The sequence below is a fragment of the Polypterus senegalus genome, chromosome 8 (assembly GCF_016835505.1).
Source record: "Polypterus senegalus isolate Bchr_013 chromosome 8, ASM1683550v1, whole genome shotgun sequence".
Classification (NCBI taxonomy): domain Eukaryota; kingdom Metazoa; phylum Chordata; class Cladistia; order Polypteriformes; family Polypteridae; genus Polypterus; species Polypterus senegalus.
In genome coordinates, this window is record NC_053161.1 from 17,166,551 (window position 1) to 17,310,729 (window position 144,179).

The window sequence follows — 144,179 nt, forward strand, 5'->3', positions numbered from 1 at the left end:
GTCAGGAAAGTCATATATGTTTGAGAGCACTTCATAATAAATATGCTTAAACAGATATAAACTGAAGAAAAGAAAGCAAATACATCTTGTTTTTAATTACATGAAATTGCACAAAATAAACAATACTGAAAAAAAATAAATTCACAATTCACAGTAAGGAATTTTAACTAAGGTTTATCCTTTAAAAAGCACTGGCTGTGACAGGCATAAATGACCAAGTCATAACACACCCACCACCATGTTTAACAGATGAAGTGGTATGCTTCGGATGTTGGGCAGTTTCGTTTCATCTCATGCCATCACTCTGATACAGTTTTATCTTTGTCTCATCTGTTCACAAGACCTTTTTCCAAAAATTTGCAAGCTCTTTTCAGGACTTTTTCACATCCTATTTTTGTGGCTAAGTGGTGGTTTGCACCTTGCCATGTGGCCCTTCTGTTCATTAAGTCTTCTGTGGATAGTAGTCTCTGACACATACATATCTGGATCCTTAAGACTGTTTTTGATCTGTTGGCCAGGAATTTGGGGCTTTTTCTTTACCATGCTGAGGATTGTTCTGTCATCAGCAGTGGAGATCTTCCTTGGCCTACCAGTCCCTTTATGATTTCGGAGCTCACCAGTGTGTTCTTTTCTGCAAAATGCACCTGAATCACGTCTGAATGGTTTGATTTGTAATTTTAAACTGTAGAGCAGAGAAACTGCAGAAAAAGTACATCTTTGTCCCAAATATGATGGAGGGTACTGTGTATATGTGCACACAAACACAAATACACATCATTACCAACTACGAGTATAGTTGGACCATGAGCCAAGATTTCTTAGTTGTGAGATTCATATAGAAATTATTTTGTTCTTTATTCCATCTTGTTTTACAGCAACTCTTATAAATACTGTGAATTATAAATAGCATGTTGTAAAACAAAAAGCTATAACAAGTTCTACACAATGACAAACACTGCATTAGTAGAAAAGGTGCCTGTCTGTGAAAAAGTGTTGCCTTCATATTATATACACACACTCACTTTAAATCCAAAGTGTACAAACTACGAATATAAAAATTCGTATTACATGCAAAGTTATTTGTATCTTTTCATTTAAGATAACACAAACATACACTGAATGTAGTATTAAACTAACTTTAATACAAATATATAATTCTAAGTTGAAATTTACACAGTTATACCCCAGTGTATATAATACTGGTAGGTCATTGTTCATTAGTGGTAACACAACTTAAAATGCCTTCCTTGCAAGTTAAAAAGTTGACTTATGCCTTATAAAAAGAAAATACTGACAAACCCCTGATAACCTGTCTATAAGACTTTTCTTGTACATGATGTTTAGCAGAAACCGTTGAATCTGACAGTACTACAAGACTCAAAGGAAAAGAAAAAATATATGCATTTTCTCACAGAAAGATTTCAGCAGTAATTTAATATACCCAATTATTAAATTCTTGATTGTGTCCTTACTCTACAAAGATCACCTTGAATCCTTCAAGAAAACAGTCTGTTCAAGTTTCTCAGTAAAAAGTTCCTTTAGATTGTGTTTGAAATTATTGTACCATTCTACAAGCTTCTTCCTTCTGATATTTTTTGCTTGTAAACTCATCTTTTTCTCTTTTTCAAACACCTCAGGGAGTGTTCTCCAATCTTTAAGAAAAATGAATGGTGCTTTCATTAACTTTAGTAACTGCAGTGGAGGATTTTGGTTTAGAGCTGAATTTCCGCAATTTCCAGGGGTCATGATATCTTCTACAACAGGAACAGATCCACACGAGCAAGCCTCATAAATTCTGTAGCTTTCTGTATTTATCCCAACTGGACATAATGTAAGGTCACTGTTCATCAAGGAATTCTGATATCTTTTTAAGCTCTCACTGGTCTCCTGAGGAAGCCACCTGAAAAATAATACAAAGTAGAGTCATGACTTGGTTATATGTCTTTTTCATGGGCAGGCATTCGGTATGGAATCCATCAACTCTACCAAAGTTCTAATCCATCAAGTCTACAATGTTCTAATGTGTGGTTTTGTATGTAGTGTAGTGAGGCTGTGGAGTCTAAAATGGCACAATTGGTATAAGTCAGAAACCTGGTGTTACTAGGATGCCAATCCATTAGAAAGCACATGCACACTCCCATACACACACCACACACATACTCAGTAATTCAGTTAGGAACTACTAATAAACTAAACAGTATGTCTTTGGACCATGGAGGGAAACTGCACATCAATAAAGGGAGAACATGGAAACAACTATTTGTTAGTGATATAGAAGTTTGTAACTGTTACTAAGGACTCTAATAAACTAATTAAATTTGATAGAATTTGAACATGAGTATTCTCTAAGAAGATAATATTCATTTTATTTTTGCTTTAATTAGCTAAAGTCTTTTCCTTATCTGCTTATGCTTAGATACCCAAATCATCTGAGTTAATGCTTACTTCGTTTATTTGCCATTATGTCTACTTTACAGAATATTTAAGAAGCATCATTTAAATAAAGGATGAGACATTAAAGTAAGATCTGTCACATGTCCTTCCTTACACAACACACAATACAGACTGACTGGTTGAATATAGGCCCCTCTAGCAAGCAGTAGTCCATGCCTGGTATAATAAACAGTACTTTCTTTCAGCTCATTATTTAGTAGTTCCAGAAAGAAGATCTTTATAAAGCAGCTATAAAAGCAGCAGGATGTTTGTTCATGAATACAACAGTGTTCAAGGCAGGCACTTACACTCTTGACTCTAGAGCATATATACTGTACCCATGGTTAAATGCTCAAATATGAATAAACAAAAAAAAAAAACACATAATACTGATTTTTTTAAATTACATGAAAGTAACTTTTACCTAACACTTTAACATAAACATCTCTCTATTATAAAAAAAAATCTTGGAAGGGAAAGTAGGGAGATGAGACATTGCGAGAGAAAATTTGATGTCCCGCAAGAGACACTTTAACGTCACGCAAGACAAGGCAGTAAGGCAATATTTAAAACAAATTCATTGACATCTAACCTAGCAGTTGTTGGAAAGCATTTGGCAGACACACTTCATGGGCTCCCAGCTCTTAAAACAATGACAAGCACAACATGCAATTCGCCAGGAGCAGCAGCAGCAAGCCAGCAGATGATCCGACCGCTTCTCCTTAGTGTGTGTTCAGCTAAACCCAACAAACTCACCTTCACAATGCAAGTGACAGAGACGTGAAATGGCAGAAGTACAGCTATTGTACAGGCTTTTAAATGACAGACACACAGTGCAACAAGCAGCAGCAAGCCAGCAGATGATCCAACCGCTTCTCCTTAGCGTGCGTTCAAATGCCCCCATCCCCTCTCAAAGCACGCGGCAGAGACACGAAGTAGCTAAAGGATGGCTGCTGTACAGGCTTTTAAATGATCGATGCGCAGCACGAAAATCAGAACATGCAGATGATCCGAAGTCATCTCCTTAGTGTGCATCCAGCCGCCCCCCCATCAAAACACGAGCAGCATTATACGTTCTGCAAAAGAAGAGATTTAACCACGCCCGGGGTCGGAAATAAAGGACAAGTATTGCTCTTACAAAAGTTTTAAAGTAAGAGTGAAAATAATGCATATGTAACAATTCCCAAGAAAATAGCAATCTCTTTAAATTGTATATCCAGTAAAACAAACTCGAGGGTAGGCAAGCGAAGCAATATAATTAAACAATATAATTAACACAATTATATACGTGATTAAATGTTAATTTTCACTTAACATTTCTCTTTTAAAGTACTCCTAAACAGTTTAGTTTTCCATCTTCAATATTTTACAATTAAAATACAAATTACTCTGTGCTAAAAAAGCTTGAATTTTAGCTTAGCTGAATCTGTTGTTGTCTTTCACAAGCAGTTTACCTTTCATTTACCATAAATGTATACTTTCAAAACACCTGCCTGTAGGTTTAAAATATTGTAAAATTAAGGTGTATTCTTGAACTGCAGAATCCAGAAAAAACATTTCTTTCATTCTTCTCAAACAAAACTGACTATAATGTTTAATGGTCATACTGTTACTGAATTCATACTGAATTTTTCACTACAGTTAATTCAAATTATGACAGCAAGGATTTAACTGTAAATAAGTATTATGGCCATGCTGTTTAAGTTCCTATCTTACATCACTAGCTTCCAATTAAATTAGGAGCCAATATAGTTAATTATAATAATTTTAAAATCTTCTTTATTATATCTAAAGTCATAAATGATTAAGCTTAACTTTTCTTCATAGAATTTATTGATGCCCACAGACCTGGGCATATACTGCCATTTCAAGATGCAGGCCACCTTAACGTTCTGAAGATAAATAAAACAAATATATGAGGCAAGCACATTAATTATGTGGCAAACAACATCCAGAACAATCTTCCTACTAGTATTAGAGAATCTCTATTGGTCTAAGCTTTTAAATCAAGACTTTAGACTCATTATTTGAGTACAGAATACATACTGTTATCATACTGCTGCTGCATAGGTTGTTTCTAGTTGTTCTGTTATACTGCTGTTTAATAAAATATATTCATTCACCATTATTAAGTCACTTTTGTTCTCAATAGTCGTACTTAGTTATACCTAATGTGGATGCATTATTACATATAACTAGTGGAACACACGGACCTCAAATTTTCAAATAAAAATAAACGTTTGTCTTCTTTTAAGTAAATAACTAAATTTGTTTCAGGTGGCTGCAGTGGGCTGGCACCCTGCCTGGGATTTTGTTTCCTGCCTTGCACCCTGCGTTGGCTGGGATTGGCTCCAGCAGACCCCTGTCACCCTGTAGTTAGGATATGGCGGCTTGGATAATAGATGGATGGATGGATGATTGTAAGTTCTGAACACGCAGGCACCATATCCTGAGGTATTATCAACAAAGAAAAAAAAAACCTGTGGTATATGTTGTAAATAGTGGCATCTTAACACTTCTTGAGGAAGTTGTATTGTCTTTTAGTAGTTTGGAAGTGCTTATCAAATGAACTATGCATTATAACAGTGTTGGTCTCGTATAAAAGAGGTGAGGAATAATCTTTTAACGTCTTGCTCCTGTCTGCACTTGTAGTACAGGTATTTCTTTTTGTTCCACTTGCCTTCTACTTGTAAAGATTCAGGTGTAAGGACTGCTTGTGTTAAAGAAATCCTGCACTTTTTAAGGCAAAGTAGCAGAGATGTCTGTGTTTACTATAGAGGCCATGAAAAGTTTTGCTTAACAGTAGAATCCCTAAAGTTTATGATTTTTTTCATTGTCCCTGAACTCCTTAAATTTTCCTGACATACGCCAAGAAGCTCATAGCTCCTTATCATTGTGCTAGCCCACTTTTGTTTCGCAAATGTGTGAATTAGCAGAATGCTAATCCCGCATCAATCCCTGCATTTACCCCTTTGAGTAGCAAGCTGCTATTATTGTTACTTTATATAATAAAAACTTATATTTGAAGTGTCTGCAACATACTGTGTAAATGTATGGTACTTGTAAAAGTTAGAGCTGAACGGATAAAAGCAGACACACAAATGCAGCTCAATCATTTCTTCTTGGTGTCTTGTTGAACAAAGAGACCACAGTGTCTATGGTGGATGTTAGTTACTTTTCTTCGCACACAGACATTTATTTCAACATGTCTTTTGAATTATTTTTTTATTCAAGAATCCAAGAATAAAACTGATTAAAAAATCATTCAAATGACATGTTTATGTGAATGTCCGTGTGCAAGGAAAAGAAACATCTTTCACAAGTATCCTAAATTTACACAGGATGTTACAGACTCACATCAAATGTTTTTCTTACAGGATAATAATAACAGCAGCTCACTACTCAAGGGAATAAAAGTAGAGATGACATGGGGTCTGAACCAATTACTTCGAGGTTACTAAGCAGTAGCTGATCCACTAAGCCATATAGGCAGATCCAAAACAGATGAGCCTTACCCACTGTGATAACTGGTTGAAAATGAAACATGTACTGTATACATGGTTGGGCTTCAGCACATGTCAATTGAACAATTTCTTTTTTTTCAGTTTTATTTTTGACTAAAACTATACTTGTTTTGTTACACCTTTTGTGAAAGTGTTTATTGGATATTTGAGCTTCAGTCTTCATACATCCTACACTTCGCATCAAAATTACTATAACACATGAAAGCATTTAATGTTTCAAAAAGTGTGTTCAGAATTTCTTGCCTCTCATTTCCTCTGTCATTCAATATTTATACAGATCGTTGTAGACACAGAACACACATGAATTGCATGTATTTTAAATCACGGTATTTCATTACCTATATAATTCCTTACAAATGCATTGCCAAATAAACACTTCAACACAGACTTGAAATGTGAGGATTGCAGCAGGATGTCTTCATCTGACTGAATGGGGGGGTAAGGAATGTAGCAGGCTGTGTTGTGCTAATCCACACATCTGCAAAACAAAAGCGGGCTACTAGCATAGTAATAAGGAGTTTCTTGGCATATGTCAGGAAAATTTACGGAGGTTAGGGACAACGGAAAAAAAACGTATGCTTCAGGGATTCTAGTGTTAAGCACTTCTTCTGAACGGGTACGTACATGATAAATTATTGAAACTGTCAGGCATGTGTGTAGGGTGGTGTTTTTTTCCCATCCTCAACACTTATACACCATGTCCTAGGACATTTTTCAATAGGGACTACTATGGATTTATAAGATAAGGAGCTGTAACCATTTCTTCTTGCACTTCCTGTGGAGGATGAGGCTGATCTCTGACTTTGGTATGTGTAGCAGTGTACTACCGTCTCATCGTTGGTTGTTCTTTGTCAGTAAAATAGCTCTTGCTTTTGGCCTGAAGCTGAGCAAAGATCTCAGTTCCTGTTGTTTTCTTGGCCAAACAGTGTGTATGACTGTGTTTTGCGATTGGAGTGTAAGTATGCACAGAAGGGTGTCAGCTTTGTCTGAATTGCATTCTGTATCCTGAAGTTGTTGAGCTTGTCACTGGCATGTGCAAACTGCCTCACTGTCAGTGCTGGTTGAGGGTATAGTTCCTCTTCTAGGCATAAAAGTGAGTATAACTATGTTTTTCAGTGAAGATCTTATCCTGTACTTGATGCTTGGTCAATCGTTTGCTGTACAAAGGAAACAAAGCAGCCTGTGCAATGTCAGGGGTGCGGAAATCCAACGCTCGACTCATCCAACACAGGTAAATTGACCGCCGGACAAGCGTGTTTTTCTGGTTTCAGTTGTCCGCGGACAAGTGCAATTTTCTGGAGAAAAAAGAATTATATGTGCTGTGCAGGGCACATTTTTACCACTATTTTCAAATTTTAAACATTTGGGTATGTACTTTGTGCGGAAACAGTCTACTTAGGCATGATCTTCATGTCTCAAATTGGTATTCAATATTGTTTACAAAATGACAGCTGATTTTTCAAAGGGGAATCACTCTTGTGATCTTACATAAGTATTTTACCCTACTATTTACACGCTTGGAGATGCGGTCATTTTTTTCATGCCGACATTACGGTGTAATTTGATGATTTTTCATTATAATTGATAACTTTTATATATTATTGATAAAATTCATTTTTTCTACATAAAAATGCAGTCATTTCACCTACAATGCAATTGTTTTTGCCACATAAAGCTTGTTAGGCAGTTAATCTTTCCTGAAATTTGCGATTTCACGTAGGTTGTGATTAATTGAGGAGTTAAGAAATTTATTGTGTGACATCAATTTTGATGAGCTGTAATATAGATAGTTTTTGATTAGAGAATTTTTCATATAAAACAAGTTGGTTTTGCGCTGTCAGTTTATTAAAAATAAAGAAGAAAACATTCTAACGGTTTCCAAATGTTATGAAATATCAATAAAAATCTTAAGCTAGGCAGCGATTATTTTTTCCCAACAACATCGGTAATATTTACTTCTTTGGAAATGTACCATCTTGCGGAATTTCGAATACGTCATTAGGAATTACCTGCGTAACCCATAATTGCACTGCGGTAAACACGTTGTTCTCGCTGTATGCGTGTTGCTGAAACTGAAACAAGTAGCATCACGGATGAGAAATGGAACACTGCTTGATTAAAACTGGCACAACAGGCCCTGAAAAACCTACGGGAGCGTATTGAGGCCACGGTGAAAAAAATACGGACACAGTGAAGACAAAAAATGTAAATGTCGAGATTAAAAGTTGACATGTTGACTTTATTCTCGACATTTACATCAAGATTAAAGTCGACATTTCAACTTTATTCTCGGAGTTTATTTTATCATTAGAATTTTGCAAACTAAATTTCATCTTAAAATGAATGTTTCATTTACTAGATTTTGTCAAACCCCGTCATAAATTAATGTAGCAAATTAAATGCTTTATATTAAGTGTTCCCTAACCCAGTTGTTAATCTCTGCGAGCTTCTTAAACTGACTTCCTCTTGCACTGAGGAAGCGCCGGAAGCAATCGACGCACATTGACTTCATGATATTCCTGCTCAATGAACATTCAGAATATTAAGATAAATACTTGATATCTTTTTCACGATGAAATGCATTAAAGCATGTATTAGACATGGGTGGCGTGGCTGTAGTGCTGCTCCCTTTCATTAAGGGGTCCTCAGGTCTACGTTCAGTGTAGAGAAGTTTATAGGAGGTGTGACGAGGCTCCAAAAAACTGGATATTTGAATGGGTATCGCACAGGTTTAACTGAAATATTGTGTAAATGTTGGGTTCGTGATCTGGAGGTCGGAGACACGAACGCAGAATTCAATGGATGTTTTTCTGAGCAAGCTTTCTTTATTGCATGTTTGCTGTGTCTGTCTTACGTACTAAACCCACAGTTCCTATCCTTTGTCTTTCTCCATATAACCAATCGCCACACGATAAACGTCTTTGTAAAATTAAAACTAGTTATAAACCTAGACCTCAGAGTTTTCAGAACTTTAAAAACAATTTTCACAATACATGTTTAATTATGCCATCCATTCAGAGGTCTACACTTATAACTTAATTTCACAAATACGTTTATCGTGTGGCGATTAGTTATGTGCAGAAAGAAAAAGGATAGGAACTGGGGGTTTAGTACGTCAGATAGAGACATGAGTCTAAAAGTAAGAAAAAAGTTGGTTCAATTGAAAAAGCTTTTTCTAAAGCTGAATGCTCGGAGGTTGAGCGTTATGCTAGACTGATCAATACTGCTTCTTTAGAAGAGTTTGACCCACAACCAGCTGTGGAATTCTGGCTGTCACCTGGCAACAGGCACATCACTCATAAAAAACCTGAAGTCATCAGCATCCAATTCTGCAGGACCATTAGTCCAGGAACCATGCAGTTCAGCTCAAGTAGAAATGAACAGCATTCAGCTCATGCTGTCTGAGATAGTAAGATTCTTGGGGGAGAAGATATTGCAAGACAAAAGCTGAAGAACATGGCAGAAAATGAATCAGGACAGTGTTCTGTTATGTAACTGTAATATATGAAAAAATAACTAGTGTAGCTATAATTAAGGCATTGTTTATTAGCCAGTTAAAATAAGGGAATCTTTTCTATAATGTTCTAGAGCAAGGTGGCAAAATACTACTCCCAGAAAGAACTTTTTTCAGTTATAAAATGGAAGGCAGTTTTGGTATCAATAAAAGAGATCAGAAAAAATAAACTATATTTCACTTTTGTTATTTGTTTATGGGCAAGTGAATTTAACTGTCGGACAAGTGGATTTTCTAAGTTTACTCGTCTCCGTGGACAAGTAGAAACAAATTTGATTTCCACACCCCTGTGAGATTAACAGAGTTCTTTGAGGTTCCTGTCAGCAGTGCCACATGCTCATGCCCTTGTTCTGTTTTTGTGCAAGACGTGCAGTGTAATCACTCACCTGTTGTTTTCATCTCAGTTAAGTCATGTGAAGCAGCCACTTGTTTCCTATCACTCAAAGCGCGCTGCTGAGTCTGCTCTGGCCAAAAGATAAAAATCATAGCTCAATTTCGGGGCCAACATGGACTGGACGTCCAATTCGATTAAGACGAAGACCAAGACTAAGGCCAGGTTTGTACTTCACAAGATGTGACGCATGTGCCTGAAACATCTGTTAAATTCTGAGGACACCACGCCACAATATCTCTGAAAAAAGATGTGTAATGATTACACCCATCGATTCAGGGATGCGTCCATTCCAGCAGCATCAGCACAACACAAAAACAAAATCCCTGGATGAGGCATCAGCTTATCGCAAGGTGAACACAAGCACACTCATACACTTGCCATCATTGTAGCTTCACCAAATCCCCATACCTTCATGTCTTTGGATGGAAAACTGAGCACACTGTGGAAACATGCAAACTCCAGGCGGGGAACACAAGGGACGTGACTCCCTGTGAGACAGCAGCGCTACCGCTCTGCAACCGTGCCACCCCATAAGTGTAACTATTAGCAGTATTCATTATTTAAACAAAGTTAACAATTTATCTGTAAAATGTAACATAAATATTTTAATGCATTTCATCATGAAAGTGATATCAAGTATAAATCTAAGAATTCTAAATGTGCAGAGAGCTGGAATATCATAAATGTAATGTGTTCTGTGGGGCGATGCTGCTGTCAGTTCAGGAGGAATCCTTAGAAGCGCATAGCAATTTAATAACTGGGATGGTTTTAAGATGACGTTTACAACAGTCTGCTTTAATGATAAAGTAAACTACAAGGTTAAAGCCGACATTTTCACTTTATTCACAAAATAGACATTTTCATTATGTCCTTATTTTTTTTCTCTGTGGCTCAAATAAGCCGCTGTACATTGTGATGGTATATTGTAAAGGCGCAAAAAAAAGATGGGATGCACAGGAGATGGTATGTGAGACTTTTAAAATGTATTGTGTCATTACTTTGGGGAATATGCGACTCTTGAATATAAAAGCACCATGAATGCATTTGTATGTCTGCATTTTGCTTCACCACATCGAACCATTCATCAAACACACAACGACCCTGGAGGATCCTAAAAGAGGCTGGAGGAGCAAGAAAATCAGGCTGAAATTCAAGGTTTGAATGTGGAGAGTTATGACAATATTCCAGAAGAAGATGACATGACTGAATTTGGATAAATGCATATTTTTGTACATGAATAAATATAAGACATCCCCTGAAAATAAGCCCTAGTGCATCTTTTGGAGTAAAAATTAATACAAGACCCTGTCTTATTTTTGGGGAAACACGGTAGAATGAAACTGGTGTGGTTTGGCTATGGAATTAACATATGCACATAAATATGGTTCCTTAATTCTGCACAATTATGCCTGTGCTTTACCAGTACTTCTTGTCCTACACATTAAAGTGAAGGGTGAAAAATAAAGCTTATAACAGGAATATTTCAAAGCAGTAATACTAACAACAAAGAAATATTTTATTGAACTTGACGACTGGAGTAAATTAAAATGCAGAAACATCAGAAAAGGTGGAGGAGCATAGTTTCAAAATGTTAAAAAAAAATGAAGGTGCTTTACTAGCGACAGTGCATCAAAAACCACTGCAGCAGTGGGGTAACTAGTAACTCAACACAAAAGACACAAAATATGAAAAAGTGGACATTTACATCCAATGTTTTATATGACCACGGTAACTCTTACCAAAAACAACAGCTTTTGAAATGGTTCCCTGCATTGGATGCAGACATGGAAAAGTCATGACAACTCTGAAAATCTACCATTCAGCTCCTCTGTCATTTGGAAAACCTTGGGCTATGAATGGTAAACTACTCCAATTTACAGATAGAGTTTGTGTATAGCAAGCCTTTGGTAAGTTTGCTAAAATCATCTGTAATGATCTCATTTAACATCAGGAAAAGTACATCTTTCAACCCCATTATCCAGATAATCAAGTGCAGCGGCTTTCCTTTTACATCCCACACTCTTAAAAACCTCCTTTTGTCATACTCAACACATGAAGTGTTTGCCTTGTAAAAGACTTTATCTCCAGCTTCTCATTCTTATTATATATTTTTGATTATTGTTTGATTTTTTGTGCTTATTTGAATCTCAGTTCTAAGAAAGTGTATGTACTCATCAGTTGCTAGTTACCAGGATGGTTCACTCATATTGTTCTTGTATGTGCACTGCCTTGATATGCTGTTTCTCTGTATTGTTACTTGAACAGGGAGCTGGTTTTCACCACTTTAAGAAAAGTATACATTTCAATTTTGTTTTTTTGTACAGTGGAGACGGGGGTAGATGTTTAAGTTCCTCAGTTTTAGAAGGCATGGGAACATCTTGGAGCTGTACTTGGCATACTAATATACAACCCTGTATTATAGTACAACACATACATCCTAGATGCTCTTTTACTTAACTACTTTATCAAATTGTATTCTATTCTAGTCATCAGTTCTAATCTGAACGTTATATATCCTGGAATGCTCATGGCCCCAATGCCCCTCAGAGTAGAGCATGTCGCTTACATATTCTCCACCATAATAAAACTTAAATCATACTTTTGCAAGAAAACCAATTATGCTAAAAATGCGCATCTATTTTTTGTTCCATCCTTTTATCCATTGATTTTAAACAAATTGCTCACTTTTTCCAGTACCCAGTGTTATGTACTATTTTTCTATTCTCTTATGAAAAAACATGCTGTTTTTTGACTGATTAATCCATCATTCAAACAATTTAAAATTTTTTCCTAACCATCATAAATACCTTTTCTGAGACAGATTATCTTCTACTTTTATCTATATATATAATTCACTAAGGCAAGACGCCCATGGAAAGCACGCCAGAAGGGGAGTGGATTCACAAAGCCGCCAACAAGTAAGACACCTATGGCACATGCAGGGAGGAGCCACGCACACCAACTCCAAGACCACTGGATAAGACGACAACTCGCAGAGCCACGCCCATCAACTCGGGCACGACGACACAGAAAGAACCGCGTCATTTATATTCGTCTGTCGTAGAGGCCTCATGTACCTCCGAGCCAACCTTGACTGTTCATAGAGGCATGTTTCTCGCGGAGGTGAGTAGACATATGCAGCGTGTAAAACAGTTTGCGAGGGGTATCCCATGGGATCCTTAAAACATTCCTTTACAACTGAGGTTAAAACACAATGAAGTAAGCAGTCTTTAAAAAACAAGTTTTCGGTTACGACGCATGACCGCGTGCACCATAGCAAACTGTTTTACAAGCTACATACAGCAATTCGCATCCGTGACAAACATGCGTCTTCTTCACTCACGGACAATTATATGTTGCTCTCTCCAGAGTTCCACCTTTTCATTCACTTTCTGTTGTATCCTCAAACCCTCCCTTTTTAGACAACTGTGTCTTTCCAGAAGTGTTCAACCATCAATAAATAATTATGCGGTGTTTGTTATGCCGCGGGTTCACTATTGTGTTGTATTTTGCTCTCTCCAGAGTTCCATCTTTTCATTAAACACTGTTGTATTCTCACACCAACCCGTTTTAGACAACCGTGTCTTTCCAGAAGTGTTTAGCATTCAATAAATAATTATGCATGAGATTAAGCGTGTGTCTAGCCGGCGCAGAGAGGCGTGGGTAAGTTGTTGAACCCCATTCGGGCTGCAAACCGTGGAATTCCCACTAAGTGTGACTCATACGCTCCCACTGGTTGCGTCCCAACCCTTTGTACACACCCACCTCGCTACTACCGTGGTCGAGTGTCTTGATGGATTATATAAAGAAAAGCAGCCAAAACCAGACAGAGCAATGAAACGTCTACATCAGTCACAGGTACATCTGGGGTGGTCCGCCAGTTTTCAGTCCCGGATGATTGTGTGTTGGTTCGATCCGTGCATTGTTACAATTTTGCTTTTCTTGCTGATTTATTACATTACCGATTTTTCAAATGTTAATTTTCTCCCTGTGCTTAAAAAGCATTAAAAAACCGGCCTGATTATGTTGGCTAGTCTATACTAATAAAAGGCAAAGCCCTCACTGACTCACTCACTCACTCACTGACAGACTCATCACTAATTCTCCAACTTCCCGTGTAGGTAGAAGGCTGAAATTTGGCAGGGTCATTCCTTACAGCTTACTTACAAAAGTTGGGCAGGTTTCATTTCGAAATTCTACACTTAATGGTCATAACTGGAACCTGTTTTTTCATCCATATACTATAATAGACTTCTGCTTGATGCCCGTGGGAGGCGGAGTTACGTCTCCCACGTAATTTAGTGCCTGCCCATATAAGGCCGTCCATCAGCAGCAATCCAATAGAAACACTGCCGCTAAATATTCACGGGTGAAGGACTGTGCTTATGCAGAGGAAGATGAGATGGTCAGGGTGGTGTTTGGCACAAACTCGGCGAAACTGCGAAAGAAACTTTTAAGTGTCGGGTCTTAGCTAACATTAAATACTGCCGTGGACATCGCACCAGCACAGCTGGAAACCTTCGATGCATGTACACCGAACGGCTCATGTGAAATGACGCAGTGCACAGACAAAAGCAACAGTTCCAAAGAGTGCTGAACAAAAACCGAATTACACAATTGAGAAGGCAGCAAAAAATATGAAGCATGTGATACATACAAGCATATTCATAAGTGTAGCTACTGTGGAAACAAAGCACACAGTGGAAAAAGTCAATGTCCCGCTAAAGGAACACAGTGTAAAAAAAAACGCGTGCATGCAGTGTGTCACGTCTCAGATAAAGAGGAAGACGAGCTGTTTATTGATGCAGTAAGAAACGAATCGATGAATGAAACCTGTTATCTTTACAACGATTGACAAACACGGAATGGAACTTGAACACAACACATCCTACAAATACGAACCTGATTGAAAGAAATAATGATAATCAATTCCTTGATGACAGCAACACTCCTAACACTCACAAAACAATTACTGTATATTGACACTCATGTTACGTTATTTTTAAAATGTTCCCTTTTCTTTTTCATAACTTCTTTAACACACTACTTCTCCGCTGAAGCTTGGTATATATATATATATATATATATATATATATACAGTAATCCCTCCTCGATCGCGGGGGTTGCGTTCCAGAACCCCCCGATAGGTGAAAATCAGAAGTAGAAACCATATGTTTGTATGATTATTTTTATATATTTTAAGCCCTTAGAAACTCTCCCACACTGTTTATAAATATTCTCCGCACAGTTATACAGTAAACCCTTGTTTATAAGCGGTTAATCCGCTCCAGACAGATAAATGAATTTCCACGAGTAGGATTCTTTATTTATAAATCTAATATTTTAGCAGTTAGAGCATAGAAAACCTGTTTACGACCTTCTAAATACGTTTTGTAACATTATTAGAGCCCTCTAGACATGAAATAACACCCTTTAGTCAAAAGTTTAAACTGTGCTCCATGACAAGACAGAGATGACAGTTCTTTCTCACAATTAAAAGAATGCAAACATATCTTCCTCTTCAAAGTGCGCGTAAGGAGCGGAAAACGTCAGAGAGAGAGTAAAGTAAACAATGAAAAATCAATAGGGCTGTTGCGCTTTTAAGTATGCAAGCACCGCGATAAAGCAGCGGCAATGAAGGGATCAATGCGAAGGTAGCCTTTCAGCATTTTTTACAGGAGCGTCCCTATCTTCTAAGCAAACAGCCTCTGTGCAAAAAGCCCCTCTGCTCACATCTCCTCCGTCAAGTGCAGAGAGCAGAGAGAGAGAGAGAGAGAGAGCGAGATTAAAGCAAACAATCAAAAATCAATAAGTGTGCTTTTGGACGCACCTCGATAAAGCGGCATTTCTTAGAGGATCGTCCGTATCCACTAGGCAAACAGCTTCTGTGCAAACAGCACCTCTGCTCACACCCCCTCCGTCAGGCGCAGAGAATGTCAGAGAGGGTGAGATAGAGGCAGAGACAAGCAAACAATCGAGCACCGTGCAGGAGGCATATCTTATAGAATTGAGGAGTTTTAGTTAATATGTAATACGTGCTCTGATTGGGTAGCTTCTAAGCCATCCGCCAATAGCGTCCCTTGTATGAAATCAACTGGGCAAACAAACTGAGGAAGCGTGTAGCATAAATTAAAAGACCCACTGTCTGCAGAAATCCGCGAACCAGCAAAAAATCTGTGATATATATTTAGATGTGCTTACATTTAAAATCAGCGATAGAGTGAAACCGCGAAAGTCAAAGCGCGATATAGCGAGGGATTACTGTATATATATCTATACTAATAAAAGGCAAAGCCCTCACTCACTGACTCATCACTAATTCTCCAACTTCCCGTGTAGGTAGAAGGCTGAAATTTGGCAGGCTCATTCCTTACAGCTTACTTACAAAAGTTGGGCAGGTTTCATTTCGAAATTCTAAGCCTAATGGTCATAACTGGAAGGTATTTTTCTCCATTAACTGTAATGGAGTTGAGCTGGAATGATGTGGGGGGGCGGAGTTTCGTGTGACATCATCACGCCTCCCACGTAATCACGTGAACTGATTGTCAATGCAGTGCGTAGAAAACCAGGAAGACCTCCAAAAAGCGCTTAAGAAAACATGCATTATATAATTGAGAAGGCAGCGAAAAACAATAAGAAGCGAGCGAGTGACATATACTATCATATTCATGAGTGTTGCTGCCTCGGAAAGAAAGAAAGGTGTAAACCTAAACTTTAAATTAAGTTCATAGACAGGCTACCGCTGGCGTTTCACATGCCACAGGTAATGCGGGATACAAGTTTAATGAGAGGGCGCAGGATATAAGCGAGAGTTTTGATCACTTTGTAACTAAGTTAAAATTGTAGGTGAAGGGGTGTGCTTATGCAAATTCGAGACTGTGTTTGTGGGGATTGACAGTTAAAGGCGGGTGGGGGAGTCACGTCATCATCTCCCCTCCCATTCATCTAATTTCGGTCTGAGCTGAGCTCCGCGGCTAATGCCGTCTTTCGAAGCAACTTCGTCAGACTGCCACCAAATACTCACAGAAAAATCCACAAGTTAATACACACGCTATCTCTCGAGTTTCTCCACACTGAATCCTCCAGGCACTACTTACAAAAGGTCACATTGACAATTGTGTTACGTTATTTTTAAAATCTTTCCTTTTCTTAGCACAAGCACAGCTGAGAAGCTTTGATGCATGTGCTCCATAAGCGTTAAAAAATAATGCGTTTAATCACACTTTGCATTACAAGCAAAGGGAGCTTTTAATCAATGCATGATTTCCTGGTACACGGATTACATTGATCAAGCGCATCCCGATTCATTTAACCCTCGCACCACCTTAGTTTGAGAAGAAGTCTGAAAAATATGAGGTTAACACAGAAAAACATCACCAATTCAAGCTTTATGAATAATCGATTAAGCCATCAATAATTGTTTTGGTAAAGCCATCCTCCTTCCATTTTATAATTTTTTCGCCAATAGCCATGATTAAATGAGCGGTAAATAAAGTAAGAGCAAAGCGAGGGTGACTTATTTAGGCAGGCATATATATGACAGCAACACTCATGACAATGTCAATCATGTTATGTTATTATTAAAATGTTTCCTTTTTCTTTTCATTACTTCTTTAACACACTACTTCTCGCTGCGTAGGGATTTTGCTATATATATATAAGTAGCAAAATACCGCTACCAGAGCATAAATACTGTGTTAAGAAGCAATGAAAAGAAAAGGAAACATTTTGAAAATAACGTAACCTGATTGTCAATGTAATTGTTTTGTCACTGTTGTGAGTGATGAGTGTTGTTGTCATATATATATATATATATATATATATATTTACACACACACATAAACATATATATATATATACATACATACACACACACATATATAAACATATATATACATATACATACATATCTACATATATACACACACAGCTATTTCATATCAGTGCAATACGCTGTTTGTTAAAGCAGTTGACTCCGCTCTTATGTGCAATAACAAATCAAATCATTCAGTTGTCGTTGCTCATATGTCATTTTAGAGCTGGACGCCTGGCATCTTTTTTTGGCCACAAGTTCGTTTCTGTTTGGTGTGAGGTTCTGTGTTGTGGAGATTCTCAGGATGGATTGCAGGTGCTCATCAGTGAGGCGACTCCTGTGTGCTGTTTTGTTAGTCTTTATCACTGAGAAGAGCTTCTCACACAGATATGTGCTACCAAACATGCACAAGGTTCGAGCCGCATGTAGACGGACTTTTTTTGTTCTTCAAAGTCACCAAAGCGCCGTGCAAACTCAGTGCGCAATAACTCTAGTAAGCGGTAAGTGTTGGCAAGGCAGCTGAAGTGCTACATTATGGGATCTGTAGTTTATTGTGTTACCAGCTTCATATACCCGGCTTTAATAACAATAATACAGTATATAAAATGATCTCGCGGGCGGATATAATTACGCCGGGCGGATGTGGCCATGCCCTTGAGTTTGACACATATGGACTAAATAGAACTTGAAAAGACATATTTTTTCAAATGTGATCGCGCAATTCAGATAGAGTTGACGCGCACTACAGCCTGCATGCGTCAATGAGTCATCCTCCCCTCGCTCTTACTTTTTTACCGTTCATCTAATGAATACACTGAGTATGGCTTTACCAAAACAATCATTGATGGCGAATAAAGTATCCATTATTCGAGTATGTAGATCGGTATATATATATACATATATATATACCCGCGTATTGCAGCGGAGAAGTAGTGTGTTAAAAAAGGTAGAAAAAGAAAAGGGAACATTTTAAAATAACGTAACATGACTGTCAATATACAGTATTTGTTTTGTGAGTGTTAGTGAGTGTTGCTGTCATCAAGGATTTGATTATCATTATTTCTTTCAATCAGGTTCGTATTTGTAGGATGTGTTGTGTTCAAGTTACATTCCGTGTTTGTCAATCGTTGTAAAGATGACAGGTTTCATTCATCGATTCGTTTCTTACTGCATCAATAAACAGCTCGTCTTCTTCTTTATCTGAGACCTGACACACTGCATGCACGGGTTTTTTTTACACTGTCTTCCTTTAGTGGGACATTGACTTTTTCCACCGTGTGCTTTGTTTCCACAGTAGCTGCATTTATGAATATGCTTATCAGACGCTTCATATTTTTTGCTGCCTTTTCAATTGTGTAATTCGGTTTTTCAGCTCTCTTTGGAACTGTTGCTTTTATCTGTGCACTCGTCAGTTCACGTGAGCCGCTCGGTGTACATGCATCGAAGGTTCCCAGCTGTGCTGGTGCCATCTCGTGCTATGTCCATAGCTTTATTTAATGTTACCTTAGTCCTGGCACTTAAAACTTTCTCTCGCAGTTTCGCTGAGTTTGTGTCAAACACCACCCTGACCATCTCATCTTCCTCTCCATAAGCACAGTCCTTCACCCGTGAATATTTACCCGTGGCAGTTTGCTATTGGATTGCCGCTGACGGACGGCCTTATATGGGCAGGCACTAAATTACAAATGCCAGCGGCAGCCTGTCTATGAACTTAATTTAAAGTGTAGGTTTACATCGTGCTTTGTTTCCGAAGTAGCAGAACTCATGAATATGGTTGTATATGTCACTCGCCGCTTCTTATTGTTTAGCTGCCTTCTCAATTATATAATGCATGTTTTCTTGGCGCTTTTTGAGGTCTTCCTGGTTTTCTATGTACTGCGTGATTACGGGAGGCGTGATGATGTCACACGAAACTCCGCACGGCGTTGAAGCTCATCTCCATTACAGTAAATGGAGAAAACTGCTTCCAGTTATGACCATTACGCGTAGAATTTCGATATAAAACCTGCCCAACTTTTGTAAGGAAGCTGTAAGGAATGAACCTGCCAAATTTCAGCCTTCCACCCACACGGGAAGTTGGAGAATTAGTGATAAGTCAGTGAGTGAGTGAGTGAGTCAGTGAGTGAGTGAGTGAGGGCTTTGCCTTTTATTAGTATAGATATATGAATGACCTCCAAAGAGCGCTGAGACTTTTGATATCATGAACGTGTCTGCAAAAACTGTGGTCTCCTGCCCAGCAAAAGTCGAGCAGCCAGCGCGTGCGCATAGCTGTGCCGCCTTTGAGACACTGACTCGCTTCTGCCTTAAGTCAAAGTGAGCACTTTTAATTTTTCATCCTCCCCCTGCGCTATAGCCCAGACAAGTGCAAACACGGGACCCCTTTTCTACACCACGGAAAAATAATATTAAGGCGATTCACACTTTCTTTTGCACGTATCGATTATGAGGTCATCACCTCGGATTATGAAGACACGCACACGAGTGGAGGACTGACAGTGCCATCACAGCTGATTAATGGCAGGGACGTCTCACCAGTCTACACAAGACCAACCGCGACTGTCCCCAAAAGGCGATCATAACGTCAGCGAACACATCTCTCTATACTATATAAAAGAAAAGGCAACTGTCCTTTCTTTACACCTTTTATCCCAAACCAAAGCCTTTCTCTCTTAACAGTGCAGAGGACACAAAACTAATTTTCTTTAAATGCCGGTAAGGCACATTACCAGAGGCACAAATTTGAACGTTCATATAGAAAATGTAATTTCTATACCACAGCCGTCGTGTAGCGCCTTTCAAAAGGGATCTACTACCGAGAGATGATCCATATATATTTTAGCTGCTGTTAGTTACTTACCTGTTGTGTTACACAGTCTTTAAAATGTAGTTTACCCATAACCACTCCAGTAGGGCTCAATGTACCTGTACTTCTTAAAGCGTTAATGTTTTACTGTTTAATAACTTATAGACTATATTTTATTATTTTTCCCTTGCACTCAGTGACCAAAGCTATACACACACATATAGACACATACAAACATACACACAAGTATATATATGTGTATATATATGTATGTATGTGTATATATATATATATACACACACACACCCCTATCTACATTATATATATATATATATATATATACATATATATATATATACATACATACATACACACATATATATAATTTGTGTGTGTGTATGTATGTATGTGTGTGTATATATGATGTAGATATGTATGTATATATATATATGTGTATATGTAGATATGTATATATAGATATGTAGATATGAAGATATGTATGTGTATATATATGTGTATATATATATATATATGTATGTATGTGTGTGTGTATATATATGACAGCAGCAATCCAAGCTTTGAGAAAACAGTAAAAAGGAGGCGTGTCAGACGTCGTGGTACATTTTCTGATGCAGCTACGAAAACAACTTGTGACGCTGCCGCCAAATACACAAAACAATTACTTTGACAATCATGTTACATTATTTTTAAAATGTTTCCTTTTCTTTTTCATAACTTCTTAAACACATGACATTGCTGCGAAGCGCGGGTATTTTGCTATATATATATATATATATACATCACAGCGACACTCATAACAGTGACAAAACAATTACATTGACAATGATGTTACGTTATTTTCAAAATGTTTCCTTTTCTTTCTCTTTCCTTCTTTAACACACTACTTCTCCGCTGCCAAGCGCGAGTATATATATATAGATAGACAGATAGAGATATATATATATAGATAGATATGAGAACAACATATATATATATATAGATACTGTAGATATATATATATATATATATAGATAGATAGATATGAGAACAACACTCATATCAATGACAAAACAATTACATTAACAATCATGTTACGTTATTTTTAAAATTTTTCCTTTTCTTTTTCGTACCTTCTTTAACACACTACTTCTCCGCTGCGAAGCGCGGGTATTCTGCTAGTATATATATATATACATATATACCCCGATCTACATACGCTCAAATAGATAAACCACACGCCTCTAGTGCCGACGTCTGAGGTTCGATTCCCGTAAGGGGGTTCACTGAGTATGTACGCGTGCTTCCCGATTCATTTTACCTTTGCATCCCCTTGGTTTGAGACGTATGAAAAAATATGCGGTTAACGCAGAAAGACAGATCACCAATTGAAGCTTTATGAATAATGGATACTTTATTCGCCATCAATGATTGTTTTTGTAAAGCCATACTCATTGTATTCATTAGATGAATGGAAAAAAAGTAAGAGCGAGGAGAGGGTGACTTATTGAGGCACGCAGGCAAAACCACAATAGCACGCGGGCTCGATGTACTGTAGTTGGCGTCAACTCGATCTGAATTGCGCGATCACATTCAAAAAAATATATCTTTTCAAGTTCTAATTAGTCCATATGTGTCAAACTCAAGGCCCGCGGGCCACATCCGGCCCGGCGTGTAATTATATCCGGCCCGCGAGATCATTTTATATACTGTATTATTGTTATTAAAGGCCCTGGGATATGAAGCGCTGGTAACACAATAAACTACAGATCCCATAATGCAGCGCTTCTGCTGCCTTGCCGAACACTTACCGCGTTAATCAAGTCTAGCTTATGATGCTGCAAGTTATTGCGAAGCTAGCCCACACGATGCCGAAGAGAAAAGTTGATTCTGAAAATAAGAGCCTTTAAAAACCGATGGGAAGCTGAGTATATGTTTACTGACATTGCCGGTAAACCCGAGTGTCTCATTTGTGGATCTAATGTGGCTGTAATTACAGAATTTAATCTAAGACGGCACTATGAGACAAAACATCAGGATAACCTGAAAGACCTGAATGCAATACAGAAGATACAGAAATCAGAAGAGTTAAAGAAGAATCTGACACTTCAGCAGACGTTTTTACCCGTGCAAAATCACAAAGTGATTTCAAGTGAAGCTGCTTTTATGGGAGACACAAATGCACCACTGCAACTTGCCCCACTTTCCCTGTTGCCAAGTAATGTTGAACCAAGTCGGCACAACGGTGTTCCCAAATACGCACTTTGCTGATAAACTGAGCGCACTGCGCACTGAGTTCGCACGGCGCTTTGGTGACTTTGAAGAACAAAAAAAGAATTTTGAGTTGTTTCGCAACCCATTTGCTGTCGATGTGGAAACTGCACCTGTGCAGATTCAGATGGAGGTGATTGAGCTGCAGTGTAATGGCACACTGAAGGCAAAGTACGATATTGCAGGGCCCGCACAGTTTATTCACTCCATTCCCGCAGAAATGCTCCAGCTCCGTCTACATGCGGCTCGAACCTTGTGCATGTTTGGTAGCACATATCTGTGTGAGAAGCTCTTCTCAGTGATGAAGACTAACAAAACAGCACACAGGAGTCGCCTCACTGATGAACACCTGCAGTCCATCCTGAGAATCTCCACAACACAGAACCTCACACCAAACATAAACAAACTTGTTGCCAAAAAAAAGATGCCAGGTGTCCAGCTCTGATAAAATGACATATGAGCAAAGACAACTGAATGATTTGATTTGTTATTGCTGAAAAGAACAAATTTTATTTAAAATTCCAGGTTTTGTTATGCAGCATGTTCATATTTGAAATTGTATAATTTTGACAGGATATATTTTTATGGAGAGCAAAATCTTTTGGGATATTTAAAATTTAAGTTTATTTTTTATATAAAATTACATAAGAGTAAAGAAATTTGAATGTTTGTTCTTTTAACGTTTATTTCTAATTTGTATAATTTAGACAGGATACATTTTTATGGAGAGCAAAATATTATATGTTATTTAAGTTTTGAGTTGATTTATTCCTGAATAATATTCCTGTCTGTTTTTATTCATATTTATGTTCAAAAAAGTTAAGTTTTAAAAGTTTTAAAGTTTTAAAAGTTTAGTTTTAGTGTGTTCAATAAATGTTTATCCTGTTCGGCCCTTGCGACCTAAAGTGTGTTTTGGATTTTGGCCCCCTGTGCAATTGAGTTTGACACCCCTGAGTTAGTCGACACAAATATCTTTGGTTGGAATGTAAGGCGAATTTACTCTTTACATTTGTATGGTCAAGAAAAATTTATGCAATGACGCCTACATTTAACTTACATTCCTACCAAAGATATTTCTGTCGACTAAATAAAAATTCCTTCTATTTAAAATTTAAATAGAACTTGAACAGATACGATCCACTCAGACTTGCACATAAGAGCGGGAGTCATACATTTTAACAAACAGCGTATTGCAATGATACGAAATAGCCTGCACATTTAATTATTTAGGAATGGATAAATAAATTAAGATTTTGTACAAATAATGTTTTTCATTTTTCTTCCTTGATGGATTCTGCCACCCCCAGCAACAGTTGCTCGCACCCCAAAGAGTGTATATATATATATATATGTGTGTGTGTGTGTGTGTGTATATGTATATATGTATGTATATGTATATATATGTTTATATATGTGTGTGTGTGTATGTATATATATATACCTGTATATGTATTTTTGTGTATATATGTGTGTGTATGTATGTATGTATGTGTATATATGTGGATATGTATATATATGTGGATGTATGAGTATATATGCATATATATATATATATATATATATATATATATATATATATATATATATGTGTGTGTGTGTGTGTGCATATATATATGTGTATTTGTATATATGTATAGATATGTATATATATATATATATTATAATTTTGTCATTTACTAATACAATATGAAAAACGTTTCTGTTTTTAAAATGTGTTTACACGGATTACTGTAGAAACGGAACACACTTGAAATGCGTGTGTTCCAAATAATGATCTATTATTTCCACTCTAAAACTCCACTTCACTCCTAGATAATCAATCAAGGCATGAGCTGGGAGAAGTTTGTGCACATTCTAAGTCGGTGGGGGGATGGAATAGCCGGCTGCTTGCAGCCTGATTTTTATCAGCACATTTAGATGACAAAAGACGCTGGTGGAGAGCTGTGAACGATTTTAAAAAGCGATTTAAGGTGGGATGGAATTACGAGTTTTTTCATAGGCTCTGGTAATTCTAGTGTTAAACATGCCACCAATGTATTATGTCTATTTTAATAAGTTAGATAACACAGCTATGTTACTTTCTTTTTCGTTCACAACTGTCAAAAGTAAAACTGAGCACTTCATACAACTGTTTAAAAAGTATTTTTTTTTCCATGTTTATTATAATCAGAAGAAAACTTACTCTTCTCTTGCAGCTATAATGCAGTGCTTCTCAAGCTGTTTCTCCCTCATAACACTCAGTAAAGTTTCTCTTGAAGAGTTCTTGTAGATTGTGCCCAAAAAATTACATAAATAAGGTCTTTCTGAATTCAATAAAAGATTATCTGGAGAGACAATAGGAAATCCTCTGTATCTGTTGTGGAAAAGGAAGATGCAGCTTAGACAGTGAATACATAAATACACCAATATATGCAAAATAAAAACATCTCTCCAGCCATTTCTTCATCTCCTTAAATCTTCTTAAGTTAAATAATCTTTGGCTTTCAAAGCAAAAATAACTGCCTTAAATTTTTTCAGGGTCTGAATTCTTATCATTTGATTCTAATCAATTTTATAGTATTTTGCTTGACTTCTCATTACAATCAATTTTACAAAAATTCTTTTTTAATTTAGTACATTTAAAATTAAATCCTATGCAAAGTAAAAATAAAATATCTATAGCAATTTTAAATACATTTTAATGTACATTCAAAGCAGCACTGGATAAAATTTTAACTTACGTTGCCACTCCCAGTGGCCACTGGAATATATCCCTTCCATTCACCCAAGGACTGTCATAAACCAGGAATAGCAAGTCAATAAATCCACCATTCTGTCGAAGGTAGACACGAATCCAGTCATTGTTACATTGCTCACTGCCTAGGAGCACCACTGCTACATGAAGAATTTTACGGGTCTGTACTAATGATTTTACATGCTGTAGCCACTGGATGGCATATGAGATCTTCTGCTCCTCTCTTCCATTTAACACAAGCACAACAAATGTACTATCCAAAGGTAAATATTTTGGAACCACAGAAGGACCTGTGTAAAAGCTAAAAAAAAAAAAATGGAAATCAATGAAAACAATAAGCATACCAGTGTTAATAGAAAGCCAGAATTAATTTAATTAATCACAAGTAGCTGTCCAGTCAAATTAGAATATATTTGCACCATTATACTACCTTACTTGTTCAAATTGTGCTTCTGTACAGTATTCGTTTCACAGGTTTATGTGTTACTTTACTATCACATCATGGCAAAACTCGAGGCAGTTCCTATGCGAAATACACTAATTTACTGGGAAAAGAGGAACAATAATAAAAATAATGCTGACGATAGTGGAGCTATCTTTGGGTATGATATTTCATCACTTCTCTACTGGTCAAAAAGTTCTGGAAGAGAATGGAAAGAAGCAGGAGGGATGGGGTGCACAGCAGAATTTTAAGATGACCTTATAATAGGGGTGGCCAACTCCGATTTTGGAGAACCAAATGTTTTTGTTCCTTTGTCATTTGCATCTTATTGCTAATAAGCAGCACTTACAACAATAAATACAGCTGATTAGGACTGAAATAAGCAATTAACGGTTCAAAATCTTAATGAGCAAGACAACTAAAATGAACCAGAAAAATGTTACTTGAGCAATAAGAGCTTCATCGCCACTTAATTATTTCTCATGAAGCAAATGGGTTGGAACAAGCAACGGTAGCCACTGCGGCCCTCCAGGACTGACGTTGCTCAGCCTGGATTTAAAGGGGTTGAGTCTTAAATAGCAAATAATTTAAATTAAACTAATTAGCAGCAAAAAACTAGAAAGTCATTTAAAAAAATGGTTAGAGTGAAAACCTGTAGTCACTGTGGCTCTCCAGGATCAGAGATGGCCACTCCTACCTTATAAACTATGTTCATGTTTATCAAACCTTTCATTTTTTTCAAATTTCTTGTGAAAGAATTATTTAATTTTTTTTCCTCACATTAAGCCAGGGGTCCTCAATCACAGTCCTGGAGGGCCGCAGGTTTTTTGTTCTAACCCGGCTGCTTAATAGAAAGCAATTCTTGCCAGTACTGTAATTTAATTTCATGACTTGTTCGTGTTTTAACTCTGCTATGTCAGGTAATTCTCGTATCTTAGATTTTCTTCCCCCTTTCTAAGGATATCATCCAAATGATGAAACATATGAGTAATTCTCAGTGCTTCACTTTTTTCTCTTCACATTCCTTCAAAGTATTTAATTAAACCTCACAGTGAATGATAAATACACACAGGTGTAAATGGTAACAAGCTAAATGGGGAAATGCAGGTCTAATTTGTCATTTGCATGTTATTGCTAATTAGGAGCAAGTAAAAACAAGACTGCATCTGTTTAAGACTAAAAAAATGCACTAAGGGTTCAAAATCTTAACGAGCGAGACAACTAAAGTGAAGCAGAAGTGTTACTTGGGCAGTAAGGGCTTCTTATTAAGCAATTGGGTTGGAGCAAAAACCTACAGCCACTGTGGCCCTCCAGGACTGTGATTGAGGACCCCTGCATTAAGCAATACTCAATACCCAAGAATAACGAAATCAAAAATTTGGATTTTTGAAATTTCACAAATAAAAAAAAAACACCAAAATATTACATTTATGTATACAAATATTCAGACCCTTTGCAGAGGTGAATTCTGTTTTACTGATCATCACTGAGATGTTTCTACAACTTCTTTGGAGTCTACTTGTGGTCAATTCTATTGACTGGACATGATTAAAAGATACACACCTGTCTATATAAGTTCTTACAGTTGACAATGTGTATCAGAGCAAAAACCAAGCTGTGAGGTCAAAGGAACTGCAAGTGGTGCTAAAAGACAGGATTGTTTTGAGGTACAGATCTGGGGAAAGCTACAAAAATCCTGCAGCACTGAAAATTCCCAAGAGCAGATTTGCCTTCATAATCCTAGAATAACCACGACTCTTCCTAGAGTTGGTCACCCAGTTAAATAGAGAGGGCTTAATGGGAGAATTAAACATAAACATAATGGTTGAAGAACCACGTTAAGAGAGAAGACCAAGAACCCAATAGCCACTCTAGCTGAGCTCCAGAGAACACATGTGGAGAAAGGACAAACTTCCAGAAGGACAACCAACATTGCAACTTTCCATAAATCTGTGCTTTATAACAAACTAGCAAGACAGAAGCATCTACTTAGTAAAAAAGCACACGTTAGCCTGCTTGGAGATTGCAAAAGGGCACCTAAAGGACTTTCACACAGTGAGAAACAAGTTTTTTGAATCTGATAAAACCAAGATTACTGTAATGTCTGGAGAAAACCAGGCACAACTGATCATGTATGCAATATCATTTCAATGGTGAAGAATGGTGATGGAACATTCAAAGACTCAAAGATTAGACTAGACTGAGGTAAAGCTGAGTTGAGCAAAGAAAAGAGATAATCTAAATACATTTTTCTAAATAACCTGTTCCTATGCACCCTAAGCACAATGCAAAGACAACACATAGGTTGCTTAGGGACAGCTCTGAGAATGTCTTTGAGTTGTCTAGCCAGAGCAAAGACTTGAAGGTGAGACCTGAAAATAACTGTCCACTGACAGCGTGCATCCAACCTGACAGAGCAGGAGAGGATCCACTAAAATGAATGGCATAAAATTCCCAAACTTAGTTGTGTAAAGCAAAATAATTACAGCCAAATGGGCCTCAACTAAGTACTTAGTAAAGGGTCTGAATAATACTTGAGTCAATTTGATTTTTAAATACATTAGCAAAAATGTCTAAAATCCTATTTTCACTTTGTCATTTTATCACAAGGCTGCAACATACAAAAAAAACTGAAAAAAGTGAAGGAGTATGAATACTTTCTGAATCCATTGTATAAAAGACATTTGTCTTTGCCTTGAAAACAAGATGGCTGGAAGAATGTGTTAAGGATGCAGACGCAGACTAGTTTTAGTAAAGTGTGCTATAGGAACAAAATGGATGCATAAAAGGCAAAAACTTACCTGCTACTTGAATTTATAGATCACATCCTGCACAATTTCACAGTACAAAAAGGAGTTCAAGCAAAGGCATTAGCTCAAAGTTGCTATGGTACCTCCGATTCCCACAGGGCATACTGGGAATTGGAATTTCATGGCTCAGCCCTATTGGGTTCCAGGGGTACTGCCAGGGTGTGCAGCAGGGTCTCTGGAGCCCTATTCCATCAGGCTCCTAACTTACCAGTAAGTGCTTCCAGATCAATCCAACAGGACGCTGGAAGTACTCCTGGGGATTACATAAAAGCAACCAGCTGCCACTTCTCCTGGCACCAGAGTTGGGAAGAAGGTGACAAAGCTTGCTGGAGGAGTGGAGGCAGAGAGAGAGACAGACAGAAGAAAGCAAAGAAGGAAAGACTTTGCTATTTTGTGCTCTATACTGTGCTTGTGTGGGAAATGATTTCAGAAGAGTTGCTCACTGCCAAATAAAAGCAGGTTTTGCTGAACTTGTGTTTGCGTCTGTCTATGTTGGATTTGGGGAGCAGGAGCAGCCCCTGCAGGCCATAGCAGCAATGTACAATAATACAACTACAGGGGTATTTTACATGTGTTGAGTAGGAGGTCTTTGAAATTGGCATACATGACCTAACAAATATCTGACAACAACTAGTTTACTAATGACTTTACAGTGTCCAGCAAAGAAATTAAAGAGCATGGCAACTAAAATTCATAAAGCTCATGCTTTATTAGGCATAACATGAAAGAAAAATAGTCTTTTTTACTCGGTGACTTGCAGTCCCATGGGATTTTGAGAAATAGCAACACAGCCTGACTAAAAGGAGAATTTTGAAAACTTTGCCACAGAGGAAGAAAATACATTCCTTTAAGACCATCTTAGTTACATTACTGCCAACTTCTTATCCAGTAACATTACACTCTCTGAGATGCATTTGTTTTCATATGTTTCAGAAAGTGTAAAACAAGGTGACAGATTTTCAGAAAAGGTTGTACATCTGTCTTTGAAAAATGATTCAATATTGTAACTACACAAAAGCAATGAAAAGCCTGACCATTATCATACTCTGATTTGAAATGTTACTTGTTCTAAAGCCTATCAAAAGAAAACATCTAGAAATATTGACACAGAAGAAAATCTTTCCTTTTGCTATTTCATGATTGAACTGTATATCTTCTCTTTGCATACTGAACAAATAGAGATAAGGAGAACTCTTTGACTCGCCATATTATAAGTTATTAAGCATTATATAGGAGATACATACAACATACTGTATATAAATGTTACTCTTCAACAGAGAGGCAAGCACCCCCAGGTAGTAGTTTGTCAGACTGTCCTTTAGCATCCTGGAGGAACTCTGCATTTTTCAACTACTTTCTACCCTGCACTGGTGTCTGTATACAGTGGGTCCATGGCTTAGCAACTTGTGGTGTGTGTGATAAATAGGTAAATAAATAACTGGCTTGATCCCTGTGGGTTTGCGGGCTCATGCAGTTATGGAGTTGGTAAAGTGACCCAGATGAGCTGTATCTACATGTGAGGGTGTGGTCTGTCTTGATTGCTTCATTGGATTCAAGCGGTTTGAATTAAGAGTTGCTGCACCCATGGAGGCATATAAGGGTGAGTCAGACTGACAGCTGAATAGAAGGTGAAAGCAGTACTTTGTCAGCGTGTAGAGAGGAGAGGAGGCAAGCGGTCAGAGCCCATGGAGGAATTAGTAATTATTGTTCTGGGGCGGATCGGTTCCTCACTGAACAGCTGAGGGGTAGTGGTGGATGATCAAGCTTTCCCTAGGGATCCACTAGGTGTTACATTTTTGTGTTTTGTATGAGGGAGACAGCAGAAGGTGGCTTGGGGAGTCACAGCAGACGCGCCAAAGGAAGCATTTGTGGCTAAAGCCATTGTTGGAAGGGACTGAGTTGCTGACGTTTCTGCCAACTGCAAGACCTGTGAAGGATGAGCTGGGCAGATGATGAAGGAAGACAGGCTAGGATGAAGGAGAGAGAGTTAAAAAGAGACAATGGAGGCAAAATGGTTCAAGAAAGGAAGGTTGGCAACAGGAAGGAGGATGAAAGCTGCAGCAGAGAAAAGAGGTACAGGATAGATGTCTTTTGTCCGTGGTTTTTATGAGGGAATCTTGAATTAGTTTTATCTTTGGTTTCTAAACTATTTATTGGATTTTTGTTAATAATCACCTTGAACATAGGATTATTTATTTATTGCATTATTTATAAGGAAGCATCACTGTACTGTTTTACTGTTTTTTTATTGTATTTTAAAAGCTTGTAGAATGAAAGTAATTGCACTTTTACACCCATCCATTGCAGTCAGTATGTGTTCTCTTGTTATGGCCCAAAATCTTGGTTATGATTATTGACGGATGCAGGTTCAAGAGGCTCCCAGTATGGTTTCGGGAGAGTGGAGCAAACCCTTCTTGTCACACTGTACCTATTGAATCATGACAAGTGTGACATCTTGGTGCCATGTATTCCTTCCATACTCTGGGGGCAGTATTCCTCTCCCATTTGTGCACCTACAGGCAGCATGGGAGCTGTAGTCCTGATGGACAGCCAAGCAGGGGTCTTGGATACTGTCCTAGAAAAGTTCCATCAGACACAGAAGTGCTTCTTGGTGGCACCAGCAGTATTCCTGGGTCCAGGTTGAAAATAAATGGTTTCACCTCACCCAGATGAGTTAGAGTTGGGAGAAGAGGAGGGCAATACTTACCTGAGAAGAGTAGAAAAGAAAAGAAAATGTATTGTTTAGTTTGGAAGAAGAAGGCATTTTCAGGTATTTAACTTATAATAAACAGGACCCAGGACAGCTGTCAGTGAAGTTGTCTCTGGGGATACATTGGGAGACAACTATACCCCCCAAATCCAGGGGTTACACAGGGTATATCACCCATTAGATTCATTCCTGGCTTGTTAATGTGGTACTCTATGCATTGCCATGGACTCAGTTCACAGATTTGCACTGAGGTAATCATCAGTGCTCACCCACAAACTGGAAACGTCTGCATTACAAAGGCCCTCAGAAGTGACCTCTTAACATTGTCAGCTAAAGATGACTTCTTGGTCTTGGCTGCACAGAGACTGTTTCTAAACACTGCAAGTAGAGCACTTTAAGATGACTTCAGTTGGTCTCGTCCGATGCGAGAGATGGACGTCTGAAGTGGAGCTCCGCTAGCAGTGGTGCTATTTTTCATATTATTTGCTTATTATTCTGAGATATCCTTTATTTATTCAACCCGAGAGGGACCGCTACAGCATATGTAAACACATATAAACATGGCTAACAAGAAGGGGGGTCCGAAAGAATCGAAGACTAAAGCTACATCCAAGCTGCGATCAGCAAGCCCTAGCTCGAGATACGGCCTCTCAGAGACAGACCTGGATCAGATGGGCGAAAGTACAGACTCCTCGGGACCACGGTCCGCTACATCGTCGCCGGCTGAGAGCGAAAAGGGGAGCGAAGGTGCGATCGTGAGTGCAGATGTGGATAGCTCGCCGATTGGAGAGGATTACCTGAAACTGGAAAAGGCCGGGAGGTCCGCGGCTTCAGTTACGCAATTACGCGGGACTGGAGCAGCAGGGACACCGGCTTCAGCAGAGTCTGCTGCTTCATCTACGGTACAAGAAGGCACATTTGAGCTATCTGAACTGAAAGTGTTGCTCGCTGAGCTCACGCAAGATATAAAGAAAAGCGAGAAGGCTAATGAGAAAGCAACGGCAAAGGCACATGAGAGACTGAAACAGGAGATGAAACAGGCCAATGAATGGCTGCGACAGGAAATCCAACAGGCAAATGAAAGGCTGCGTCAAGAGGTACAACTTGAACTTCGACAGGTGCTGGGTAAAATTGAAGAGCGCATTGAGAAAAACTCGGTTAAACTGAGCACGCTTGCTGATCAATTGGAGCATCTTAATGAGACATTCACGAATCGGATCGAAATGGCCAACATCTAGCTGCCAGTGCCGAGGAAAGAGCAGTAAATGTCAGTTCGAATGTAAAAACTCGAGAAAAACTTGGAGACAGACTGGCTGCTTTAGAAGATGGGAGTAGAAGGTATAATGTCAGAATTGAAGGCCTGCCGGAGAATCGAAAGTTCAAACCCTGTGAAATTCGCAACTGAACTTTTTTCTAAAATAATCGGGGGCGACTTTAAAGCAGAATCTGAGATAGCAGCGGCTTACGACGCTGATCAAACACCGTCAGACCCGACCAAGATCTTTTATAGTTCGTTTTGAACGATTATCATTTAAGTTAGAGGTGATGGAACTCCTCAGAAAAAAGGAAGATATTATATATGAAAATAGCCACATTCGTGTCTTCCCTGACTTCTCTCCAGCAACAGCTATTAAACACGCAGCCTTCTATAATATTAAACAGCGCTACGGCAAGCCAATGTCAAATACGCCTCCTGTATCCGCAAAACTGAAAGTGGAATGGCAGGGTCATTTCTATGTTTTCGCTAGCAAGGAGGAGCAGAAAATGAATTAAGAAAGCTGATCCCGGACTATTCTGATACATAATTGTGAGTCATGGCGGTAAATGATAAAGCTAGGATTAATAATCTACTGTCTGATCTATTTGTTTTAAAATACAGGTTTTTTATCAGCATATATTCTCATATTCTTATTATTACTTATTATTATTATTATTACTTATTACTTATTATTACTTAGTATTACTAGGGCGCTAAATGTTTATGTTTTATTGTGCTTAATTACGTTTTCCTCCTCTTTTTTTTCTTTTCTAATTATTTCATGTGTACCCTAAATGAGACTGTTCAATATCATACCCTTGGTTTACTGTTATTGCTATTACTGCATTAAGACTTGTTATGCTTGTTTTGGACACATCTTTAACACCATCACCTGGGTTTATTATCTGGGGTATCATCTTAATGCACTAAAATTGCTGAAGATATATATATATATATTAAGTGCAAAATTCTTTTCTTTTTTTCTTTTTCCTCTTTTAAAGACTATATTGGTAACAGATATCTCTATCTTTTAACCTTAAAGCGCCACTGCATGGGGGCTTGATGTGCTTTGGACGTGCTCTGTCTCTGGGTATGTCAGAGGACTGGGACTGCATGAAGTGGGTTTTAGCCTCACCTGGGGAGGCAAAAGGGAGGGTGGGGGTTAAGGGGAAGAGAAAGAGAGCAGGCTTGATCTATATCTAATCTATCATCTCAATCTTTATAATTATAACTATCAACGTAATAATAAGCTGCATGGCAACAACTCTTGGGGAATAGGAAATTAAGACCTAAACTATTTCACTTCCAGTTAAGACTATAAAATGACATCAAAAACTCAGAATCAGTGTCTCCATGATGGGACAGTTAACTTCGTAAGCTGGAATGTTAAAGGCCTGAATCACGAATTAAAGAGAAAGAAAGTACTTTCTCACCTAACAGGTCTAAATGCTAAAATAGTATTTTTACAGGAAACCCACTTACTAAGTAAGGATCAGTTCCGCTGCAAAAGACTGGACTGGCCAAATGTTCCATTCTAGTTTTACAAAGAAAACTAGAGGGTGGGAATTCTCATACATAGAACAGTACCATTTGTAGCATCAGATGTAGTATTGGATCCTGAAGGGAGATATGTGATGGTCATGGGAGACTTATCTAACTGTAAAATGATTTTGATAAATGTTTATGCACCTAATGTTGATGATAAGGAATTTATACAAAATTTATTTGCATCCATTCCCAATCTGAACACTCATAAACTTATAATGGCTGGGGACTTTAATTGTGTTCTAAATCCACTTTTAGATAAGACTTCCTCCACAGGGGGAACGGCAACTAACACCGCAAAGATAATTACAAAGTTTATAACTGATCACAACTTATCAGATCCCTGGAGGTTTTAAACCCAAATTCAAGAACATATTCTTTCTACTCACCAGTACATCATTGCTACTCAAGGATTGATTACTTCTTTATAGATAATAACTTCTTGCCTAAGATTAAATCTTGTAAATACGATGCTATTGTTATTTCAGACCATGCTCCAATGATCTTGGAGCTGAAATTACTAAGCCCCATACACTCACCCCAGATGGCCTCAATCCGCTTCTATTAGCTGACGAGAATTGTACTGAATTTATATCCAAACAAATTGAATTCTTTCTAGAGACAAATACATCCCCTGAGATCTCTGCAGGAATACTCTGGGAAACTCTTAAGGCCTTCTTAAGAGGACAGATTATCTCATATCTTTCCCACAGAAATAAATCCGAAGAAAGTAGCAGAGATAAAAGCGAAATTACTAAAATAGATGAAGAACATGCCAGACTACCAAGCGAGACTCTACATAAGAGGAGGCAGGCTCTACATTCAGAATTAAACCTCTTGACAACTAAAGAAACTGAACAACTAATTTACAAATCCAGACATCATTATTATGAACATGGAGAGAAAGCTAATAAGCTTTTAGCAACAAATTCACAAGCAAGATGTACAACGCAATCTCGTAATTACTAACACTAACGGAGATAAAATCATCGAACACAAAAATATAATGTACACTTTTAGAGACTACTATAAATCCCTATATACTACTGAGTTTAAAGAAGACAATATACAATCTAATGCATTTCTGGATAAATTACAGATACCACAAATTGACGCTTTTAGTGTGGAGGAACTCGATAAACCTCTGTCATTATCAGAATTACTGGATGCTATAAAGTCACTCCAAGGTGGAAAAGCAGCAGGCCCTGACGGCTACCCTGCAGAGTTTTACAAGAAATTCTCCGCTCAGCTAGCTCCCTCCTATTAGCAACATTTACAGAAGCCAGAGATAACCAATCTCTTCCACAAACCTTTCGCCAAGCACTAATCACTGTCTTTCCAAAACAAAATAAGGACTTATTACAATGTGCATCATACAGACCAATTTCACTTCTGAATAACGACGTTAAAATACTCTCTAAAATCATAGCTAGAAGGATGGAGAAAGTGCTCCCTCAGTAATATCACAAGACCAAACTGGATTTATTAGGGGCCGACACTTATCTTCAAATCTTCGACGCCTGTTTAATGTAATATACTCACCAACTAAATCAAACACCCCAGAAATATTATTATCATTGGATGCAGAAAAGCATTCGACATGATTGAATGGAAATACCTTTTACTATTTTGGAGAAGTTTGGGTTTGGCCCAACATTTGTGCATGGATTAAATTACTGTATACTAACCCAGAAGCTTCAGTTTGCATCAATAACATTTGCTCAGACTACTTTAAACTAGAACGTGGCACAAGACAAGGATGCCCTTTGTCACCACTGCTGTTTGCAATTGCCATTGAACCACTGGCAATACATTGTCGAAATACTGATCAGATAAAGGGGATTAGCAGAGAAGGACTGGAACAGAAAATCTCATTATATGCAGATGACATGGTACTGTATATATCGGACCCAGAAAATTCTGTGCCTGCAGTCTTAGCAGCACTCACAGAATTTCAAAAGCTCTCTGGTCTCAGAATTAATCTGAATAAAAGTGTACTCTTTCCGTGAATTCTCAAGCATATAATATTAGATTAGACACCCTTCCTTTTATCATTGCAGAACAGTTTAAATACCTCGGGGTAAACATCACAAGTAAACATAAAGCTCTATATCAACAAAATTTCGTCGTCTGCATGGAAAAAATTAAACAAGACTTGCATAGATGGTCAACCCTTCATCTCACACTAGCTGGAAGAATTAACACTGTTAAGATGAATATTCTTCCTAAGCTCCTTTTTATTTCAAAACATACCAATATACATTAATAAATCGTTCTTTAAGCAATTAGATTCAACAATAACCTCATTTATTTGGAATTCTAAACATCCACGCATCAAAAGAGCGACCCTACAAAGACAAAAGGCAGAAGGCGGCATGGCTCTACCTAACTTCCAGTTTTATTACTGGGCGCAAATATACAGTCGATAAGAACCTGGACACAAATAGAAGAACATACACAGGCATGGACCGCAATAGAAGTAAAATCCTGCAGTACTTCTTTGTATTCCTTGCTCTGTGCTCCAATAAACACACGCTATCGGCAATACACTAATAACCCAATTGTGCTCCACTCACTTAGAATCTGGAACCAATGTAGAAAGCATTTTAAGACGGAGAAGCTTCTTTCTGTGGCACCCTGCAAAAGAACCACCTCTTTCAACCTCACAAACATATGCAGTTTTAATATCTGGAAAAATTTGGAATTAACTTGCTTAGAGATCTTTATATAGACAACGTCTTTGCATCCTATGAACAATTACATTCCAAATTTAACATTCCAGCTACAAATTTCTTTCACTATCTTCAAATCAGGAACTTTGTTAAACAGAACCTTCCAGATTTTCCTCATCTTGCACCCTCATCCACGCTGGAAAAATATTGCTCAATTTCAAGGAGTTAGACTCCATCTCTACAATATATAAAATCATTTTACAATCCCTTCCTTTCAAAGATCCAAGAGGACACTGGGAAAATGACCTCTCAATTAATATATCAGAAAAGGAGTGGAAAGTAGCAATGCAGAGAATTCACTCAAGCTCCATATGCAAAGCATACAATTATACAACTCAAAATTATATATCGAGCACATCTGTCTCGACTAAAACTCTCCAAAATGTTTCCAGGGCATGATCCAACCTGCGAACGTTGCAACCAAGCCCCAGCCTCACTAGGTCACATGTTCTGGGCCTGCACCAAATTAACATTATTCTGGACAAAAATTTTTAATTACCTCTCAGACAGCCTTGGACTCACAATCCCTCCTAACCCATTAACAGCTGTGTTTGGGGTTCTTCCAGAGGGTCTTAAAGTGGAGAAGGACAAACAAATTGTGATTGCATTCACTACACTGTTGGCACGCAGACTTATTCTGATAAACTGGAAGAACCCAAACTCTCCTCTTAAGTCAGTGGGAAACTGATGTGTTATATTATTTAAAATTGGAAAAATCAAATACTCAGTTAGAGGATCTGTACAGACTTTTTTCAAAACATGGCAGGATCTAATCAGTAATATTTTAAAATAAGTTTATAAAGCACAGAGAATTTATTAATTTAGGTATTTTTACAAGCCTTAAATTTTACACCGTTTGGCTTGCTCTCTCTCTCAAGGGTGGGGATCGATCAGTTCTTAGCATAATTTTTTTTGTAAAAACTTGATTGCTATGTATTGATTGTAATAAAATTAATAAATAAAAATTAAAAAAACAAAAAAAAACAAAAGATGACTTCAGTTGAACTCTCTCCCATCGCTATCACACTCTTGCTCACTTTTCTGCAGGGTTTTTGATGGACATTGCCTTTATAACTTTAAAAAATTCTAGCATGTCACCTCTTAGTTACATTTCTCATTACTTACATAAAAAAGTAACTAAATAATGCTATATAGTTACTTATTCTAAAATGTAATACCTTACAATGTTTTAATTTTTGAGTTAATTTTTCTTCTTTTGTATGAAAAAATGCACATATCACTAGCCAGCATTTTAATTTTTCTTTTTTTTTTTAATTTTAATACATATTTATTCCTTCATGTGCGGAGAAATAAATAACATCCATCCCCTTTATCCATCCTTAAACTTGAGCCCCACAAGATTCACAGTATGAACACTAGCCACTATTCCAAATGATCACACTCAAAAACAGCTAGATTAAAATAGCTAGATTAAAATTAAAGTGACACTTTATTACTAGGTTTCTATTGCTGGAATGCACACAGCACACTCTTTTCTTATTGGTGTGCGATTGAGCCTTGCAAAGGACTAACATACCGGAATGTGTACTGCTTGCCTTACATTCAAGTGTTGCTGGGATAATAATAATTCAGGTATTACTTGAATAAAATTAAGTATTTCATTAGGTTACTTTTTTAAATTTAAAAATTTGGCTTATCTGTTTGTGACACATTTCTTATGGTATTTTGGTTAAACATTTGTGAGTCAGGTTATCCTCAAGTATCCACGGTAAGTGTTATTAATAAGCAAAAATAGAGGAAATCAGGAAGAGGGCAAATACTTTTTCACACCACTGTACATTAAAATTAAACTGTACCATGAAAAGAATAATATACCTGAAATGTATCTTTCCTAAATGAAGATTCCCTATCCTCCACTGTGCTGTTGGGTCAGATGGATTTAGTTGACCTTCCAAAATATGTTCCCAGAGATAAAGTCCTAAAAATGTTGGAAATTTTGGATTAACATTTGGAAAAAAACAAGCAATACAAATGAATAACGTAAATTTTTATTCTAAACCATTATCATTGTGCAAACAACTCAAATGTTTAAAAAGTAAATAATATTCAGAACATAGCTGAGAGTATGTACAGGTTAGGTTAATTGGCAACTCTAAAATTTCTCCTGTGTAAGAAGTCTAGGTGTGTTCAAGAAGGGACACTGAGACAGACTGGCACTCTGTCTAGGGTCAGTTCCTGACTTACACCCAATCTGCTGGGTTTTACAGGAATACCCCCCCCCCTTCTTGCAACCCATCATATAAAAAGACTCACCAACTCTCTATAAAACTTAAGATCTAAAAGTATGAGTTAAGTACAGCAAACATACTAAGGTTAAAAAGAATCACTTTTATTTGCTGAAGGACCAAGAGTAGGGAAAGTATAATACCGTTTGAGCTATTAAAACCAGGAAGGGCAAAGTGCAAGATACACTCTAAAAAGACATTTGCCTTGGCTAGCAAATTAGTCTTTTGAAACAAAACTGATTTTGTGATTTGCATTTTCTCTTGTTCACAGTCGGCTTCAGTATGAAGTAAATAGGCTTTACCAAGAATGTGAAACAGTGATGAGTCATTGAGGACAAACAAGCAGAAAGGCAGCTGGGGAGGAATAAAGCCACGGACATCAAACTCACTGGACTAAGTTGACCCGAAACACAGCATAGTAGCACAAGTGTCTCCAGGCCAGGTACCATGAGAGACATAAGAATTGAAATCGCTTACAATGAAAAAATAACTTTCTGTCTATTATACAGTAATCCCTCGCTATATCACGCTTCGACTTTCGCGGCTTCACTCTATCGCGGATTTTAAATGTAAGCATATCTAAATATATATCACGGATTTTTCGCTGGTTCGTGAATTTCTGCGGACAATGGGTCTTTTAATTTAAAGTACATGCTTCCTCAGTTTGTTTGCCCAGTTGATTTCATACAAGGGACGCTATTGGCAGATGGCTGAGAAGCTACCCAATCAGAGCACGTATTACATATTAACTAAAACTCCTCAATGATATACGATGTGCTTCCCCGAGCAGATTGTTTGCTTTTCTCGGTCTTTCTCTGACATTCTTTGCGCCTGACAGAGGGGGTGTGAGCAGAGGGGCTGTTTGCCTAGAGGATATGGACGCTCCTCTAACAAATGAAAGCACGTATTGATTTTTTGATTGTTTGCTTTAATCTTGCGCGCTCTCTCTCTCTGACGTTATCTGCGCCTCACGGAGGGGCTGTTTGCACAGAGGCTGTTTGTTTAGAAGATACGGAGGCTACTCTAAAAAATGCTGAAAGACTTACCTTCACATTGCTCTCTCTCTTTGCGGCTGCTTTATCACGGTGCGCATACTTAAAAGCCCAACAGCACGTATTGATTTTTTGATTGTTTGTTTTTCTTTCACGCTCTCTCTATCTCGCTGACATTCTCTGCTCCTGACGGCCCTCGTTTGAAGAGAAGATATGTTTGCTTTCTTTTAATTGTGAGAAAGAACTGTCATCTCTGTCTTGTCATGGAGCACAGTTTAAACTTTTGACTAAAGGTTATTTCATGTCTAGAGGGCTCTAATAATGTTAACAGTGTGGGAGTGTTTATAAGCGCTTAAAATATATAAAAATAACCATACAAACATATGGTTTCTACTTCGCGGATTTTCATCTATCGCGGGGGGTTCTGGATTGCAACCCCCGCGATCGAGGAGGGATTACTGTATATACAGTGCATCCGGAAAGTATTCACAGAGCATCACTTTTTCCATATTTTGTTATGTTACAGCCTTATTCCAAAATGGATTAAATTCATTTTTTCCCCTCAGAATTCTACACACAACACCCCATAATGACGTGAAAAAAGTTTACTTGAGGTTTTTGCAAATTTATTAAAAATAAAAAAACTGAGAAATCACATGTACACAAGTATTCACAGCCTTTGCTCAATACTTTGTCGATGCACCTTTGGCAGCAATTACAGCCTCAAGTCTTTTTGAATATGTTGCCACAAGCTTGGCACACCTATCCTTGGCCAGTTTCGCCTATTCCTTGTTGCAGCACCTCTCAAGCTCCATCAGGTTGGATGGGAAGCGTCGGTGCAAAGCCATTTTAAGATCTCTCCAGAGATGTTCAATCGGATTCAAGTCTGGACTCTGGCTGGGTCACTCAAGGACATTCAGAGAGTTGTCCTGAAGCCACTCCTTTGATATCTTGGCTGTGTGCTTAGGGTCGTTGTCCTGCTGAAAGATGAACCGTCGCCCAGTCTGAGGTCAAGAGCGCTCTGGAGCAGGTTTTTATCCCGGATGTCTCTGTACATTGCTGCAGTCATCTTTCCCTTTATCCTGACTAGTCTCCCAGTTCCTGCCGCTGAAAAACATCCCCACTGCATGATCCTGCCACCACCATGCTTCACTGTAGGGATGGTATTGGCCTGGTGATGAGCGGTGCCTGGTTTGCTCCAAACGTGATGCCTGGCATTCACACCAAAAAGTTCAATCTTTGTCTCATCAGACCAGAGAATTTTGTTTCTCATGGTCTGAGAGTCCTTCAAGTGCCTTTTGGCAAACTCCAGGCGGGCTGCCATGTGCCTTTTACTAAGGAGTGGCTTCCGTCTGGCCACTCTACCATACAGGCCTGATTGGTAGATTGCTGCAGAAATGGTTGTCCTTTTGGAAGGTTCTCCTCTCTCCACAGAGGACCTCTGACAGAGTGACCATCGGGTTCATGGTCACCTCCCTGACTAAGGCCCTTCTCCCCCGATCACTCAGTTTAGATGGCTCTAGGAAAAGACCTGGTGGTTTTAAACTTCTTCCACTTAAGGATAATGGAGACCACTGTGCTCATTGGGACCTTCAAAGCAGCAGAAATATTTCTGTAACCTTCCCCAGATTTGTGCCTCGAGAAAATCCTGTCTCGGAGGTCTACAGACAATTCCTTTGACTTCATGCTTGGTTTATGTTCTGACATGAACTGTCAACTGTGGGACCTTATATAGACAGGTGTGTGCCTTTCCAAATCATGTCCAATCAAATGAATTTACCACAGGTGGACTCCAATTAAGCTGCAGAAACATCTCAAGGATGATTAGGGGAAACAGGATGCACCTGAGCTCAATTTTGAGCTTCATGGCAAAGGCTGTGAACACTTATGTACATGTGCTTTCTCAATTTTTTTATTTTTAATAAACTTGCAAAAATCTCAAGTAAACTTTTTTCACGTTGTCATTATGGGATGTTGTGTGTAGAATTCTGAGGAAAAAAATGAATTGTGGGGACGCACACGCGTGTGTGTGCTGTGACGTGTGAGTCCCCGTCTTGCACCACCAGCTTTATTCAGCTTGAAACAGCAACAGTGCGGTTATTTATTGTAAGTGGGATCTGTCACTCTCCTATACACAGACACAGCAGTCAGGCAGGGTTGTGGCCAAGCAGTACTGTGCCCTGTGCATTTATAATGTTCCTTGTATCACCCATCGACAGCAGGCACTTTTATGGCGAACTGCTACAGCGCTGGGAGACTGCAATTGCTTTGGGACACTCTTCTGCGTGTCGTCCTGTTGGGTGGAATCCCAACTCACTCGCACCAACCATGATTCTTTTCAAAGGTAAAATGCAGGTTAATTTGTTTTATGTATTTTTACTTTATATTTTGTATTAATCATTTTTATATGAATAGTTTTGGGTTGTGGAATGAATCATCTGAGTTTCCATTATTTCTTATGGGGAAATTCACTTTGATATACAAGTGCTTTGGACTGCGTGCACGTTTCCGGTTACGAATTATGCTCGCACACCGAGGTTCCACTTTGTGTGTGTATGTATATATATATATATATATATATATATATATATATATATATATATATATATATATATATATATATCTTTAGTTAATACTAAGTCTGTTACCTTTACTAAAATATTGTATGCAAAGACTTTTTATGTGAAAATCACATAGATTGTTTTAATGAAATGTCTGAAAAGTAAATAAAATGCAATTTTACATTAGAACATTAGACTAGCAGAACAATTTTGACAAGAACAAGGAATTCATATCAACAAAATTCATCAATCCTATTCACCTAATTTTGCCAAAATAACAATGAGTCAAGTGGACGTGCATCTTATGTCAACTGGTCCCTGGTTAATGCGTTGATTGGGTGGGTGTGCTCTGCAATGGACTGAAGCACACTCTCTTAATAATCTTTATGTTTAATATGTTACTGTGGCTTTTCGTTTGTCTGTCCAGGATTTTAAATCACCTGTAGCTCGCAAACTGTTTGACCTACTGACCTTAAATATGGTACCCATATACTATGTGATGTCTAATATTCGCTTTTTGGGTGATTTATTTTTATTGTATTGTAGAATCAACTCTCGGCAGCGGCCAGCAGCCGTTCTCATCCCTAAAACCTTCGCCATCACTTCCCCTACCTCTTCATATCTTAAATTATTCTTGTAGCAGATTTAAGACTTTGGTGTCAGCTTAAGTGAAAAATTAAAGAAAATGTACTACCTAATTGCAACAGAAACACTGACTGACAGTTTTAGCGCGAAAAGATGCCGATGAAAGAAGAGAAGAAGCGGGCCGCTAGGGTGGAGAAAAGAAAAGCTGCTCAGGAAGCAGTAAGCACATCAACCTCTGAACAACCGAATGCTAAACATACAGGAAAGAGTATGAAAACTATGAATGCGCTGTTACTGGTAAGGATTACTAATGTGGTTGCTATACATTAATAAACCTCTTCCGAATGACCAACATTTACAGCACTCTGCCTGATCATTCACATTTAAAAGCAAATGTCAGCATGTTCATAACACTGCACATGCAGTTAAATAAATTAGCTACTGTAAAGGTATAGGAAAAGAATGCTATAAACCAAATACTGTTACCTAAATCCCAAATCATTTGTCTTGTCAAACAATTGTCAAGGAATCTTGAAGAAACCAATTAAAATGTAATAGGGCAGTTTCAGCCACTGTTAATTGCGTCAATTACTTCATTACCATAAGCAAGTAATTTAAGCTATAAGAGCGCAAAATGCAAAAATATGTAAATTGTCTTCTCAAGGTGTTTACTACATGAAGATGTTATAAAAATAAAGTATGTCTGTTATTGTATATTCTAATTGTAAAATTTAGATTTTTTTATGAAGTCTTATGTTTTAGATTTGAAGAATAACACCACTGTTAGCCTTACATAAAATAACTGCAAAAGAGTGTGCATTTCCAGATGGCATCAACAAAGAGCACTTAAAACAACTTACCAATTGCAGCCTTGCCCCATATCTGGACTTTGAAATATTGTTCTTTTTTTTCAGAGGGATAATCTTTTATATTTTTGAGGATGACATTTTGATCTTTTGGAGAAAGTGTGCTTTTCTTTTCATCTTCTTCCCAAGGATTCCATTCACCATCCTCTACAGACAGAACATCTTTCAAATGGTTTGGTCCTGCAGTCTGTGGTACACTCCCTGAAAAAGGTAGAAAGACATTTTGGCTCAGCATGTTTGATACAATTCCATTTATGTATTATGAAACCCTACATTATTCAGTTAAGGGTTGTGAGGGTTGGAGCCTACATTTGCAGCACACTGAATCAAAGGAGCACACACACACACACACACACACACACACACACACGCACTCACTCACTCACTTAAATTGGGCCAATTTGACTGCACAACAATTTTTTTGAAAAGTCTTGCTTCCAGAAAAGTTTTTGCTGATTGTGACAGGTACCTACTGGGTAATCACAAATATAGTTTTGGTTTTACTGCATCACGTAGGAACTCTGATAAATAGACATTTATATGGTGAACGTACCGGCACAGACAGGCGGACATGTTGTTTTGACACCACCACACGTTTATTTACAATATTTACAGGAATTATAAGGTCACCAAGACCCCCAAATAATGGTCACAGAGACCCAGTCACGTGCACAAAACCCCCAAATACCCAATGTCCTGGCCACAATGCCTTTCTTCGGGCCCGCCTCCACTCTCCACAGCTTGCCCTACCTCCACCCGACTCCAGCCCTGAATGACGGGGAGCGGCCCCTTTATGAAGGACCGATGAGCCCCAGGTGCTCCCGGCAATCTTCTGGCCACGCCCCAGCGTGGCGGAAGTGTCGGCTGTCCTCCGGCTGCTCCCGGGCACCGTCTCAAGTCTTCCCCCAGCACTTCCTGGTGTGGCAGGAGTGCTGGGGAAACAAATCTCAAGGCATTGGGCGCCTCCTGGCGGTGGCCACGGGCCCCTACAGGGAAGAGCTTCCAAGCCCTTGACCCGTGGCTCCCAAAGCAACCCGAAGGCGCACCACGTGATCAGGCCGGGCTCTGACCCTCTTCCGTCCCTCCTGGCGCCCCGCCGGGTCATAGCCCCTGGCATCCTTGACAGTGCCCACAGCCAGCGAAGACCACTGCGTGGCGTAAGAGCGACCCGCCCCGCGAGGGCAGCAGAGCTCAAACGGGCCCCACTCGAGGACAGCCGGGGTCCGGCCCCGCACTCTAGCAGGGACAGGGGCGGAGACACAATCCAGACACCAACCCATGGTGCATCCCTGTGCCTCGCACAGGTTGTGCTCCCCTTTACCGCACCCCGGGCCTCCTTGGTGGGCACCCCTCCGGACCTCCACGCCCTTTGTTCTGAGCCACTCGTTCCCCCGTTGGCTCCTCCAGCTGCGAGCGCACCTGCGCACCGACAGAGAGATCCTTCTGCAGACGGCCCGACATCAGAGGGCTGTTCCGCCACGAAGGGGTTCCTTCAACTCGCCCGGGTCCGCCCCTACAAAGAGAACACAGGGGCAGAACGCTGCCAAAGCACCCAGCTGCGTACGCATGCGGGCAGCGTTCCCCCAACCGGCACCCCGCACTTGCCTGATCGGCACCTCTCCGCGGCTTCCGTGTCCTCTCGACGATGGAGTCGTCGGCACCGCCCGCTCTCTCTCCGCCGGCCTCAGGGATTCCCTCTGCTCTCTCAGAGGGCAGCCAGCCACACGCGTGCACCCAGCAACGCGTCTCACCTTATCGGAGGAATCGGCACCCAGCCCTTTATTCCTCCCTTCACTCTGGGACGCCCTGACGGTTTGAGACCCTTATGGAATAAAGGCGCTCTGTCCCGCCTGCGTCCCTATAGTGCTGGCGCAAGACCGCAGCCAACTCGGGCGAGGGCGCTAGGACCCGGGCACTTAGCAGCCCGTGTCCCTTCAGCGCCCTCACGGACTCCCCCTCGCCAGCGATGCAGTCCAGCGGCGCCGCACCTCCTGTCGGAGGGCTGCTTACCGAACTGATCATTGTCTTCACAGCCTTTTTCAGCAGCCCCTCCCATATGCTTTACGGAGTCGGCTGTACTCACCGTCTCCGCTGTACCTCTCCGGCTGGAGATTCCAGCGTCGCGCCGTCCCGTTGTCGAATGAAACGTTCTCAGCGCCGCGAGCGCCTTCCTCTCCAGTACCAGCACCTCAGCCCGGAGGGCACATAGCACCTGTAACACACGCTGCCCGGCGGGCTGAAGGGACCTCCAGCTCCGCCAAAGCAGCCGGCAAAGACAGGAAGTTAACCGACGCGAGCCTACCTGACTGTCGGCCTCCGACGCCGCCACTTCCTGTGGGCCTTCTCCTCCGCCCAATCGGGTCTCCCCTGCTCGTGATGGACATTCCCTGGTCCCGCCTCTCTACAGTCATCGGCGGCACGCAAGACACACCGCCCAATGGCGTGCCTGTCAGGGAGGGACTTCCGTCCGCGGCCATCTTGGCTCCCTTTCTGCGGCGGCGGCGTGCTTGCCGGCAGCCTTGCTGTTGCCAGCGCCTCGAGCTGCAGCGTCTCCTCCTTCGCAGCCCTCGCTGCTGCGCTGTGCTGCCGGAGCCCGCAAACCAGCATCGCCCGCCACTGGCGCGGATCCTGGAGGTCCCTGCCTGGAAAACAAACACACGCCCGGCCCCAAGGGCCGGCTGCTGCATAGGCAGGGAACTCACCTCCCAGGTCCCGTCATACCGAGGAAGCGTCCTCGGTGTGGCCTCTCCGACGCCATGCCGTCCCGGCGCCTCCAGCAACGGCGCTGCCGGAGACCGCTGCACTCTTCCAATGCACGCCGCCCGCTTCAGGGAATAACGGCCCTCCTGCGGACCCTGGCGGTCCGTGGGGTTCCTTTACCAGCGGGGCTGTGTGCGCGCAGCACCGCGTAACGTGGGTGGGGTCCCCTGCTGCACCGGGCCGCCCACAACAATATTTTTGTACAGGTCTCCGCCTTGTAACAGGCGGAGCATCCTGCCGACTACGCCAGATGTGAGCGGTACCGGGCACAGACAGGCGGACATGTTGTTTTGACACCACCACACGCTTATTTACAATATTTACAGGAATTATAAGGTCACCAAGACCCCAAATAATGGTCACAGAGACCCAGTCACGTGCACAAAACCCCAAATACCCAATGTCCAGGCCACAATGCCTTTCTTGGGCGCCTCCACTCTCCACAGCTTCGTCCTACCTCCACCCACTCCAGCCCTGAATGACGGAGACGGCCCCTTTATGAAGGACCCGGATGAGCCCCAGGTGCTCCCGGCAATCTTCTGCCACGCCCCAGCGTGGCGGAAGTGTCGGCTGTCCTCCCGGCTGCTCCCGGCACCGCCTCAGTCTTCCCCAGCACTTCCTGGTGTGGCAGGAGTGCTGGGGAAACAAATCCCAAGGCATTGGGCGCCTCCTGGCGGTGGCCACGGGCCCCTACAGGGAAGAGCTTCCAAGCCCTTGACCCGTGGCTCCCAAAGCAACCCGGAAGGCGCACCCACGTGATCCAGGCCGGGCTCTGACCCTCTTCCGTCCCTCCTGGCGCCCCGCCGGGTCATAGCCCCTGGCATCCTTGACAATATGTTTACTGACAATAATGTACTTACATACTTACATTTATGTTTTACATAAGCTATTAAATTCAACAGAATTAAAAGTGTTTTGCTCCTGATTTTCTTTTGTATTCAATATCTGGTGCATTACGTTGCATTGTCCAACAGTAGTCATCAAGCATTGATGGATTCTAGTTGCCCAGGTATCGTTTCTCCATTGTAGCAATGTCCTGGTGAAAACTTTCACCGTGTTCGTCACTGACAGCACTGAGATTTGCAGGGAAGAAGTCCAAGTGTGAGTGGAGGAAATGAATCTTGAGTGACATGTTGCACTTCATTGTCTTGTATGCTTTGAGAAGTTCGTCTACCAGCTGAATGTAGTTTAGGGCTCTGTAATTGCCCAGAAAATTGTCAACAACATCTTTGAAGGCTTTCCAGGCAATTTTTTCTAACAGATCTTCAAACCGCTTGTAACTCATAATATATCTGATCTCGGGGCCAACAAAAATGCCCTCTTTGATCTTGGCTTCAGTTATTCTTAGGAACATCTGTCTTAAATAACAAAAACCTTCACCTTCCTTGTTCAGTGCTTTCACAAAATTCTTCATGAGTCCCAGTTTTATGTGAAGAGGAGGCAAAAATGTCTTTGCCAGGTCGACAAGCGATTCATGTGCCCCATTTATCTGTCCTGGAACTAACTTTTTACGGACTGGCCAGTTCTGTCGAGAATAGTGCGACTCTTTGTCATGGCTGTCCCATTCACAGATGAAACAATAGTACTTTGTATAGCCGAGCTGCAGTCCTAGTACTAGAGCAATGACTTTAAGATTTCCTCAGATATTCCAGTTGAACCTGCTATACTGTACATGCTTCAGCAACAGTTCAATATTCTCATATGTTTCTTTCATGTGTGCTGCATAGCCATAAGGTACTGAAGGATAAACGTTGCCATTGTGTAGCAGAACAGCTTTCAGGCTTAATTAACATCGACGAATCAATGAAGAGACGCCACTCTTCCGGGTTGTGATCACAACCCAAGGCCAAGAATAATCCTTCAATGTCACAACAGAAACAGAGACTGTCGACTTGTGCAAAAAATTTGGTTATATCATGATGTCGGCCTCGAAACATAGAAATGTTTGTACCTGGTGACAGCAAACACCATTCCTGCAGTCTAGAACCTAGCAGCTTGGCTTTTGCTTTTGACAGACCCAAATCTCTGACCAAATCATTCAATTCAGACTGTGTTATCAGATGTGGATCGCCTGATGAGCACGGTTCAAAATCCAGGTCAAAGTCACTGTCAGTACCCTGCTTTGCAATTTCTTCATCTGGTTTGTCTAAGGTCCAATCCTCTGGTGGTTTCAGAATTGGAAGACTGTTGTCATGTGTCACGGTTCTCATTGCTGAAGGCAGATTAGGATATTCAATTGACTTCTTGTTTTTGGCAGAGAATCCAGACACATTAGTCAAACAGAAGTAACAGTCCATCACATAGTCTTTCTGTTCTTGCCATATCATCGGAACAGCAAACGGCATCGTCTTTCGAGTGCCTCTGAGCCAGGCTCTCAGACTGACAGCACATGTCACACCAATTTCTTGATCATCAATGTCTTGATCATCAATTTTGCAGCCAAAATACAGATGATCAGCTTTCTTCACAAAAGCAGTCTTCCAACGTCTCTGAGGTGCAAGTGTATATTCGCCACAGATATAGCAGAATGTATCGTGACTGTTACAACATTGACGAGACATATCACCTGACACCAGAACGTCTATTGCATCAAGCTTACTTACTGTTACATTGCTACAGATACTATACTTTACTATACTAATAGTATACATACACACTGACTATCTATATAAACCAAATTAGCAGGATCTGTGTATGCAAGCCACCTTTATGGCATGCTGAGACAGCGTCAAGCTTGTTCAGACCTGCACAGGCATGCCCAGGATGGCAACTTCCACAGAACAGCTTCCAACCTGGCCTGATTCCATGCCTGGATATGCCCAGCCTGCACAAACTGTTGTTAATAAGTCACTAACAGGAGCGAAAATGTTTGGATACAAATACAGTATTAGAAAAAATCATGACAAAACTGAAATGGTACGTGATGGGTAAATTTTGATGTGATATTCTGATCAGCACCCAAAAATCTATAAGAAACACCCAACAATGTTCAAGAAGCAAAAACTGTGTTGTGCAGTGTTACAGTCAATAATTAGTCTAATATACATGTTGTAAATTTGGAGGAAAGCTGGAGTAATCACAAACAGTTAATGGAGGTTGGAATTTTTTTTCAGGACTAGCAGGACACTCATTCTCTTACTCTAGTTAATCTATCTTTCTTTCTCTTTCCACCTAAAATCTGCCTATACTATCACTATACTTATTCCATCCATCCATCCATTTTACAACCCGCTGAATTCCGAACACAGGGTCACGGGGGTCTGCTGGAGCCAATCCCAGCCAACACAGGGCACAAGGCAGGAACCAATCCTGGGCAGGGTGCCAACCCACTGCAGGACACACACAAACACACTAGGGCCAATTTAGAATCGCCAATCCACCTAACTTGCATGTCTTTGGACTGTGGGAGACTGTCCACACTGTGACTGTGCCCAGAGGAAGTGAACCCAGGTCTCCTAACTGCGAGGCAGCAGCGCTACCACTTCGCCACCGTGCCGCCACTATACTTATTGCAACTAAGTTTCTTTTGACTTCTGTTTTCATTAAATTAACTTTCATATATTTTGATGTCCTGTATACATATGGCGCAGTGGTTAGTATGTAAGGCTTTCTCACAACTCCAGGACCAAAAGTTTGACTCTCTGTCACTATGTGTATGGAACTACATGTTCCCCTTTCATTTACATGGCTTTTCTCCAGTTATTCTAGGTTTTTTTCAGTAACCTATGTATGTGCATCTTGGGTTAACGGGAAATTCAAAACTGACCCAATGATGGACTGGTACCCAATGCTGCCTTGACATACTCTAGGCTCCCTCCTAACCTTTAATCATATTATGTGAACTCATAAATGGGTGGCATAAATTTACACAGTGATCCCTTGCTATATCACGCTTCGACTTTCGCGGCTTCACTCCATCGTGGATTTTAAATGTAAGCATATCTAAATATATATCACGGATTTTTAAGCTGGTTCGGAATTCTGCGGACAATGGGTCTTTTAATTTAAGGTACATGCTTCCTCAGTTTGTTTGCCCAGTTGATTGCATACAAGAGATGCTATTGGCGGATGGCTTAGAAGCTACCCAATCAGAGCACGTATTACGTATTAAATAAAACTCCTCAATGATATACGATATGCTTTCCGTGCGGTGCTTGATTGTTTGCTTTTCTCTGTCTCTCTCTGCGCCTGACGGAGGGGTTATGAGCAGAGGAGCTGTTTGCACAGAGGCTGTTTGCCTAAAGGATACGGATGCTCCTCTACAAAATGGCGCTTTATCGCAGTGCTTCGGCATACTTAACAGCCCAAAAGCACGTATTGATTTTTTGATTGTTTGCTTTTCTCTCGTGCGCTCTCTCTCTCTCTGACATTCTCTGCTCCTGACACCCATTCTTTGAAAGGGAAAATATGTTTGCATTCTTTTAATTGTGAGACAGAACTGTCATCTCTGTCTTGTCATGGAGCACAGTTTAAACTTTTGACTAAAGGGCGTTATTTCATGTCTAGTGGGCTCTAATAATGTTAACAGTGTGGGAGAGTTTCTAAGGGCTTAAAATATATAAAAATAACCATACAAACATGGTTTCTACTTCGCGGATTTTCACCTATCGCGGGGGGTTCTGGAACGCAACCCCCGCGATCAAGGAGGGATTACTGTATTCCAGGAAGCAGACTGTGTCATAATTTTTGTCTCATGCTGTTATTGAAAAGATACCACACTGTATGCAACTTGAAATGTAAATATAGAAGATATAAAAAGCATGCGAACCCTTAAATTTGTTTATGTAAAAGAAGTCAAGAGAAATCAAGTCACATCTTTTTCACATTAAGATATTGCAACTAGAAAAATTGAGGTGAAAAACAAACTAATCATTGTAAAACTGTATTGTACTGAATGTAACTTGCACTGTCTTGGTTGCATAAGTGTAAAGAATCTTTCTAATGGAAATTGTGTTCAAATTTAACTAATTTTGTTCTAAATGAGGTGCAAAGGTAATGTCTGTTCACCCGACATTAAAAGAAGTGATTGATTGGCTGCAAATTCAAATTAAATGTTCTATGAAGATGTCCCTGAAGATTTCTTGATTGTATTGTGGGGACATAAACTTGGTCAATAGTAATGTAAAAAAAATCTTCAGAATCATATTGTTAAGAAAATTATATTAAATAACTCTGGATGCATATCCTACACCAAAAAACACTGTGGTGACCATTAAGACGTGACCAGAATATGGCAGCAAGAGGGGCCTCATTTGTAAAAACTCTATGGATTTCCACATGAAAATATGCAAATGCCAAAAAACAGGTAAATAAAGATTTATTAAATCTGCCTTATAAAAATTTCTACTCAATTTATCCATCGTAAATCACAATCACCTTGTAAATGTGCATTTGTGAATATGCCTCAAATATCACATTGAAACATCCATATATAGAGCATGTTAATCAACCTCATATACAGTATGTACTGTATATGCAATAGCAATGCTGCAGAACTTCATGGGCTGGTATAACGGCCTCCCACTTGAAGTATCAGTGACACCACCATCTGCATTCCGCAACTATGAGTTATATAGGATCTCTCCTCTGTGTTCGAAGAGTCAGGGAATGGCGTAAGGAGCCAGTGTCTTAGTGGGCAGCCACCATTACCGGGCACATGTAATTAAATGATTTTTGTTAATATGAATAACACTGGCCATAATAAAAACTGAGGGTTCAGCCAGTTACCTTACCAATAAGCTGACCACCACTTATACTACTATAATGCCTGTCAAAATTACTCTGCCTCAAAACAAATGAATCACAGGTTGACCCAGGTCACTAAGGCATGATAACTTGTGTATTAATGGACTGTACCTACTCAAAATTAACAAAAGCAACTTCACTCTTGCTAGGAACCCTTATTACAAGATCAGTGCAGTAAATTTCTCTGATTACGTTAGGAGAATAGGACACTTATGCACATTGCCTTTATACGTTGCAAACAAATATTTTATGTATGTGCACCCACACCAGTTTATTAATGGCTTCCAGCACTGCAGGCATGATGGAGTAAAGCTTGGCGGAGATATCCCTGGTATGTCAGCCAGTTCTCTGAGAAGTGACAAAAGGTAGCCAATATAACCAGAAACTACACAGCATTGGGCCTCTTAAAATTGAACTATAATGCAGTCTTTACATCACATTAATCACTTTTGAGGTTTAATATGCTTGTTATGTCAACACCCATTATTATAACAGCTCGGTGACATTTATTATAATGCGTGCAAGTCATTATTTAGCTGGTTTGGCTGAATTTCCCTGCTTGATCAAGAAGGTCATTTCCCAGTTGCACCAAAATATTGCATATACATGGGTCAGACTTGCCATAAATATATTCATGTTCCCCCATCATGTTTTCATACATCCCAGCTAGCTCACTGCCAAAGAACACACAGCCTACCTACAGGAGAGACTGCAGAATGGACACAGTAACCTCAAATACCAAGATACTTTGGTGCATAATCTACTGCCCCAGCCGGAAAGCTGAAATGAACGAAGAACTTAACCTTTCAAAACAACACAAATTTAGAGGGCACAACAAATTTAACCTATCAATGGTCAAAAAAAAAAAAAGGTCAGTCGAACCACACTATTATAGAAAATCTGTGGAGCGGTCTAAAGAGAACTGTGTTTGAACTCTTCTGTAATGAGGGAAACATTCAGGAATACTACTTACATTAAGATAATTTCAAATGGGCTTTCTTTTGCAAATAAGGCAAGCAGGGCTTCCACTAATACTGTAACATTTTATTTGTAAAAGTGATACATTTGCTTTTTTCGTAAGTATTTCAATTAGAAGGTCTTCTTAAAGACAAAAAGGTCTTACTTGATGTATCTCGATTTCAGACTTTACACAAACATACGTTGAAATTTCAAGGGGGGTGGGGGTGGGGGGATTGTGATCTCTGACACCCTTTGCATAAGACAGGACAGGCTTATGTAGACTCATGATGTACATCACTGGGGTTGTGAACCAGACTTATAGGTGTTTTGCAATTTTTTAAGGTATGGAATACTTTTCAAACCATAAAACCGAGGCAATAATAAGAACAAGCAAATAGATACACTAGTATATTTATCCATTATCATCTTCAATACATTTTACTGTATAGTGGACTGCTGCCTAACCTGGCTGTATCAGGTGCAATTCAAGCGCTATAACCGAAATGGCACAAAAGCTCATTACTGTACTGGGCACATTTGTCCATTCGCACGCATATTCTAAATATCCCAGAAAACAGACAGTTTAGAAACAGGTTGCTAAGCAGAATATTCTATGCACTTTTTGACTAATAAATTGGTGTAATCAATAAGTATTAACTTCTTTTTAGTTAGCCAATAAAATGAGTCATTCTGCTTGACTTTTCATTGCAACTGGAGGAAAAACAACACACACTCATTTATGAAAACCAATTACATTTTAATCACAAAACATTAACACAATTTAAATGGATGGAGAACTCCATCACGCAGAATTAAACAAGATTACAACTAACACGGTTAACTTAGCGGTATGTACATAATTTTATCGCTCTTACTAAACAACTCTCTTTATTTTCAATCAGTATTTTAAATTTTAATCAACAATAATCTTAAAAATAATTTCAAGGATTACTATGATTTGCCCAAGTTGCTTCCAGAATGTATCTCCTGTAAGACTCTGCGCAACATAAAGATCAAAATCACAGCAGCGATTAAAACAAATAACGGCAGCATGCCTACCCTTGCCTTTCTTCGTCACCCTTTGTATTCGGTTAACCGCTTTCGTTTTAAAAAACACGATATACGTTGCATACGCAGAAAACGCCAAATAAATCAGAGCAATACAAATACAGACTCTACGGAGGGTGATTTTCATTCTTCACGTGTCTCCACCATCTCTAAACACACAAGGACCCCCAAAGTGTGCCTGCGCACTGCTATGACGCGTTTAACAGACTGTTAGCTGCCTGATTGAATGAAAAAAAAAATCGTGCGGCTCGAAGCCAGACAGCCAGCGAGCGCTGGTTTTTTGATAGTACTTTAATTAATTTTCAGGAATTTAATAACATAATATTCTGAACGCCACTTATTCTTCGTGAGTATCACAGGACCGGAGCCTATTCGTTAATTTACACAATTTATTTAAAAAAACAGTGTATTTAAAACCAGTTTCTTTGTCTCGCAAAGCTGGAGTAAAACAGATGTCAGGTGTAATTCGTATGCGTTGTTTCTTAGGTAAATATCCACCCATTTTCCAAACCCGATTTCTCCCAACTTGTCGCTGAGGCATCAAGGGCATTAGAGGAGTGGTTACTCTTCTTAGGGTCAGTCATGTTCTTGTTCAATTAATCATTTCAAATCCAAAGGACTACCGAATGCTGATATATTAGGATAGGAAGTGTTAATTGTGTACGCAACACAGTTGTTTACTAAAATGTATTCCCTCCAGCAAAGGCTTATTGGGAAGATACATTAAAGAAAATAGCACAAAGAACAGAAAATGCCAAGAATGTATTGCCTTACCGATAAAATGAGGTGTCATATCAGATTATCCATCATCCTATTAAGTAAATATTATCCAGATTTAAATTCAGTTTAGATATTCAATGTATATTGTGTAATATGACTCAAGAAAAAATATTCTTTTTATTATTGTGTTCTACGGAAGGTTATTCCTTCCACTTAAACCTGGCCGTTTTTTTCGAAACGACACTGCCTGCCTTTGTCGCTAACGGCGTGCACGCGTCTGCAAGTTCGGTGGTCTACTAATGGCTATTAAAGGAGATTTTAAGCAGGCATGTATAGCTTGCAATCAAGTGTTAGGAACTGAACAAATAACAATAATTATAATAATAGAAATAATACTACTGTACATTTTATTTATATAGCACCTTTCCCATGCTAAAACTAAAACACACACTCCGCATTGGGGTTAGTAGGGTGTAGTCATGTACAAAGTACTTTCTGTAACTCCTTGTATGGTTAATAATATTTTCACAGAAACACTGATTGGCAACTGGGAATTTTATTAGCTCCTCCATGATTGAGTGTTTATATATCACTCCAATGTGTCTTCAGTATAACCTCGAGTCCTTTCAGTTGATGGAGAGTCCATTTGCTCTGTGTGCTTAGACCAGGGGTGTCAAACTCCAGTCCTGGAGGGCCACAGTGGTTGCAGGTTTTTATTCCAACCATCTTCTTAATTAGTCACCAGTTTTTCCTGCTAATTACTTCTTCCAATTAACTTGACTCAGGCCCTTTAGTTGTTTCTTTTTCCTTAATTAGCAGCCAAGCAATAATGAGACACAAAACAAGCTGCCACATCACATAATATATGAAAATAAAGAAAGGTGAAGGTCTCAGTAAGGTTAATCTCTCAAATCACAAAAACACGATGTTCTTATGAAAAACAGAAAATCAACAGTTTTGGAAATGCCAGCTGTAGCAGAACAAGAGCAACAACAAGCCGTGGAATTAAATAACGAGTTTAACAGCATGAATTGGCATCTGATTAAGAAACTGGTTGGAATTTGAAGCTCCAGTTTAGCTGGTCATCTGTTGGCTCCTTTCACGTCTCATTCCTGTTTGGCTGCATCTTAATAAGGAAACAAATCAATTCAGAGGACTGAATCCTTCTAACAGGGCTATTAAAATGTGAATTAGCAGTGAAAACAGGTCACTGATTAGGAAAAGGGTTCGAATGAAAACCTGTAGCCGCTGCGGCCCTCCAGGCCTGGAGTTCGACACCGATGGTTTAGACTATGCTACACCCCTACCCTCAGTCTAAAATAGGAATCTTTTATGAAGAAGCATTATTTTTATTATTTAGTCTCATTGATCCACTGCATTCGGCCTAGTGTGGTGCTGAGGTGTTCACCCATTGCACAGCTGCACTTGGGTCATAATTTGGGACCCTCAGGTGGTTCGTCATGTGGTGGGTGCGGCAACGTGCTGTATCAGTGCATGCTCCCAACCAGTCTACTTTCCCTCAAATAATTCTCCGATACCCCTGGTTAAACAAGCAACATCCTGTTCTTAAATGGGAGACCAAAGATACCGTACAATGGAGCTCATACTGTTTTCAGAATTGCTCAATATTCTGGGTATATTGATGTATTTAATAAGCAATAAACCCTACTGGTAACCCCACACTGGGACTGTGACTGCACTATTGATTTAATGCATGGGGTTCCATTACTTAAAGTGAAAGTTTACGCCATATCACCTTATTATTGGTTTTTCTGTTTTTTCGAAATTAGATTTAAGAAGTGTATATAACCTGTGGTGGACGGCTGGGGTCCTTGTCTGGCTGGGACGTCTCCAAGCTTGAAGGACCGGGGTAGCAAATGTGGCCAGAGCGTTACCTCCCACGGAGCGCTAGATGACAGCCCCCCTAGGTTGCAGTGGTGCCTAGGACTCCTCCAGGGCCCCATGGGAGTTGGAGTTTAGTGCAGCCCTGTTGGGATCTGTAGGCACTGCCAGGGGGTGCTTCAGCAACCACTGTGCCCTTATGGGCGGTTCTTCTGCCACACCCGGAAGTGCTGCCGGAAATACACCATCAAGCATCTGGAGGCAAATCTGACTTTCACCAGGAAAAGATTTTATTTTTGGGGTATGAAATTTGACAGACTGGTTTAACCATGGGTAATATTGCAATCACTGCTATAATGAATTGGAAATCACCTGAGAGTGTTAAATAAGTCCAGAGATTTGTAAAATTTTTGCAAATTACTATAGACAATTTATTAAAGAATTTAGTTCTATTATAGCTTCTATAATCTTGTTAACCCAGAAAACTCATAAAAGATTTCAGTGGACGGAGGAGTTAAGCAAAGCCTTTGAGCATATAAACAAATTGTTTACAATAGCCCCCATCTTACATCACCTAAATACTGAATTCCAATTTATCATAAAAGTAGATATGTCCAGTTTTGTAACTGGAGCAATACTATCTCAAAGATGTCCCAAAACAGAAGTTATTCATTCTTGTCGATCAAAGAAAGCTACTAGACTTCTGTTGGGTTTCCTCCAGCCTCTTCCTGTCCCATCCCATCCCTAGGAGCATATTTCTGTAGATTTTGTCAGTCTACCTCCCTCCAAGGGCAATACCACTATTTTGGTTATAGTCGATAGATTTTCTAAGAGCTCTCGATTTTTAGAACATTAGAACAATCTAAACGAGAAAAGGCCATGCAGCCCAACAAAGCTCGCTAGTCCTATCCACTTAATTCTTCTAAAACAAATCACATTTTGAAAGCTCCTAAAGTCCTACTGTCTACCACACTATTTAGTAGCTTATTCCAAGTGTCTGTGGTTCTCTTTGTAAAGAACAACTTCCTAAAATGTGCGCAATATTTACCCTTGACAAGTACCAACTGTGTCCCCATGTCCTTGATGAACACATTTTAAAATAATAGTCTCGATCCACTCTACTAATTCCCTTCATAATTTTAAACACTTCAATCAAGTCACCTCTTAATCTTCTTTTGCTTAAACTAAAAAGGCTCAGTTCTTTCAATCTTTCCTCATAACTCATCTCCTATAGCCCTGGAATCAGTTGCTCCTCTCTGGGCTTTTTCTAGCACTATTATGCCCTTTTTCAGGCTGGAAACAAAAAACATTACACAGTACTCCAGATGAGGTCTAGTCATTGTGTTAAAGTTGAGCATAACCTCTTTGGACTTGTACTCTACACATTGTGCTATATAACGTAACATTCTGTTAACCTTCTTAATGGCTACTGAACACTGGAAGTTAAATGTGTAGCATCTACTACAACTCCTAAATCCTTCTCATAAGATATACAGTACTTTCGATTTTCAGACCTCAATTGTGTACTCAAACCTAACATTTCTACTTCCTACATGTAATACTTTACATTTACTGACATTAAATTTCATCTGCCACAAATCTGCCCAAGCCTGAGTGTTATCCAAGTCCCTCTGTAATAATTCAACGGATTACAGATTATTTGATTAGCCACCTACCTTAGTATCATCTGCAGACTCAAACAGTGGCCCTAGAACTGACCCCCGACAGACACCACTCTTAACAACAACCAATTCTAATAAGATTACTCGCACTGTGTCTGAGCCAACTTTGTACCCATCTAAAAACATCACCCTGAACTCCCATGTCTTTCAGTTTGATGCCCAGCCTCTCATGTGGCACCTTACCAAATGCTTTTTGAAAGTCCAGATAAATAATATCATATACTGTACTCCATTTTGATCATATCCTTTTGTTGTTTCCTCTAGGGTGTTGTACTGTGTTAGCCATTATGAATGTAGAGAAAAGCCAAGCAAAATGACACCTTTTATTGGCTAACTAAAAAGATTACAATATGCAAGCTTTTGAGGCAACTCAGGCCCCGGAGTGGTTCTTGCTTCCTCATAGAATTCCAGCATGCTAGTAAAACATGACTTCCTTTTTCTGAACTCAGGCTGACTGTTCAGTAAAATTCTGACTAAAAGGGCTACCATTAGACAAATTACTGGCAGATGTCATTTTACAAAGAGTAGTGTGTCTTTGTGATTTCACATGTTTAACTGTGTAGGTGTTAAGGATTATGTTAGTAACCTTTATGCCAAATAGATGATCGTTCGTAGGAATTTAAGGAAAGCAGGATTATCCATGAAGCACTTTATAGACAAGAAGCAAAAAAACCCCACCAATTTTGAAAGTGGTTCCAGAATCTTATAGTTTATCTTTACCAGTGCATTTTAAGATCTACTCTATTTTCCATGTTTCTAGGTTAAGACCAGTTTGTAGCAGCCCATATTAAACTCCTGATTCACCCCCTTCCCCACCTGTTTCTGTAGACAATACTAAGGAATATGAAGTACAATATCTTGTGACTTCTAGAAGACAAAGGTCAGCAGTGGAATGTTTGGTGCATTGGAAGAGGTATGGTCCAGAGGATCATACCTGAGTCAAGTTTAATATCCTTTATGTCCCTCGCATCCTGGCTCTGTTTCATATTCATTTCCTTGGAAATTGGATCGAGGCGTCTGGAGGACACATCTTTGACAGGGGGTTATGTCATGATCCTGGGCTGAATTTTGGGGTGTTATAGCCTTTTCCTATAGTGGAAGCCATTTTTAGTGCCACTGTTAGGGTCGCTTTCTCCTGGGTCGTGACCTTGGGCCCATCAGCAGACGGGATAAAAGGTCTGCGGCTGACTGAGCTTTATCCAATCTGTAGATAAATCCTTCAAAACCTTTATTATAATTCTCTTTGTGATTAATTTTCATGACTTGCCTGTTTTTTGACTTCTTACCCAAATTTTGACTGTGATTTTTGCCTCTCATCTGGGTTTTGGTCTCTTTTTTTATTTTATTTTTGCTTGCTTTGCCTTTTGCAAGTATCTCCCAGTTAAACTCATTAAATTAGTAGTCTGTTTTCCTGCCAAATCAGGACACTAATGTAATATTAAGGAAAAGAAATATAAAGATTTAAAGAAAAAAAGTTCAATAAAATGTAGGTATATTTAATTCAATATAGAGTATATTTTTGAGATACATTTTTGTACCTCAAATATTTATTTCTTGTGTAAGAGGATGATACTAAAATACATTATTTCAGGAACATAAAAAGCCAATACTGGTTAAAACATTTGTAGGTTATTTGTTTATTTGAATGGACATTTAATGTGAAGAAATTTAAAACTACTGCTGCAAGGATTTTGTATTAAGTGGACACCTCAGAAGAAGTGGATAATTTAATGTTTTTATGCTGTTTTCATTAATGTTTATGGTAACATTAATGACCAAGAGTGTACAATGAATGAGTTTTTGGCTAGAGGGCACTGTATAGAGAGAGAGTACGGCAGGGTTTATTCCATTAGTTTCAAAGGCCAGTCCATGCATGTAATTCAAGGAAAATTTGTAAAGTAATGATAGTTTCATTTTCCCAAGAAGTTATTGAACTGGCATTAAAAAACTTAATCCAGTGACTCCCTAAGGTAGGACACTGAATACAGTCGGAAGCCCCTATGCTGAATCCTAGGAGAGCAAATTGATTAAGCTACCTCTGCCACTCACACTGCTGTTATAATTTGAAACAGGAGTTCTCATTGGTCTAACATTTTGAAACCACATGCGTTCAAATGGCCACATCCTGTTCACACTGGCTTGCTGCATGAATTGGTAAACATGAAACGTTGGAAATACTGTACTTGAAAAAATGGAAGGTAATTAGGGCTTAGGGGGACCTGCAGGATTTCCTGTCCTCTACACATAATTGCTGTGCCACTGTATTCAGCTATTTGCTTTGGATATTTTGAAATAGTGGCCAGTGTTTATACCACAAATAATTCCTGTCTCAGGTTGGTAACATATAAAGGGGGTGAATGTGATTTATTTCATAACACATAAAGGGCTAAATGTATTCATGAAACACAAGAAATTATCATGTTTGGCTGTGTTTCTGGACAAGTTCTTGAATGTTCATATATGGGCTTTGGATTCAGTAACAAATACTGGCCAATCAAATGTGCAATTTCTCATACAAAAGAAAAAAATGTAACACAAAAGTAAAACATTGTTAAAGCATTACATTTTATAATATGTAACTATATAACAGATTTAAACAGTTTGTTTTCAGGTTCATGGTGGCAGATGAGGATTATTTTTATTTTTCAGCTTTATTACTGATAGCATATTACTGCCATCTGCTGCCTGAACACTGAAATTATTGCTGTATGTTCAGTATCTTCATTAAACAGAGTAAATAACTTGAAAAGCATATTGTAAATCACTGTGGTACTGTCTTTGTCCAAACCATATGTCTAATGATATTCTGTATGCATTTTCTTTAGTTGCCCAATGCTTTTTTGAATAATTATTGTAATAACCCATTTTTATTATATCTCTGTAGATCTCCTACCCCTTGCTGATATCTTGACATTGTAAAATACATTTAAATACATAAAAATAAGGGAGGGTGGCATAGTAGCACAGTGGTTTGCAGTGCAACCTTAGAGTTCCTGAGTCCTGGGTTTGAACCCTGGGCTGATACCTGTATGTGTAGAGTTTAGATCATTTCCCCAAGTATTTCTCCTCCCACATTCCACAGAAGGTTCTAGGTTAGATTGACTGATGTGAGAAATTGAGAGTATGTGTTTATGAGTTTACCTGATAATAGACTGGTGCACCATTCAGATACAGCTCTATGCTTGTACCTGATTATGCTGGGATTCAGTTTACTGCTTACCCTTTCATTATTTTAGGTCATTCGTAGTATTTCAACTGATTAAATTTGGAGAAAAACTGAGGTGTTCTATAATGTTTGACCATTAGTGTATATATCTAAAATGCAATATTAATGAATTTCAGACAAATTGAAAAATATTCTACATTTTAGTGAATTCAAAAGGAATATTCACAAATTAGGGGTGGGAGGAATTTCACCTTTTGAATTTCTTAATAGTTATAAACACCTTGTTCATATAAAAATCTTCCCCTTTTTCTTTGGTTCTTGGAATTTCTAGTTTTTTAGATAATTTTAAGAAAATGTGGGCTACCATATGAGAGAACTTAAAGAAAACCAGCACCTAGATTAAGAAATATTTCAACAAATATACTTATTTTTCTGGCAAATATATTGGGCCCCTGCTTAAAAACCAGTCTATTAAATTGTCAGTAGATTGCTCTCTTACAACACTGATTGTAAGTGGTAACATCAGAAAGAAAAATGGGTTTAAATAATGACTCCTACCTTAATAATCACTTTATAAAAACTCTGATAGCAAGATGTTACTGCATTGCTCTCACAGGACGTTGATTAGAATTTTGGAATAGCAGCAGCAAGAAATGTGGGAGTAAAACAAAGAAATTTTACACTCATCTCAGCCATTACTCATTCGTTGCATAAATGTGAGATGTAAAAGCTGTAATGATGTCACTGTATAAGGGATCATATCTTTAGAAAGTATATGAAAATGTAATTAAAAAGAACAAGCTAAGATTAAGTATTGAGTGAAATAGAATAGTCAAATACTTTAACTGTACGGAATGTTTTTTTTTTTACTTGTTCCTGCACTTCACAGAGCAATGACACAACACAGGATAAAATAGGATAATCACCTTCCTGTACCTTCTGTAAGAATATGAAAGCTGAAGAATTGTGCCAAGAATAGCATTTGGAAGTGAGGAACAATGGCAGTAATTGGAAACTTACATCTGACCTGAGGTTTGAAGGCAATGACTATTTTTTTTTCATTTTGTACACAAGCCTGTGCTGTGAGTTGCTTTTTGAGATAACCAGAGGCTGTTTGTTGTGTAAAGTTACCATGACTTACTGTAAGTAAACTCAAGTTTTATTTTTCACTTGATGTACTCTTTTGTGGGGACCATGTATGGCTAAACTAAACCATCAGGCTAGTAGCCCTGCTGATATAGGCGTGAGGTTTGTTGTTAGACGATGTGTGTTCAGTGCAATGTTTGTATAATTTACTTCCTTGATAAGTGAGTCATTTCTAAAAAAAATTGATTATTGTATATTTTTAAAGAGGAGCAGTTACATTCTTTTTACAGTGAAAAGTACTCTGTCATGCAGGAGCTTTGAAAAAAAATACAAAAACATGTTTATTTTAAGCCAAGGTCAGCACACCTAAACTGGAACTGACAGACAGGACTGCCCCAGGAATATTTCTTCACCATATACAGAGTGAGTGTTACGGAGTGGAAAAACAATCATTTTGGGACTGCAGGCACACTTTTTAAAAATCAGCTGCAATCTGCCTGGCCTACACAATGGTCAAAAATGCTGTGCACTCGAATGAGAATTTTAACTTTGCAATAACTTTAACAATGCATACCTACAAAATGTGTTACTCATTAAGCATAGCTCAACATACAGTATTTCTAGATTTATGCATGTATTGTGATTAAGAATTCTGTGTCAAACTGAGCATCTCTAAAATCATGAGCGAGAGAAGATTTATCTATGCTTCAAAGGAACTAAGAAGACATAAACAGATTTTGTGACTAAAATATGACATGAACCACTAAGATTACCATTGAGTAACATCACGGGGTTTGAAAACACAATTAGGAATATTGGCATAAAGGATGGATTAGCCAAGGGTAAGAAAGAGATTTTATACCAGAGAGACTCCATCTAACTGGACCCAAGAAACACAGCATGTGTCAGCTTGACTTCTGAATTTCCGTAACCCGTCTTCAAGGACATTCTCTCACACAAATGCTATTCTTAGCACAGTTATTCAGCTTTCATATTTTTGCAGAAAGTACAGCATCATCCTCTTTATTTACCTGGTGTGAAACATTTGGATGGCCATAAGGAGCTTTATATCCAGATTTTGCTATTTATTTATTATTATCCATTTATACTGGTATTTTTGTTTTATACCTTGGTTTTCGCTATTATTCATATACCTTTCTGCATTGCTTTACTTGAAATATTTAAGTAAACACATTGCACCTATTATAGTTTCACTTATTTCCCACTTATTTCAATCTATCTATCTATCTATCTATCTATCTATCTATCTATCTATCTATCTATCTATCTATCTATCTATCTATCTATCTACTTTAATAATACTTCATATATGAGAAAGTAAAAAAGGATGTCTTCAATAGTGAGCAGCATGGGAAGGTGTAACTTACCTTGGTAAGTGGCCATAGGTATGGTGTATCACCCTCCAGTGTCTAAGTGACACCAGTCTGGTCTGCTAAAGTCAAAGCTAGTCAGTTCTTTTTTGGAGTGCTGAGAAGGGATAGGTTGTGCAGGCATCACTCAATGTTTAAATGGATACTGAGCATGTGTGTCTTTATGCATGTGTCCATGTTGAACATAGGGTGTACAAAAGTAGGCTAATCCATAATGAACTTGGTAAGTCACACTTATTCCATAATAAAACAGAGGGTTTGTATTGTTTTGATAATGTATAAAAGGTGGGCATGCATTCAATATTGTTAGACTGAAGGTGCATTACCGAACTATTTTTTGGCAGGTAAAAAAACTAGTGTCAATTAATAATAAATGTTAGACCTGTCACATATAAGTATCTCTTCCATTCATCTCTCTTTTCATTCATCCCATTTAAAATCTAGTATCTAGTATTATTTATTACCAATCAGCACACCTCTTTCTCATTATAGACACTGAGCTGGAATAACAGATCCTCAAAATTATTGTTTCTTGTTGTCTTGGTTTTCTGGGTCAATACTTAGTTCATTGTTGCAGTTATGGTTCATAATAAAGTTATTGGGTTAATGATAGAAATGTTCAAGCCAATGGTTATTTTGGCCATGCTGGAAAAGGCACTCCAAAGATGCATTACGAATAGATGAGAATCAAAAATAAAAAGGAACAGTCAAAAGAATTGCTTAACATTAGGGTAGAGTGAATAAATCAGAATTACTGAGTGTCAAAACCAAAATGAGAGACAAAAGAGACAAGAAATGATTTTGTTATCCAAGCTGTTGCAAAGCAGTACAGCATATTGTGTTGGTTCAAGAAGTTCACGCTCAAGCTTACTGTCAAATGTTAATTGAATATCACAAACAGGCTAGTGGAAGACAATGAATTTAATACTTCATTCAGTGCAATATCAGCTTGTATACTGTATCTGTTCATCCACTTGTCAGTATGAGTGGCTGTTGAGTAGCCATATGACCTATTGATTTAGTGTAGTGTGCTAATGGTCCTATTCCATTCCATCCAGAAATAAGAAGGAAGAAAGATGATTATGCAATATGGTTGGGTTTTCTAATTAAGAATGTTACATTTAAGTCATGAACAGAGGGAATATTATTTTCATTATTATGATATAAAAATATCTTAGCATTAGTAATACACCTTGCTCAAGTGGCTACCGGCACATGGCTATTCCCTAGCATCTTTGCTCTAGCTATGGATATTCCAGTAATATTGTACTTCCCTTATCTTAGATATCATCTCCTAACACTCTATATGGATTACAATGAGATCATTCAAAAATATTTTGTTTCTCTGATATCACTCATGTATTATTCTATGACCTTATTTAACACTTTTATTTTTAAGCTTTATACTCAATAAATGTAAAATTAAAACTGTACACATTATTTAATTTGGATATCTGCTTTGTATGTTTAATACCATTAATTTTGACAATCCTGAATACAGTATAATGTTCAGTATACCCTTGACTGAAAGAGTCAGAGGTTTTTGTTACTTTCTGAACAGAGTAGGCTGCTTTCTCTAGGTTACAGAATTTGGGAATAGATCACAAGATTGATCAATACAATGGGTCAGTAAACAAGGATTTATTTTTCCTTCACATTAAAAAAAAGTATATTAAAAATTTTTTAGAAATTTAGTAATGATGCTCTTTAAGCATCTCCCACCAGATGTCTGCTGTTTATGGTTCATTAAGAGAACAGCCCATGCCTGACCCAGATCCTACTAGAAGTAGGAAGGTTTTAGTATAGCTGGGCTTGCAGCACCCAGGAATCCCTTCTGTGCTCAGTTTGTTGTCCACATGAGACTCATTAATAAAAATCATCTACGAAATTGATGAATACATTGATGATCATTTTTTGGTACATAATTTTAAGCATTACTTCTCTAATTCGATTGAAGAGTTGGATGAAGAGACTAATGTTTTTTGTTTTTTCCTTCAAGATATGTAAAGCAGCAATAACATACAGTAGATCTGCAAATGAACCATAAAATTGACTTTTTATCGAAATATCTATCATTAACTTTGTATCTATTGGAAAAACATCCTGGATCAGATATAATTCTAAAATATAATTCCCACAGTTCACATTCAGCTTGTTTGTATGTATGTTTAACAAAACAGTCCAGATGGGTATAATTATGCACTCTTAAGAACTTCAAAAAAACAAAAATATATAAATAAAATAAATTCCACATCAATTAAATGTTGCTGATCTTTGACACTGGCCTTCCCATCTATTCATCTTATTTTAGCTATTTCCCATCCCACCTTCAGCATTCAGCATTAACTACAAGCTATTGAAGTTACAAAAATAAAATGCAATTTTCAAGGAAATGACTAAGATCACTCATTCCCAATGCTCAGCCTATAGTATCTTTTCCCATGTCAATCTGAGAATAAAAGCTTTAAGGAAGAGAATACCACAACTTTTTTTATGATTTAGCTATTTGAGGCTTTCATTATAAAAAGTACTGAAGACTAAAGTGAAAAAAAATGTTTTTAGTGTAAATTTGTTTGAGGCAGCTTTTTCAGTTTTAGCAAGATGTTGCTGTGATGAAAATCAAAGGGTAAAGTTTCATCACAAAAAGCTGTATATGCATTTTAGCCAAACTAACAAAAAAGACAATTTTTGTTGTGCCCAAATGTAATGGATAATAGTGACTGTGTTTTTCCAGTTTTTTTCACATAAATCTGTGTATCCGTATAAACAATGACCACAGCTAAGTATAAAAAATAAAAAAAGTTAATGAAACAAAATAAAAAATAAAATAATGGACTAAGGTGCTATACTTAAAATAAAAACATGGGTTGGCACAAGCAAGAGCAAAAATACCTTTAGAAACATACAGCTTAAAAACGTCACAAGTATGTCATCAATCAGGTCCACCAAAAGATCAGTTAAAAGATTACAAGGCACTGTTTAGGGCAAAACTCCTCCTTAAGAGTTCTTACACTTTGTAGTGAAATACTACTCCAAAAACATAATAGCACAGTACAGAACACACAGCATCACAACCTTCATTTTTCAGCTGTTACATAATTGCAAATAATTTCCGAATTAATTATTTTTTTTATTTTGTAAATAAAATTTAAGCACAACATAAGTATGTTACAGTCAAAAAAAAATAGAGAGAAAAAATAAAGTGATAACTGACAGCTAATTAGGGCTATTTAATGAGTAATAAGTGACAAAAGAGTAATGAGTACCAAGATAAGGCACAATGCTGATGCTTGATAACAAAAGAAGTGAAAATTGACAATGTCCTAAAATGGGCACTGTGAGTACATAGTGTTTATCGGTGAAATTCCATTGTTCTGTTCACCGATGACTTTGTTTGCTGAATATTTTCTTGGAAATGCAGCCAAGTTGGACACTTTTTTTCTGAGGAACATTCATGATGCTGTGTCGGGGCAGTATGATATCACAATGTTGTGGCACCCCAATGTTGAATGGAGTAAATGTCCCAATCCCCCTCCCTCGATTGTATAATGCTGATCCTAGTGGTGGGCTAAAAACTTTTAAACACAAAACAGTCTGGAAACTGAAAATATGTCAGTGTGTTTGTGTCCAAAAGGTAATGTAATTTTGTGTTGACTTGTGTGTGATACAGGTATTAGAGCATGCCCCTATAGTATTACCCAGAGTGCTGTGCAGTTGACACAAAGAGGAAGAATCCATGTGCTTTAGTGTTGTTCTTATTTGGTAGCAGTGGCAGGAAACATCAAGGAAAAAAAACAAATTAAATAGAGGTAAGTACCTACTATTGAATCTAAGGAGCTAAATATTCAGTGAATTTATGCTACTTGTCTGCAACAAATATTACTATTCTAATACTTAAGTCCATTAATTTTTATCTCAGAGAGACTCTGGTCACATTTTTGGTCACAATAATTGGTCCAGCATAGCTGGCAGGCGTTTCTCTAGGGACACTTAAAAGATTGCTGCACCATTATAATCCACTCAAAACAAGTTCAGTTTCTTCTTCCCCAATGACTTCAATGCCCTGTACTGAGTTTGGCAAAGTTCCCGAACATTTTTGCAATTTCACCATACTGTAAAATTCAAATTCAGCAGAGTTTGCTGATCACTATATAGAGTGTACACATTTTTACAGTACAGCATATGTTTCAGTATAGCAGGTTTCAATTTATTCATTTTTTTTAAATTTCAGTAAATTCAGAAATTTTCAGTATATGTGGTTTTTACCCACATGTATTGTATACAGGTAAGAATAAATTAAGAATTCAAAAAACACCTTGTAGTAGCCACAAGGTGATGACATTCTCACTGAACTAAAACAGTGATTTAATTATTACAATTCAGGGATGCCAAGAATGCCCCCAGCCTTGTTTCAGCACACACACATGAGTGATTATATAAGAAACATCACCTGGATACACTGGGATGCATCATCAGTGATGTATCCTGAGGTCATTGGGTGTTTCGGGTCTCGCAACATTATACACTCTCGCTCAGGCGACCCAGCCAGGGTTGATCAATCCCCAACTTGTATCCCAGTAGTGATCCACGGATCAGCCCTCTTTATGAAAAGCCACCTTGAGGCTTTCTCTGCGGCTTCACTTGTATATTTAATGGCCCTCTTTTTGGCCATGCCTGTTATACCCAGCCATGTGAGGATTCTGCAGAGTGAGTGTTCTGCAAATCCTCTGCAGCCAATTTCTATGGGCTCATAGAGTACCCTCCAGTCTCTGTCCCTGCACTCCACCACCAGCTCCTGGTACTTAGTGCATTTCCTCTCGCTAGCTTCCTTGATACGCTCTTCCCAGGACACTGTCAGTTCCAGCATGATCAGCTGTTTTGAGGCCTCAGAGGTAATGATCACATCTGATCAAAGTGATTTTGTTAGAATTTCCCAAGTCAGCCTGCAGCTGCCAGTCTGTGTGGAACAGACCTGTTATTATTGCCTTTGCCTGAGGTTGCTCTCCCATTTTAACTTTGTAACTGCCTTCTTTGAGCTGTGGAGGAGTTTGCTTGTGTTGATGGCTGCAGCTAAGCTTTCAGCAACTGCCTTGAGCACCTTGTCATGGCGCCACTGGTAGCAGCCATCTGCCAGAGCCTTAGGGCAGCTGCTGAGTAGATGTTCTAGAGAGCCTCTTCCTGAACAAAGTGGACAGGATGTTGTCTCGCTCTTTCCCTAAATGTGGAGGTTTGCTGGGCTTGGCAGGGTATCACAGACTGCCTGCACCAGGAACCGGACATGAAAGAGATCTCCTTGCATGATGCCTGACCAGGTGATCCTTCGCTGGAGAGTATTCCCCCACTTTATACATGCACCCTGTTGCCGGAGTCCTACTGCCCTGCTCACTCTCTCTTCCTCCACCCCTGCTCAGACCTCTACCTGGAGTTGATGGATTCTCTCCTTTCCCTGGGCCTCGCCGACCTGGGTCTTTGGGAAGTAGTCCAGACCTTCTCTACCTGTTGCCACAGTAAACACTCGTAAAAAAAGTCTGCAAACAGTTAGTGTTTATTAGAAAGAAAACCCATGTGAATAGCCTCCTGAATAAAATGCAAAGTCTTGTCCTATTGTGATGCTGATGTAAGTGAAGTTTTCCAACCAATTTGAAATTGCACATACAAGCAAGTGCAGCACAAGAACATAAATCCAGTGAAATTGTAATCCAATGGGTGATAACATTTGTAAGCCAGTTGTTGGGTGAAGCATTGAAACAAAAACACCAGATGGTCGCCATTCTGCTGGCTTCTTATGGCTCCTTTTTACATTCTGCATCATACCTTTTTTTGCCTAGCAACCCCTGCAACAACAACAGAAGCAGCCCAATGGTGTAGTAGCATTGAAGACCTCTTGACTGGATTTATAGTCAATTTAAGTAGTACTGCTACAACCTTATGCCAAAGAGTGCAACATATATTGACTATCAATAAATAGTTAAACAATAAAATGATCAATCAATAATATTACTTAATTTTGTTCAAACTATTTCTCCATACAGTAAGACACAAACCACTAAAGAGGGAGCCCAGTAGCAGCATACAAAAGCCCATAAGGAAGCAAAGAGGAGCCTTAAGCAAGATAAGAAAAATCACATTGAGGGACTTGCACAACTCACAGAAGAGGCACAGTACAGAAAAATATAAAAGAGACATACGACTTAACAAGTAGATTTGCAGGATCAAAGCATATAATGGATCATCCCATCCAAACTAAACAAGTGAAAGTGCAATCCAACTTCATACACATCAAGCACAATTTAGAATTGCCAATGCACCTAACCTACATGTCTTTGGACTGTGGGAGGAAACACATGCAGACACGGGGAGAACATGCAAACTCCACACATGGAGGACACGGGAAGCGAACCTGGATCTCCTAACTGCAAGGCAACAGTTTTTGGCAATTTCATTTTCAAAAGCTGAGCACAAAAATGCTGCAAAAATTAAGATGAAAATGAAATACCCCCATTTGCTATTTCATTTTCAAAGTCTGCACGCAAAAATGCTGCAAAAATGAAAATGAAATGCCCAGTTGCAGGTTCTTTTTCCAAACACAGTGCAGCAAAAGGCCCTCAGCCTTTTTAAGGATAGTCACCCCAAAATAAATAAAGAACAGAGAATCGATCAGTTGTGGCGCTTGGTGCTGACATGACAATATGAAGGCACCTTCCGTGAATGAATATGCTTATGTAAATAGAAAGCATTTCTACTCTATTAATGTGCTGCTCTATAGTGCAACGAAAGTATGTCACAGTGTCCACGCATGTACCTGAAGAGATGCACTATGATGAACCTGATTCTTACCCACCAAATGATCAGCCAAGTCGGACAGAGTTACAGCTTTGTTTGAATGTAATTAGCAGAATGTAAAAAGAGGTAATCAGATGCAGCGTTTATTTTTTAACCAGTTCATTTATTTTGTGGTCAATATCACATATTACAGCACTAATATTCCTTAGTTCTTTAGTCACATCTCTTACAGCATCCACTATTGAATTTTGTGACTCTAGAACAGCACACAGTCAGATGGCCTCCCAGCAGTTTCTGTGGCAGGCTTGGCACAGCAGCACCATAACCGCCTGAGCATTGCACGGGACTCAGCTTTTGCAATATTCTCTGAAACAGAATAAACAGACGGTGGGCTACGATTCACCTTTTCACATGGACTGTGATATCTGACCAGGTCTTTTTTCTTTCGGGTACTATGCGACTTTCTAAACTTGAACTTTCAGTGTCTCCACCACGCTTTTGTTTCTTATACCACTGCTTAAGCCAACAAATAGTATGTTCTTCCTTGCCTCCAGTATGCATTTGCTGAAATTCTTTTTAGGAGGAGTCAGGGTGAGGCTGTAGGCGTGTGCACGTGTTAAATTTCCTATTCATTAGGATTAATAAAAGGGAAGTATATGAAGCTTGGCATACACAAAGATTTATATATCTGAATTATTTTGTGCGTACACACATTTCCATTTTTGTCTGTATGCCATATTTTAGTGTGAATTCTAGGCATGGAGTTATACATGAGGACCCTGTTTTTTTACTCACCATAATCTGAAGTCTCACTACACAGGGACATACAGCCCTTTAATTTTCAGCTGACAAATGCTTTTTGCCTGTTTTACTTAATAGTCAATGTTCTATCTTTAATCATTCTTTTTTTCTGTGTTTTTGACGAACCGCAATTGACTAGGAATTTTTGGAAGTTTTAGTTGCATTTTAGGATGGTACCTAGTGTTGCTCCCTGTAACACTGTTCTAATGGTAATCTCTCCCAAACTGACATGCCAGTTTGTTCTTTGCCCTTTTAAGAACCTATGGCTTGGAGTCATCATGGTGAAATTGGAACAAGAAGAAGAATAAATGTAGTCATGTGAGGATTCATACTCTAATGTAATATCCACAGTCCAACTCTATTTTTTGCTTTTGACATATTTTCTCATATTCGCATCAAGTGAATTACCAGATTAGAAGAATGGCTATAGTCAGAGCTTCTCTGTTACCCCTGAAAATTGATTTGAAATCCTTAAAGCAAGGATAATGCAACAGAAAAAAAACAAATTTTGAATCCTTTGTATTGTGTTTCTCTCCAAAGACACTAAATTGATTTATTTCTAAATGAATAAAAATCCCCAAATTAAATTAGTTTTTGTTGTAGCTCAGTAAATTGTAGGTGTGTTTTTAATCATTGGTTGATAATACATTTGCATGAATTTTAAAGACAGCTCCACCTCTTCAATGTAATACCCTAAATCAGAACAAATAATAACACAGTGATTCTTAAATTTACTCTGACTTTTATTTCATTGCAGGCATTATGAACCCAAGATATTTCATGTTTTGTCTGGTCAGCTTCATTTGTTTTATTAATATACAGTAATCCCTCCTTGATCGCGGGGGTTGCGTTCCAGAACCCCCCGCGATAGATGAAAATCCGCGAAGTAGAAACCATATGTTTGTATGGTTATTTTTATATATTTTAAGCCCTTATAAACTCTCCCACACTGTTAACATTATTAGAGCCGTCTAGACATGAAATAACACCCTTTAGTCAAAAGTTTAAACTGTGCTACATGACAAGACAGAGATAACAGTTCTTTCTCACAATTAAAAGAATGCAAACATATCTTCTCTTCAAAGGAGCGCCGTCAGGAGCAGATAATGTCAGAGAGAGAGAGCGAGATAAAAGCAAACAATCAAAAAATCAATACGTGCTATTAAGTATGCAGAAGCACCGCGATAAAGCGCATTTTGTAGAGGAGCCTCCGCATATTCTAGGCAAGCAGCCCCTCTGCTCACACCCCCTCCATCAGTCGCAGAGAATTTCAGAGAGGGTGAGTGAGAGAGAAAAGCAAACAATCAAGCACTGCACGGGAAGCATATCTTATATCATTGAGGAGTTTTAGTTAATACGTAATACATGCTCTGATCGGGTAGCTTCTAAGCCATCTGCCAATAGCGTCCCTTGTATGAAATCAACTGGGCAAACAAACTGAGGAAGCATGTACTTTAAATTAAAAGATCCATTGTCTGCAGAAATCCGCGAACCAGCGAAAAATCCGTGATATATATTTAGATATATATTTATACCTACATTTAAAATCCGCAATAGAGTGAAGCCGCGAAAATCGAAGTGCGATATAGCGAGGGATTACTGTACACCCGTTCTTGCATATCAGGCCTGCAACACATTCCAAATAAATTTGGGACGACAAAGTATTCACCACTTTGTAATGTTGCCATTCCTTCTCACAGCACTTAAAAGATGTTTTGGCAGTGAATTTTCCAAGCAATGGAGCATTTCAGGTTTTATTTTGTCCCATTGTTCCAGCAAACATGTCTTAAGGTGTGCAAAGTTATGGGGTCGTTGTCGCTTTTTTGTTTCAAAATTCTCCACACATTCTCTAATGGGGATTTCCCAGGACCGTAGGCAGACCAGTCCAGTACCTGTACCCTCTTCTTATGCAGTCATACCTTTGTAATGTGTGCAGAATGTGGTTTTGCATTTTCTTGTTTAAAAATGCATGAACAACCCTGGAAAATATGTTGTCTTGAAGGCAGCATTTGTTGCTCTAAAATCTGTACTCTTCTCCATTAATGCTGCCATCACAGAAGTATAAATTACCTTTGCCAAGGGCACTGAAACATCTCAATACTATGACAGTCTCTGACTTTTGGACTTGTTGCTAATGACAGTCTGGGTGGTCTTTTTTGTCTTTGGTCCGGAGCACACGCACTGGTGTAGCAATGGATTGTGCAGATTGTACAAAGCACAAGGGCCTACAAGCTTGGGGGGCCTACTTGGAGTTATTAAAATTTTTTAATAACTTTCACAGTCTCAATGGCTCAACATTCAATGTCTTGTTACAATCAACTCTGACCTTGATGGCTTGCGACGAATTGTATGTGGCTGCCGATCTTCTCGTTGAAAGCTATAGCACCGACATTTCACCGTCGTTTTGCGCTCAATTGTTGTCATTTCATGCATGTTTTCAATCCATCCTGTCAACTAACTGAACTGTTGCTGATAAATCACTGTGCACCGTTGTCTATTTTCAGTGAAGTTTGCATGGCTTATATGTTACTGCTGACTATGCCAGTGATTGTTGCTTTGAGTAAACGATTGTTCTCCAAGTTAAAACCCATCAAAAATTACCTCAAATGCACCACATCGCAAGACAGTGTGGAATGAGCCCCGGACACAGACAGACGGACAACGTTTGGTCACCCAACACACACATTTATTCAGGTCCAATATTTACAGTTTTAGGTGCACAACCCAGTGCCTCCAGCACCAATCCCCCAAAGTCCAGGCCTCTCTCTACAGTGCCTTCCTTCTTCAGGCTGCCTCCACTCCTCTCCAGCCAGACTTCGTCCACTCCTTGCCCAACTCCAGTTATTGTCTGAAGGGAGGCGGCCCCTTTTATACAAGCCCAGATGGGCTTCAGGAGCTTTCTGACACTCCTCCGTGGACACTCCCCTGTGTGGCAGAAGTGCTGGCTGCGCACCTGGAAGCACTCCGGGTGTCCCCAGTCTTTTTCCCCCCTGCACTTCCAGGTGTGGCAGAAGTGCTGAGGTCCAGGGCTCTCCAGGCACCGGGGCGCCCACTGACAGTGACCACGAGCCACTACAGGGTTGAGCAGGGTTGGTCCCCAATTCAACCAGGGTGGTCGCCCCCTCATGGTCTGATGGAGGCACAAGCCCTCCTCCGGTCCTCTTGGGCATCCCAGCTGGGTACCACCCCCAGCCGCATGCCACAACAGACTTAGTGGCTTGGCTGTACTCTCAATCGAAAATGAGCCTGCCTGACAACTTGACGTGTCAAACATTGTTGAGACTTTTGCGCAACAGAAGGCATGCAAGCGATTATTTTAAGGTACTAGTGATATTAGAAGTAATATGATTTTTGACTTGTCAGTCAGCTCTACTTTTGTAAGCTTTAACAGTTTAACAAATCTGTAATCTGTTTTACTGTGTACCTTTAGTATGGCTTGCTGTGCATTATTGTCACAACTGTGAGAATTTGTGAGTATGATCACTTTATGATGTCAATTTTCTCAGAAGTTGCGTAAAACAGGTGGTAAATATTATGTAATAATATACTGTCAGCCGGTGTTGTCGTTTTAATTTGTTACAAATTGAAATTGCTTCATTTTATAGCATAGAACAGTTTCTACGTTGTAGCTTATGTTATATTTAATCATCTTCTTAATGCTGCTTCTGGACACAGTTAAAATAATGCTTCATTTATGCACAATACATTTTTAAGTGGCAGTTGTGAATGTAACTCCATATTGCAAAGGTTTGCCAAAGTAATCACTTGCTGATGTGATTATTTCAGCTGTTGATGAATGATGGGTCTTGATGTAGTGCAGCCTGAGGGATCCAAAATCACAGGTGTTTAGCTTAGGCTTGTGCCCTTGCCCTTTACGTGATGAAATTTCTCCAGATTCCTTGAATCGTTTAATGATATTATGCACTGTAGAAGAAAAAATATGCAAATCCCTTCCAGTTTTTCTTTGAGGAGTATTGTTTTTAAACATTTCAATCATTTTCTCATGCATTTGTTGACAAACTAGAGATCCTTTGCCCATCTTTGCACCTCAAAGACTCAGTCTTTTGTGGATACTGATTTTGTACCAAATCATGAATACAATCACCTGTTGAAATCACCAGTTTGAAATCACATCGTTATTTCATTATTTTACCTCATTACTGGCCCTAATTCACTGGCCTGAAATGCATGAATGGATATACTGTATATTAACAAATTAAATGAAATTGGCCAGGCAAAGCTTGAAATATCTTGGGTTCATACTGTCTGCAATGAAATAAAAGTCATCACTGCGTTTTTTTTTTTTTGCATTTTTCATGCCATCCTTGATTACAACAAGAAATTTATTAAACAAATAAAGATATTCCAAAGGCCTAGTAAAGAAAACAGACACAATTCAAAAATTCTTATAAAAATCAATAATAAACAAAAAAATGTAAATGTAAATTTAAAAAAATGGCACAGTGGCACTAGTAGCACTATTGCCTTGCAGTAAGAAGACCAGGGTTCACATCCTGGGTCCTCCCAATATGGAGTTTGCATGTTTTGCCCATGTCTGCATGCTGTAGTTTTCTCCCACTGTCCAAAGACATGCAAGATAGGTAAACTGGCGATACTAAGTTAACCCTAGTGTATGCTGGATGTGGCTGTGTGTGTTGTCCCTGTGATGGACTGGTGGCCAATCCATGTTTTGTTCCTCCCTTGTGCCCTGTGCTAGCCCCTACTCCCCTACCCTGATTCCAGAGAAGCCTCATCTGGATTAAGCAAGTTGATAAAATTCAAGAAAAGTTAGTTTAAGTTAGTCAAGTTAGGTAAATCAAAAAATAAATAAAAAAAATAAAATAAAATCTAGAATAAAACAAATGATTTGAAAAACCCCCAAGTCCAAAATCACAAATTAAAGTCCAAGTACTAAGTCAAAAGGGTGAAAAGCTAACAAAGAAAACTATGCAAAGGCCACTGACTTACAAAAATTCTAAACACAATGGAAAGCAGAGAACACAGGTAAAGCTAACTAATGCGACTGCAAAAATGCAGTGACAGAAAGAACCTATAATATTTCCAAATTGCAACTGGAAGACTGAAGTCTGTAATGTAATTAGAGGTCTAAACCCCTCCACCTTCAAGTACAAACATTTAAGAACATAATTAACATAAGAAATGGAAGGATAAATTAGAATAACCAAAAGAACTAAAAGATCATTAATAATGACAAAACTTTCAACAGGAGAAAAAAAAAAAAAATCAAAATCAGAATGCAAACACAGCAAAAAAAATCCCATGACATATACACATTTCCATCCATCCATTAATTACAGTTAGGTCCATAAATATTTGGACAGAGACAACTTTTAATCTAATTTTGGTTCTGTACATTACCACAATGAATTTTAAATGAAACAACTCAGATGCAGTTGAAGTGCAGACTTTCAGCTTTAATTCAGTGGGTTGAACAAAACGATTACATAAAAATGTGAGGCAACTAAAGCATTTTTTAACACAATTTCTTCATTTCAGGGGCTCAGAAGTAATTGGACAATTGACTCAAAGGCTATTTCATGGGCAGGTATGGGCAAGTCCGTCGTTATGTCATTATCAATTAAGCAGATAAAAGGCCTGGAGTTGATTTGAGGTGTGGTGCTTGCATGTGGAAGATTTTGCTGTGAACAGACAACATGCTGTCAAAGGAGCTCTCCATGCAGGTGAAAGAAGCCATCCTTAAGCTGCAAAAACAGAAAAAAACCATCTGAGAAATTGCTACAATATTATGAGTGTCAAAATCTTTGGTACATCCTGAGAAAGAAAGCAAGCACTAGTGAACTCAGCAACGCAAAAAGACATGGAAGTCCACGGAAGACAACAGTGGTGGATGATCGCAGAGTCATTTCCATGGTGAAGAGAAATCCCTTCACAACAGCCAACCAAGTGAACAACACTCTCCAGGGGGTAGGCGTATCGATATCCAAGTCTACCATAAAGAAGACTACATGAAAGTAAATACAGAAGGTGCACTGCAAGGTGCAAGCCACTCATAAGTCTCAAGAATAGAAAGGTTAAATTGGACTTTGCTAAAGAACATCTAAAAAAGCCAGCACAGTTCTGGAAAAACATTCTTTGGACAGATGAAACCAAAATCAACCTCTACCACAATGATGGCAAGTAAACAGTATGGAGAAGGCGTGGAACAGCTTATTATCCAAAGCATACCACATCATCTGTAAAACACGGTGGAGGCAGAGTGATGGCTTGGGCGTGCATGGCTGCCAGTGGCACTGGGACACTAGTGTTTATTGATGATGTGACACAGGATAGAAGCGGCCGAATGAATTCTGAGGTGTTCAGAGACATACTGTCTGCTCAAATCCAGCTAAATGCAGTCAAATTGATTGGGTGGTGTTTCATGATACAGATGGACAATGACCTAAAACATACAGCCAAAGCAACTAAGGAGTTTATTAAAGCAAAGAAGTGGAAAATTCTTCAAAGGCCAAGTCAGTCACCTGATCTTAACCCAATTGAGCGTGCATTTCACTTATTGAAGACTAACAGCAAATATTTATGGACCTAACTGTTGTAAAGGACCAGAGAGCTGAAAGCCGCTGCAGTAAAGGCCTGGCAGAGCATTAAAAAGGAGGAAACCCAGCATCTGGTGATGTCCATGAGTTCAAGACTTCAGGCTGTCATTGCCAGCAAAGGGTTTTCAACCAAGTATTAGAAATGAACATTTTATTTCCAGTTATTCCGCTAATTTGTCCAATTCAGCACGGCACCCAGGCCTTTTGAGCCCCTGAAATAAGGGGATTGTGTTAAAAATGCTTTAGTTGCCTCACATTTTATGCAATCTTTTGTTCAGGCCCACTGAATTAAAGCTGAAAGTCTGCACTTCAACTGCCTCCGGAGTCGGTACATCTGAGTTATTTCATTTAAAATTCATTGTGGTAATGTACAGAACCAAAAGGCCTTAGCACCTCGCCCATGGGTGTACAACAGTTCAGGGTTCCCGCGGTGTGGAGACTGTTAGGCAGAACAATGCGCTGTCATTCCACTGCTCCCTCAAAAAGCTTACCGCTGATTCTTTTAGAAGTCTTGTCCCAGATCACTGGGAAGGGGGTCAGGTAACACAGCGACCGCCATTTCATTTAGCAACACCACTTTCGACTCGCCAAGGGATGCGGCGGGTACAATACCTCTCCGTGATGTCCAGCTGCAGTCCATAGGCTCCGGGCGATGTGATGGGGCAGTTTGGCAGCAGGTGGCGGTCTGCCACACTTGAAACAGCGCGGCGGAGCTGCAGCGCCGAAGCAGGCTTTTCTGACCCCAAGTCGGAGGACCGCCAACTGACGCTCCAGGACGCCGAGGAGGCCCGACATGTTTGATAGGCGTGCCCCGACCTGCTGGGCGAGGGAACTGGGCATTGCATTGACCAGGCCTTCACAGGCCACCCGCCGACACTTTCCGCCCGCCGGGCTCTCTGGCCGTAGCCAGCGCCCATCTTGCCCCAGAAATCGGGTTGTCCAAATATTTATGGACCTAACTGTATTAAACCCAAAATCTACTGTCACTAGTTATATATGTATAAATATGTGTATAAATATCAGTTGGTTTCTGCATTATGCCTTTTGAGGTCAGGTCTGACTTCTGGATGATCCTAACCTATCCAACCAACCAAAACCCAAACATTCCATAATAGCTAGTGATGGAATATGACTAAGGTCTGACACTGAAGATATTACTGTCTCCCATCTATCCTGAGCTCCTGTTCCAAAGACTAGTGGAAAAATTTGCTATAAAGTGTCAGAGATGCCAAATGCCTTTACATGAAAAGAGCAAAAACTGGCAAAGACTTATCAGATAATCACACAATGAATTGATTATTAAAAAATATGAACGGTTTTACCAGTAGTGTTAACAGAAGTAAAATAGTATACCTAAAAATAAATAAATACCCCAAAACATTATTTAATATTAGAGAAAATTAACTTTCATTGTAATATTGGCAGAAATATTCCTTTGTTGAAAGAAGACAAATGTATACACCTTATGACCCCTGTTTGCCTCCATCCAGAATATGTTGTATGTTGTTGACTGTTAAATTCTGTATAAATATTTCAGCTGTCATTCCTGTTTCTATATAACATTCCACTATTTCATAATTTTAATTACTCGTACAGTTTGTAACTGCTGTCAAATTCAATTCTAACTATGCTGAGCTATTATATCTGTCTGGGTCTCCATAAATATACCCATTTCACAATATATTGTTGTCTTCTGGTCGCCTTTACTCTAATTATTCCCAGATGTATCATAATTTATAACATCAGAGACCATGAAATTCTCTTGAGATGTGTGCTTCAACTTATGATTTAAGTGACTAAAAGAGATGCTCAATAGATCTTGTCTGAGTATCCTTATTTTCTTTCCCAGGTGAGTAAAGTCGAGAGCCGTCTATAAAGCAAAGGCCCATGTGTTCCAGGGCAGGAAATAATTCTAATCTCTGGAAACACATAAGTATGCTGTCTAAAGGTGCAACTTGCCAGCTTCACCATGAGGTCTGGTTTGAAACCAGTGCCATTTTTTTTAGTACATATATGTATCCCTGCTGCAAATCTTCTGATTCTTGTATAAATTGACCTTAAATAATTATATTTTTTCAATATAGTGTATATGTATATTTTGTAAGTACTGCAAAATTCTTTTGATGATGATCTGAGTAGCCCAATCTCAGCTAGAGATACATATTTTCCTGTGTTGTTAGAGCAGCAAAGCCAAATAAATCTAGAAATGACAGAGCTAAAAGGTTGCTTTTCATAAAAAAAAAAAAAAAAAAATCTGTATTTTGGAGGCTAAATAAAAAAAGACTGCTGTGGTTCTTTTCTAAAGGTCATGAGTGAGCTTTATTCCCAGTAGATTGATTCTGGTAATATTCACATGAAACTGCGTAACAAATACAATCCAAGGGCTAACAACATTTACCTTGACCTCTTTGCTCACAGCTGTTATAATTTTCCGTATTTCAAAATGTTCTATGTTCCTCCAATAAGATGACCGACAGGTTTATGAGCAGAATGAACCTTTGATATTCTCTCATGGGTTGTCTTGAGGTTTAACAAGCAGTGATGCTCATCTTGCGGTTTCTAGTGATCATCTGGAGTCTGCAGTTTCGATCTCAGCTGAGAAGAGAAGTACGGCCGCAAATTGGCCACCAAGGACACAAGTTATTTTTTGTAGCTGTAACCCAGTTAAGATTTCACTGGCCTTCATTAGCTAGGATTTAAAAAAAATCAAAACTAAAATTTAAAGAGGATAATGTTTAGAAATACAAGTTCAAAATCCACCACTCCACCCCTTTGGATAAGCAGCCTCATTAAAAAGAGTGACAAAAACAGTAATTCTGCAAGCCACACCATTTAACATTCACTTATTTCTTTTAAACTTTTATTCAAAGTAGTTTAGAAATCACATTAGTACAACACAATTCACTTTGCTACAACAGGGATCCAAAGAAAATATATACACAAGTATATTTGTGAAGCAATGCAAAACTGCTAATTCCAGTTATACTGAACAGTAGAAACATCTCAAAACTACAGTAAGAAAACCAAAGAATTAAGAAAATAAAAAATTATTTTGGAAGAGCATGGTTAATAAGAAACTTCACAATCAATATATCATCTTTGTTTAATCATAAAACAACTCATTGCTGACTTCGGATTTAAAGTACAATTCAGCAAACTTATTGCAGCAATAAATACAACAACCTGGAAATAATAAAATTGAATCTGGAACTGACTGGTCTTGCCAAGCAACAGTAAATCAGAGCGCACAGAATTATTTTTAATCCTTGTTTGTGTGAAAAAACAAAGGTTTATTCATTTTATTTCAGAGTGAAGAAATATGCAGGTCTGGTAAGGTTCTCTTCGACAGCAATAATATTGGACTACCCTAATCTTTTAGGTTGCTTTACAAGCATTTATTAGAAGCAAGAAATCAGGTACATTTTCCATTTTGTGCAGATCTAGCAGTTGGTTCATAGGATGAAGCATAATGGGAACTGCTTGGTGGGACATATGTTGAGCCCAGAGAAACTGCAGAGCATAGTATTGCAGGAACCTGTAAGTTAAGATGGAAGTTTTGAATTTTAAGCTATGAGCAATTGTAAGCTAGTGGAGATGAATATATGTATTGTGTATCCAAGCACTCCAGTTGAGCAGCCTCATTCTGGATAAGTTGGAGAGGTTGGTTAGCATGAGAAGAAAGCTGTAGTACAGAAAAGAAGAATATGATTTGAGGAATTGAATGGCATAGGTATTAAAGAACAGTTGGATATTAAGAAGAAATATGCTTATTGAGGTAGAATCAATTATAGCTACATGGAAATTCTTGATAGTACATGATGATGAGAAGGTCACATTATCAAAGACGATGCTTAGAGAGAGGGTTGTTGTTGGAAAGATGGAAAGCATGTGATTTGATATTTTGAGAGGTTAAGTTTCAAATTATAGAAAAGACGATCTGGGCTTAAGCATAAGGGTTGAAAAAAGGGAGAAGGGAAGATTTGGGCGTTGTCTGCATAGAGATAACAGACAAAGCAATAAGAGAATATTAGTTACCAAGTAACAAATGGAAAAGAAAGATGGCCCAGCATTAAAAGGGCCCTCAGGGTTGGTGAAAAAGAAGAAAATAATGTATACCATGAGACACACAAGAATAATTCAGAAAAGTAGTACCCAAACCTGTCCAATGCTGAACCTGTGACTCCATGGTTATTGAGGGTGCAGATAACCAGGGAGTGGATGGCCATATGAAAAGCTCAAGACTGCACATACCTACACACATATGTTGTATAATATAATTTCCTTCCTTCACTATCTTTCTATTACCTGTAAATCAGGCACATGGTATATATTCTGTATGATCTTCTACTTCTTTCATTTGTTAAAAAATAAGGAATTTACAATAGACTTTAGATTGTATGGGAATTAGAACTTTAGTTCAGAATCTTCTTTTGAATTAATTTTGTTAAATGAGCCCAATTTTAGTGTTGCCAACCTTGAAAACCTTTAAGAAAAATCTGGATGAGATATTAGGACACTTTAGCTATTAGCTAAACAAACAGATTTGAGGAACTGAATGGTCTCCTCTCGTTTGTCAAATTTCTTGTGTTAGTTTTTTGTGTGCCAACCTCTGCTACAAATGATGGTTCCTCTAATATGCCCCTAAAAAATCAAGAAAAGATCTCTGACACTTTCTTTGGTGGAGTTTTGTGCAGAATTCCTGATGGTCACAGCAAGCTGTTCAAGATTTCATTCTGAAACTTTTAAAAAGCTGTCAAGCTTTCCCCTTCAACTTCCGATGGCATTGTAGTTTGGCTGAGATTCCTACAACTCTTCAAGTTAAAAAAGGAACTTCTGTCTTTCAGGTTAATGGCTCTTTCCTTAATTTCCACCAGTTTCTTCCAGCTCATGACTCACTATTTTCCTTACATAATTCTGTTAGATCAATCTAATTGATGACTAAGAACTATAGTAACTTTAAGTGCAGTATAGGCAAGTTATTTTTTGATGGTTAAATATTTATAGTTTACAGTGCCCAATTGTGTAGGCCTGACTGCTCATAATAAGGGGTTAATTAGAGATGTGATGTTGCTGCAATACTCTCATTCAATAGAACACAACACAGTAATCAAATTAAATTGTGCACATCAATCCATCTTTCTACTTTTATGAATATACTTATTCGAAGCACTCTCATTCCAAAATGGTTGTCATGACCAGAGCTTACCACTGCATGGGGCCTATTGGGTGACATACACTCAAAGTGGCATTTGGAGATGTCGTATAATCTAAAATGTAAGATTTTTGGGATACAGAAGGATATCCAACTACCCAGGGAAAATCCACACAGACAGAAGGAGAATGTGCACACTTCATGTAGAACGTGAGCCCCTAATTTGGCTCAGTATGAGGAAGTATGGCTGTGCATGAAAGAGTATGTCCTGGAGTGACTGATGTCCCATCAAGGATTGGTTTCTGCCTTAAATCTGATGATGCTGGGTAGGCTTTTCCGCTGGCCCTAAGGTTTAGCTTAATTGTGTTTAGAAAATCAATGGATGAACGGACGAAAATCGAGATGATATTCTCTGAAGGCGTTTTAGCGACTGATTTGCTCTAAGCTGCTGCATATTCCCATATTATTTCTGAACTAGCTGTGTGTTGCTGCTGTTCAAACTCTGAGGTTAAAAATCCATATCTGTGTCAGAAAATTACTACATTCCAAAGTGGAACACTGCGCAGCTAAAAAATAATGTTCATCTGGCAAAATCTTCAGCCTTGAGCTCTGTGTATTGAGCAATATACACTAGATGTCTGGATAACATGTACAGTATCATTACTGATAAATGTTTTGTATTATGTAAGTATAGTGGCCCCAAACTGCTAGTGGCAGAAAATGGGAAGAGTTGGCATTTGCAAAATACGAGTGGTGGCAAACCATAAGAAATGATTCACCTAAAATACAAGAGGCAATTAACATTTTGAAGATAGAGTATATGTATTGAAATGTTTTTAGCAAAAAATGACTGATTGATGGATATCTACAAGAAGAAAATTGGTTTTTGAAAAGGTTTATTATAAATAATGCCCACTCTTTTTTCTGCTGTTATAACTGTGACTTAAGTGGTTTTACACTCATAATCCATTTGGTTTGTGCTGAATTAGGACATGAATCAGTAGATGATGAATTAGTTTTTTCAGTCTCCAGTTTGGTTGCGTTTCACACAGCAGACTTTCAAGCAAACATGAACCTAATTCTATAGCTGTGTTGTGACTATCTTTCATTTGGGAAAATGAAGGTGTTTCTAGAACTCATTGTCTGTTGTCTGATAACTAGAAGACTAAGTAAAAATTATGTTCTGCTTTACATGCTACAGAAATCACAAATTTCATCTCTGACTTTAAAAAAGATGTCAAGCTCTACCTAAACTCTTCCCTAGACTATAGGGAAATTTGCTTTAGAGTTCAAAAAAACTGCTCCAAAAAACCTTCATAACATAAAAGATTCAATTTGATGGGATACTGGAGTGAGAAGAGACTTAATCTGCTGTTTTTCAAATATTGTTTGAAACATTTTATTTATAATAAATATTAGTTAAAGAATTTTTTCAGATACTCCACCCTTTATATGCCATCACTTCATTGAATGATGATAGCATTTCACGTGTATGAATGCTGGGCACTATGATGATTGTGAATTTTTTTGTGAACATTTGAATCATACCACTACATATTGTGGTAAAAAATTAGGAAACAGACAGAAAAAGGTTTGGGGATGGCCACCCCATATACTGAAAAATCAGCAAAAAGGAAAGAAACATGTCTTTACATAAGTGGAATTCACAACTGAACTGACTAGCAGGTTGAGTTTGCTCTATAAATATGGCGGATGGGAGAAAGAGGTGGCGTGAAGGCGGCCAGAACAGGAACTAATATGGCAGGAAGGTGGATTCTGGGTACAGGAAATTATGTCATCAGTGATGTCAACAGTGGGTTGACCAGTGGTGATGTCACTGAGAGGCAGCACCTTTGGTTGAACTGTACAGCAACAAGAGGAGAAACAATTAGGTGAAAGTGGCAACCCCTGATCTGGCAAACAAATAACACTATTTGAGCCTGTAAACCAAGAACTCCCAAAGTGGTCGATAGTTTCAATAAAAAAAATTGGGGGTCGACGACAGCAAAAATAGACCCCCTTACTACTGCTATTTGTTTGTTACTGTAGAATATCTTAGATTCCAATAGGTACCTAATTATGAAGTAAAATAATTCAAAAAAACACTTTTTTGACAAAAACACATTACATACCAAACTTGCAAATGAAAAGGTAAAATGTGTCATTAAAAGAGTTACATGTAAGAATGCATAAAAATACATGTAGCACAAACATGTCAGTGCATTGTCTTATCGAACGTATCAAAGCAAGTGCGGACATGAAAAACCGTTGCATGTCCGCACTTGTTCGCGTTGGGACGAGATGATATTCGATATTAGCAGAATCTATCAGTCTTGTATGGTCATGCTTTCATAAAACACTATAAATTGGTTTGTTTGATGTGACATGTACTTATCTGTGATTTGATCTTTGAATATAATAATTTATTAAGGAGCAGTACTACGAAAAAGATAATCAGAGGACACAGTTTATTTATTCAAGTTTGAACAAAAATCTTCTGTTTCAAGCAAGTACATACTTTTTTGTTTTTTTTTTTATCACAGGGGTTGTCGAAATTGTTTGTTAAAGTTTTTATTTCTTCAGATAATAATATGACTGAACCAAAAAAGAAATGCAGACAATACAGCTTGGACTATTTGAAGCTAGGATCTGTCCCGTCATTATCAAACAAACATTTACCAATGTGCCTCATATGCAAAAAAGTCTTTAGCAACAACGCTATAAAACCATCAAAACTAGCAGATCACTTGAGCAGAATTCACCCTGACAAAAAAGAAAACGATTTGTCTTACTTTCAATCACTTAAACATAAAATTCTACGATAGATAATTTTGTTTCATCATCAAAGCAAAATGATGATGGATTAAGGGCATCGTACAACATATGGAAGAAACTGGTTATACTGGCCGTCGCGGAGGTATTGAACACTATACTCCACAAACCTGCACAAGATGTTATAAAAAGGATTCCTTTGAGCAATAACACAGTTCAAAGACGTATTGACAAAATGAGTCACGTGGAAAACTGTCTGTGTAATCATCTGCAAAAAAAAGTTTTTTCCCTCCAATTGGACAGCTTTGTTGCTGGCGTACATTTGCTTTATTCAAGATCAGGAAGTGCATGAAGAGCTGCTTTTTGCTACTGACACCAGAGGCGAATCGATTTTTAATTTAATGGAGCTATTTTTCAGGGAAAAAGTGATTCCACTGACAAATATAATATCTGTTGTGACAGATGGAGCACCAGCTATGGTTGGTCATTATCGCGGTTTCATAAGTTACCTGAAAGAACATGTACCTGAAGTGCTTGTGTAGCGGCTCTAGAATGGTTGCTGATGCTTTAAAGGAAGACAGACACACCAATATCCGGATTCTGCCATTTATTCTACAAAACAAGCAGTAAGGGGCACACAGTCAGCACACACAGCATCAGGCGCTTTCTAAGTCTCCTGCAAAAGCGTCATCGAACTTTTGCCAGGAGTCTGCTGTACACTGCATGTGCGTCCTATGGGTGTTACATTAATTAAAGCCCCCAACAGGCAAACAGGAACTATATACAAAAGATACAATGATAGCATTCACATTAAACAAAATTCACAATATAAAAAACAGAAGAATTTCAGTATAAAAAAAAATAGTTTTGAGAATGTTCACAAAAATATAAAACATAATAAACTAACTCAGCCACACTTACAGTTCACTGTGTAATCCATAGCCAACATTTAGTAGCCAAGAACCTTACTGAAAAATTGCATCAATCGCTTCAGTTTGTTATAACAGCTGTGAACAAAATTAGAAGTAACGCTTTGAACACTAGACTGTTCGCACAATTATACGAGGAAAGCGATGAAGATTTCTATCAATTGGTTTTCCATACCGAAGTCCGCTGGCTTTCAAAAGGTTTATGGTTGGCAAGATTTTTTGCACTTTTTCAATCTGTTTTAGAGTATTTGTAAGACAATAATTCCAGTTTGAAAGAAAATTTACTTAAGGGTAAAACAGATATTGCTTATTTAACCAACTTATTTGGCAAATTTAATGATGTTAATTTACAACTGGAAGGAGACCATTTGAATCTCATCAAAGCAAAATCAGTTATATTGGCTTTTGTTGCCAGATTAATGTTTTTTAAGCAAAATATTGCAAGATCTGAGCTTTCCAACTTATTTAAGATAGGCACAATCCAAGAAGAAAACATCTTGCTGTACATCAACCACTTGGAGGCTCTTCACTTAGATTTCAAAACTAAGTTCGAAGATATTCTATCATTGGAAATACCAAACTGGATAATAAACCCATACACTACTAGTGCAGAACCAAATGTAATTTTGCAAGATGAGCTGATAATCATCAGCATGAATGAAGATCTCAAGGTACAATTCAAACAGGGTTATCAAAAGTTTTGGCTGCAATAAGATATTCCACTTCTGTACCTGGCTCTATGGACTGTTGTACAAAAGTATTTGCTGGCATTTCCATTGTTGTATCTGGTGGAGAGAGGCTTCAGCGTAGTTTTAAACCTGATTTAGAACAGACATTGTTTACATATCACTGAACATGGAGATTTGAGAATGCAACTCACTAATTTAAAACCGGACATAGATAAATTGTTGACAGATCACCAGGTGCACCCGTCTCATTAAATTCAGTTTTCCAATCTAATTTATTTAGTATTCTTATTTTTATAATTCTGATAAAAATTTTTTTGTTGTAATTTTGTTGAAGTTTAATTCTGTCTGAATATGTACATTTTTTTACTTCATTTCTATGTTTAATAAAGTGATTTCAATATTTGTACTTATTTTGAATTTACATATTTATTTCACAAATGTCAAAAATGTAAAAAAACTCTGCTCGTATTTTTTTGCTTTAATGTTCATTAGTGCAGGTTTCGATATTAAATGTTGCACAAGATAATGGCAAATTCTGTAGTCTTTTAATCTTTTTCAATCATTAATTACAAGTGATTAAAATGAAAAGTTTGATATCTAGTGAAATATTTAATATTGAGTACTGTACGAATTTATTAATTTGAGTAAGTAAAGTAAATGACTAGGGGGTCGACGGTTTTAAAAGTTTTTGGTAAAGGGGTCTGCGGCCGAAAAAAGTTTGGGAACTCTTGCTGTAAACTGCCCCCCATGTGCACGTGTGTGACGATATTTACTGTACATCACATCTCCTGTCAAATATGGTAAATTGTTAATAATATAAATTTATAATATGCAGTCTCACATTAACACATTTAAAAGTTTGAAATTACAAACGTACACAAATATAGATAATATTAAATGACTAAAAATGTAAAAAGCTTTTTACATTTCTAAGGTGTATTGTCTACATATTGTAATTGTGGCAAAGTAAGTACTTATTTATTTTAACAAGTTAGAAAATGTACGTAATAGCATAACATTTGTGTTTCTTTGGAGACTTAGTTAACTGATTCGAAAGTTGAAGCATTAGCTGTTTGCTTCATCAATGGGATAGATAACACAGTCTGTTTTTAAATTTTTTATAACAATGATGATTGTAACTTGTGGAGATTTGCTCAGATTGCCACACTGCAGTTTGTATAGGAGACACATGCAGGCAGATGTTCTGATGCAATTTCAATCATTAGTGCTGACAACTGACAACTGAGCACTTTAACCAAACAGGAACCGCCATTGAACATGAAGAAAATATTGTATGGAAAATTATACAAGTTAAAATAACTTCTTTGCTAAACACATTTCAATACATATACTCTGGCTTCAAAATGCAAATTGCCCTTTGTATTTTAGGTGAATCATTTCTTATGGTTTGCCACCACTCATATTTTGCAAATGCCAAGATATTCATACACGAGAGCTGGACAGGTGTATTTTCACTAACCAGGAGAGCTGCAATGTTTAGGGAAAATGTTCATCTGAAAAAACACTTCTTCACAATGTGGTCATCAAATATGTTTCTATTTTTGAAGGAGAGCACGGATGTAAAGAGTACAGAAGATGAGAATGAGGAAAAGAAGATCATGATTACATTTGTTGCTTCCAGTAAACTTTCAGTAGGTTTCAGAGTTATTGATAAGCTGTATGAGCACGGGTCCGAACACCATCAGACAGACACCACCGCTTTGCCAAAACACACGTTTATTTACAATAATAAAGTCTGCCCAACACACAGTGCTCCCGCACCAATCACTCCCATCACAGGCCTCTCCCAATGCCCTCTTCAGGCTGCCTTTCTCTCTCCTGTCACTGGAGCTTCGTCCTGCTCCAGCTCCCAACTCTAGCTAACAAATGAAGGGAGGCGGCCCCTTTTATGTTCACCCGGATGTGCTCCAGGTGTCTCCCGATGAACTTCCTCCGGAACTTCCTGGTGTGGCGTAAGTGCTGATGTCCAGGGCTTCTCAGGCATCCATGTGCCCCCTAGCAGTGACCAAGGGCCCCTATAGGGTTGAGCTTCCATGCTGTGTTCCCGTGGTCCCCATACCAACCAAGGCGGCTGCTCTCTCGTGGTCCAGAGGAGGCATAATCCCTCTTCTGGTCCTTCCAGGCGTCCCGGCTGGGTACTGCCCCCAGCCGCTCACCACAGCTGCTATATCTTTGATTGACCGTCAAGCAAAGCAGAGCAGTAGATTATTGATGTTCAGTGGGAGCACTTGAGAACATTTAAGAGGTGAAAAAAAGTGGCATACCTCATAGTGATGCTTGTCCCTTGTCACAGAACCAGGAAAAACATGGCTGCCTTAAATTTTTGAAATGTTACTTTCATCACTTGGCAATAATATTGGCAGAGTGCAGGTTTACAGTAGACAGTAAAATGAATTATGACATAATTTGTCAAAGACTGATACACCACACAGAGGAAAAGACACATACATTACTATTATCTCTGGAAATAAATATGTATCATTTTTTACTTTCTTACCTACATTATGTTCTTGTTCTCCGCTTTTTGTGGATAAATAATATAATTAGAAGTCCTTGATTATTGAACTACATGAAAAAATCAAGTATAAATGAAGTAGAACATTGACTATCTGTAATACAGAGGGCAGATGATCATGCAAAATGAGTAAAAGCATTTTTGATAGCAAATGACAGAAGAAATCCTTCTTCCACTTAAGAATATCAGAACAATTTTGATACAATAAATCTGTTCATCTCACTATAACTTGTCGATGTATAACACTAGTAAACACTAAAGTACTACTAGTTACCACCCTGCTTTGTGATATATTCCACATACTGTATCTGTGGTTTTCTTTGGGAAAAAAACATTTCTAACATTCGCACAAAATTTCCCTCTAATGAGCTACCATCTGTGTCTCTATGTTCATGTTAAAGAACACGTCTAAAGTTGACATCCACTGTGTTAATTTTATTTAGAATTTGAAGATCTTTACTCATCTCACCTCTTAACCTCTCATTGCTTAGATTGAAAAGATTAGCATATATCCTTGAGTCTTGGAATCATTCTAGTTGGTCTTTTCTGAACTTTCACTAGTGCTGCTATGTTGTGTAGTACTGCAGAGATCAAAACTACGTATGAGGCCTCACAAGTGCATTGTAACCTTAAAAACAACCTTCCTTGACTTGTTCTCTACACATCATTCTGTATAACACAACGTTATATTGACCTATTGAATCGCTTCTTACCTAGTCTGAACGTACATAATGAAGAACCTGCTTTGCCTCCAATGTCTCATAGGCTGCAGTTTCATGTTTCAAACTGTCTATTGTGAATTGAAATCTAGCATTTTTACTTTCTATACTACATGTAAATCTTTAGATTTATTGTCATTAAATTTCATCTGTCACTTACTGCATCTGCCTAAATCTGAATTCTGTTTGGGTCTGTCAACAATGATTTTGCTCATTTTTGGATATCCACTATTTGACCTAGTTTATCGTCATCTGCAAACTGAACAAGCTTGTTAAGTTACGTTTTTATCAAGAACATACTGTATACACTGATCTCTGAAGGATACTATATTTTACGTTGACTAATCTGGAAAATGTAATCTCATTACTGCCCTATTAAAATAAATATTTTAGTATGCGCCACTCTGATCAAATGCTAGGACCTATGCATACCTTACAGTACATAATACCTTACCCAATGTGAGAGTGAGGTGTTCCTTAATATCAAATGTTATGGCTGCAACTATTTTCCCTGTGATAAAGAGACATCAAAGGATAAACCTAGTGTCTTATTTTTCATCACTAATAAAAGTTCCATTACATACCACTTAGTTAATATACTTAAAAGGAAAAAAAAAGTCAGACTGCGCAATTCTTGGATAATCTTACAAGATGAAAAGATCTCCAGACTACTTATTGGCTACTTCAGACTGTGATGTTTGAGTGCTACTGGTATGCTATTAGGATTTCAAAATAACAAAAATACTTCTTTGCTTCAAACTGTAGGAACTAAACACTTACAGCACTTTATGAAGCAAAGAGCTATAGGTAATATGCGCATGCTTGCATTTGCCATCATGATTGGTTATTTCCTTAGGCAGCTTATTTGCTTGTTGTATCAGAATGGCTAATGTTGTTGATTTTTTTTCCCCAGACAACATTTAAAAACATTATACTTGAAAATGATTAATCATTTTTCTGTCTTGCACTGTCCTGCTGCCTTTCCACTTACCACCTGCTTCTGACCATTACTTGTTCCATGCTTCACACTGATGTGTTTAATTGTATGATGCGTCACTGTTCCACAAGAGAAGCATCAAATAACATGGTACTGCCACTTTTTTTGTAGACAAAGTTGTAGTATGACAACAAGGAAAGTGTGATGTATTACAAAAGTGAAAAATGTATAATAATATTAACAAGAGAAACAGCGATATTGCAATGAACGTACTATATTCAGTAATTACATATGGCTTAAGACAATTGCTAATACTGCTGACAGCATAATGTATATTATTTTTTTGTCAGCATATAAACATTGGTTCCCTTTCATTTTGACCGAGATGGCATGTAAAGGCAGCTCAATATTAAAGATGACATTCTGCATTAAACAATAATAGGGACTATCACCTCTGGTGCATAATCCCTAAAAATATGAAACAATACACGGTGTCTTGTAGATTGTACCGGAAAATACTGGAAGTTCTGTTGGTAAAATCTAAAAGTAGTTTTAGCATCAAGTACACAAGTGACTGAATTTATATTGTCAGACAATGAGAATTAATAGATATTTTTAAAAGGAGCAGAATGAGTTGCACAATGGATAGGAGACTGAACTAGGCAACAGTCCTATCACAACTGCACATGACAGGGGTCAGGCTTAAATTTTACCTCTAGGGGAGAGTGAAGCCTTCACTGACAAGAACAGATTTTTCTTGAAGTGTAAGAAGACTTTGCATGCCTTCATGAAAAATCCCCTCCATCCCTTCTAAGAGTTGGTCTCTTGTAATACCCACAAGCCACAATGAGCCACAAGCTCATTCTAAAAACAGAAGCACATCGGGGGGTCTTTACTGCCCACTGTTATCAGGCAAATCAGTGCTTCCTCCTGATGTTCATTAATGTATATTGAAATATCTGTACAACATGTATTTATTTATTTATCAATTGCTTGATTCATTGGCTGTATTATTTGTCATCTGAGTCTGAATCCTTGTTTTTTATGTGTCATCTGCTGTATGTATCTGTATTTCCCCATGGGATTAATCAATTTTATCTAATCTAATCTAAGACAAGCCAGAGTCTGCTAAATATCATATTCAGATTGAGAGTTTGTGCTAACCATGTGATGGGGAGACTGAAGCCCAAGAGGACTAGTAATAAGGACATGTAAATTTCTGTAGTCTATAAAGTGGGAATGTCTTAAGCGGGACAAATAGGACCTTACTGTACAGAACAAAAACAGAGGTTAGACTGGAAGCTTACTTGGAAAAATTGCTTTTGGAACAGTCACTGAGTATGTCAGGATTCAGGTACAGGGGTCCTTCTATAACATGAGCTATCGGTCAGGTATTACTTGATGTTATAACTGATGGAACCTGATGTACACAAACCAAATGGAGCAAGGTGCGTAGAGTATAAATAATAATAATAATTAAAAGAACTTTTGTGGTGTGCAGGAATCTATAGTTTTGTAAATATAATAAGTAGTAGAGTCTTGAAGATAATTCTACATAAAGCAGAAAGCCACCATAGCCGAGGGCTGATAAGTTCATTATTTTGTGTCCAAATCAGATCACCTTATGTAGCAAATTCCGTTGATGTTTACTACAGCATTCTATTAAAACACATGGATGTATCTTCCAGATTTGATTTCAGCATCAGTCCTGTTCAACTAGTGAACAAAGAGCTTCATGATCTGCACAACAGTCTTTGACATACTGCATCAATGTACATTCACATGTGCTTATGTGTTTGTATAATTCAGCTTTTTCCCAAGTAAGGATGAGGATCTGAAAAATGGTAATAAACCATCCCCGAATGGAATACCATGCAGCTATGCACACCATCACTAGGCAATTTTATAATCACATAATTTGTTCTGGAATTAAAAGTTTGTGTTTGAGAGGACGGGGCCCACAGAGACTGCTTACTTACAGGGCCCAGAGTTCTGTGCTACACTCCTGCAAGACATAAACTCAATCTTCCCCTCTGCACAGAGAACAAACAGAAAACACCTGATTTGAATATTTTACCTCTTAATCTTTTCATTGTGCTGCATGAGAAAATAGTTGTGAGATTAATTAGCATTAATATTTTTGTACATACCTGTTCTGTAAACATCAATTTGCAGCCATCCTTTATCTTTTTTGTACACTACGTCATTTAATTTTCTGCTGCTTTCATTTTGCGGAATCTCAGTCTATAAGTCATGCCATGAAACTATTAAACCTAAAAATGATGCTAATACAATCAACATGCTATTGAGTTGTGAGAGAATGCAGTATTTCCACATCAGGGTTAAAGAAGCATACTTGCTGTCGGGTAATGTTTTATTATTGTACTTGAACATTCTTGAACATTACCGTACTTTCTTCACTTTATAAATTAATTCATTGCTGCAATCAAGTTTTTTCTTGGCTGAAAATCAGAAATGCTATGCTTTTTTCTGGTGATTACGGTTAGTCTTGCCAAAAGACTTAGGGCACTTTCTGCCATGTATTAACTGATTACTTTAACATTTTAGCATTCATTATTTAAGCTAAGTGTTTTAAAACTATCAGAAGAGAAGCAGGCAGTCAATTAACAATATTTAATACACATACACCAACACAGTGTACTTTATATTACACTGCATCGTGGCACAGTGGCAGAGTTCTGAGTTTAAAGACTGGCCATGTCACTGTTTGTGTGGAATTTGCTTATTATCCCTGTATCTGCGTAAAGTTTTTTTTTTCAGGTACTCTGATTTTCCAAACACATCCCAAAAATGTATATGTTAGGCTAAATTTTAACTTTAAATCCAAATATAGGGAACTTTCTCTAGCCAAAGTCTGAAACTGGCTTCTGTGGGTTATATATATTTTTTTATAATCACATAATTTGTTCTGGAATAAAAAGTTTGTGTTTGAGAGGACGGGGCCCACAGAGACTGCTTACGTATAGAGCAAGTATTGGGCAGAGTGGTGGCTCTGAGGCTAAGGATCTGTGCTGGTATCCAGAAGGTTGCTGGTTTCAATCGCCGTCACTGCCAAAAGAGATCCTACTCTGCTGGGCCCTTGAGCAAGACCCTTAACCTGTAATTGCTCCAGGGGCACTGTGCAATGGCTGACCCTGCACTCTAACCTCAAGGGGTATGCAAAAACTAACAAATTCCTAATACAAGAAATTGAATAAAGTGAAATAAAGAAAAAAAAAATAATGGATAGATGGATGGATGTAGCATACTATAGAGTGCTAGCGGGTATGGCAAGCAGTTCATAACATATATATATATATATAACATATATAAAGAACACATCTTATTATTGTGTCTACCTAAACTGCTCATATTTGGTCTTATTATCAATGTAAAAATAAATCAGAAAGCAGTACATTTTTATCGCATTGTAAAGAAAAAACACATTTGATTTAGGGTTATACATACAGTTTTGCTTGAAAATTTGTGAACCCTTTAGAATTTTCTATATTTCTGCATAAATATGACCTAAAACATCATCAGATTTTCACTCAAGTCCTAAAAGCAGATAAAGAGAAACTAGTTAAACAAATGAGACAAAAATATTATAATTGGTCATTTATTTATTAAGGAAAATGATTGAATATTACATATTTGTGAGTGGCAAAAGTACTGTATGTGAACCTTTGCTTTCAGTATCTGGTGTGACCCCCCTTTGCAGCAATAAGGCAGCAATAACCCACCAACATCTCAGAGTTGAAGCTGTTCTGTATGGAGGGATGGGCTAAAATTCCTCCAAGCCGGTGTGCAGGAATGATCAAAAGTTACCGGAAACGTTTAGTTGCAGTTATTGCTGCAAAGGGGGTTACACCAGATACTGAAAGCAAAGGTTCACATACTTTTACCACTCGCAAATATGTAATATTCAATCATTTTCCTTAATAAATAAATGACTAAGTATACTATTTTTGTCTCATTTGTTTAACTAGTGTCTCTTTATCTACTTTTAGGACTTGAGTGAAAATCTGATGATGTTTTAGGTCATATTTATGCAGAAATATAGAAAATTCTAAAGGGTTCACAAACTTTCAAGCACAACTGTAGTTCTTATTGTAAAGAAACAGCTAATTGCATTTATCTAGGCTGTCATTTGAGGCAGTTATCTGAAATGAATTTTCCAATAAATAAGCCTTTGTGTCAAATATTTGTTCTATCACCTACTGACATTCAACAAAGAGTGGCTGTAAGCACTGCGTTATTAGAAATAAGGTCATTCACTGGGTACCGCAACACAAAATTAATAGTTCTTAGACCATAGCACCAAAACTTTGGAGCAAATAAAAGACTTTGCAAGAATCATACTGATTACATACATGTTCGGTAATGCAGAAAGATACTCAAAGGTTTCAGTTTTAGAAAAGTATAGGTGATTAATTAAGAATTTGGCAATACACAGATAATACATTGAAGTTACCCAAGCCTTAATGTGATTGATGTATTTAGTCACCTGCAATAGCAGCTGAATTAAACAAACGGAATGGAAACAAAGTTACAGCTGTTTCCCTTGGAGGTATATACACATTCCCAACCCTACTTAATCCAATTCAGTGTCTTGGAGGCAGGGCACAAGACCAGGAACAAATGTGGACAGAGTGCAATAGAGGCCCACCAAATCAACAAGCTCATTAAGAGGGCAGTCTCGGTATAGGATGCACTCTGGACCCTCTGGATGTAACAACGAAGGAGAGAATTAAAACAAAACTGTGTGCCATTATGAAAAATACCGCAAGTCTTCTCTCTGACACACTAACTCTGAGGACTTTCAGTCAACAAATTATTCAGTAGGTGTGTGTCAAGAAACGCTACTGAGGCTTCTGTATACCAACAGTAATACACCTACATAATTCCTCACTGGGACTGTGACTGCTCACTTATCTTTAGTCAAGTCAGAAATGTTTTCTTCTTTTTTATAATTTTTCTTTGTGTTGTTGTCTGTTGTAATTTTTTTTGAGTTTCCATTGAGGACAAATAAGTTACCATCTATCTATCTATCTATCTATCTATCTATCTATCTATCTATCTATCTATCTATCTATCTATCTAATACTTGTTTAAATTTGTGCATTCAAGAAAAATTATTGAAATGCTCAGAAATTAGTAAATGTTTTAATAGAAAGACAAAGTAAATGCTTCAGGTTATCACTTTCCATTTTGTTCTATGCTTTGAGGCATTCTTACTATTATCTTATGCCTTTTTTAAAAGTTTGAAAAATAGAAATCTGTTTGGTATAACTGGTGGCTGGGGATTCTTAACTTAAGTCAGGACAAAATCCTCAGCTTCTAAGATTTTTCTTCCTTTTAACCTCATGGACAACAATTCTTGTCATTCAAGACTAATTGTAAGATAGGAAAATTCAACTTAATAGAAAACATATGCATTGGTTACAGTGGGAAATTGTACATCATTTATTCTAACTTCTGTAACTACTCCCTAATCCTTCAGTGTCTTATTTATGTCCCCTGATAACCTAATGTTTTCTGACCAGCAGAGGTCACCAATCTGTTACAGCTAATTATGATAATACATATATTTCTTGAATGCATTTGCAGATTCTTTACTTTAATTGTGTTTTATAAATACATTTAGTCAGGGCTAAAGAACATACTCTAAATTGCTTTAAAAATAAAACATTTACATGGCAACACCATATGATATTATGTGTACAGTATATACAGTTTCATGTAATTGTCTGGACAACCCTGACCAAATATATATTTTGTTAACATTTGAAGTAAAAAATAGTAAATATAAACTAAAATAGGAATTTTACAAAAATGTTAATGTGCAGTTATAATTTATTTGATAAACAGAAACAATATACAAACCTAATTTGCAGAAAGTTGGGATATTTTCTAAAATGTAATAAAAACAAAAATGTGTGATCTTTTAATTGTTTTGAATCTTTATTTAACTGACAAAAGTACAAAGAAAATACTTTCAATGTTTTCACTGACCAACTTAATGTTATTTTGTAAATCTGAACACATTTAGAATTGGATGCCTGGTAGACAAAAAAAAAAGTAAATGTAGCATTTGCAAACGTTTAGGCACCCTACTGAATCAGTACTTAGTAACACTTCCTTTGACAAAAGCCACATTTTAGAAATGCTTTTGTAGCCAGCTATGAGTCTAGGAATTTTTGTTTTGGAAATTTTTCCCCATTCTTGCTTGCAGAACAATTCCAGCTGTGAGATATTCTCAGGCTATCTTGTGTGGAGAGCACGTTTAAGATCTTACCTACAGATTTTCAATGATGTTGAAGTCTGATGACTGCGATGGCAATTTCAAAATATTCCACTGGAGGTGCTTCATAGTAGATTTCAAATTGTGTTTTGGATCATTGTCTTTTAGAAGCCATCCTGTCTGTTTTCATTTTCATTTTCCAGACTCACCTGTCTAACATTCTCTTCGAGGATTTGTTGTTATTTAGTGGATTCTGTTCTTTCCTGTACTAGCACAATGCTTCCTGTGCCACTAACTGCCACACAACAAAAAAGGATAGTAGAGTCAACCAGTACTTTACAGTTGGCAAGGTGTTCTTTGTTTTTAAATACTTCTCCTTTTTCCTGTAAACAAACCTTTTGTGGTTTTAACCAAAGACCTTGATTTTAATTTCATCTGTCCACAACCCTTGGTTTCAAAATGCATCTGTCTTATGTAGATGTTTGTTTTGCATACATATGAGGCTGATTTTTGTGATGAGATCAGAGGCATGTTTTTGATGGCTCTTCCATTAAGGCCATGTCCATATTAGTAACACTCAGGTGTGGATCTGGGTGTGTGCCCAGGGGCTCATGACAGCAGGGAGCCTTTTTTCCAATCCCCCCAAGCCCCATTCAATGAAATGATCTAGTATCTTTGTGCCACTGAGATGACTTAGGGGAAACCACGTCGATTAAACTATTGAGTATCCATGTACTACTACTGACATAACCAAGAGGGAAAACCATGATGAAGCAATCTAGTTTTGCGCCATAATCTTGAGTGATGAATACCACACTTCATTAAACGACTCAGTGTCCTTATTGTGCATTGTGAAAAGTAAGATCAACTGCCTGTTAAGGAGCTATGTGACCTAGGAGCCTGTGGGGGTCTTAATCTGGCCTTGGTAATGCTGCACAGCAGAGCAGTACACCAACACTCCTTTCTCAGCTAACTTGTCTGCAGGTCGCTTATAGTCATATGTAGGGTATTTTTTTGCCTTTTTGCACGGAATACAAGTTGTTCTATCGTTCAGTTTTCTTGCTTTTTCAGATCCAAACTTGGCCTCTATTGTTACCCTTAACTGACATTTCTTAATGACATTTCAGACTGTGGAAATGGCTACTTGGATGCACATTGGCATCTTTTCATATCCATCACCTGCTTTGTAGGCATCAGTTGGAGTTTCAAATCCTCAGTGAAATGCTTAGATGAGTTCGTGGGTGTTGAGTGTTGCACTACATTTGAGGAGTCAAGGCCCTGGAATTTTTATCACCTGACAATTCCTTATGATAATTTTTGAAAAGAAGAACACATAACAACCTAATGAATTTGGACCTCTGAAACCTTTCAATCAAAAATACCCAAACCTTTGAAAATAGAACATTTACTCCTATTTTTTTGTTACAGTTTTTCAGTTTATCAGAATAATCATAAATGTAACTTAACATTTTTATAAAAATGCCATTGTTTTAGTTTTTTTGCTGTTGAAATTGTGTTTAGTATGTTTTACTTGAAATACCAACAAAACATGTAATTTGGATAGGTGTGTCCAAACTTTTGCATGGAACTGTATAATGAAATTATTGATGTATGCATTTTTCCTTAAAGCTATTTTTTCTGAATATTGTTACCAAGACATTCAAGTCATTTCTAGAAACTCAACTATTCTTATGCCTTGCTAAAATTTCTATCAGCACTCCCATTTTACCACTAACATTTATTCATAGCAGGTCATATTAGATTAATTAACCTAACATACTTGTTATCAGGAGCTGATATCACTGAAGACGTGGAAGTGGTGCAGAACTACAAGTATCTGGGGGCTCAAATAAACAACAAACCTGACTGGTCTGACAACACAGTGGTGCTGCACAGGATGGGCCAGTGCAGACACTACTTGATAAGGAGACTCAAGTCTTTTGATGTGTGCAGCAAACTGCTGGAAATGTTCTACCAGTTCATCTTAGCCAGTGTGGTGTTCTATGCTGCAGTCTCCTGGGGATACAAATTGAGCACAAAAAAAGCACAATGCCTGAACAAACTTATCAAGAAAGCTTGTTCCATTACATAGCGAACCCTGGACTCACTGGAAGCTGTTGTGGAAAAGAGGATGGTGGCAAACCTGGATGCCATCATGAAAAATCTCCTCCCTCTCCTCCAGAAGACGCTCTCTTGGAGTACTTTTAGCCACAGGCTCATTCCACCACAGTGTGCTAAGAAGCACCTCTATGGGTCTTTTCTCCTCACTGCTATCTGGCAATTTAATTCTTTCCCTTAGCATACTCTTTAAGTTAATTTTGAAATTTCTGCACAATATACATGTATTTATTTATCTCTCGATTGATTTCTTGTATTTTTTTGTCCTTTGAGTCTGTATCCTTGTTTTTTATGTTTCTGATGCTATACACATCTAAATTTCCCTTTGAGATTAATAAAGTTTATCTAATCTAACCTAATCTAATTTAATCTAATGTAATCTAATCTAATCAGGATGTGGGGTGTAACCAGTGCAAACCTGGTGAGTATGTTCAAACTCCAATCAGAGAGTGATAGTGCCTGAAATTAAGACCACATCGCTGGAGTTGTGAGACAGCAACAGTAATAACTCCTATATATACCCATATATAATATATGATATATGAAAAAGTTAGCATTCTAGATGAGGACTGTTATAATAGACAGGAAACAAGCGTGGACAGGGCTGCAGTCCCACTCACACACAATGCCCATTCTTAACTTAAAAAGACTGTGGGAGGTAAATGAGAGTATCCTGCAAACTCCACAAGGAGAAAACTGGACAAAGGATTTAATTAAACAGAGTCACAGAGTACTGAAAAAATCTACTTGTTATTCCTTGGCAAGAAATGGGTAAATGTGCATTCCAAAGTGGACAGACAGGAGGTGCTAGGCATGGTGTCTCAGAAGTGTAACAGCACTCCATTATTTTGCAGGCTGTGATGGATGGCAGCAAACAGGTTTGAAACACATGTTGGATATTCTGTTTTGTTTGATTTTAAGGTGCTGAAACAGCTTTGTGGTCGGTGATATCAGTGACATTTCTTAAACACCAATAAACTAATTTCACTTCATTCTGGGGGTTTTGAGTATCTAATTGCACCTTTTTCCATGTTTCTTGACACAACATGGATGAGGTTCTGCTGTGCTATAGGCAAGTGACAATTAGAACCCTTTTGACAAATTTTTGCATAATCAAGGAAATCTGTTCTATAAAGACTATAACATAAATATTTAAAATTTTAAAACAAAAAAGAAAGGGGCTTTGAAATAAAGGTAGGGATCTAGCAAACATTGACAACAATCCAATTTATTATTATATTTCCTAGATTCAACCAACAAAAGGAATTTGTAGCTATGGCCATGCTAGAAAGAATTTTATGATGATGTTTTAGTTTTGACTGGAATTCATCATTTGTTTTTAAATATTGCCAGCTTTCTATTGATTTTTTGATTGGCATAGACTAGATGGATTATTTCTTAAAATGAAAAATCATTACTCAAAAATGCAACTGAAAAGCTGAATCCAAATTTTTTTTTCAATATCAAATTCAACATTAGAAAAAAACAGAACAGAAAGTCAAAAGCAAAACGAAAAAGCTGAAGGATGTTAACCTCAATCAGTTACCAATTTGAATAGGCACCCACCAAGGACCCATTTAAAAGTATTTCCAAAAAAAAGAAAGAAAACAAAATTGTGTTTATTTTTTCTTTTTTCTGCAATAATTAACATATTGATGCTTGGTTTAGCTCAATTCTTTTACTTTTTCTCTAAAATCCTGCTACAAACTAGAAAACAATTCCTTTGCAGTCTGGCGTCATGGTGTGAGGACAACAACCTCACCCTCAACACAGACAAGTAGAAGGAGATGACAGTGGACATGAGGAAGGAGAGGAGATCTCACCAGCCACTGTTCACTGTTCATTAAATACCTGGGCGTCTACATCAGTGAAGACTCTTGGACACTTAACACCACACAGCTGGTCAAGAGGGCTCAACAGCAGCTGGACTTTCTGAGGAGGCTGAGGAAGTTTGGTATGTCGACCAAGATTCTCTTCAGCTTCTACAGCTGCATTGTTGACAGCATCTTGACCAGCTGCATCACTGTGTGGTACAGCAACACTACTGCTATGAACCGCAAACGCCGGCAGAGAGTGGTAAAGACTGCTGTGAAGATCACTAGGACCCCACTGCCCTCTCTGCAGAGCATCTACAACTGCAGAGTCCGCAGGAGAACTGCCTCAATCCTCAGGGACCCCACCCACCCCCAACACGAACTGTTCACACTTCTACCCTCAGGCAGGAGGTATAGAAGTATGAAATGCAGGACTTCCAGGCTAAAGAAATCTTTCTTTCCCAAGGCCATTAGACTCCTAAATAACTGACTGGAGTTTATAACCATGGTTCACCTCATTCTATCTACCTCACACAACTGTATTTCACTTGTCCATCATACACCTACCTGCACAATTACACTTTATACTCTATTCTGTTTTTATAATCATGGTGGCACAGTGGGTAGCGCTGCTGCCTTGCAGTTTGGAGACCCGGGTTCGCTTCCTGGGTCCTCCCTGTGTGGAGTTTGCGTGTTCTCCCTGTGTCTGCGTGGGTTTCCTCTGGGTACTCTGGTTTCGTCCCACAGTCCAAAGACATGCAGGTTAGGTGCATTGGCGATTCTAAATGGTCCCTGGTGTGTGCGTGTGTGTGTTCTGCCTGCCGGGTTTGTTTCCTGCCTTGTGCCCTGTGTTGGCTGGGATTGGCTCCAGCAGACCCCCATGACCCTGTAGTTAGGCTATAGCGGGTTGGATAATGGATGGATGGATGTTTTTGTACTTTATGCTGCCTCTGTTACTTATTATCTGTCTGCTACTTATTATTTATGTTTATCTTTAAACGCTGGTTTTGTAATTTGGTGTGGACAGCAAAGAAAGAATTTCATTGTACAGGGAAACAGGTTTCCTTACTGTGCACATGACAATAAACTTTGAAGTTGAACTTGCACTAAAGAAAGATCTGACAGAATGTACAGTGTAGTACATTCTACTTCTATGAAAAGTGGCACTGGTGACGTTGCACATTGGTGCATAAATATGTGTAGTAATGAGACAATAAAATACACAGATAAAAAAACCTAAAGAAAATAAGCCCACAAAAATAGCAAATAAGAAAAATGGCAAAGGCTGCAAAAATATGCTCAAAAACCACCATACTCTCATGGTATAATGATCATATTTGTTCAACTTTTAATTCATTACCTACAGTGTTGTTTATTTTATTTATTTTAATCTAATACTGGTGACATGTTGTCATTGCCACTTTGTGGCTCATTTTGCTACTAGCTGCTGCCATTTTGTGCATTTTTGTTTACTGTTTAAGGTCATCAAGGTGCAAAATTCAGAGGGTTTTGAGCCTCTAATTAACCCCCAAAACTCAGTGAAAGCCTGAAAAATCACATTTTTAAAAACATGTAATAGTGTTATGAATCATTCAGTGCCCATTACTAAGTTTGCGAGAAAATATTGTAGCAGTGTACAGATGGCACTTCACAGACTGGACAGAAAAAAATGTGTTTGTGGCATCAGCCAATCCAGCAAGGAAGCAGAGCATGTACCTTAAACACGAGGATTCAAAAAAGTGGCCAGAGAATTTCATAGGAAACAAGAAATAAGAGCTCATGCTAGTCATTAGTGATTGTTTGCTCGGGGCATCTCCTCAATAGTGATAATGACGCCAAATGCTGATTCTTGATACTGACAGTGTGCCTCTTGGGAACAGTGTGAGGCTAGAAAAGTCATGTTATCAGTTTGTTTTTGTTGTATTATTGTTTGCCACTACCCATAAAAATAGGGAAGTGAAGACATCTTGTTTGCTTCCTACAGTACAATGTTATTGTTTATGGCAGTGCTATCAAGAGGACTTCAATCTGTCGCAGTAACCAAAAGAGTGCAGCAGCCGATGGAAGAAGACTTTGATTGACTCATATTTTAGAGGAAATAAATATTCAGAGAGAACAGATCAGAGCAGAGCTCTAGCAGTCTTTCACTCACTTCGTCTAAGTGTTACAAAAAGTGTCTGTTCTGTGTGATGCTGGTCAGAAGTACAAGATGACATGTCTTTTGTTTTCAGATTGCTTATTCATGTATGATGTGATCCATTTTCTTAAGATAAGAATTGCATACTCCATAGTTTATTTACTATAAATTGCATAGTACCAGGTAAGATTTCAGTGATGAACCAATACTAGAGTACTAATTACGGCCCCCAATTAAACCCTGTTTAAGTCAGGGTTCTTCCCCAGCGTATGTTTACATTTCTTTTTTATGTCTTTGTTCACTTTGATTCATTTATTACAATTATTACTATTTAGATTGTTACTTATTTTTATTATTTGTATTCCATGTCAATTTTATTTTATCTATTATTTTCTTCCTTTTTTATTAATCATTTTCTACAATATTCCTTTTATTTTGTAGGTAGTACCCAAAAGAGTGAGACTGCCTTATGTATCACTGCCAGAGTCTACCTCAGCACATTAAACGCAAGATGGGTAGTACGTTTCTTCTGGTATATTAAGTGTGTTTGTGGAGTATTCTTGTAAGTATTGCTATTTTTGTTGGCAGTCTGGATTTCTAACCTGTTTTTGCTTCTGTTATTGGATTTTGCATATGGATTGCGGATTTGGACTTGTTTACACTTGGATTACCTCCTTTTGCCTAATTTTACTTGCTTAAACCTTTTTTGTTTTTTTCTGTTCTTCTGAAAATCCTCTATTTATAAAGATCATTTGCTCTCCCTTTTGTGCACAAGCTAGGGGTTTACAATCATCTCCCTTCCTGTGGCCCTTTTGGTATATTTTTGAAATTTCTTGTGATTGTTTTTTAAAAGTCTGTTCTTTATTTTGAGGCCTAGCCAGAACTGCCTAGGGTCAGGCTTTCCATGGGTTAAGACCTGTTCATGGGTGGTGTTTGACATTTGGGTCTTTAAGAATTACAACTATACTGCTACATATTTACTACACATCCACTGTCAAATACAGTAAATTGTTCATAATATAAAGTTATGAAATAAGTCTCACTTACATTAACACATTTAAAATTACAAACACTTACACAAAATCATTAACTATATTTAGGTTACAGAAAAGATTACTCTTTTAAGCTTATTTGTCTAGGTATTGTAATTGTGACAAACTACTTTTTTATTTTAACAAGTTAGAAAATCTACACCTAGTGTAACATTTGGATGCATTTGGGGGCTTAGTTAACTGATTGAAATTTGAAGCTTTTTCAGTTTTTTACTTGCTTCATGAAAGGGGGTAAGTGTGACATGTGATTAAGAGCTATCACTGCATCATATTAGGTGATTCTTTACATTAAGAATACCCTTAATTTGAGACTTATTTTAGTAGCATAGTGTATTCATTGTGGGAGGGGTCCCAGGCCTGCCTGACCACCGCTTAAACTCTACTCTTGGACCTGTTTTAGACAATCTAGTCAGGATTTTAGTTTCAGAATCATAATATTCATGGGGTATTTTGCAAAATGATGCTAGCTGTGCCAATTGCCAGTCTCATGGATGTGTTTATGATGTCACCATGATGATGTTAGAAAAAGTAGTAGCACTCTACAGCATGGATTTCTGGTTTGAGACATAAACAAAAAACACTCTTTTGTGATGTTGGTGTTAAAGTTAGAGAATGGATATAGCAGATAGAGTTTTTTTTACCGTAATTGTCAGTTTAGTGTTAAGGTACTTTTTTGACTAATATGCATTGACCTATTCCTGCACCCAGCCTGTCATCTTGTGGTCTTTTTACAATTCCCAATTATTTATACTAGGGGGTTTTGCCCCCTGCTCGCCCACCAAATCCCCCTCCCCACCAGGCACACTACACTCCAGCCACTTCACGTCTCTGCCACTTGCATTGTCGGTGGGGGGGTTATGGGGGGCTTGAGGACTGAATGCACGCTGTGGAGATGCGATCTGATCAGCTGCTGTCTTTCTGCTGCTGCTACTGAGCTAGGACGTCCAATTGTCTTCTGAGAAGATCTTGTATTGTCTCCTTCCAAGCCTTCTAAGATTTTTTTTTATAATAGGGAGACAGTATATTCGTTTATGTATTTATTTTTAGTACATAGGCTTTGCCATAGCAGTGGCTGTGGCAAACCTCATTTCTTGCTGGTAAATCAGATTCTATTAAAGTTTTGCATTGTTCACAGTTCTTAATGACATCTTTTCTGTCCTTTGTAGTTGTATATGGCATAATACATGTCGTTGTGGGATGCTCCATTTAACTCAGAGATTAGAAGGCAAACTTAATGAGGTAACATTAAAAAAATCCTGAAGGAAAACATACCATATTCTGCAAAAGTCCTAGGGCTTGGCAGATAGCTTACTTTTCTAGCAGGAAAATCACTCAAAGCATACACCTAAAGATAAAAGATACAATAAAAAAGGTAATATTCTGGGGTGATCTAGCCAAAGAGTAAATTTCAGTCTAGTCAAAAACCATTAGTTAGAAATGAAAATTGCTGATCATCGATAGTTCCCACCGATACTAAAGCCAAATAAGAGTAGCAAGCAGAGGAGGATGGGTAGAGAAGAAGGCGTGGTAAAGAAGACAGACATACAAGTGTCTATCTAGAAAAGCAGACCAGAAGACATTTAGTGTATGAAGTGCAAGCCACTGAGGTCAATCTCAGTGCATGGGAAAATGGTCTTATCTGGTGACCATCACTGTCATCAACAAGGCTACATGGAGTGATCAAAGAAGATAAGGGAGTTATTTTGGAAATAGCCCAATCAAATGAATCCCATGGTGTCAATCGAGAGCAGAGGATGATGACTTAAAAGGGCATGTTTAGTGGTAGAATGCTAAGAAATATTCTCTACAGTGTTGTGTTATTTTTTTGCATGAATATTTGTGTTTTGTTTTAAACATGATATATTTTGAAGTGTGCTTTATAAAATTAATTTTAATTCAATTGAAATGTCATAACTACATATTGTTAATGGTGGTAGTGATGCAAAGAATGACAAGAAAATAAAGGCAATAATGCACATGTTAAAACACTTCAGTACAGAGGATGAAAACAGGCAAGAGGTAAGTTTGTGAGACTTGAACAGGTTTTTGATTGAACATGCGGCTGCACCTTACTCAAAAAATGACATCAATAATTATTTGGAAGCTCTTTGCCTCTTACAAATGCTTCTTTTAACACTTTCACTATTCAAATACAATTTAGCGTATTATTTGATTTACAATTCTGTGTGTCACCCAAGTAAATTTAGAGCTAATTTTTAAATTATCCTTGTCATATAGAAAGCTATAAATGGCTTGGCTTCTTTTACAGGGCATATTAATACTTACAGTCCTAAATGACTGTGATGCCAGACATAAGAAAAATCAGAAGATGAATAAAATGCATATATGAAGGCATGGATTTTAGGCATATGGCTGAAAATTCTAAAAAGATATTAACAATATGAACATTTGATCTTATCAGTGCTCTTGATATTATCCCAGATTAAACATTTTCTGTACACATTTCAAAAAAGTTGCTTTTGATTTTTCCATGTCAACTTTTCTCCATTTTTTAACTGGCTTCAGTTGTGAGTGCTATATTGCCAGCACCTGTTTCTTGCCACAGGTGAGTTCAAACGAGCATCATATGCTTGAAATAAAACGATTTACCCACAATTCTGAAAAAGTGCTAATAATTTTGTCCAGCCCGGTTTTTGAGTTCTGTGTAAAATGATGTCAGATTTGGCTTTTTTTCTCTGTTTTTTGTGTTGTTCTAATGCACATAAAGGAAATAAACATGTGTATACCAAAATATTTGTAATTGCAACAATTTTCTGGGAGAAATGGTGCATTTTCTGGGAAAATTCCAGGGGTGCCGATAATTTCAGGCATGACTGTATATTTTAGTTGTTTGGAATATCCATTGAGATATACTGAACCTACCATGCCCAGCCATATTTATATGGAAGTACTGGTGATGATGATGATCCCATCTCCCAAAAGGACAGAAAAGCAATGACATGGGAAACACCCATAAAATAAAAGCAAAAGTAATAACTAATTAAGACTTTAAGGGACTTTCAGAACTAGACTTGATGTTTAAGTAGAAGAATTAAACAGATAGGACTGGCAGGCTTTGTTGAGCTGAATGGCCTGTTCTTATCTAAATTGTTGTAATGTAAAAAAAAGAAATCCTCACATATAAAAATCCAAAACTAGACAAAATTTGTATAAAAGTGGCTAAATATGATAATGGAGGTGGGCATGTTGTTTACAGTGACAACGCCAGTGGATATGAAATGTGGCGCTCAACTATTTAAGAGGATGGTGTTGTAAAATAAATGTCCTCATTTTGCAGTTAATGCTTTCCTGGTATGCTGAACTCTCTTTGATTTTAGACCATAACAAGAGCCTTTCCTCTTTTTAATTATCCTTCTCCTGGTTTTCTATAGTTATTTGATTCCTGGCATTTTGTGTCCTACAAACCTTTTAAACACTACCCAGAATTTACAGAAGAGAAGTAGTCTATAGTAGTTTACACTGTTTTAGCTGCTGTTTAAAGGCCTTAAATACATTTACATTTACAAAGGACAGTAACTCATGCTCTCTTAATTGCAAAATGGCGTTGCCTATTTGAACTAAAATGCTGGTGTGGCAGTAGCAAAATAAAAAATAACTAATTAACTAAAATGAAAAGCACAAAATAATGTATTCTTTAACTTACAAAAAATTAATTATGAACATTGGAAACAAGAATGGCCTGTCCTTGTCAAAAATTTTCATTTTTTAAACAAATATTAAAACAAAAATTAAGAAAGTTATGAAGCAGAACCAACAAAAGGAATCAAAGGTCAAAACTGACAAGGAGAACCAGAGAAACCTTTAATTTTGCAAAACTAAATCTCAAAAATTTGAATCTTAAATTTCAATAAAAGGTCAAAGGCCTGAAATTTCCTAAGTCATTTTGTAACCCTATCTATTATGACACAGGAATCCCAATGTCAAAGAAACATATACAATAATAATAACCAATAAGCAAGCACAAGCATAAATGGATAAATCAAAATTAAATAATGTAAAATTCTTCAGGTGTTAATAGAACAACTCCAACTCCATTAGATACAAGACAAAGGAATTGCCACACTAAAGAGCTTTGGTGTCAGTGGGTCTTGTTAATTCACTCAGGTGACTGCAGCTGAATTAGTTCCCTAGAATTATAGACCAATTGAAGGACATTTAGCTTCAAGTTAAATTGATAGTGTTAAAAATGTGGGCAAAAAGAACTGAAATGTAACAAAAAAGATAAAAAAATACCAGGGGGGAAGAACCCAACCAAGGCACAAAACTGAAAACAGACAGATTTTAATATAGCATGGCCCTAATAATGTGTAAGGTAGGAGGGATGGTGACTCTGAATAGGCCCCAGTGTGAATGAGTGTGGATTGCGTAAGTGTGTGCCCTGTGATGTACTGGCATGTGTCTGCCTAGAGCTCTCTGCCATAGCCAATGTATACTTTTAAGGCTATACAATAAACTGTACAGTAAATTAAAATAAATAAAGACATTAATTCAGACTACTTTAAACTAGAACGTGGTACCAGACAAGGATGCCCCTTGTCACCACTACTTTTTGCAATCGCCATCGAGCCACTGGCAGTTCACTGTTGAAATGCTTATGAGATAAAGGGGATTATCAGAGAAGGACTTGAACAGAAAATTTCTCTATATGCAGATGATATGGTACTATATACAGTATATCCAATCCACAAAATACTGTGCCTGTACCTAACTTTCAATTCTACCACTGGGCAGCAAACATACAAACTATAAAAACCTGGACATGGACACAAACAGACGAACATACACAGGATTGGTCTGCAATAGAAGTAAAATCCTGCAGTACTTCTTTATATTGCCTGCTTTGTGCCCCTATAAATGCAAGTTATCGGCAATATACTAACAACCCAATTTTGCTTCACTCACTCAGAATATGGAACCAATGTAGGAATTATTTTAAGGTAGAGAAGCTTATATCTGTGGCATCTCTTCATTAGAACCACCTTTTTCAACTCTTGAAAACATATGCAGTTTTTAATATCTGGAAAACATTTGGAATTAAATCACTTAGAGATCTGTACATAGACATGTCTTAGCATCCTACGAACAATTACATTCTAAATTTAACTTTTCAGCAACACATTTCTTTCACTACCTTCAAATTAGAAATTTTGTTAAATAGAACCTGCCCAATTTTCCTCACCTCCCACCTACCTCTATGCTGGAAAAAATATCGATCAGTCTTGAGGATTCAGACAGCATTTCTGTAATATATAAAACCATTTTACAGTCCCTCCCTTTCAAAGATCCAAGAGGACAGTGGGAAAAGGATCTCTTACTCAATATCTCAGAAAAGGAGTGGGATGTAGTAATGCAGAGAATTCGAGCTCCATATGTACAAAGCATACAATTATTCAACTCAAAATTATATATCGAGCACATATGTCTCGCTTAAAACTGTTCAAAATGTTTCCAGGGTAAGATGCAACCTGCGAATGCTGCAATCAAGTTCTAGCCTCATTGGGCCACATGTTTTGGGCTTGTGCCAAATTAACATTATTCTGGACCAAGATTTTTAAATGCCTTTCAGACAGCCTTGGTGTCACAGTCCCTTCTAACCCATTAACAGCTGTGTTTGGTGTACTTCCAGATGGGCTTAAAGTGGAGAAGAACTAACAAACTGTAATTGCCTTTACTACACTATTGGCACATAGACTTATCTTGCTCAGCTGAAAGAATCCTAAGTCTCCTCTTTTAAGTCAGTGGTTAACTGATGTTTTATACTATTTGAAACTGGAAAAAATCAAATTTTCACTTAGAGGATCTGTGCAGAACTTTTTAAAAACCTGGAAGGATCTAATTAATAACATTTCAGATTAAGCTCTTAAAGCACGGAGGAAGCAGATTCTCTCTCCATTTCTTTTTCTTCTCCATTTATCTTTATCCGCTTATTAATTCATCAATTTACTTATTTTTACTAGCTTTAAGTTTTATTCTGTTGGCCATGCTCTCTTTCTCTTTGGGGTTTGTTGATTTGTTTCCAATCCTATTTTTGTAAAACTTGATCTATCTGTATAGAATGTGGTGCGATTACAATAAAATCAATAGACAAACCTGCGATGTCACCTCAGTGTTAGCACAGTTTAAACTCCACTGCTCATCCTACCTCTGATATACTGAGTACCTTTGTGCTGATCACTGCAATCATACATGAATGTTTCTCTGTTAATCACAAATATATTCTGAGATTTTTCAGGTAAGGAAGACAGCATTTTATTGGTAAAGTAGTTGATCTGACTAATCATGGTGCCAGAATGTTGTGACACAATACATGGTGATTAGCACATGCCAAATAACAATATTACAGCACGTCGTGCCAATAATGACCCTCTTAAGCAGGGCATCTCAGTTTCATCCTAGAGGTCCACAGTGTATGTAAGGTTTTGCTTTAACCAATTTCATAATTATAACCCCTTTATTTACTACTAAAGCAGTATTTTTGTTCTTAGTTTTAGTTAATGAGCTCATTACAATTCAGAACCGTTAATTGTTTATTTTAGTTGTAAACACCTACATTAATGTTTTATTGTTGCTTCTTCCATCAGTTAATAACAAGATGCAAATACCAAAGGTGCAAATAACAAAACCTGTGTATATACATCATGACATATCTGTGTTAATAGAATGTTTAGCAAAATATGAGAGAGAAGGCAAGGCCTAAGAAGTTCAAATCTGTGCCAGACCACAGAACATATGGGTAATGCTCTCAGAAAGCAAAAAAATCTACAATGTGATAAAGATTTATCTTGGAGGGATGAAAGCAATAACAAGCCATATACTTAAATACTAAGTATCTTTATCTACTTGGCCTGGCTTCTAATTACAAAACAACTGGAATGAATTTCTATGAATTTCTATAGCCATTGCGGCCCTACAGGATTGTAATTGAGGACCCATGTTCTAAAGCATTAACATTTAAATTAAAAGGAAATAGTCTCAGCTTGCATAAGTCATCTTAATTTGGAGTATTCATAAGAAATATAATGATTTACTTTGTGAGTTAGAAGTACATAATAAACATGAATAGTTGCATCAAATCTTTGAAATATTAAAATGTGCTCTTCAATTAAATAGTTTTTATTCAAAATATTCTTGATTATAATAGAAATGTGTAATTTTGCACACTCTGGTAGAGGTCCATGGAGGGCTAGATCCCTAGTAAAAGTTTAAAAATCAAAAATGATATCATATACTTATTATTATTTGACTTAAAAGAGTCTAAAACTATACTCTATGTGTTTATGTTTAAAATTCAGTATTTTTAAACTTCTAGTAATGACTCATAGAAGGCTAGGACCACTGGTAAAGAATCAAATATCAGAAATATTATCATTTTCAGGATCAGTAACCGCAAAATAGCACAAAATGATACTCTATAAGCCAATATTACCAATTTTTGTCTTAGTTTTGTGAAAAGGAATAACTTTGAGCCCTCGTATTCCATTAGGGGATGAACCCCTAAGGTCGGTTAATGTGGTATGCAAAGTTTTAAGTCCTTCTGATCATTTTTGCTGAAATCGTTTATATTTTGTATCATAAGCGTTTCATTTCCTGTAGAAACTATTGTCCAAAAATGGCCCTAAAAGGAAGGGTTTTCAGGTCTACAGATGCAAAAATAGGGGTGAAGTCTAAAAAGCTCAGCATCTTACATAGCTGGACATGAAGATGAGTGGTATCATTATATGTGGGATTTTTTTGGCACAGATGAAACTAGAGGCAGCAGACAGAAAAATTGAAGAGATTTCAAAGTGTTAATTAAGCAATTCTTATGAACACAAAAAGAACCATAGTTTTATTTGAAATTAATGAATATTTTCAAGTATAAATGTTCTTTTTTTTTAGAGAAGGTTGAGGTCTACAGTGACAACCACGAGATATGACTTGATAATATTTTTTAAGTGCACAGTAGCCAATAAATGCCAAAGCAGCCATGTTTGGGCCTTATGCTGTATTTGTTACTTAGTTACGATATACAAAACAATACATATAGTGTTCCTTTTATACTTATTTTCGCTAGTTAGGTTTGACTGGTTTTCAGTTTATTCACACAGTGCAAAGAATAAATCAGTACCAGGTGTAAACAAATTTTTATTTTTTGGGCAATGCTAAAAATGTGCTAAAACTTGGAGGGTTTTACTGCCAGTAGTATTTTGAAGCTATCACTTAATGATGATAACCAAGTCTGATAGCTAAGCAAGCAAGATGTCACACCAGATTCCAGATCACAGTGAGAAATGTTTTGTTTCCTTTTTAATCTAATTGTTATTGCCAGAAACTCATTAGAGAAGTTTCTCTTTTGTTGTACTTAAATTTTGGAATTATTACTGTCATTTTTCTTTTTTTGTTATTGTCAGGATCTCATTACAGAACATTCTAAATCATTTGGTTTAGGTCTTGAAATTATTACTGTGCTTATCAGTCATTATTATACATGTTATAGTTATTTTTTCTTTGGTGTCACTATGTTTCTGAAGGCAACTTCACCTGTTGCACCCATGGTGCAGTGTGGCATGAATATACCTACTTTTGGATAAAATAAGAAAATAAGCCACATGAATTTTGTAAAAGCCCATAAACAGTCAATAAATAAATAAAACTAGGAAAGGGAATTGCAATGTTTAGTTTGGTTATGTCTGCAATAAAGCTTTTGAATGTAATTTTCGTCAGTGTTTTGGTTCTGACAAAGAATCCAATAGATGCATGCATATCAGACAGTTCTTTGTGTCTTGCCTTAGAAAGAGACACTAGCACCTAACTCTCCAACTCAAACCACCTCAATATCTGTTGTAATCCAAATGAACAGAATAACCAGCACAAATACTAAATTCAAATTTTTTATTTCATGGTGGTGTAGTAGTTGGTGCTGCTACGTCGTAACTCCAGTAATGTAGGCATGATAAGTACCCCCACACAAATAAGGGAAACATTTCCTGTGGAGAACTAGCAGACAAACACAAGAGAGGGTTGCTGGACCTTCTACTAAAACATTGGCAAAGCCCTTTAAGGCTACGCTTGCAGCGAATATATTCGAATGCTCATATTGACTAAAGAAAAGTCAATACTCTAAGAAAGAGTATAAAGTCACCTCTGAGACAGTGACTAATTAAGTTTGGAGTCAAAATTGCAGTGACTGGTAAGAGCCTGGTTTTCAGAAAGGACCAGAAAGCAAGCATGAGAAAGGCAGGAGGTAAAGTGTATGTCGGGCACTTAGGGTTTTGTACAAGGTGTGGGAAATTAAAGAGGCCAGCCCATTTATAGCCAGAGAAGTTACCCAGTCAGAAGATGCTTGAGTAGCTTCAGTTCTTTGTCATTGTCTTGAATAGTTTCATACTTTAGTTTTTCCTTCCCTGTTATTATGTAGGGATGCCATGAGAGTGCTTGTTCACAGTACCCATGTCATTTCTCAGATGTGAAATGTGCAAATTAGAAGAATTTGTAGCTGTAAACTGGCCTTTGTTGTTGTGTGTGTATAAGAATGCCATGAGATTTCCTGGTATCCCATCAAGATTTGGTTCTTGCCTTGTGCCCCAAGCTGTTAAAACAAGCACTATCTCCTCATGACACTGTATTGGACTGAAATAGTTCAGAAATAAATGTTTATTGAGTGGTTTACTAAAACTAACATTGAATAATTTATCACTATAATAATATTTACATAATTTAGGCTAGGAGCCTAAAATAGAATGCTTTAGGGTTAAAATACAAAGTTTTCCCATGTCTTTTTTTTTTCAAAATAAAATGACCAAAAACATAAGTTTAGTCATTTTCAGTCCCAAAATAAATCAAGTTATTCTCTAGAATAAGAGTCATTTTTAACTTTTATTCTTTCATCTTGCTGAAATTTGATTGGATTTACTGCTTATTACAGGTATTTAATTTTTTTATTATTATTTTTTATTATTGTGTTTATATATCAGATTCTTTCTTTCTTATTCATTTCTTGTGAAAGGTGTCCTTCTGATGCCCCATGTAGCCATAGTCTTCCAAGGACATCGATCGTCATGACCGAGGATGTGCCAGCACGTGGGAGTAAGTGGGAAGACTATAAATAATCACGATCCTGGAGCTGCCACCACCACTGGTCACTGCAGCTCCACTTCTCAGAGCTCCTCCTGCACTCCATTGTGCTCACCTTACATTCATTAAGAGTACTGATGCTACCTGATTCATCCTTCACCTTTTATCTTTAACCAAAAACAGCCATCACTCTCAGTTTCATTCTTGTTCCTTTTGTTTTCATTCTCCCTCCTTCACTTACTCCACTCTCTTTAACTCTCTGAATCACTCAGTTGGTGCCTCCTGATTGCCATGCCATGCCAGTCATTAATTAACACTGTCTTGCCTGCCAGCACATGTGTGTCCTACACCACTAAATAGGATTGAATAATTAAAATAATTCACATCCCCTTAATCAACTAAGTCATTTAATACATACAACACTTACAGTTTGTCTTAGGTTTGATGGCAACTCCGCCATTCCTTTTTTGTTCAAAAAATCAAAGGACATAAAAGTATAGAGTTTCTTTTGTTTTGCTTTCCAGCCCAAGGATAGAATACAAACATCGGAAGTGTGTTATAGAATCCTTCAAACCAGATAACAGTCTTTATGCATTTTTTTCCATCCATCCATTTTCTAACCCGCTGAATCCGAATACAGGGTCACGGGGGTCTGCTGGAGCCAATCCCAGCCAACACAGGGCACAAGGCAGGAACCAATCCTGGGCAGGGTGCCAACCCACCGCAGGACACACACAAACACACCCACACACCAAGCACAACCTAAGGCCAATTTAGAATCGCCAATCCACCTAACCTGCATGTCTTTGGATTGTGGGAGGAAACCAGAGCGCCCGGAGGAAACCCACGCAGACACGGGGAGAACATGCAAACTCCACGCAGGGAGGACCCGGGAAGCGGACCCGGGTCTCCTAACTGCGAGGCAGCAGAGCTACCACTGCGCCACCGTGCCGCCCATGCATTTTTTTATTTTATAATATTAAAAAAGCTAACGTATGGTGGATATTACAGTAATAGGGGCTGTAACTATCTCGATGCTAATTAGGAATGGCTTACAAGAGTGGGACTTCATAATGTAATCAACAATTGTTTTTCACCTCATTATTTTAAAACACTAATGTGTCATGAACTAGGAGTCCGAAGAACTATAAAGTTCTGAAGCACTTTCAATAATGCCAACCGGAGGGGGATATCACTATCAAACTCAACAGCAAGTGACATCATCAAACACTGATTATTTGTAAAAGTATTGGCACAAAATGATTACAATTACATTGAAGCTATGTGAAGCACAAAGGCTAAACAGAATTGATTGTAATGTGAAGGCAATCCAAGTTCCAACAGAGATTTCAAAAGTAAACATGGCAGTAAATCAGAAAAATCAGAAATCTAGAAATTCACAAAAATTACAATACACAGTATACTCACCAACTCACTAACACATTCATCATGAATGAACAGGAAGTGTGGAAAACCCTCTGGATTTAAATGGCAGAGGGCAAGTTCTGGTGGTGATTGGTAGGTGGCACCTCCTCTTGGAGGACCACCCACAAGACACATGGTTCATAACACACGCAACTTACATACATAGACAAAACCAAAATAAAGAATAATTGACATGTGGTGGCCCGGGGTAAAAGACCCCAACAGAAATTTATTTTGGTTTATCGTTTAAGTTTGTTACACCCCTTTGGGACCTCCGGAGCACAACAAAACAGAGGGACCACACCCACACTTAGCGGCAAGTTAAAATACATGTTTATTGAATGAGCAAGTTGTTCTATCCAGATGGTAAATCTCTCCCCTTGGTCTGGGCCCCCAACCCACCCGTGATGAACACAGCAGTCCAAAATAACCAAAACAACCCTCAGATCTTCACACAGCACTCGAGTTATATCACCCTAGGAAAGCACAGCACTCAGTTCTTCTACCCACAACACTCAAATTATACAAAACACAGCACACTATAAATACTATTAAGAGATGGGGGAAGCATAAAAGGGAAAAAATAAAGATGAACTAAACTCCAAACAATAACTCAATACTTGAACATTAAGAAAAAATTAAAACAAACTTTAACAATTCTTGGGCCTTCGTGCTCTCACTATGAGGCCCACACTTAAACCAAAATAACCAAATACTAAAAACCCCTTCCTAGTTCTCACAAGTCCCGATTCTCCAGTGCTGAACACCTTCCCTATAATCCACAACGGTGTCCAATTGCAGCAATCCAGTAACGGTATCCTTCCAACCGGCCAATCACTGTTGCTGCTCCACACCGCCGTCGCTGTCTCTCCTCCGTCACATCACGGACCCTACGGCAAACAGCCAAAAGAAACACCCTCAGACCCTCTTTCCCCCTCCTCAGCCATAAGGCCAGTGCACACACTCTCAACTCGCTATTAGCCACTTCCCTTTAGGCTGACTGGGGATCACGGGGGTCTGAGTCGCGCTCTCTCTCCGTTCTGGTCCACCCGCCGTCCATTCCGTCAGCCTGGTTCCACTCCCAATCTATCTCGGCGTCACCCGATCAGCCTCCATGTTCTCGCTCACTTGCCTCGATCGGGTACCTGGACACAAAGAGAGATAAGGGACAAATATCCCGTGGCCGCTGCCACCGCGCCATAGTCCACTCTCTTCAGGTCCTGACTACGTCACCCTTGCAGCCAGCAGCAAACCACTTTACAAACAGTCCAAATGTTTAGTCCCTTCGCAGCAGTTCTCCCACCTTTCTCCCAAGTGAGCACCCCAAACAAACAGCAGCGGCCATCTTAAATCCTGTCTCAACCCCGCCCCAACTACCTTGTCAGTGATTGTCCAGTGAATCAATCGCATTAGGGGCGGGTTCACACAAGACCTGCATTGCTGTCCAAGGTGCTGCCAGGGTAAAATAAATGAAAGCAACAAACACATAAAGAAAAAAAAAAAAAATGCTCCTCGCACCGGGACACAACACTCCCCCCCACTGAATGGATGCCCGTCCCGAGCATTACTCTCGATACCGGGCTGGCTTCACTCCTAAGTTGGGCCGCGAAGATCGATGCAGCAATTCAGCTGGTGGAGCCATCTCCACAGCATCCTCCTCACTCTCACTGTCCCCCTCCCCGGCCCCTGCCGTTGGGGGGTCCTCTAACTCTGGGATCTCCTCACCAGCCCCTAACACTGGCAGGTTGGCTTGTTCACCTTCCCCAGACCCTACCACTGGGAGATCTACCTGAGAGTCATTACCTTCGGGGCTCCGGGGTGCCAACATCTGCACCCACCTACCGGGCCAACCCAAAGGGAAAGATGGAACGGGCCGAGGACCAACGATAGCCTCCCTACATTCATCCCCCGTCTCAGAGGCTGCCACTCTCCACTCAGCAGGGCATGGTCGCAAATGCCGTCGATGGATAGTCTTCCCTGCCCTCTGGCTTGACCTGTTTCACCACCACCCATGGGCTGGGCTGGCAAAATGGAGCCACCTTGCCACCAGCCCGTCGGCGGAAGTTCCGCAACAGGACCCGCTCTCCCGGTGCTAGCACCCAATTCCACTGACCATGATCCTTATAGCGGGGATCCCCTTCCTGACACTGCTGCCTTCCCTGCTCAACAGCATCCCGAGCCTGCCACAACCGACGACGGTGCTGCTGCACCCATCCACCTTCTGGTCTGCAGGCCTTCACATCACTCAATCCCCACTTTTGGTCTAATGGCAGGCGGGGCTGTCTTCCAAACAGAACCCAGAACGGTGACAAACTGGTGCTGCTGTGAGGAGTGCAGTTGTAAACTTGAACCAGCTCAGGTAGATGTTTTCTCCAGTGGCGATGCTCAATGACTGGCAGCTTACTCAGCCTAAGGACTGTCTGGTTCCAACGCTCACATGCTCCATTTCCTTGGGGACGGTATGGGGTCGTCCGCATTTTGGTACACCCATACATCGCACAAAATTCCTGAAGAACTTGGGACTCAAATGCTGGCTCTTGATTGGAAAGCAGCCGCTCGGGGCACCCATATCTCTGGATTACTTCTTCCCATATCGCCCTGGCCGCCGTCTCTGCCATCTGATCTCTGGTGGGCACTGCAAATAAGAAACCGGAAAACAAGTCTACAGCCGTTAACAAATATGGGTACGGGTCCCCAGGCCGGCCCAGTGACAAAAAGTTGACAGCAAGAACCTCCCAGGGGTATGAAGTAATAATGGTCCCAAGGAGCAGGGATTCACCTTTTCTGGGGCAACCCACCAAACACTCGTTGCACCCCTGTTGCCAATGCTCAATAACGCGCCGCAACCGGGCCAAAACACGCGCTCCGTAAGGGCCCCTGTCATCCGTCGCCCACACACATGTCCCAAGGCCTCGTGGTACTCCTGCCACACTTGTTTTCACTCCTCCTTTAGAACCACAATCCTCCACCGCTCTTCACCGCCTAGCCACAACCGGTGTTGAAGCACCCCCGGACCACCCTCAGGTCATTGCGCTCTTCCCACAAACACCGGCCTGCCCCGGAGAGAGCTTGCCTTTCCTCCAGTGATGGTTGGGCCTCAGACCTCACCCATTCTCGTACTTGGGCCACATCAGGGTCTTGACCTTGCCGTTCCGCCCACTCTTCTCTAGTCCCCACCTGTGCCACTTGCAGTGCCCCGGATTGTTGGGACAGGGCATCGGCATTCTGATGTTCACGGCCAGGCTTATAGCATATCTCGAACTCGAACGAAGCCAATTGCCTGGCCCACTGTTGCTCCACAGCCCCCAACTTAGCCGTCTTCAGGTGCAGGAGAGGGCGATGATCTGTATACACATTGAACTTAGCTCCCCACAAGTAGTCCTTAAACTTCTCAACTACTGCCCATTTCAGTGCTAATAGTTCTAACTTAAAGGCACTGTAGTTCTGGTTGTTCTTTTCGGTATCGTGCAGACTCCGACTTGCATAAGCAATCGCTCTCTCCTGCCCCCCCTTCTAACTGGGTGAGTACTGCTCCTAGTCCCTGTAGGCTGGCATCCGTATAAAGACGGAATGGCAAGGTGTAATCTGCATAAGCCAAAACAGGGGCCTCAACTAAGGCGCTCTTCAGACCCTCAAATGCCTGTTGACACTCCTCGGTCCACGCTACTTTCTGCCTGGAGGCTGCTCCCACTCCCTTCAACAGCCCATGAAGTGCCATGGCCTTCTTGGCAAACCCCGGAATAAAACGCCTGTAATATCCAACGAAGCCAAGAAACGACCTTACATCCCTCACCGTAACAGGCTTTGGCCAACTCCGGACCACCTCCATCTTCTCCTGGTCTGTCATCACCCCCCTTGGCTTACCTCATGCCCTAAGTAACGCACGGTTCGCTGGAACAACCGGCACTTTTCAGGATGCAACTTGAGTCCGTGTGTCTCTAAATGCTGGAACAAATTCTATAAATGCTGCAGATGGGACCTGAAATTACACGAATACACAATTACATCATCCAAATAGATGAGCAAATAATCGTGGACCTTCTTGCCTAAACACCGTTGCATTAATCGCTAGAAAGTTGCGGGTGCATTGCACTGTCCAAAGGGCATTCTTTCGAACTGGAAAAGGCCCAGAGGGGTGGCGAAGGCGGTCTTCTTTTTGTCGGGATGAACCTCCACCTGCCAGTAGCCACTTGCTAAATCCAGCATAGAATACCATGCAGGCTTCTTCAACCCTGTGAGGGACTCTTCAATGCGGGGGAGGGGGTAAGCGTCTTTGTGCGTCACGGCATTCAACTTGCGATAATCAATGCAAAATCTCCAAGTACCATCTTTTTTTCGTACTAGGACCACCGGGGCCACCCAGGGGCTAGAACTCTTGGTTACCACCCCCCCCTCAAGCATGGAATTTAATAATTTGCTAACTCAGGGTAAAGACTCGGAGGGACAGGCCGGTAGCGCTTTCTAATCGGGGCAGCTGCCCCCGTAGGAATATGGTGGTACACCACATCAGTGCGCCCACCATGATCTTCTTCAATGCGGGCAAATACCCCTCGCCACCTTTCCAACAACTGCTGTAATTGGCGCTCTTCATCGAGGGTCAAACCTTCTGCTTTCTCTACCAACCCACTCAACTGTTTGGGGAGAGCCCCAATCACCGGCCGTACCTCTATTTCCACTACTCCTTCCTTAGGGGGGTGGATCACCAGTTCTCGGGGGGACTGCACACTATCAGCATCAATGTGGGCCACTCGCACCAGAGGGCATCGAGGCGGGAGTTCCATGGGGTAGGCGTGAAGATTGCACACTCTGAGGGGGATTTTGCCATCTCTTACACATGCCACAGCCTGGCCCACACACCATTCTTGCTGGCCCCCTCTATAATCTTCAACCAGCACTTGTTCGCCATCGCAAAGTGAACCCCTGGGCACATCTGTCCATAACACTTCCTCTGTAGCTGGTTTCAGTACTCAGGGACCCTTCTGTCTTCAGGCGGGCCATTTGCTCAACTGAAGCCCGCTGCACTGCCGCCTCAAGGCGCCGGCACACCGAGAAGGCCTGGTCCCATGTTCGCTGGTCATTCTTAGGGAGGGCAGTCCGAAACAGAGACACCTGGGAACCACCCTGGGCCCGTAGCACCTCCCAACAATGTCTTATGATATTCATGCCTAATATCCCGTATGAGGCCAGCAGGTGCTGGTCCTCCATGATCACTACTCCACGCTGGGGAACCTCCACCCCAGCGACCGTGAAGTCCAGCACCGCATAGCCCACATACGGGAAAGACAGCCCGTTCACCGCTTTCAGGGTCAGCCAGGGAATATCCCCGACCCCCCTGACCCGGGCACTCCCTATGCAATGGATGAACAGGCTGTAACTGAATAGAGTGACCTGTGAGCCTGTATCCAAAATACATGGGACCGATCTCCCGGTGACTGACACCTCGAGGACATGGCTTTCCCCCACCATAGTCTCATAAAAAGCGTCTGTTACGGTCCCTAAATGGACGTCAGGCCTCACATTTCGACTACTGGCTCCCGTGGCTTCTCTCTGGGGGCATTCCCGCCTCATATGGCCTGTCTCGCCACACTGGAGGCAGATCTGCCACCCCTGATCGTCCCACTGAGGACCTGCAGGCCTCATGGGTCTCCCACTCCGACGCCGAGGCAATGGCGGGGACATAGGTCTGGTGGAACACGCCTGCTCTCTTGGTGCCGCTCGTAACTCCGTCAGCAGCCTTTCTCTCAGCTCCCGCATCTGTTCGCCTATCTCCAGACGCGCTTCCTCTCTCACAGACCACCACACTACCTCTGGGTCCATAAGGGGTGCTGGAACAGGTTTGGGGGCTCTTACTGGCAACGGCGCCATGGTATGTCGAGTCTCCACCCCCTCTATCTCACTTGAGCCACTGTCCTCTTCTTCCACCTTTTTTGACCGCCGGATTAGCCTCAGCAGTTCCTTTTTGGTGAGGCCACTCGCGAGACCGGCCTCCAGCTGGCTCCTCAGGGCAATATCGTCTTCCCCCTCTTGTGCAGGCTCCTCCTTTCGCCATCTGCAATGACATTCCCTGAGACGAAGGATGAATGACCCCACCCTTTTCCCGGGCTGCTGTTGACATGTAAAGAAGTCGGCCCTCAACCTAGCCAACCCGGTATCCTCCCCATACAGTCCCTCCAAAAAATTCAATGCTTTTTCGGCTGTGTCTTTTTCCCCCACTAGGTAAGCGCTCCACCTTCCTCCTAGCATCACCCTCTAGTGCGCTCAACAAAAAAATCAACCTGCTGTACGGTTGTGAGGGTCTGAGCCCAAATGCCTACTTCGATGGTCCGCCTCCATTCTTTAAATTTTGCCTTTACTGACCCATCAAACTTGGCAACCCAGGAACTGCCCAAAAACCAGGAGAACCATCCTGCAGAACTTACCCCTACTACTTGGTCCCCCTCCATTGCTGTGCACGAGGAGGTCCTGCAGACTACGCCAAATTTAGCTGTGTGGTGGACCGGGGTAAAAGACCCCAACAGCAATTTTAAGTTTTAAACAATAAAAAAAACATATGAACATACGTAACTATCTGAGAAGTGTGCTTAGTTTTTAAAGCAAACCAGCGAGGTAAGCTGTTAGAAAGACGCTACCTTGCCTGCCATGTTTTCCACATGAAGGGAAAGGTTTTGTGAAAACAACAAATGCTTACATCTGTACTGTAACTATATGAAATTAAATACTAGTTATTCATTACAGAATTAATATGCTTTATAGTTACACATTCGTAGTAAAATAGCTCTTATTATGGATAAGTGTTACAGCTGAATGCGTTATTGTAAAGACCAAGAAATCGATGTTAGAGGAAGTGCCCTGTCATTAAATTTTAAATTTAATGTGTTCAATTCACAGTATAGTTTTTTTTACTTAAAATTAGTTATAAAGAATGTTTACATTTTCAAAAAAATAATAAGTTAACATTATTCTTCATTTTTTTATTGAATTAGAATTAAATAATCAAGAAAAAGGGTAAAACCCATTTTTATTAATTAAGGTAATGATTATTTTGCATATAGTTAGCTATTTTCTATAATTATTTTTCACACATGCAAGATTTATTTTTTTACAGTGTATTGTGCACAGAACACATCACATTGTGCCAGCATGTAACGTGCTGCATTTATAATGCGCTACACAACTGTGGCTTGGCCATACCCAAAGAGATGTTATATGATTATCCTGACCCTAACCCACCAAATGATCTGCCAAGTCAAACAAAGCTACAACTTTGTTTGAATGTAATTAGCAGAATGTAAAAGCATTTAATCAGATGCAGCATTTAGTTTTTAACCAATTAATTTAATCTGTGGTCAATATCACATAGTACAGCCCTTATATTCCTTAGTTCATTGGCCACATCTCTTACAGCATCCACTATTACTGTACATTTTGTGATTCAGAACAGCATTCATCTGCACACAGCCAGATGACTGCCCAGTGGTTTCCGAGGCAGAGTTGTATGTGCAGCCAGCGCTCAAAGGCGTGCTTGGCACAACAGCACCATTACCGCCTGAGCACAGGTATCAGCTTTTGTAGTACTGCCCGAAACATAATAAACAAACGATGGTCTGCGACTCACCTTTTCACATCAACAGTGATATCTGACCACTTCTTTTTTATTTCAGGCACTGTGCAACTTTCTGAACTTGGACATTTGAGTGTCTCCACCTCACTTTTGTTGCTTATACCACTGCATAAACCAACACATAGTACATTTATCCTTGCCTTCACTATGCATTCACTGAAATCCTGTTTTCTCACGTGCTTTTGCCATTGTTTTTTAACCAAACACTGAACAGGGAAGGTGATATTTATATTGATTTGCAGTAGGTGCATACACTTGCATTACATTTCATGCTGGCAGGGATTTATGGAGCAGAAGTGCGTGGAAGATGGCTTATGCAAGGATTTGTGCAACTGAATTTTTTTGTGTATACGCACATTTTCAGTTTTGTCCATACACCATATTTTATAGAGAATTCTATGCATGCCGTTATACATGAGGCCTCTGGTGTCCTAGAATGAGTAAGAGTACAAAAGAAAATCTAATGTAGCATTCTCTAGTTTTGTAGTGTTCAGAATAGCATATGGGCACTGTTTTGTTTGTATGTTTGTTTGCTACATTGTTCTTTTTTGCATCATTTATATGTTTTTTCCTTGTGACCTCTCCCACCATAACCTATCGTTTATGGGAGATAGTTTTTGAGTCAAACCGTGCAAGATAAAGAGGCACTCCAGAGGAACCCTCAAATATTGTAATTCTGCAATTAATTATGAATTCTTCTCATCAATTGCTATCATAATGATCTATTTTATGATCAGAAAGATAAGCGTTATAGAATAGTTCGATTATGTCCTAATTTTTATATGTATAGTACATATAATATTCTTTATATTATTGTTTTAAATAGAATTATTATTTACAAAATGTAGGCATGTAGTAGTTTTTCCCCCACATATAATCTTCTGAAGGCGTTTCACAGTGGCATAAATAACAGATGTCTGCTAATACAAACTCACCCCACTTTTCACTATACCGTCTCTCCATTTGAGTGATGTCCTGATGTAACTTCTCCCATGTTTATCAGAGACCACTCCCATGTTCTCTAGGAAAAGCCTCACATAGGGTCACGGGGGTTGGCTGGAGCCAATCCCAGCCAGCACAGGGCACAAGGCAGGAAACAAATCCCATGAAGGGCGCCAGCCCACCCCAGGACACACACACCCACACACCAAGCACACGCTAGGGACAATATGGGATTTGTTTAAAGACATATTGCCCCCAAGTGTTAATTGGGAAGAGAGAAGAGTCTTAACTAGTTCTTGATAGTTTTCCATCTGTGTGTTCTCAAGGAAACTGTGGTGCACACTTTTTTTTTCATAAAGGATGGGTGTATGTTCTTTTACTGTTTGCTTACTGTTACCTAGTCAAGGAAATGAATGGATAAACCTGACCTTTTATATTACTGTAAACACCATTTAAACAACAACTTTCTCTCTTCTGTACAGTAAGACAGCATCTTTCTAACCTCCTAAATATAGATTCTTGGCTATTTTCAAGGAATAAGAAGAGAGAAAAAAATACTAATTGTGAGCAACAAACATGCTTTGGGTTCTCTACCTCAACAATCCAACTCAACAGCTGCTCTTTTTTCACCTCAAAATATATGTCAAGAAATATTTTGAGCATGAAAACTATTATAACCCATAAAAAAGTAACTTATTAAAAAAAATTATACTTTCAGGAATATTCCAGGAATATTTTGAGCATGAAAACTACATATATAACTTATTTTTTAAAAATCAAGTTTTTTGCTTAAACAGTATTTTTCACTGAATCAGAAATGGTTTCAGCCCAACTAAGTCTACAGCATAAAATAGAACCTTTTTTTTTCCAGGAGGATTTTGGTGCAGACCCATGTAAATTGTATTTAAAAGATATATGATCATCATGGGTGGCACGGTGGTGCAGTGAGTAGCACTGCTGCCTCGCAGTTAGCGGACCCGGGTTCGCTTCCCCGGTCCTCCCTGTGTGGAACTTGCATGTTCTCCCCGTGTCTGTGTGGGTTTCCTCTGGGTACTCCGGTTTCCTCACATAGTCCAAAGACCTACAGGTTAGGTGCATTGGCGATTCTAAATTGTCCCTGGTGTGTGCGTGTGCGTGTGTGTGTGCCCTGCGGTGGGCTGGCGCCCTGCCTGGGGTTTGTTTCCTGCCTTGCACCCTGTGTTGGCTGGGATTGGCTCCAGCAGACCCCCGTGACCCTGTAGTTAGGATATAGCGGGATGGATGATTATCATGTGTGTCACTTTAGAAAAACATTTCTTATAGTTTTTCATTTTTTACAGGTCTATTAAATTTTTACAAAGATCTAGCTCAACTCAACTGAAAGTAAGAAAGTCATTTTAAATTGTGCTATAGACTTGGGCTCCAAAACTACACAGAAGCCTTTAAATTGTAAGTTTTTATTATTCTATTATTTTATTATTTTTTTATTCAATAAAGTAATCACATAATTGATAGCTGGATATGAAATGTCCATTCATTATTTAGTTTTGTTTTTAAAAGGTAAATATAATTCTAATAAAAAGTGATTTCTTGTCATATTTAAGGAATTTTTAATTGAATATAGGAGATTTTTATAGTATATATATTTTATAGTACTGTATATACAATAATAAACAGCAAAAGTGGAACTGTCATTTCTACAATCATGCATTTAAGAGCCACAATGTTATAATGCAATTCTGATTGAGCTGTTTATTGCTAGATAAGTGTAAAGAGTAAGTAAACTCTATCAAACCTGGGCTAACATGTCCATTATGCCATTCTAATACTGCAAAGCTCTTATGAGTTTTATTATCCAATGAAAATTATTACAACATTGCTTATTTTTTCCATATTTACAAAAGAAATATAGCTTTTACACGATTTTAAAACTCACATTCATTGACAAATCTATCTGGAAGGTCAGTCTTGTAATACTTTAGTAAAGAAAAAGAAAAACCTGGTAATGTACATTTGTTCTTCACATTTTATTTTAGGTTACCCTTTAATATCCAAGAGACACATGTAAAATTAAAACCAGATGTGAATGTGAATGTGTGGATGATACAGTCCAGACAGCCATCAGCTCAAAGATGTTAAAAACCTCAATTCAATCTGTTCAGTGCCTTCAGGCAGACATGCCTCTAAGCTACTAACCAGATTTAAAACTACACTTATTTTTCAACGGTGTTTCACACAAGTGGAAAGCAATCTCTGTAAACAAAAGATAAATCTTAAAAATCAGTTCCACTATTGATCCTGCCAAAATCTGGTTTTCCAGTTGTATGAAAAGCTTTGCAGCAAAATCCGCTAGCATTAAACCACCTGACACAGCGGAAAATTGAATGTGATCCAGCTGTATTCTGAAAACATGAACTGTAGGTTCACTTGTTGACCAAATATAATTAAAACTTGAAGTATTTATTTTAGACATTTTGTAAGACATATTTTGTTTAATAGTCCACCTAAAAACAACACATGTGAATAAGGTTGTCCAGCATAACGGAGCAGTAGTAATCAGTGTGGCTTCACAGCTTCAGGGTTAGTCATTAGACCTTTATATAACTAGTATAAAATCATGCAAAAACATCTGAACCGATTTCTGTGTAATTTTACATGTAGAATGTTAAAATATAGACCTTATGACATTTCTAAAATTTCACTGAGGATGGAGTGGGTTGTAAGTAGGGAGCAACTCAAAAACTGCACATTATTTATAAAATAACCAAGTTCCCCCTAACAAAATTTCACTTTTATAATAAAACTAAATGAACTTAAACTCCAGGCTACATGGCATTTCAAAAATTTAATTGGAGAGGGTGACTGCAATGGGATTGAAGGGTAAAATTCCTGAAATTTTACATGCATATTACTATTGTTACAACTTAAACTCTAGAGTTCATCGATAAATGGAGTGGTAATGGGATAATAGGCCAGGAACTCAAAACCAAAACTGCATTATTGTCTGATGGTAATGAATCTGGCATATTGTTTACGTTTGGCCCTACTTATACTGAAACATCATACTTGAGAAGAACACGTTCTTGACTTATGACAGCAGAGAAATAAACAGTTACCAGAGAGGTAGGGTAGCTGGAGAATGGCACACTAGCATATTAGCCACCAATGTGAAAAGATTTAACATTTAATAAAAAAACATAAATATTTGCTTTCTTATCTTAACACATTGTACAAATACACACACACACGTGTGTACTCTATATTGTATATACTCAACTGCAATTTGAAGGACTTTAAGTATGATGTATCTAAAAGCATATATCTGTATTGTTGTGTGATCTCAATAATCTGTTTAAGGTATGACAAATTGACACCTGCTGTTTTTTTGATTTCTTTCTGGTGTCATATGCTGGATAATAACTGGAGCACATTTTGAATGCATTATATATGAAATGAGACATGACATAGCAGTTGCTTAGAGACTTATGCCATAATAACTGTTTTTATACAGTTAAAATAAATATACAGTATATGTGCAAAATAAACTATTTACTGTCTGACCCCATGCAGTATATTATTTCATTATAAATATGGAGTGAAATTCCCTTTCTTCCTCTTCATCTTTTCGTTGGTGTGCATGATCAATCTTCCCAAACAGCTGGGTCCTACAACTCCTTGCCAGCCAAGCCCTTTTCCTTCAGATCTTCTTTTACTCTATTCATCACTTCTGCTTTGGCCTCCCTCTCTTTCTCTTCCACTGTACTTCCATTCCTACTACTCTTTTGCTCAAATATTATTTTTCTCTCCTCATCACATGTCCATATCACTTCAAGATTTTTTCTAGGTAAGTATCTCTCCCACTTTTGTTGTACTTCTGATTGTCTCATTTCTTATTTTGTCCTTTTTTGTAACTCCACACATCCATCTCAACATTCTCATTTCTGCCACATCTAACCTCTTCTCCTGTACTCCCTTTACTGCCTATGTCTCAGCCCCATACATCATTGCTCGTCTTACCACTGTCTTAAAAACCTTATCTTTAACCTTCGCCTTAATTCTTCAATCAGACAATACTCCTGATACCATCTTTCAATTGATCCATCCACATTGCAATCTATGGGTTATCTCTGCATCTAGTTTTCCATTTCGAGCTACCCCTGATCTTAGATATTTAAATTTATCCCCTCTTTTCAAGTGTTGCAGGCTAACTTCTAAATTCTAATCATCATTAAACCTAATATATTCAGCCTTCTTCCTATTTATCTTAAACCCACTTTCTTCCAAAGCCCTTCTGCATTCTTCCAACTGCCTTTCCACTTCCTCTTTTCTGGTGCTACACAACAGAGTGTCATCAGCAAAAAGCATGCACTAGGGGGATTGGTCTTTTATCCCACGACTCAACACATCTATAACCAGATTAAAGATAAGTACTTAAAGAAGAACTCCGGTGCAGACCTATTCTAACTGGGATCTTGTCTGTTATCCCAACACTTCTTTTAACACAAGTCTTTGCTCCCTCATACTTACCCTGGACAATCCTAACATATTTCTCTAGTACTCCTTTCTCTTCCACACACCTCCAGACCCTACTTGACAGGGCACCATATCATAAGCCTTCTCCAAATCAATAAACATCATATACATTATGTTTTTCTCAGTGATTCTCTGTTAGCTGCCTCAATGCAAAGACTGAATCAGTTGTACCTGTCACTGGCATAAAACCAAACTGCTACTTCCCTATGGAGGTTTCTTCTCTAAGGCTTCCCTTCATAACCCTTTCCCAAATTTTCATTGTGTGTGACACCAGCTTCATTCCTCTATTGTTTCCACAATCCTGAATATTGTCCTTCTTACAAATGGGAACCACTCCTCTGGTATTCTCTCCAGTTCATAGATCTTCTACATTAGATCCCACAACACATCTACTCCCTCCAAAACTCTTCCACACTTCTGCTGGGATCTGAAACTGTTGCCTTTACATTTCAGTTCTCCATTCCCAAATACTAAGCTTGGATTTTCTACACTCAACAACTTTTCAAAATGCCTCTTGCATCTACAGTATTCTAGATCTTATCAAGCTAATTTAAGACTACACCTTGCTCGTCTTTCATATGCTTTATCTGACTAAAATCCTTTCCAGCCTTACTCCTTGTCTTCGCTATTCTAAAAATCATTCTCTCTCCCTGTTTTGTCTCCAGTTTTTCATAACCTCCTCCAAAGCATGGGGTTGGACCTTTGCCACTGCCCTTTTTGGATCCTTGCTTCTTTGCCTATACATTTCTCTATGTTCCTTCTTCAATGATTGGTACCATTTCCTCTTTGCCTCCTTCTTGGCCATTATTACATTCTGCAACTCTTTGTTCCACCACCATATCTCTTTGTCTCCAGGTGGGCTCCTTGCTAACATTTTACCTTACACCTCTTCTCCCACCATTCTTCTACACTCTCAAATGACTGCACTTCATTTAAGACTTTCTGCCTAAAGTTGTTCCTAAGCCTTTCCTTGATAAATCTACATCACTTTATAATTTGTGCTACCTGCTCTTGTTTTATTCTCCTGCTGGTTCTGTTCTCCCAGTCCATCACCACCAATTTATGCTGCACTGTCACACTTTCCCCATTTATGCCTTTAAAACTCCTTATCTCTTTCAAATGAGATCTTCTACACATTAGAAAATAGCGGCCATGAGGGCAAACCACCCCATCTTGGTGCCAGTCCCAAGCCAGGTAAATCAAGAGGGTTAGTGTCAGAACGGGCTTGCAGCTGTGAAACCTAGCCAAAACCATAATCATAAAGTGAAAGTCTACACAGTTTTTAATTTATATTCACCCTAAGTGTAAAACATAACATTATTAATCCTGCTTAGTTCATTTCAAGGTCTTGGAGAGGCAGGCTCTATCCTGGTAGTTAACACTGGCAAGAAGATAAGAACTAGCTCTAGATGTGTCACCAATTCATCACATGGCTTAGTCACATACACCCACACTAACATTTAAGATGTAAGTTTTTTGGTGTCTTTTTGGGTTTCAAAAAATCATTGCCAAAAACAAATGCCTTCAGAGCATTTTTGTACACCACATTTCACACAAGTTAGCTCTTCAGTTTTATACATCCAGTTTGGAAACTGACTTTTATTTTACAGTTATTCAGTCTGAAGTCTGCTCTGCAGCCACAGCAGGAGTGTGACTAACTCCTTCACCTCTTGCTATCTCTTCTCTGACCTTAATACAAATCTTTGTGATCTTGGCTTGGTTTTCAAAACATATTGCACTTCTATGACTCATATTCTTTCCTTCTCCCAGCCATACAAAAACCTGATGTATGAAATGACATATTGGCTCCAGGCTTTTGAAGAAAATGAAACTGTGAAAGTAATATTATAGATGCTAGGTACCTTTGATTATTTTCAAGGTTCACATCTTTTATCACAATGTCAGGTGTTTTGTACTCTGAAGACAGAGTTTGTTTCAAATGTAACTAACTCTTGCTTAATATCCCTTTAGAGCAAGCATGTGACCAATTTAACATCTTTCAGCAACATTAGCCTCTCAGCAAAAATTCAAGTTGCAGGCAAAACCCTTTTTTCCTTCCATTAAAAACATGCTCAGTTAATGCTTAGGGTGCTATGAAGTATTCATATATTTGTATAAATAGCATTTGTTTGGTCTCAACACAGCCTCAATTCAACATGGCATGGATTCCACAAGATGTTAAAAAGGCATTTCATTGAGATTCAGGTCCATGTTGACATGACTGCATTAAGCAGTTTCTGCAGGTTTGTCAACTGCCCATTTATGCTTCCAATCTCTTGTTCTACCACACCCCAAAGGTCTTCTATTAGATTCCAATTTGGTGACTGGGAAGGCCACTGAAAAACACTGAACTCATTATCATTTTAATGAAACCATTTGGTCAGAACTTTTGTTTAGTGACATGGTGAATTATCATGCTGGAAGTAGCCATTAGAAGATGGGTAAATTGTGGCCATGAACGGATGCACAGGATCAGATTTCAAGCTCTCCAAGGTGCGCTAATAAAACATGCCCTATGTCATTACACAAATAGCAGCAGCCTGGACTGGACACAAAGCAGGCTGGGTACATAGATTCATGCTGTTTGCTCAAAATTCTGACACTATCATCTGTGTGTCTCCACAGTTGAGATTCATTAGACCAGGCTAAGGTTTCCCCTGTCTTCAGCTGTCCAGTATTGGTAAGGTTGTGCTAAGTGTAGCCTCAGATATCTGTTATCAGCTGATAGGATTGGAACATGATATTATCTTCTGTTGTAGCCCGTCCACCTCAAAGCTCGACATGCTGTGCAGACAGATTCTTTACTGCTCACCACAGTTGTAACAAAGTTGATATCTGAGTCATCATAGCCTTTCTGTTAGCTTGAACAAGTCTGCCATTCTCCTTTGATCTTTCTCATCAACAAGGCATTTCAATACACTGAACTGCTACTACTCACTGGATGTATTTTGTTTTTTGCAACATTCTAAATAATCGTTAAAAACTATTGTGCCTGAAAATCCTAGAAGGTGAGCTGTTACAGAAATATTCCAACCAGCCTGTTAAGCACCTAAAATTCATGCCATGGTCAAAATCACCAAGAGCACATCTTCCCCATGCGAATATTAACTCAATCTCCTCACCTGTATCTGCATGATTTTAGTCAGTGCTGCTGCCACATGATTGGCTGCTTTGACATATACAATAATAGGTAGGTGTACAAGTGTTCCTAATAATTTGTTAATAGGATCTATTTTTATAGATAGATAGGATATATTATATGTGTGTATATATATATATACAGGTATATATATATCCATCCATTATCCAACCCGCTATATCCTAACTACAGGGTCACGGGGGACTGCTGGAGTCAATATAGACTATAGACAATATATATATATATAGTCTAGACAGCATGCCTGGGCTGGCATTCCTGCCAAGGTAGGTCTCTGGCCATTACCTGACTGGGAGGCCTGTGTTTGTCATGAAGTTAGCAGGAGGACTTAAGAATATGTGGGGTGTGTCAGCATCCCAGTAGGGGTGGATAAAGGACCTTTCCACGGCAAGGAAGACCTGCATAATGATACAATCAGGGAGGACTACATACCTTAGATGGCAGCATCTCTGGGCCTTGATAACCAAATGGACAACTCCAGGGCATGTTGGAAACTGAAGTGCCACGAAGCAGCCCTGTTGGGTTTCATTGGTGCCACCAGCGGGTGTTGTGGGGATGTATAATACCTGCATTCAGGGAGGTCCACTTGGCCTGGAAGTGTTTCCAATAGGACATGCCCTAGCACAGAAGGTATTCACATGGTCATGGATAAAAGAAGTTGCTTTGCCTCATTTAGGTGAGTTGGACACCGGTGATGGAAGAACAAAGCCTGAGAGGAGTGGAGGAGAAAGGAAGAAGAGAAGAAGGATTGTGCTTGTCTTAAAGTTATTACACCATAAACAAACCTTTGTTAATGTCATTTATTATAATAAATGTTTGATTTGAACCCAGGACCTGTGTCTGTAATGCGTATAGTGGTTGCTATATATATACTGTATATATATATGGAATATAAGGTCTGTGTTACGGTTTGCATAAAGAATGGTATGCAGACAAGATATTACACTTCGCCAGCAACCACCCGATATCTCATAAACAGAGCTGTGTTAAAACTCTATTCAGAAGAATCCACACCCATAGTAATACGAAGGAAACAAAAATGAAAGAGAGATGCTGTCTCTTCCACCTTTTCACTTCAAACGGATACTCAAAAACATTCATTAATCGAAGCCTACACAGAAGACGCCAAAAAACTCAACAAACAATTGACTTGAATCAGAACCCCCACCCCACCTGGCACTCACTCCCTTATCACCACAATGTGTCTGAAGGTGCTGCACGCATCCTGGCCAAGTCAGGTGTCAGAATAGCACACAAACCCACGAACAATCTGCGCACGGTCCTCTTTTTGCTATAAACAAGAAATCAACAGCAGAAACACGAAACACAGTGTACAGCATTTCATGCAGTTCGTGCTCAGCGGTATACTGTACATTGGACAAACTTCAAAAAGAATCGCAACACGTATACAGGAACACCGCAACGCCGTCAGAAGAAAGGACTCACTATCATTGATCTATACACATACTAAATCAACAGGACATACATTTAATTGGGACGATGTACAAGTAAAATTTAAAGCCAATAATAAAAGTGCCAGAGAGCTGGCTGAATACTGGTTATCAAATGAGAACGCCATCAACAGATACTTGGACATAAATCCAGCATATGCAAACTTAAGAAGAACTTATTCTTAATAAACAAGACTTTACTCCCAATAACACCACAAGGACCTAGCCACCCTTCCCCACCCCCGTAAGTTATTGCTATATATTGCCTTTGATTCTTGTAAGTCTAAGCATTATCTTCTGATGAAAACCGCTGGTAGGGGCTGAAAGCTCAGGAATAAAAACTACTTTATGATATATATCATAAGTGGCACCAGCCACTTCACGTCTCTGCCGTTTGAAAGAGACACGGTCGCTCCTCTAAAACAGTGATATAATGGGGAACAAAAAGCTTTTTTTTTATCTCCTCTTTGCTCGATCAGCTGCTGGATTGCTGCTGCTGCTGCTGCCTTGCCACGTGATCTGCATCTCACGCAGTGCTTCAAACATTTAAAAGCCTGTACAGCAGCTGTCCTACTCTTTGTCTTTTATTTCCAGCCCCATGTGTGGTTAAATCTTTTGGAACAAAGTCTTGTCTCACGAGGTTCTTGATATTTTTTAGTTTATAATTTAAAAACTGAATAAGAATTTGAAAATCTAACAACATCACATTAAAGTTCGATAAATTCTAAAAAGAATGATACCAAACATATATATGTAGGTTTTAAAATAAGCCAGATTTAAAGCGTGACAAAAAACATGACATAAAAAGTCACATAAAATCGTTGCACAAAATCGTTCCACTTTTAGGCTTAAGATTTTATATATATATATATATATATATATAGAGAGTAGATTTACATATACTGTATATCTCTGTAACAAAAGCGCTATATAGGCGCCTGACCCGACACAGAAAGACACGGAGGCACGTATAAAAACACAAATACTTTTATTTTTCTTCAGCTGTGGGACACGTCTTCCCCGTGCCACACAGCCCAGACACAGTCCCAAAGCACCAACACTAAATCACAACACAGTCTTCTTCCCCTACCACCACTCCTCCACAAGCGTAGTCCTCCTCCTCCCGACCCTGGCTCCTCGAGTGGTGGTGGCTGACCCTTTTTATAACCTGGGGCTGAAGATTCGTCCAGCCAGGCTGCTGTCCATGCAGCTCCCCCTAGCGGCCATCTGAGCCCCCAAGCAGGCTGTGGAGGACTCCATCTCCCATGGAGCCCTGCGGGTGGTAGGGGAATCACCGTCAGCCATGGAGGCTTCCATCAAGCGTCCCGGGGGAGGTACTGGAGTGCCCATGGTGGCTCCCCCTGGAACATAAGCAGCAGGGGTGTCCCTGCCAGGCATGGGACCCGGCTGCCCTTCACACTCTATTATAATACAAAAACTTGGGTTGAGACATGATATTCTTGGAAGACACTTTGACATCCCACGAGAGACACTTTGACGTCCCGTGAGAGACACTTTAACGTCCCGCAAGACAAAGCAGTGACACAAAAGGACAGCTGCTGTACAGGCTTTTAAATGATCGACGCGTAGCGCAACAAGCAGAACTCTGAACAGCAGCTGATCCATCTGCATCTCCTTAGCGTACGTTCAACCCCCCCTTTACAATATGAATGGCAGAGGCATGAAGTGGCTGGTGCGAAGTGCGCCCCTTGAGGGTGGGCGAATGAAGCTAACAGGGGGCTTTGCCCCTAGTATATATATGTATATTTAGGCCCACAGAAAACAGATCATTTTATATGTTTGGACCTTGTTTTTTTTCTTCTTACTCTGCAGATATCTGAAGTTGATGCTTATTTAGATTAACTACATTGCTAATTAAATTACTTATTATTTCATAAGTTCTCTTCAACCTCACTACAATTGTGATGTTTGTATCTTTCAATGATATTTACAGTTATGTTGTCTCAATGTGTGTTCTCCTAATAGGGTTATACATAAACAACTGGACTAAGAAGAGGGCAAGACAAAGAATAATCTGTTATTATCCCTCATAATAATCTCAATTCAATCTGAGAAACCTCACCCAGAATAGACATTAGGACCTACTCTAGGTGTAAGAAATGTGCCAGTCAAGAGGACTTGACAATGCTTTTTGCAGGTGCCTGAAAATTTGGACTTCCAACACATACTAGAACTGTGTGTGGAATATGACGTAGTTTGGATGAGAATCAATAAATCTATAGGTCATGCTCCTTAACTATGGCCACAAGGTCTAGGTAGTGATTGAAAGAATGAGATTTTGAGTACAAGTGGTAGAAATCAGGTTCCTGCTCAGGGTTTCTGAACTTTGTCCCATGACAGGGAGTGAACCTAAGCAATACTGAAAGACCACAGAGTAGAACTGCTTCTTCTCCAGCTTATGTGAATCCAGTTGAGGTCATTTGGGAATTTAGTAAGAGTGGCACTTATCACCAGTAATTGGAGATATAGAAGTCAAAGCATACCAGAAGACCTAGTGGGAGACCCAGGATATGCTAGAGAGAAAATATCTCATGGCAGGCTTGGGTGAGTCTGCTAATTTCTGCAGAAGGTGATGGAAATATTGTAGAAAATCATTGCATTTTTGTCATAACATAGCATACCACTAACTGCATTTTTTTCAGAACATACAGTACCACTAATATATCGAAAAAGATCCTAATATTTAGCACTGGGGAGACACAGAATTGCTGCAGTTAATGTTAACAGATCCAGGATCATGGTTGGGAATCCTGTGCCCTGTTGCTTTCCCTATGGCATTTTCTTTGCTTGGTTTTTCCTGTTGGCACTTGGGCTTCCTTGCAAACCCAAAACACATGTGTGTGTGTTTGTGTTAGGTTAACTGGCATTCTAAAATGACCAAATGTGATGTGTGCATGAGTGAATTCAGTAATAGTCTGGTGCCCTATTCACAGCTGGTTCCGCCTGGTACCCAGTGTCAGTAGGCACACTCTGATGTCCTGTGATACTGAATTGGATTAAGTGGATTTGAGAATATTCAGAATGTTTTTAAGGCACATGCAATTATTTATTTTATTTTCTTATATGACTGTTTTGTTTTTATTGAAAAAGAATAATGGGATGTAGGTGTGAGTACATTTCTATATTAAATATAACATTTGTATTAGCATTTTTATCAGGGTCAATACAAAAACACAGAATCAGAGCAGTTTTTGGTGTGTACATGAAAAGTGGGATTTCAAAGCCATCAGCAGCTTAGTTCTTTTAATTAGCAGAAGCTTGTTTATTAAAATAAAGTATATTATAAGATTAATTTGTATAATTCAGGGGACACCTTTCATCCTTGGTCCTACCTCAGCAGTGCCACATACAGGGCAGGAAGCAGTTGTTGATGGTGTAACAGTCTAATAGGACAGAGATGGGGCCTGTTGGTCCTGGAGGGCTGTAGTGGATGCAGATATTTGTTTCAACCAAATTTCTTAATGAGAAGTCAGTTTTTGCAGATGAAGCACTTATCATTCAAGCAACAGTTTAATGCTTCATTTTAGTTGTCCCATTTGTTAAGATTCCCCACTCTTAATGCTTATTTTAGTCTTAAACAGCTGCAGTCACAGTTTTTAATTGCTCCCATTTTGCAATAAGATGCAAATAACAAAAGAGTTAGCAGTTTTCTGTCTTAACTTGCAATGATTTACACCAGTGAATATTCATCGTGAACTGTCTGCTTTAATAAAACATTTGGGAAGAAACCTGAACAAAAAAAAGTAAAGGGCTGAGAACTACTGTCCTTTATAGTTTCAAATTATTTGGATGATATCCATGGAAATTAAAACATCTACAATGTAAGAATAGCCTGACATTGTAGAGAAGAAACATTAACAAGACATAAAATTAAATAAGATCAAGGATTGGTATCTGATTGAGCATCTGGGCCAGAACAAAAACGTTTATCTGCAAACAGAGAAGGTCAGAACTTATATTTTCTCTGCAGAAATGAGCTTCAGTTAGTATCTTAATGAGTGGATGGAAGACGTCTTATAATATTACATGTTTGCTTTAGTTTTGTACTTACAGATGGATGGACAGCTACAGCTAAGTAAAATGAAACAGTTTTAAACATTACTGTTAATATTTTCCATTGAAACCACAAAAGGTGTTTAAAATAAAGACATTGTCCTTTGACTCCCTAATGTAGACATTGTTATTTTCAAATTTAGAATTTATGGAAATTAAATAAGCCAATTTGTTTTTATTTTTATTTATATCTTTTATGTTTCTTAAATATTATTAACATCTATCTTACAATACTGTTTTGAAATGAAATTGTTGCTGTTACTGTGTTTAAAGTCTTTTGTATTTTATACTAGGGGACTCGCTTCGCTTGACAATATGCCACTTCGCATCTCTGCCGCTTACATTGTGAAGACGGGGCTGAATGCACCCCAAGGGGACACATTCGCTCCTCCGAAACCCCCTCTTAAACGGTGATACAATGAGAAACAAATACATTTTTTTTTACCTCCTCTGCTCGATCAGCTGCTGACTTGCTGCTGCTGCCTTGCCGCGTGATCTGCATCTTGTGTGGCTCTTCGAACTTTTAAAAGCCTGTACAGCAGCTGTCCTTTTGTCTCACTGCCTTGTCTGTCTTCTCCCCCAGACATCCTCTGCTCCTGTTGAGGGTCCCACTCCCAAGGCGCGCTCCTATGAAGAGGAAGATGTTCTATTCTTTCAATTGAGAGATGGAACTGTCCCCTCCGACTACACACGGAGCTCGATTCACTTCTGAAAGAGACTTATGTTTGTTTGGTGTCTGAATAACGTTTCTGTCTCTAAAATCTCCTATGTATTTGTGTAACTCTGTGACCCATGCGTGACAGCGTATGTGGATTTCACTTTCACCAAACAACAAATCTTTTAATTCTCGCGGATACGCCTCTTCATTTGGAAGAAACACTACTTTTCCCTGATGGCAACACGAATTAGATAATCTACAAGTCTCCGACTTAAAGTTTAAATCCGAACAATATATTCAATCTTTCGCTGTTCTATTATTTCACCGAGTAATAATTTCCATTTTTTTGCGCTAATGCGATTATTACTATCATTTTATGGAGACTTTAGAATTTTTATACTTCCATTATATCTAACCTGCTCTGCATATGCATTGTTCCAACATTTTTGAATTCTTTACGACATTCTACTTTGTCATCTACTCTTTTTCTTGTGGGACGTGAGTGTTTGTCTGAGAAAGTCACGTCTCTTCTCTTTATATTAAGTGTCTATAATTACACTGAAACTACTATGTAATTACCTGTATAAGTACAGTGTAACCACAAGTTATTACTCCGTACTTACTGTGTAATACAAAATAACGTTACAGTTAATTACTCAGTTGTCATTGTTAATCCACAGTTTATATAATTACAATGTAACAATTTATCACTGATCCAAAAACAAGTATACTTATATAGTTACATTGTATCTGTGTTTTCAAAATGTAATAAAAACATCAGGGTATGTAACTACAATTATATAACAGATGTTCCATGGTCTCGGCAATTGTAATGGAGAATTGGTTTTTGATGATATTGCAAGATCTTTTTTAAATGGTCAAAACACCTTTGCAAAATGGTTAAAGTTTTTGCCTCAAGAATCCATTATCCTGAGATGGAATACTGTCTGGAGATATGTGTGTAAAATTTGTACGTTCTACCCATGTCTCCCTATGTCTTCTTCAAAAAATGCTATTTTATCATTAATTTGTTTTTGTTTCGTTATTCTGACATGTATAATCCTATATCAGAGGTTTCACAGTCTGAAATTTTACAAAAGTTTTCAAATATAGCATGCAGCGAAAGGCATCTTTTAACAGTCATTTTCTAACTAATCACTAACTGGTTTTGTTAATATAAAAAACTTATTTATTCATCATAAGGGTACCATTGGACAATTTTCTTTGCACTAAGAAATTAAGTTCTCCACCTGACTCCTACACACCCCTGTAGTAGAGAATAAAAAGTGAAGAAAATGACTGTTAAAAGAAGCCTTTCGCTTTGAAAAATGTTGTAAAATTTCACTGTGAAATCTCTGATATAGGATTATATATATCAGAATAAAGAAACAAAAACAAATTAATGATAAAATAGCGTTTTTCCTAGTAAGATTTCAATGAGCTACAAATATCGCTATGCGCTAATCATTGTTTTTCTCTCCGTGCTTTTAAAAGATAAATATATAACAAGGTTTAAAATATTCAGACATAACCCAATAGATTTAATAACACTGAAGGTATAGATTTGCAGTACCTTTACAAATCTGAAGTGAAAACAGAACCTGCATCCCTTCTGCTGTGACATTGAATACAGATTCAAAACATTTGTAATTACTGCTAATACTGAAGATAATGCCAGGAATGATTGATAGACGACAAGAACTTTTTAAGAAAGTCTGATGGAGGTATGATAAGGCAATGGGATTACTTACAGAATATATTAGGTGTGTGTTCTTTGTCATTTTAAACAGCATCTGCAGATAATTAACATTGCTTATCACATCAAAATAAGACCACTAATTGTGACTAGGGGCGTACTAATTCATTTAGAAACAGTTCGATTGAAATTCTGTTATTCACAATCACATTTCACTCTAATTAATCAAAATTTAATAAGTGATAAGATACAAGCCTTAATAGTCCATTATTTTTTCTTGTAGAATGTATGACTTTAAAAGACTAGTTATGGAAAAAATACATGAAGTGATTAAAGATCCAAGCAACAGTAATATAAATCAGCCCACAGATATACAGAACAAAGGAAAAAGGTAGAAACTCTTTCAGGACACTCACCAAACATAAAGGACATTTGGCACATTCAGCAAGATGTATATAACGTAAAAACATGTGTCAAATATATCCTAGTCAAAAATACACATTACAGAATAATCTTCTACAGGGGAATCAACTGCCAGACTTACTGTAAATTTGAAAAGATTTCAATATGGCTAAGCCTGAAAGATGTGTAACTACGCAACAAAGCCCAAGACGCAAATCTAAAAGTGACAACATGGTAAGATCCTAGTGAAGTGTACATCATCTTGTGAATGTCCTTTTATTGCATCATTCCACAGTTTTCCAAAATCACTCAGCCAAAACATCAGAAAAAAAATGTTTAGGCAATAATGGTGAATAGTTCTGAAAATTGTTTCATACAAATTCTCTGTAGTACTAGGGTGTTGTACCATGTTAGCCATTATCAATGTAGAGAAAAGTCAAGCAAAATGACACCTTTTATTGGCTAACTAAAAAGATTACAATATGCAAGCTTTTGATGCAACTCAGGCCCCTTCAAGATCTTACAATGTTCTTCTCTCTTGTTAAATGAACCCTAGCCTGGAAAAATCTATTAATTTTTTACATTTAAGATTTCTCAATTAAAGATTTACCAATGTTTTTTTTGTCCTAGTGTGTATATAAACACAGGGAACTCCAGTTTCTGTATTACATCTTGCCTGAAGAAGGGGCCTGAGTTGTCTCGAAAGCTTGCATATTGTAATCTTTTTAGTTAGCCAATATAAAGTGTAATTTTACTTGACTTTCCAAATACTCTGAAATGCTGATGAAGAGCACAGTCATGCCATATTATACCAACACATGCAGAAATACCCTAGCAGATGCCAGCATTATTAAAGTAGAGTTTTGTATACAAATAAAACATATACTGTAACTCTACTGGCAACAGCCACTGCTTTGAATGCAGTAGTTCAAGTACCCATTCATAAAAAATAAGGGCAGAGATGATCATGAGACTGTTAAAAAAATTGCAGATGTTGTAGCAGTACGTTGTAGTAAAGTCTTCAAACAATGCTTAAGATTTACTAGCCAGGCTATATCCTCATTATCATCCAATGTCATGAGCTTTGGGTAATAAACTAAAGTCTTGTATCATGAGTACAAAAAGTTCAAATGAAGCTCCTGCGCAGGGTTGCTGTGCTTACTGTCTCAGCTACATAGGAAAAACATTGAACAGAATCTGTAGTTTTCAAGATCAAGGGCAACCATTTGAAGGGTTCAGGCTCATAGTTAAGGATACCTTCTAGGCATCTCCCTAAGGAGCTGCTAAAGGAAGAACCCATGTGGAGAAGAACCAAGACTTGATTCTTATTATAACAGTAAATTATAAGTGTGGTGTTTGGATGCTTTTATACCTTTTGTGTTAAGAACTGAAGGATATTGACTAGGAAAGCTTTAGGCGATAAATATCTCTAACTTGTCACTACACCTTGTTGACTTTTTGTATGCATTTAAGATTATTTCCAAGGCACGTGGATTACCATGCATAGATTATTAAAACTAAAAACAAATGAGTCAATCCTTGCTTTTGTGTTATGTATTATAAGGTTGGCTGTTAAGAACAGTATTGGCAGAACTAGTTCAAGCTCAGTGAGTGTAAGTTAGTGAGTCAGAGACTGCAAAACACCTTTCTAAGCTCTGTAACAAACTGGTGGAGTGGCCTATCCAGACTCAGTCCAAAGACATGCAGGTTAGGTGCATTGGTGATCCTAAATTGTCCCTAGTGTGTGTGAGTGCTTGGTGTGTGTGTGTGTGTGTGCCCTGTGGTGGGCTGGCGCCCTGCCTGGGATTTGTTTCCTGCCTTGTTCCCTGGGTTGGCTGGGATTGACTCCAGCAGACCCCCGTGACCCTGTAGTTATGATATAGCGGGTTGGATAATGGATGGATGGACGGACACAAAATGTGATGGTCTGTTTCTTTCATTTACCAATGTTTGTCTATAACATGTAAAACATTACAGATAGATTACAATGATTTTACATTGGAAACATCATATGTTCCTTTATTACAAATGAATGCATAAAAACAAAATTTAATTAGTTAAAATATTAATTGAATGTAAATTTTCCTACTGCTCTTTTAATTTCTTGTTCCTCAGCTTGGTTTTAACTAGAACCAGTACTGAAAGAACACAGTTCCATTGCAGTGTACATTTTTTTTAGAATTTGTCTGCTTTCAGAGTCATTGCGACTCTGATCCTGGATCAGCATATTGTGGTTTTGAAGCATCTATTGTTGCTGTT

At 38.6% G+C, this 144,179-nt stretch overlaps 1 protein-coding gene across 1 annotated transcript; it reads right to left on the bottom strand.

Annotated features, from left to right (window-relative positions):
* Positions 1–1,122: 1,122 nt before the first annotated feature.
* rxylt1 (ribitol xylosyltransferase 1) lies at positions 1,123–54,944 on the bottom strand. The gene is made up of 6 exons (XM_039760841.1): positions 54,755–54,944; positions 44,225–44,431; positions 38,817–38,919; positions 25,470–25,784; positions 24,932–25,102; positions 1,123–1,900 (listed from the first exon to the last, which is right to left on the bottom strand). Exons 1-6 carry the CDS (start codon positions 54,888–54,890, stop codon positions 1,483–1,485), a joined length of 1,350 nt encoding a protein of 449 aa, XP_039616775.1. The 5' UTR covers positions 54,891–54,944; the 3' UTR covers positions 1,123–1,482.
* Positions 54,945–144,179: the final 89,235 nt, after the last annotated feature.

What these genes read in the sequence shown, in the direction of transcription:
- rxylt1 (XM_039760841.1), bottom strand. Translation starts at nt 54,890, where the DNA reads ATGAAAATCACCCTCCGTAGAGTCTGTATTTGTATTGCTCTGATTTAT. An exon ending in ATGGGGCAAGGCTGCAATTG is followed by an intron (nt 38,920 to 44,224) that starts GTAAGTTGTTTT and finishes CAACATTTTTAG; the next exon opens with GACTTTATCTCTGGGAACAT. An exon ending in TGGCCACTGGGAGTGGCAAC is followed by an intron (nt 25,103 to 25,469) that starts GTAAGTTAAAAT and finishes TTTCCACAACAG; the next exon opens with ATACAGAGGATTTCCTATTG.